The 144,179-nt window shown below is 48.1% G+C and overlaps 1 protein-coding gene and 1 long non-coding RNA gene across 2 annotated transcripts; one reads left to right on the top strand and one right to left on the bottom strand.

Moving 5' to 3' along the window:
- Positions 1–44,207: 44,207 nt before the first annotated feature.
- On the bottom strand, positions 44,208–83,276 carry LRRC38 (leucine rich repeat containing 38). Its single transcript, XM_034955717.4, has 2 exons — positions 82,198–83,276; positions 44,208–45,334 (listed from the first exon to the last, which is right to left on the bottom strand). The coding sequence occupies exons 1-2, from the start codon at positions 82,826–82,828 to the stop codon at positions 45,081–45,083; spliced, it is 885 nt and encodes a 294-aa protein (XP_034811608.1). The 5' UTR covers positions 82,829–83,276; the 3' UTR covers positions 44,208–45,080.
- On the top strand, positions 82,811–97,947 carry LOC117979588 (uncharacterized). Its single transcript, XR_008620988.1, has 4 exons — positions 82,811–82,901; positions 85,414–85,565; positions 87,960–88,259; positions 97,409–97,947. It is a non-coding gene; the product is annotated as an uncharacterized LOC117979588 (long non-coding RNA).
- Positions 97,948–144,179: the final 46,232 nt, after the last annotated feature.

Below are 144,179 nucleotides of genomic sequence, written 5' to 3'. Positions count from 1 at the left end.
ACCTGTCTCTCTGACCGAGGGGAAGGCTCTGTGGGCACTGCTGTGTGACCAGGGAGCAGACACCAGGTTCTCAGGACAAAGGACTATAACAGTAGTATCAATAGTCAATGTCATTCCACGATTTAGGGCCTGGGCACCCAAACCATTGGAGAAAGCTGCAACATGCAAAGGGAAACTGGGTTTCAAGAAGACACTTTTTTAAAAAATGAGGCCGGGCACAGTGGCTCACACCTGTAATCTCTGCACTTTGGGAGACCAAGGTAGGTGGATCACCTGAGGTCAGGAGTTCAAGACCAGGCTGGCCAATGGGGTGAAACCCCATCTCTACTAAAAATATAAAATTAGGCCGGGCGCAGTGGCTCATGCCTGTAATCCCGGCACTTTGGCAGGCCAAGGCAGGTGGATCACGAGGTCAGGAGTTCAAGACCAGCCTGGCCAAGATGGTGAAACCCCATCTCTACTAAAAATACACAAAAATTAGCTGGGTGTGGTGGCCAGTGCCTGTAATCCCAGCTACTCAGGAGGCTGAGGCAGAGAGTTGCTTGAACTCAGGAGGCGGAGGTTGCAGTGAGCCGAGATCATGCCACTGCACTCCAGCCTGGGTGACAGAGCAAGACTTCATCTAAAAAAAAAAAAAAAAAATTAGCCAGGCGTGGTGGCACATGCCTGTGATCCCAGCTATTAGGGAGGCTGAGGCAGGAGAATGGCTTGAATCTGGGAGGCAGAGGTTGCAGTGAGCTGAGATTGAGCCATTGCACTCCAGCCTGGGTAACAAGAGCAAAACTCCATCTAAAAGAAAAAAAAAATTAGCAACGTGGAGGAGGTAATCACTTCTCAGTGAATCTCTCTTTAAACATTTACATATTCATGAAATGGCACAGGAGGTTGTCTGAAAGTTAACTCATTGTCAAAACATAGTATTTTTTTCCTCCACTTAACATTGTGTGGTCTGACTCCATGTCTGCAACATCTTCATGCAATCCAGCAGCTCCTGCATGAGAAATATTCTATTAACTTTCCATCATTGGCTGGCCCTGGTGCCAGCTTCCTATTTGACAGCGAAATCTGTTACAGCAGATACGTGACCTACTTTGATGTGGCTACGGACAGAGGCTTCAACCTCCTGGAACATTCAAAACACTCTTTTGTCCCTGGAGGGAGAAAGTTAGCACAGCTACTCCAGTTGACTTTAATGAGTGGCTCCTACCCACAGTATTTCTCCAAAAAGTTTTCAGCCTTGTATGACCCCTTATTCACCAGGAAAAAGAAATGACAACAGAAGAGCATGTTTTGAATATTTACCACTTTTCTCCCTTTGCTCCTTCCTTCAGAAGGGAGATCTGCATTACTTTTAATCCTTGGTAAGCATGGAACATAACCTACCATATCCACCTCTTCTAGTTTGAATCCTTGAATTTATTGTTACTCTGTTCAGGACAAAGAAGCAAACTCCAGATACTTACAGTCAAAGAAGGGAGGAGAAGGCGTAAAGAGTTTTTTTTGTTTGTTTTTTGTTTGTTTGTTTTGGAGATGGAGTTTTGCTTTGTTGCCCAGGCTGGAGTGCAGTGGCGCTGTGTCCAGAATTGGTGGGTTCTTGGTCTCTCTGACTTCAAGAACGAAGCTGCAGACCCTCGCAGTGAGCGTTACAGTTCTTAAAGGCGGTGTGTCCGGAGTTTGCTCCTTCTGATGTTCGGACGTGTTCAGAGTTTCTTCTTTCTGGTGGGTTCATGGTCTCGCTGGCTTCAGGAGTGAAGCTGCAGACCTTCACAGTGAGTGTTACAGCTCATAAAGGCAGTGTGGACCCAAAGAGTGAGCAGCAGCAAGATTTATTGCAAAGAGCGAAAAAACAAAGCTTCCACAGTGTGGAAGAGGACCCCACTGGGTTACCACTGCTGGCTCAGGCAGCCTGCTTTTATTCTCTTATCTGGCCCCACCCACATCCTGCTGATTGGTCCATTTTACAGAGAGCCAATTGGTCTGTTTTACAGAGAGCTGATTGGTCCATTTTGACAGGGTGCCGATTGGTGTGTTCACAATCCCTGAGCTAGACACAAAAGTTCTACAAGTCTCCACTAGATTAGCTAAATACAGAGTGCTGATTGGTGTATTTACAAACCCTGAGCTAGACACAAAGTGCTGATTGGTGCATTTACAAACCTTGAGCTAGATGCAGAGTGCCGATTGGTGTATTCACCTTATAACCCTTATGACCTTATAACCTTATTCACCTTATAACCCTTAGCTGGACATAAATGTTCTCCAAGTCCCCACCAGATCAACTAGATACAGAGCACTGATTGGTGCATTTACAAACCTTGAGCTAGACCCAGGATGCTGATTGGTGTGTTTACAAACCTTGAGCTAGATACAGAGTGCTGATTGGTGTATTTATAACCCTTAGCTAGACATAAAGGTTCTCCAAGTCCCCACTAGACTCAGGAACCCAACTGGCTTCACCCAGTGGATCCCACACCAGGGCCGCAGGTGGAGCTGCCTGCCAGTCCCGCACCTTGCGCCCGCACTCCTCAGCCCTTGGGCGGACGATGGGACTGGGTGCTGTGGAGCAGGGGGCGGCTCTCATCGGGGAGGCTCAGGCTGTGCAGGAGCCCATGGTCGGGGGTGCTCAGGCATGGCAGGCTGCAGGTCCCAAGCCCTGCCCCGCAGGGAGGCAGCTAAGGCCTGGCGAGAAATCGAGTGCAGCACCAGTGGGCCTGCACTGCTGGGGGACCCAGTGCACCTTCCGCAGCTATGGCCCGGGTGCTAAGCCCCTCACTGCCAGGGGACAGCGGGGACGGCCGGGCCGGCTGGCCTCTCCAAGTGCGGGGCCCGCCGAGCCCACGCCCACCCGGGATTCACGCTGGCCCACAAGCACCACATGCAGCCCCGGTTCCCACCCACACCTCTCCCTCCACACCTCTCCGCAAGCTGAGGGAGCCGGCTCCTGCCTCGGCCAGCCCAGAGACGGGCTCCCACAGTGCAGCGGCGGGCTGAAGGGCCCCTCAAGTGCGGCCAGAGTGGGCACCGAGGCCGAGGAGGCCCTGAGAGTGAGCGAGGGCTGCAAGGGCTGCCAGCACGCTGTCACCTCTGAGCTCTATCTCCACTCACTGCTACCTCAGCCCCCCGGGTTCAAGTGATTCTCCTGCCTAAGCCTCTTTGCCAAAGTGCTAAGATTATAGGCTTGACCCACCGCACGCGGCCCTTATCCGCCAGGTTTGTGCAGGGCAGTGAGGCAGGAGAATAGGGTTGGAGGCAGGGAACCTAAGGCCGATTCATGATGACTTCCTAGAACTAAATCAAAAGGAAAACCCCAACTTTCCACACCCAAGTAACAAAAGGATCAGAGGCTACTCCCTTTGCCACCCCCATCCTCTTTTTCCATGTGGCTAAAGAAAAATGGAAAGTACCTCTGATTGGTCCCCTCCCAAAACCAATCAAGCGGGTGGTAGGCCAAATCTTCATTTGCATAAGGCATAATTTTGTAATTTCACTTCAGCCTCTGATTGGTCCCTTCCCACAACCAATCAGACTGATTGTGGGCCATTACTTCGTTTACATAGGGTGTACACCAAGTAACCAATGGGAAACCTCTAGATGGTATTTAAACCCCAGAAAATTCTGTAAGCAGGCTTTTCGGCCATTTGCTTAGGCGTGCTTTCTACGCTGTGAAGTATGCTTTTGTTTTCAATAAATCTCTGCTTTCATTGCTTCATTCTTTTCCTGCTTTGTTTGTGTTTTGACCAATTCTTTGTTCAAAACACCAAGAACCTGGACACCCTCCACTGGCAACAGAAGTAAAAGGGAACCGTTAACTTTGAAAAGTCAAATGCCATTTCCAAGGTCAGAGAAAAGGATGAGAATTGTTCGCACTTCAGAATTCTAATCTAGTGCTCTGTACAACCAGGCTTTTTTTTTTTTAACTTACTTTTGCCTAATTCAGCCTATATTGTGGTGTCATCAGAGAACATTATACAAGACTAAGTGACGGTGGAATTTGTTTTGTTTTGTTTTTGCAGGGGCTCAAAATTGATTTTCCATGTTGTCATTTGCTGGAGCTGTACTGAAGAGGATCTGGTCAGTCTGATAAATAAGTTAATTAAGCAGACAGCTTTTTCCCCCCTTCTTATTGCTTTATACGTGGATTTGGACAAACCCTTTCAGTTTCTCAGAAATTCTTTTTGCTAACAAATAGCTCCTTTCTGGTTTCTGCTTTCTGAATAAATATGTATGCAGGTTGGTTTGTCCAAATGCACTTCAGGTCTATTTAAGGCGCTGCCTGGTCACAGATTGGGAGGAGTGTCAGAGAGAGATAAATCAAAGAGCTGTCACCTTCCGCGGCAGCACATTGCAAGGGACATTAACTCACCTCCAAACCAGACAGAGGTGGCCTGTCTCTATCTGGGTAAAATCTCCCACTGCTGGAGGTTGGGGTGGGAGTTGGGACAAGGAGCTGTAATTGTCTGCATCAACCTTGGCTCTGGGGAGCTGACAGCCAGGGGACCTCTCCTCTCTGCCTGGAGTTCTCTCCCTGCACCCTCCCCCACATTTCCTTGTAGTACATTGGTTCCTTCTGGTCCTCCAGGTCTCAGCTTCGGTGCCACCTCCTCAGAGAAGCCCTCCCTGACCACCTCCACTGTTCCCACCACTCACCCTGTTGATTTCCTCCACAGAACAAAGGTATCTCAGTATGCCACGATGCACACTCTTGTTTCTTCCAGATGGCCAGCTCTAGGAAGGCAGGGGCTCACCCATCATATTCATCCATACTGACCATCCACGCTCATGTTTCAGGAATTTGAGTGGCTCCGTGGGAACAGCATCTCTGCTCCTCAATGTCTGGGGCCTCATGTGGGGAGCCCTGAACGGCTCCACTGGGGCCATTTGTGTGTGACCTGGTCTTCTCCATGAGGTGTCTACAGTGCTGAAGTGTCCAGGAGCTCCTTTGCTCACGAGCCTGGCTTCTTGGTGCTCCTGGTTTCTTCCTGTCTCTTTCCATGTGGCTTGTACCCACCAGGGTCTGCCCCACCTCCGGTGGCTGGGTTTCTCACAGCTTGGTGGTCTCAGGGTAGCCAGGCTTCATATATGATGCCAGATTTGAAGGGGCAAGAAGCAGAGCCTGCTAGGCCAGGTAGGCTCTTCCCCCGAAGCTGACCCAGCCTCACTTCTCCATATACTATTAGTCAGAGCCATCCCAGGGCCGCCCCACACCCAAGGCCGACCTGCCTCTCGATGGGGGCATGGCAGAATCATGTTGCAGAAGGGCATGTGGGGTGGGAACTATTACTGCAGCCATTTTTGGAAACTTCAATCTGTAACATAGAAAGTGGAGGGAAGGGGCCAGGTGCGGTGGCTCATGCCTGTAATCCCAGCACTTTGGGAGGCCGAGGTAGGCAGATCACCTGAGGTCAGGAGTTCGAGACCAGCCTGGCCAGCATGGTGAAACCCTGTCTCTACTAAAAATACAAAAAATTAGCCAGGCATGATGGTGCATGCCTGTAATCCCAGCTACTCGGGTGGCTGAGGCTGGAGAATCACTTGAACCCAGGAGGCGGAGGTTGCAGTGAGCTGAGATTGCACCACTGCACTCCAGCCCGGGAGACAGAGCAAGACTGTATCTCAAAAAAAAAGAAACGAAAGTGGAGGGAAGGGCTGGGCATGGTGGCTCACGCCTGTAATCCCAGCACATTGGGAGGCTGAGGTGGGCGGATCACCAGAAGTCAGGAGTTTGAGACCAGCCTGGCCAATATGGTGAAACCCTTTCTCTACTAAAAATAAAAAAATTTAGCCAGGTGTGGTGCACATGCCTGTAATCCCAGCTACTCGGGAAGCTGAAGCAGGAGAATTGCTTGAACCTTGAATCCGGGCGGCGGAGGTTGTAGTGAGCCGAGATCACACCACTGCACTCCAGCCTGGGTGACAGAGCAAGACACTGCCTCCAAAAAAAAAAAAAAAGAAAAGAAAAGTGAAGGAAAGAAATGCAAGGTACTTCGAGGAAGTAGCCTCAGTAAAACAACAGAGTAGTAACAGGAGGTAGAGAGGTGAACACCCATGTGGGGAAAACGATGAATCTAGATAGGAAAAATGCTTCATAAAATAAATATGATTTTTGAAGTTTGGAGGAGGTGTTATTGAAGCATCAGTTCAGCCTAGGTTCTGCTGCTCACTGCACAGAAAGTCAATCAGTGAGTCAATTTTTGCCAAGAAAGAAGGCTTTAATTAGGTGCTGAAGCTGAGGAAATGGGAGCTGGGTCTCAAATCCATGTCCCTGACTAAAACTAAAACAAGGGCTTCATATAGCAAGGAAGAAATGTAGCAATAGGTAAGAAAAGAGGAACTAGGGAGGAGCAAGGAAGCAATCATGATGAATGAGGGATCCAGTGTCTCATTGTCTGGATTTGGTGATCTGGTGAGTTTCAGTTCTTTGATAACTTTTTTTTTTTTTTTAAGAGGACTGGAGGAAATAACTCAGATAAAACAAATGTGAGTTTCGGCCGGGCGCAGTGGCTCACGCCTGTAATCCCAGCACTTTGGGCGGGTGGATCACCTGAGGTTGGGAGTTGGAGACCATCCTGACTAACATGGAGAAACCCTGTCTCTACTAAAACTACAAAATTAGCTGGGCGAGGTGGTGCATACCTGTAATCCCAGCTACTCAGGAGGGTGAGGCTGGAGAATCGTTTGAACCCAGGAGGTGGAGGTTGCGGTGAGTCGAGATTGCGCCATTGCACTCCAGCCTGGGCAACAAGAGTGAAAATCTGTCTCAAAACAACAACAACAACAAAAAAAAACAAATGTGAGTTTCAAGCTGTAAAACCAGAATGGTTAATTTCTATGTTATCCAAAAAACCATCTATGGGACTATTTGGTTGGTTTCAGAGAAAGAAATTACTTGTATCTAGGGGCAGAAAAGGCAACTGCATTTGGTTGTACAGGTTGTGCACTGCACAAGGGTGTAGCATTTCCAACTGCATGCAGCAAGCCCTGCAGAGGAGAATCCAGGAAAATTCATAGAAGAGGTGGCACTTGAGACTAGGATTTCAAAGGGTGTAAGAGGTTGGCAGATGGCATTCTAGGAAGAAGGAAAAGTACAGGGAGCGCTACAGAAGTGGGGGCCCATGGGTGGTTACGGTTGTGTGAGCGCTCTGCTTTTGGGAAAGACAGTAACTTGTGATAAGACTCAAAAAGGGGCTTCAGGAAAGATCACGGGAGGCCTTGAATGCCAGGTTCAAACCGCAGTTTATTCTCTCAGCCTGGGGTCAGCCAATTATAGCCCATGGGCCAAATCTAGCCTATAGCCTGTTAGAATAAGACCTGTGAACTAAAGCTAGACACAGAAAGACGAATACTATATGATCTCATTTATATGTAGAATCTAAAATAGTCACACTCATAGAAGCAGAGAGTAAAATGGTGGTTGCCATGGACGAGCGGGGAGGGGAGATGGGGAGGTGATGGTCAAAGGGGATGAAGTTTCAATTATGCAAGACAAATCAGTTCTGGAGATCTACTATACTGCATAGTGCCTGTAGCTAACAGCACTGTACTGTGTCCTTAAAATGTGCTAAAGAAGGTCGGGTGAGGTGGCTCACACCTGTAATCCCAGTACTTTGGGAGGCTAAGGCAGGCAGAGTGCTTGAGCTCAAGAGTTCGAGGCCAGCCTGAGACATAGCGAGACCCCATCTCTACCAAACATGCAAAAATTAGCTGGGCCGGGTGTGATGGCTTACGCCTGTAATCCCAGCACTTTGGGATGCCGAGGAGGTAGTGAGAGGTGACAGCGTGCTGGCAGTCCTCACAGCCCTCGCTCGCTCTCCGCGCCTCCTCTGCCTGGGCTCCCACTTTGGCAGCACTTGAGGAGCCCTTCAGCCCGCCGCTGCACTGTGGGAGCCCCTTTCGGGGCTGGCCAAGGCCAGAGCCGGCTCCCTCAGCTTGCAGGGAGGTGTGGAGGGAGAGGCGCGGGTGGGAACCGGGGCTGCGCGCATTGCTTGGGGGCCAGCGCGCATTGCTTGCGGGCCAGCGGCAGTTCCGGGTGGGCGTGGGCTCCGCGGCCCCACACTCGGAGCAGCCGACTGCCTTCCGTGGGCAATGAGGGTCTTAGCACCTGGGCCAACAGTTGCTGTGCTGAATTTCTCACCGGGCTTTAGCTGCCTTCCCGCGGGGCAGGGCTCAGGACCTGCGGCCCGCCATGCCTGAGCCTCCCCCGCCCCTCGGCCTGCCCCCACCCCCGTGGGTTCCTGTGCGGCCCAAGCACCCTCCCCCACCCCCTCGACGAGTGCTCCACATCGCCCCTGCTCCACGGCGCCCAGTCCCATCGACCACCCAAGGGCTGAGGAGTGCGGGCGCAGGGCACAGGACTGGCAGGCAGCTCCACCAGTGGCCCCGCTGGGGGATCCACTGGGTGAAGCCAGCTGGGCTCCTGACTGGTGGGGACTTGGAGAACCTTCATGTCTAGCTAGGGGATTGTAAATACACCAATCAGCACTCTGTATCTAGCTCAAGGTTTGTAAACACACCAATCAGCACCCTGTGTCTAGCTCAGGGTTTGGGAATGCACCAATCAACACTCTGTATCTAGCTTCTCTGGTGGGGACTTGGAGAACCTTTGTGCAGACACTCTGTATCTAGCTAATCTAGTGGGGATGTGGAGAATCTTCGTGTCTAGCTCAGGGATTGTAAACGCACCAATCAGCACCCTGTCAAAGCAGACCACTGGGCTCTCTGTAAAATGGACCAATCAGCAGGATGTGGGTGGGGCCAGATAAGAGAATAAAAGCTGGCTGCCTAAGCCAGCCCGGGCAACCTGCTCTGGTCCCCGTCCACACTGTGGAAGCTTTGTTCTTTAGCTGTTTGCAATGAATCTTGCTGCTGCTCTTTGGGTCCACGCTACCTTTATGAGCTGTAACACTCACCACGAAGGTCCGCAGCTTCACTCCTGAGCCAGTGAGACCACGAACCCCACCAGAAGGAAGAAACTCCAAACACATCCGAACATCAGAAGGAACAAACTCCGGACACGCCGCCTTTAAGAACTGTAACACTCACCACGAGGGTCCGCAGCTTCATTCTTGAAGTCAGTGAGAGCGAGAACCCACCAATTCTGGACACAGTAGGACGGCTTGAGACCAGGAGTTTGAGACCAGCCTGGCCAACATGGTAAAACCCCGTCTCTACTAAAAACACAAAAATGAGCTGGCCATGGTGGTGCATGCCTGTAGTCCCAGCTACTCAGGAGGCTAAGGCACGAGAATCACTTGAACCCAGGAGGTGGAGGTTGTAGTGAGCAGTGATCACACCACTGTACTCCAGCCTGGGTGACAGAGCAAGACTGTCTCAAAAAAATAAAATAAAATAATAATTGGCCAGGCATGGTAGTGCATGCCTGTGGTCCCAGGAGGCTAAGTTGGGAGGTTGGCTTCATCCTGGAAGGCAGAGATTGCAGTGAGCTGTGATAGCACCACTGCACTCCAGCCTGCACTCTACAGAGCCAGACCCTGTCTCAAAAAAATAAATAAATAAATTGCTAAGAGGGTAAGTCTTAAGTGTTAACACATACACATTATTATTTATCAAATAATATGTGTTATGTATATATTATTTATCAAATAATAATGATAAAGGGACTGGGAGGAAACTTAGAGAGGTGACAGAAATGTCATTGACCTTGATGGTGGTGATGGTTTCACGGATTCACACTTATTCCCAAACTCACCAAGTTGTGTGTACAGCTTTTTACATGTCCATCATACAACGATCAAGAGATTTTTTTTTAAAAAAAAAAGTTGTAAAAACAAAACAAGAAATTATCAACAGAGATAGCAGATGGCTGACAAAGCCTAAAATATTGACTATCTGACTCTTTACAGGAAGAGTCTCGGAAGGTTCCACTGCTGTGTTTGACAGAGTGATTTGATGATGGATTCATCAGACACAGGAGAATAGAGGAGGCTGGGAGACCAGGTAAGATGCTGCTGTACTTATCCTAGTTCCAGCAAGGGAGAGCTTGAGCTAGGGGGGGTGGTGGCGGCCAGACCGCCAGACAAATGAGCCCCCCAGGACCAGGTGCCTGTTGTCTCGTTGTGGCTGATAGGATTGCTTTCTTCACCATCACCATCATCCCTTAAAGGGAGATGAGGGATGTGCCACAAGGCTCCCCATTCTATTGGGTCCCCCATCTCCAACTTGCATCAAAAGTTCTTCATCAAGTTCTATTCAAGATTTTTTTAGTGATGTTTTGCTAAAAATAGATTCAGTTGGAAATCACTGGTAGAAAAGACATGGTCGGCCAGGCGCAGTGGCTCACGCCTGTAATCCCAGCACTTTGGGAGGCCGAGGCGGGCAGATCACGAGGTCAGGAGATGGAGACCATCCTGGCTAACATGGTGAAACAGCGTCTCTACTAAAAAATAGAAAAAATTAGCCAGGCATGGTGGCGGGTGCCTGTAGTCCCAGCTACTTGGGAGGCTGAGGCAGGAGAATGGTGTGAACCTGGGAGACGGAGCTTGCAGTGAGCCGAGATCCTGCCACTGCACTCCAGCCTGGGCAACAGAGCGAGACTGTGTCTCAAAAAAAAAAAAAGAAAAGAAAAGACATGGTCCCCCTTTCATTTCCAGGAGCTGAAGGAGCTATTTTGTTGTTGCTGTTGTTGTCGTTATTTTTTGAGAGCGTCTCACTCTGTCGCCCAGGCTGAAGTACAATGGTGAAATCTTGGCTCACTGCAACCTCTGCCTCCTGGATTCGAGTTATTCTCCTGTCTCAGTCTCCTGAGTAGCTGGGATTCCAGGCGTGGCACGCCCAGCTAATTTTTGTATTTTTATTAGAGTTGGATGTTTCACCGTGTTGGCCAGGCTGGTCTCGAACATCTGACCTGAAGTGACCTGCCCACCTTGGCTTCCCAAAGTGCTAGGATTACAGGCGTGAGCCACCACACTCAGCAATCAGAGGAGCTGTTTCTAACAAAGAACTGCCAAGGAATTCTATCTTCCTGCCCTCTCTCCAGAGCTCTTGGCTTCTGGGTGGTTCTAGGTGTTGATGGTAGGACAGCATGGTATAGTGGCCTCTGAATGGATGTATCTCACTGGGCACCCAGTTTCCCCTGTGAGCACGAGTGCTCCCCAAGGGAAAAACAGGCATAGAAGGGCCTGTCTGGGATGGAGGTTTGGAAGGTGTATGAAAGGTACCTGGCTTGTGGCAGCAGGAGCTCACCAGGTTATTATTATTATTATTATTATTATTATTATTATTATTATTATTTTCATCTTCTTCATGGCTGACATCAGCCTAACACGTGTGTCTATAGCCACGTGACTTGAAGAATACCAGGGTTTAAAGAGATCTGAGCAGGCCAGGCGCAGTGGCTCACACCTGTCATCCCAGCACTTTGGGAGGCCAAGGCCGGCAGATCACTTGAGGTCAGGAATTCGAGACCAGCCTGGCCAACATGGTGAGACCCTGCCTCTACTAAAAATAAAAAAAAAGTAGCCAGTCATGGTGGCACATGCCTGTAATATCAGCTACTCGTGAGGCTGAGGCAGGAGAGTCACTTGAACCCGGGAGGCAGAGGTTACAGCGAGCCGAGATCCTGCCACTGCACTCCAGCCAGGGCGACAGAGCAACACTCTGTCTCAAAAAATAAAAATAAATAAATAAATAAAATTAAAGAGATCTGAGCAATGTGAATCCCCAGGGCCTGAACCCAGCCCCATCTCCATAGTGATTTCTAGCAATTAGGTTGGGGCCCAGTTGGAATGGGCTGCCTTGCAAAATGTTGCAGGTGAGAGGCCAAGGTGGACGGATCACTTGAGGTCAGGAATTTGAGACCAGCCTGGGCAACAGGGTGAAACCCTGTCTCTACCAAAAATATAAAAATTAAGCCAGGTGCGTTCCTGTAATCCCAGCTACCGGGGAGGCTAAGGCAGGAGAATTGTTTGAACCCAGGAGGTGGAGATTGCAGTGAGCCAAGATCGTGCCACTGCACTCTGGCCTGGGTGACAGAACGAGACTCCATCTCAAATAATAATAATAATAATAATAATAATAATAATAATAATGTTGCAGGTGGTGTTCAGGCAGAAACCGTGCCACATCACCAATTATCAATGGCCAACTCCACCCAGAAATCCAGAGGGCAGAGCAGCCGGTTCCCTTTGGGAGGGTGAAATCCCAATGAGTAGGAATACTTAGAATCATGTAGAGCCATCATCATCTACTTGCTGGCTCTGGGCTTCCCGCAGCTATTCTGATTTTGCTTCTATCTCAATGTTTCCCCCACGTCTTTTCTTCCAGACTAAACATCATGAATTCTTTCTGCATTTGCTGTCTGCTGTTTGCATATTCTCCGGTGGTGAATATCTTTTTGTTCTTTCTGTCAGGACCTGCTTGTAAAGGGACTTGCTAGCCAGCTCCTGGGACTGGGAGTGGGCTGCCAGCTGCCGGTTTTGTGTAAAGATGAAGGATTGCAGGACTTCTGCAAGGCACAAGGAGAAAGGGGAGACAGCAGCCATCAATCCTCGGTTCTATATAACTGTCCACCCGCAGCTGAACCAGCCGTGCCAGGGCCCAGGCAGCTTTGCTCACTTTTTCTAAGGCCCCACTCCAGAGGGTGGGGCTGGAGAGAGTGGGAGACGGGGTTCTAGGTCCCTCTGCTCAGCAGGGCTGAATGCTTAGCTTCTCAGAACAAAATTCTCTGCCTTGCTACTTACATCTTGTTCTTTGAATTTATCCCACCTCTTTCTTCAGCTTGGAGAGGGGCAAGAGGGAGAAGTTAGGTTGAACAGAACTGAGCTGAAGCACAGTCATTGGCTGTGTGACTTTGGGGAAGCCACTTAACCTCTCTGAGCTGATTTTTCCATCTGTTAAATGAGCTTAAATATTTATCTTTTGGCTGGGCGCGGTGGCTCACGCCTGTAATCCCAGCACTTTGGGAGGCCGAGGCGGGCAGATCACGAGGTCAGGAGATCAAGACCATCCTGGCTAACATGGTGAAACCCCGTCTCTACTAAAAATACAAAAAACTAGCCGGGCGTGGTGGCAGGCGCCTGTAGTCCCAGCTACTCAGGAGGCTGAGGCAGGAGAATGGAGTGAACCCGGGAGGCGGAGCTTGCAGTGAGCCGAGATCACAGCACTGCACTCCAGCCTGGGTGACAGAGCAAGACTCCGTCTCAAAAAAAAAAAAAATTCTCTTTCATAGGAGTATTGTAAGGATTAAATGAGTTATGTGTGTATCTGTATATGTATACATGTGTGTATATACACAGTTGATTCTTCTTATTTGAAGTCATCATATTTTCTTCTTTTTTTTTTCTGAGATGGAGTCTTGCTCTGTTGCCCAGGCTGGAGTGTAGTAGCACAATCTCGGCTCACTGCAAGCTCTGCCTCCCGGGTTCACGCCATTCTCCTTCCTCAGCTTCCTGAGTAGCTGGGACTACAGGTGCCCACCACCACAGCCAGCTAATTTTTTTGTATTTTTTTAGTAGAGACCGGGTTTCACCATGTTAGCCAGAATAGTCTTGATCTCCTGACCTCGTGATCTGCCCGCCTCAGCCTCCCAAAGTGCTGGGATTACAGGCGTGAGCCACCATGCCCGGCCGAAGTCATCATGTTTTATAAAGTCATCTTGAACACTGAATTATGAAATACTATACTTGTTTCCCTAGGAGAAACATAGGGCTAGGTTCTTTGAGCCGCTGGTTACATTTTTATCTATCAGTACACAGCCTTGTTTTATGTATGTTACTGTTTAAAAATACCTTATTTAGTATATATTGTTGCTTCATTAATGTTGAACTTGCTTACAGCATAACTCACGCCTGGATAAAATTTTTTTTTTGTTTCTTTCTCTCTCTCTTTTTTTTTTTTTTTTTTGGCAGGGTCTCACAATGTTGCCCAGGCTGGTCATGAACTTATGGGCTTAAGTGATCCTCCTGCCTTGACCTCCCAAAGTGTTGGGCTTACAGGCATGAGCCACCATGCCTGGCCTGGATGAAGCTTTTCTAACACACATATTTTCTCCATAAGGAACATCTCCGGCTTCTTGCACTTAGGAACACTAGTCAGCACTTCACATGCATAGGGGGCATTTTCTTTTTAGTTTTCCTTTTTTTTTTTTTTGAGACGGAATCTCTCTCTGTCGCCCAGGCTGGAATGCAGTGGCGCCATCTCGGCTCACTGCAACCTCCACCACCCAGGTTCAAGCAATTCTCTGCCTCAGCCTACCGAGTAGCCGGAATTACAGGCGCGCCACCGCACCTGGCTAATTTTTGTATTTGTAGTAGAAATGGGATTTCACCATATTGGGTAGGCTGGTCTCAAACTCCTGACCTCGTGATCTGCCTGCCTCGGTCTCCCAAAGTTCTGGGGTTAACAGGCGTGAACCACCATGCTCGGCATAACTTTGAAATTTAAACCTGCATCTTCTGCTTTGGACGCCTCAATGGGGAAGTCCTGAGGAAGCTCAGAGGCATTGAATACTGGTTTCACTGGGCAACAGTTTGGTGGAACCACTGTGAGCCCCTGAGAGCGGCCCACTCTGCTGAATGGGACAAGTTAACTTCAGGTGGGCACATTTTTGATGGTGGGGATGAAGCTACTCAGGATATTCTCTTTTCTTTGATGAACTTGTCAGCTAACTTACTCTGGGGTTCTTTTGGGTTTTTTTCTGTCATCACACAGTGAGAACTCTGGGATTCTAATTCTTTCATGTAGCAAGTATTTATTGATTGCCTGTTATGTGCCAGGACTGTGCTAATCCAAATAGCATAGTAGGCTGGGTGCGGTGGCTCGTGCCTATAATCCCAGCACAGTGGGAGTCTGAGGCAGGTGGATTGCTTGAGCCCAGGAGTTCGAGACCAGCCTGGCCATCAGAGCAAAACCCCATTTCTACTAAAAATACAAAAATTAGCCAGGCATGGTGGTGCACGCCTGTAATCCCAGCTGCTAGGGAGGCTGAGGCATGAGAATCATTTGAACCCAGGAGGCAGAGTTTGTAGTGAGCCGTGATCACACCACTGCACTCCAGCCTGGCCCACAGAGTGAGACTCTTGCCTCAAAAACAAAATAAAGCCGGGTGCGGTGGCTCATGCCTGTAATCCCAGCACTTTGGGAGGCCAAGGCGGGCAGATCACCTGAGGTCAGGAGTTTGAGAACAGCCTGGCCAACATGGTGAAACCCCGTCTCTATTAGAAATACAAAAAAATTAGCCAGGCATGGTGGCATGTGCCTGTAGTCCCAGCAACTCAGGAAGCTGAGGCACCAGAATTGCTTGAACCTGGCAGGCAGAGGTTGCAGTGAGCTGAGATTGCGCCACTGCACTCCAGCCTGGGCGTCGGAGCGAGACTCCATCTTAAAAACAAAAAGCAAACAAAAAACAATCAGCACACTGGACAAGACAGAGCTAGTCCTGTCTTCAGTAATCTCCTCCTGCAGGGAGGAGGGATGTTCAACAAATGATATGGCATTGATTAAGTACAGTAGTGAGGCGGGTGGATCACTTGAGGTCAGGAGTTCGAAACCAGCCTGGACAACATGGCAAAACCCTGTCTCTACCAAAAATTGCCAATATTGCACCATTGCACTCCAGCCTAGGCAACAGAGTGAGACTCGTCTCAAAAATAAATAAATAAAAATAAACAAAAAAATTTTTAATGAAAAGATGTGCATCAAGGTATGTTTCTACTTCTGGAGGTCTATGTAGTCTTCTTTTTTTTTTTTTTCTTTTTTTTTTTGAGATAGAGTTTCACTCTTGTTGCCCAGGCTGGAGTGCAATGGCGTGATCTCAGCTCACCACAACTTCCGCCTCCCGGGTTCAAGCAATTCTCTTGCCTCAGCCTCGCGAGTAACTGGGATTACAGGCGTGTGCCACCACGCCCGGCTAATTTTGTATTTTTAGTAGAGACTGGGTTTCTCCATGTTGGTCTGGCTGGTCTCTAGCTCCCAACCTCAGGTGATCCACCCACGTTGGCCTCCCAAAGTGCTGGGATTACAGGTGTGAGTCACCGTGCCCAGCCTAATAGTCTTCATTTTTTAATTAATTTTTTTTAGACCAAGTCTTGCTCTGTTGCCCAGGCTGGAGTGCAGTGGCGCTATCTTGGCTCACTGCAACCTCTGTCTCCTGGTTAAAGTCATTCTCCTGCCTCAGCCTCCCGAGTAGCTGGGATTACAGGGGCACACCACCACACCTGGCTAATTTTTTTTTTTTTTATTAGAGACAGGGTTTCACCATGTTAGGCAGGCTGGTCTTGAACTCCTGACCTCAAGTGATCCATCTGCCAAAGCCTCCCAAAATGTTGTGATTACAAATGTTTGCGCCACCATGCCCGGCCAATGTAGTCATTTATCCTGGTGGATTAAAACTGAACCAGGGAGGTACCAGTCAGTGGCTTCGTTATCATCAACTTGATGACTAAGGTCAACCTTTTAGAATCTTCTAGAATAAATATGTCTTACACCTCTAACCAAATACACAGGTTTTAAAAAAAAACAAATCTATAACATAGGCCGGGCACAGTGGCTCATGCCTGTAATCCCAGCACTTTGGGAGGCTGAGGCAGGCGCATCACCTGAGAGCAGAAGTTTGAGGCCAGCCTGACCAACATGGAGAAACCCTATCTCAAAAATACAAAAATTAGGCCAGGGGCGGTGGCTCACACCTGTAATCCCAGCACTTTGGGAGGCCGAGGTGGGAGGATCACGAGGTCAGGAGATCAAGACCATCCTGGGTAACACAGTGAAACTCCGTCTCTACTAAACATATAAAACATTAGCCGGTGGGCACCTGTAGTCCCAGCTACTCAGGAGGCTGAGGCAGGAGAATGGCATGAACCCAGGAGGCAGAGCTTGCAGTGAGCCGAGATCGCGCTACTGCACTCCAGCCTGGGTGACAGAGTGAGACTCCGTCTCAAAAAAAAAAAAAAGTACAAAAATTAGCCAGGCGTGGTGGTGCATGCCTGTAATCCCAGGTACTTAGGAGGCTGAGGCAGGAGAATTGCTCAAACCCAGGAGGCGGAGGTTGCAGTGAGCTGAGATCATGCCATTGCACTCCAGCCTGGGCAACAAGAGCAAAATTCTGTCTCAAAAAAAAAAAAAAAAAAATCTGTAACATGTAGTTTCCTAAAACAAACATTCATAGATTGTAAGTCACAGTCCTTACATCTATCATTATTATAAGAAAGAGGTTCAATTTTCACTATTATAAGAAAGAGTTTCCCCTCTTGGTGAATAGACAACATACAGAGTAAACTTAGATTTAACATAAATATGAAATGGTAACTGGAATGCACAGACTTGCTGATCTTCTCCACAAAAGCAAACTGTTCACTGAGTCCTTTGCATTCTCAAAATCAGCGTATTATGTTCTCTTAAGTGTCCTGCTACAGTAATCTCTAATCATAATTTATATTCATGCTAAATTCAAGATACATGGTTCTTGTCATTTTTTAATTCTATAGTGTAAAGTACAAACTTTTTTTTTTTTTTGAGATGGAGTCTTGCTCTGTTCCCCAGGCTGGAGTGTAGTGGTATGATCTCAGCTCACTGCGACCTCTGCCTCCCAGGTTTAAGCAATTCTCCCTGCCTCAGCCTCCCAAGTAGCTGGGATTACAGGCACCTGCCACCATGCCCAGCTAATTTTTTGTATTTTTATTAGAGACGGGGTTTCGCCATGTTGGCCAGGCTGTTCTCAAACTCCTGACCTCAGGTGATCTACCCACCTCAGCCTCCCAAAATGCTAGGATTACAGGTGTGAGCCACCACGCCTGGCCTTTTCTTTTCTTTTCTTTTCTTTTTCTGAGATGAAGTCTCTCTCTGTCACCCAGGCTGAAGTGCAGTAGCGCAATCTTGGCTCACTGGAACCTCCACCTCCCAGGTTCAAGCAATTCTTCTGCCTCAGCCTCCTGAGTAACTAGGATTACGGGCGCATGCCACCAGGCCCGGCTAATTTTTGTATTTTTAGTACAGACGGGGTTTCACCATGTTGGCCAGGCTGGTCTCCAATTCCTGACCTCAGGTGATCCACTCGCCTCGGCCTCCCAAAGTGCTGGAGATTATAGGCGTGAGCCACTGTGTCCGGCCCAAACTTTCTTTTTACTAGTTTAGGCAAATGACTATTTCAAGGCAGTTACATTGTGGGCATTTAATAAATATTTTGGACTGAATCAATGAGTGATTGAATGAATGAACACATACGAGAATCGAGAGGTAGTTTCGACTAAAGCTTGAAGAAGGGAATTTGAAAGCTTTTTGCAAAGAGGAAAAGGACTATTGATTTTAAGGGCTAACCTGGTCCAATGAATACATCCCTGATCCAGCATCTTGGATTTTCAGAGCCAGGATCTCTTCTGCACAAAGCATTTGAAGAGTATCTAGTGCCTATCCATGTATGTTTATTGCGGCACTATTCACAATAGCAAAGACTTGGAACCAACCCAAATGTCCAACAATGATAGACTGAATTAAAAAAATGTGGCACATATACACCGTGGAATACTATGCAGCCATAAAAAATGATGAGTTCATGTCCTTTGTAGGGACATGGATGAAGCTGGAAACAATCATTCTCAGCAAACTATCGCAAGGACAAAAAATCAAACACTGCATGTTCTCACTCATAGGTGGGAATTGAACAATGAGAACACATGGACACAGGAAGGGGAACATCCCTTCCCTAAAACTTAAAGTATAATAATAATAATAATAATAATAAAAGAGTATCTAGTACCTATCACCGTTCATTCTCATGACTGCCTTAAGTGAACATATACTTTCAAGACCTCACTTCCATCTCAGAGCAAGCTGCAGGGGTCATCCCGAGGGTCTGGGCTGGATACTCGCCCTGTATCTGCCAGAAGTCATAAATCAGAGCTCCGGTCACCCTCTGAACAGAGAGCAAAGAAGCCACCAACATCACATCTGTCACCCTGGCGCTCGGAGCTGTCATAACTGCCGGCCAGTGTGACTCAGGCATGACCATATTCTCAGGTGTAACAAATCCCCCAGGATGAGGCGTGGCTTTCAGCAAGAGCCAGAGAAGAGGCAGTGCAGAAGGAGCTACACACAGGGCTCAAAGCCAGAGCAACAGAAGTCCGTGGTCAAGAAACACCCTTTGCCCTTTGTCTGACTGATTACACGGTTTGGAGCTCTGTAAACTCTTCCGAAGATACCCTAACCCCCAAAAGGGGGTTGCACATCTCACTGTAACAATAATATTTAATATCTAAACAGTTATTTCTTTTTTCCTTTCCTTTTTTTTGTTTTGTTTTGAGATGGAGTTTCACTCTTGTTGCCCAGGCTGGAGTGCAATGGCATGATCTCAGCTCACTGAAACCTCTGCCTCCCGGGTTCAAGCGATTCTCCTGCCTCAGTCACCTGAGTAGCTGGGAGTACAGGCATGCGCCGCCACACCCAGCTAATTTTGTGTTTTTTTGTAGAGACAAGGTTTCTCCATGTTGGTCAGGCTGGTCTCAGACTCCTGACCTCAGGTGATCGCCCACCTCGGCCTCCCAAAGTGCTGGGATTACAAGTGTGAGCCACCACGCCCAGCCTCTAAACAGTTGTTTCTAAGGAAGAAAGGATTTGACGTTCTTGCCTTGGGCAAGTTTCTCAACCTCTCTCTGCCTGTTTCCTCAACTGTAAAATACGGAAAATAGAGTAATCCATCCACCTTGTAGGGTTGTTGTGAGCATTAAATGAACAAATGTGCACACAGCACTTAGAGCAGTGCATGCTCAGTGCACAGTAGGCGTTATCTGTTATTGTGTGTGTGTGTGTACAGAAAAATTGGAACACTATTATTATTATTATGAGACAAGATATCCCTTTGTCACCCAGGCTAGAGTGCAATAGCACAAACACAGTTTACTGCAACCTCGACCTCCCAGGCTCAAGCGATCCTCCTGCCTCAGCCTCCCAAGTAGCTAGGACTACAGATGTGTGCCACCCTGCCTAGCTAATATTATAATATGATTTCTGTTTTGAGGCTCAGGAAAGAGTCTTGTGGTTCCCTATCATTTTACAGCCATCTTGCTGAGTTAGGCAGAGTGGGAAGAACGCATGATCTTTTCTTCACAGTTGAGGAAACTGGCTATATTGGTGGCATCGGTATCTCCTGTTCCTCCCCTCCCCACCTCTCAAGGAGTTTATCTGGAGCCACAGTGTCTGCAAAATTCTCTTGGTGTTCTCCCTGCTGCCGACCTCTGGGAGGCAGTGATCTCACTAAGAAGAAAAAGAACCTCAATGTCCAGCAAAGAAATCTCCGAGTTGGCTACCAAAGAACCAAACAAAGAAATCCCAGTGCGAACACTTTTAGGGCCAGATGGTGGTGGCAGTTTTCCAATCTGAGATTATTGGAGTATAAACCCCTAGGCTCCTCCAGCAACTCAGATAGGGAGTTGGCTCAGACAGTTCCTCCTATTGGCAATGTTCCTAATGAGTAAATGTGAACTCCGTGACCTTGCCCTTACTCCACAGAATTAATGGGTGATGATTCTTTTCTGTGCATTGACTAAGTAAGCCTTAGCTCCCATCTTTCAGATGGCCAACTGAGGCCACACTGAGGCCTGGTGCGATGAAGGCCAGACAACTTTGCTTTTCAATCTGATCAGGGTTACCAAATTCAAATTCAAAATATCAGTTCCAAATTTGATTCACTTCATATCCAGTAAAGCCACAATGAGTATAAGTATGTCTTAAATATTGGAGGAGATATACTGAAAAGTTAGTAGTTCCTTTTTTTTTTTGAGACGGAGTCTCAGTTCACTGCAAGCTCCACCTCCCAAGGTTCACACCATTCTCCTGCCTCAGCCTCCCAAGTAGCTGGGACTACAGGTGTCCACCACCACACCCAGCTAATTTTTTGTATTTTTAGTAGAGATGGGGTTTCACCGTGTTAGCCAGGATGGTCTCGATCTCCTGACCTCGTGATCCACCCACCTTGGCCTCCCAAAGTGCTGGGATTACAGGTGTGAGCCACCACGCCTGGCTCTTTTTTGTTTTGTTTTGTTTTTGAGATGGAGTTTCGCTCTTGTTGCCCAAGCTACAGTGCAATGGCGCAATCTCAGCTTAATGCAACCTCCTCCCCCAAGGTTCAAGCGATTATCCTGCCTCAGCCTCCCAAGTAGCTGGGTTTACAGGTGCATGCCACCACGCCCGACTAATTTTTTGTATTTTTAGTAGAAATGGGGTTTCACCATGTTAGCCAGGCTGGTCTCGAACTCCTGACCTCAGATGTTCCACCTCCCACAGCCTCCCAAAGTGCTGGAAGTACAGGTGTGAGCCACCGAGCCCGGCCAAAAATTATAATTCTTTCTTTTTTTTTTTTTTGAGACAGAGTCTCGCTCTGTCACCCAGGCTGGAGTGCAGTGGCGCGATCTCAGCTCACTGCAACCTCCGTCTCCCAGGTTCACGCCATTCTCCTGCCTCAGCCTCCCGAGTAGCTGGGACTACAGGCACCGGCCACCACACCCGGATAATTTTTTGTATTTTTAGTAGAGACGGGGTTTCACCGTGTTAGCCAGGATGGTCTTGATCTCCTGACCTCATGATCCGCCCGCCTCGGTCTCCCAAAGGGCTGGGATTACAGGCCTGAGCCACCACGCCCGGCCAAAATTATAATTATTTAACTAAAATTTAAATTGAATGGGGAGTTGTGTCTTTTATCTGGAAACTCTACGTCTGCTGTACTTCCATGAAGCTGGTTGTTTTAGACAGTAGAACAAAAAGAAAGATACTGGAAGGTGCTAGGCCAGTGTGTGAGCTCTGAGTTTAATCTACCTGGGTTTAAATTCTAGATTGATAGCTAGGGATGGTGGCTCATGCCTGTAATCCCAGCACTTTGGGAGGCTGAGGCAGGTGGATCACTTGAGGTAGGAGTTCGAGACCACCCTAGCCAACATGGCAAAACCCCATCTCTACTAAAAATACAAAATTTGGCCAGGCGTGGTGGTGTGTGCCTGTAATCCCAACTACTTGGGAGGCTGAGGCAGGAGAATCACTTGAACCTGGGAGGTGGAGGTTGTAGTGAGTCAAGATCGTGCCACTGGACTCCAGCCTGGGGGACAGAGCAAGAGTCTGTCTCAAAAAAAAAAAAAAATCTAGATTTACCCTTTTCTAGCTTTGTAACACTGGATGAGTTATTTATCCTCTCTGCGTCTCTTGTGTAAAATGGAAATAATAATTGTACTTCCAGGGCTTTGTGGCAAATTAAATAATACCCATAATGCATATAGTAGGCACTTGACAGATGATATTATTATTATTATTTATAGTACTGGGTAAGCTAGGAATATTATGTAACTATGCCTGGGGTTCAGCTTCACTTCCAATCTTCCTTAGTTTTCGTTGTCATTTGCTAACAATCCCAGACCCCTCACACACAGGCACAGAGGGCAATGACCTCATTAGGACTATGTTCAATAATGTCCTAAATCAAGCTTGTCCAACCTGTGGCCCACGGGCCACATGGGGCTCAGGATGGCTTTGAATGTGGCCCAACACAAATTTGTAAACTTTCTTAAAATATTATGAGTTTTTTTGTGAGTTTTTTTTTTAGCTCATCAGCTATCATTAGTGTATTTAATTTTATTTTATTTATTTATTTATTTATTTATTTATTTATTTATTTGAGATGGAGTCTCACGCTGTTGCCCAGGCTGGAGTGCAGTGGCACAATCCCGGCGCACTGCAACCTCTGCCTCCTGGGTTCAAGCGATTTCCGGCTAATTTTTGTATTTTTAGTAGAGATGGGTTTCACCATGTTGGCCAGGCTGGTCTCTCAAACTCCTGACCTTAAGTGATTCACCTGCCTCGGCCTCCCAAAGTGCTAGGATTACAGGCGTGAGCCACTGTGCCCAGCCATTAGTGTATTTTATATGTGGCCCAAGATAATTCTTCCTCTATTGTGGCCCAAGGAAGCCAAAAGACTAGACACCCCTGTTATAAGGCTAAACCCCATACCCAGTCTTGGAGTAACAAAAGCAGCTCAGGGCTGGTAGATGGGAGACCTCAGAAGAGATTTCTAGATGCCTCTCAATACCCATTCTCCCCTTCTTCCCAGTTGAAAAACAACGATAACATTTCAGCTAGTCACATTACTCCCCAGCTAAATGACATTTCCCAGCCTCCCTTAAAGGAGTTATGGCCTGAAGGCCAAGTTCAAAACAGTAAGAAATAAACCCAAGTGTTGTGTGGAACTTTGGCGAAGTCCTCTTTTTTAAAAAATTTAATTAATTACTTTATTTATTAGTTATTATTATTTGTGGGGGGAGATGGAGTCTCACTCTGTCACCCAGGCTGGAGTGCAGGGGCGTGATCTCGGCCCACTGCAACCTCTGCCCCCTGGGTTCAAGTGATTCTCCTGCCTCAGCCTCCATAGTAGCTGGGATTACAGGTGCCTGCTACCACGCCCAGCTAATTTTTGTATCTTTAATAGAGACAGGGTTTCACTATGTTGGCCAGGCTGGTCTCCAACTCCTGCCCTCAGGTGATCCGCCCACCTCAGCCTCCCAAAGTGCTGGGATTACAGGTGTGAGCCACTGGAATTCCTCTTAAAAGGGAGTGGGGATGCCCTCCCCCTTTCCCTTCAGTTCTTTCTTCTTGCTGGCTAGGATGGTGAAGTGATGACCAGAGTACAAGCAGCCGTCTTGGACCATGAGGTTCCTGGAAGCCAGAGCCACAGTGAAAAAAAGCCTGGGCTCCTAGAATTGTGGAGTGGCCAACAAGTCCTCTACTGACCACCCAGTCTGAGAGAGAAATAAGCTTCTATCCCATTCAAGCCACTGTTATATTTTGTTGTTGTTGTTGTTTACTTGTCTGTTGTTATTTGTAGCCAGATTCAATCCTGAGTAATACACAGGGGTTTTCCTCCTGCTTCGCCATTAGCCAGCTTTATTTCTTTCTTTCTTTATTTTGAGACAGGGTCTCACTCTGTCGCTCAGACTGGAGTTCAGTGGCTCAACCTCAGCCCACTGCAACCTCTGCCTCCCAGGTTCAAGTAATTCTCCCACCTCAAGCTCCCGAGTAGCTGTGATTACAGGTGCACACCACCACACCCGGCTAATTTTTTTGTATTTTTAATAGAGACGAGGTTTCATCATGTTGGCCAGGCTGGTCTCGAACTCCTGGCCTCAAGTGATCCACCTGCTTCGGCCTCCCAAAGTGTTGGGATTATAGGCGTGAGCCACCGCGCCCGGCCACCATTAACCAGCTTTATAACTTTACTACAGTCATTTTGCCTCTTTGTGCTCAATGTGCACATCAGCAAAACAATGTGGGAATAAATTAGTAGAAATGAAGTAACTTTCTTGTTCTAAAATCCTAATTCCAATCAGTCTGAGACATAAGCCTTCCATAGCATGTATAGGGTCATTTTCTTAAGGTAGATGGAAAGTGGGATGTGGTTGTCACGGAGATGCCCCAGGGATGTTGCTCAGTGCCAGCTGTAGCAGAGAAGATGCGCAATGCCTGTTTGCTGAACAAACAGAAGGAACTTGTGCCAGCGTGTGGTCAGAAAGCCACTAGTGGGCTTTATAATCAATCGGAAGGATGACAGCCTTTGTACTGGCCAAAGAAAGCCATTGTTCTTGCCTCAGGAACCAGGGAAATGGAGCAGGGTTAACTGTTGAAAGTGAAGTTTTCTTATGCAAGAAAGCCAGAGATTGCTCAAACTAGACCACAGGCAGAGATGCCCAGAGGAGGGAGTTCCAGGACACCTTGAAAAATGGACCCTACAGGTTTAGCCCATCCAATGCCCCGACTCCCAGCAGCAGGTGAGGCTTCCCTGATAGGGGGAGGGATGTACCCCAGAAAGGGGTGGGGTTTCAGCTCAAGGGAAGGGCTTCCTTGCCTGGGTGGCTCTAGGTCCAGGAGCTGCCTCCATCAATGGGTGTCCTCTCTGTTTTGGAAGTTCTAGCTGTATTTTATTTTTTTATTTTATTTTTTGAGACGAAGTCTCGCTCTGTCGCTCAGGCTGGAGTGCAGTGGTGCAATCTTGGCTCACCACAACCTCCCCTCCTGCGTTCAAGCAATTCTCCTGCCTCAGCCTCCCGAGTAGCTGGGATTACAGGCGTGCCCCACTATGCCTGGCTAATTGCTGTATTTTTTTAAAAAAGAATGTTTATTCAAGACTTGGCAGGGCCAGGCGCTTACGCTTGTAATCCCAACACTTTGGGAGGCCGAGGCAGACAGATTGCTTGAGCCCAGGAGTTCAAGACCAGTCTGAGCAACATGGCGAAACCCCATCTCTACAAAATATAGAAAAAAAGAGTGGGGCGTGGCAGCGTGTGCCTATAGTCCCAGCTACTTGGGAGGCAGGGGTGGGAGGATCACATGAGCTTGGGAAGTCAGGGCTGCAGTGAGCTGTGATCAAGCCCCTGCACTCCAGCCTGAGTGACAGAGGTGAGTCCCTGTCTCAAAAAAAAAAAAAAAAAAAAAAAAAGACTGCTATCTTCCCTTTCCATATGGGAATTGCGTGGAACCATCAGAAACAAGACTTGGGGTTAAGTCAGCCAAGGAGATACAGAAGTGCTTCTTATTTCTGTTTCTTTTTCTTTTCTTTAAAAACAACGTATTTCCATTCTTTTCTAAGGCAGGGGCTGCTCCCCCGCTGCCTCCCCACTCTCAGCCCTAATCACCCACTGCACTATTTATAGTCCTCATGCAGGATCCCAGCAGAAAGGAGGGCAGGACTGCAGTCGCCCCTGGGATTGCGACTGATCCTCTGTGTCTGTAGCACCGGAGCTGAGTTCTCCTCCCAGCACCCCGACCGCTCAGGGCGATAGAGCTGCTGCTGCCTGTGAGGTCACGACCAGCACAGAGGGCCCCAGAACCTTGGGCTTTCCAACATTCTCTCTCTCCGCAAATTAAGATCTCAAGGAGATTTTTTTTTCAGACTCTGAGGCAGTAGCTGCACAGGGAGAAATCCCAGGCTTCTATTAATAGTCCCTAGACAGGAAGGTCCTGGAAGACGTTCATGGTGTTCTGAATCTCAGGAAGAAAGACAAAGTTAGCCAGGTAGTGGTTCCTCAGGAATCTGGTGTCTATTTACCCACTGAGGAAACGGAGGCCCAGAGAGATCAAGTGACCGGCTTAAGGTCAAAGAGCATTCCAGACCGCTCAGCAATAAAAAGGAATGAACTATTGATACACGCAGCAACACGGATGAATCGCAAAATAGTCACACTGGGTGAAAGGAGTCGGGCCAAAGGGGAGAACGCACTCTATGGTTCCATTTATAAAAATGTTAGAAAATGCAAATCTAAAATCCCCTATAGGGACAGAAAGCAGATCAACACTTGTCTGGGGATGGGATGGGGAAGAGGGAAGGATTCTAGTGGGGAAGGAGGAAAGCTTTTTGGATGGGAACTATGGTCATGATCTTGACTGTGGTGATGATTTCATAGGGATAGATAGATGACAGATAGATAGATAGATAGATATAAAATTATATTCTTTAAACATTTTTGCATGTCAAATATATCTCAATAAAGCTGTTAAGGGCTGGGCGAGGTGGCTCACGCCTATAATCCCAGCACTTTAGGAGGCGGAGGCAGAAGGATTGCTTGTGCTCAGGTGTTTGGGACCAGCCTAGGCAACATAGTGAGACCCTATCTCTACAAAACAAAATAAAATTAGCTGGGCGGCATGGTGGCATGCTCCTGTAGTCCCAGCTGCTTGGGAGGCTGGGGCAAGAGGATCACTTGAGCCCAGGAGTTCAAGGTTGCAGTGCGCTATGATCACACCACTGCTCTCCAGCCTGGGTGATAGAGCAAGACCTTGCCTCTAAAAAAAATAAAAGGTTGGGCTTAGTGGCTCACACCTTGTAATCCCAGCACTTTGGGAGGCCGAGGCAGGTGGGTCACCTGAGGTCAGGAGTTCAAGACCAGCCTGACCAACATGGAGAAACCCCATCTCTACTAAAAATACCAAATTAGCTGGGCGTGGTGGCATATGCCTGTAATCACAGCTACTTGGGACGCTGAGGCAGGAGAATCACTTGAACCCGGGAGGTGGAGGTTGTGGTGAGCCGAGATCACACCATTACACTCCAGCCTGGGCAATAAGAGCAAAACTCCATCTCAAAAAAAAAAAAAAACCCAACACGGCAAAAACAACAACAAAAATCTGCCCCAATCAATCTTCCATGATCCACTCCCTCCCCATCCTTTCAAACAGCATTCAGAGAACAGGTATCGTCTTTCATTCCAATCTCCTGATACTCACTGGCTTCTGACCAAGATGCCTTTCTCCTCCCACCCCCTCTAATGAAATTACTACACATTTTGCAGCTTAAAAACAACACCCATGTATTGTCTCCTGGTTTTAGAGAGTGGGGAGTCTCAGCAGAATTTAATCATGCCGTCTGCTCAGGGTCTCACCAGGCTGCAACTGATGGGTAAGCTGGGGCTGGGATCCCATCTGAGGCTTGCAGTGGCAGAATTCACTTCCTCGAAGCTGTACAGCTTAAAGCAGCTTGCTTTTTCAAGGCTAGCAGGAGACAGAGTCTCTCTTCAAGATCTTCCTTTACAGGGCTCACCCTATAGTTCAGACTCACCCAGGATAACTTCTCTTGGATTGACCCAAAGTCGACAGCTGCAAAATCCGTTCACCTTTGGCCACATCCTATAACCTTATCCTGAGAGTGAGATCCATCATATCATCCGTCCCACCCACACTCAAGGGGAGGGGATTAGGCAGGGTGTACATACCAGGGGGTGAATCTTGGGGGCGGTCTTAGAATTCTGCCTCCCTGCGGCAGAGCTTGCAGTGAGCCGAGATCGCGCCACTGCACTTAGCCTGGGCAACAAAGCGAGACTCCGTCTAAAAAAAAAAAAAATTCTGCCTCTCCGCTATTCTAGCTCTCTCTCTCTCCAGTAATACACAAGTAAACAAGTAAGTAAATAAAACCTTACCTACACCGCTTTAGAAAGAAGAGCAAAGCGGCTTGGAGTCCCAATCTGGTGGCACCGTCAACTCCCTGCTTGCCCTCCTTCATTTCTTTCTTGGTTCTGAGTTATAATAAGCTAAGTGTCTCCCTTACCTGTGAGTTAGATTTCTGGAGTTCCAGTTACCCGAAGTCAACCATAGTCTGAAAATATTAAGATATTTTGAGAGAGAAGAGACCACATTCATATGACTTTTATTACAATATATTGTTATAATTGTTCTATTTTATTAATTATCATTGTTAATCTCTTACTGTCCCTAACTTTCAAATTAAACTTTATCATAGATATGTATGTATAGGAAAAAACCTAGTATATTTAGGGTTTGGCACTATCTACAATTTTTTTTCTTTCTTTTTTTTTTTCTTTCTTTTTTTTTTTTTTTTTGAGACAGAATCTCACTCTGTTGCCCAGGCTAGAGTGCAATGGCATGATCTCAGCTCACTGCAACCTCCGCCTCCCAGGTACAAGCGATTCTCCTGCCTCAGCCTCCTGAGTAGCTGGGACTACAGGCATCCACCACCATGCCTGGCTAATTTTTTTGTATTTTTAGTAGAGATGGGATTTCATTATGTTGGCCAGGCTGGTCTCAAACTCCTGACCTCAGGTGATCCACCCGCCTCCGCCTTCCAAAGTGCTGGGATTACAGGCATGAGCCACGGTGCCTGACCGACTATCCACAATTTCAAGCATCCACTGTGAGTCTTGGAATGCATCCATCTCGGATAAGGGGGACCTACTGTATTGCATTAAAGAATACCCCCATCTTTTGAGGGATCTCAGGCCCCTCTGCTGGCTTGGAGTAGACCCGAGAGCTCCCACCTAGACAGCAGGAGGTGACAAGACCTGGGGAACACGTCAAAGCTGAAACCATGCTGGGGAACATAGTCACTTTTCTGGAGACCCATGACACAAATGGCCAATTTTGAGGAGCCACAAGCATGGCTGGAGTTTGCAAATAAGGAGTCTCGACTGCAGCCCAGGAAATATCATCAAGGAACTCAATTTGGGAGCAAAATGTGAAGAGTCAGCGGTAAGCAGGGGGCAGACCTTTTGGAGGGCAAGTGTACACCTTGCCAGCAGGGACTGTGAATTGGAGCCACCATTTGCTGCAACGCCTGCAGTTGGAGTTACATGCTAGTGCATGCCTGTGCCATCTGGTAAGAGTATAGAGAGCTGAGGGGAAGGAGCTGCATCCCTTCCGTAGGTCTCCTGGCTGAGACCAGGCTCCCCCTTACCCCGAGCCTTGCCCTCCTAAAAACAACCCATCTTCACCCCAGCTGGGTCAAAGCAGGTGTTTTAAGAGCTTTGCTTCCTTTCCCCAGAGTGCTGGCCTCCCTGTTGGGGCATGGTTCAGGACCAGACTCTCCACTAAAGATAGGCTGTGACAATGAGGACAGGAAATGCTGCAGCCAGAAGTTTCTTTACCTGGGCCTCATGATGGGGCCTGTTTCACCTGAAAGAACCTGGACCTACAGCCTCACATGTGGAAACCCAGGCAGCTCTCGGTTACCTGCCCTGGTGAAGTGTTTCTCAGTGGCGCTTCAAGAAGAGCAGGGGTTGCAATCTGAGCCCCTGAGGTTGAGGCGTTCTCTTCAACTTATGAGGTTTTCTCACCAGCCTCCAAGAGGAGCTGGAGAGGAGTCTGGTACCACTCTGTACACAAAGCCAGAAGCAGGGAGGGGTGAATGGGATGAAGGGACAAGAAGCCATGCGCCACTTCACACCCCCAGGGTGGCTGGACTCAAAAAGATGGACCATAGCCACTAGGGTTGAAGATGTGGAGAAACTGGAACCCTTGAACATTGCTGGTGACAATGGAAAATGGTGATGTCACTTTGGGAAATAGGCAGTTCCTCAAAGCATTAAACAGTTACCGTGTGACCCAGCAATTCCACTCCCACATATACACCCAAGATAACCGAAAACATATGTTCATAATAACAATATGTACATAAGTGGGCCAGATGGGGTGGCTCCCACCTGTAATCCCAGCACTTTAGGAGGCTAAGGCAGGTGGATCACTTGAGGTCAGGAGTTCAAGACCAGCCTGGACAAAATGGTGAAACCCCGACTCTACCAAACATACAAAAATTAGCAGGGCATGGTGGGACACACCTGTAATCCCAGCTATTTGGGAGGCTGAGGTGGGAGGATTGCTTGAGCCTGGGAGTTTGGAGCTGCGGTGAGCCGAGACTATGCCACTGCACTTCAGCCTGGGTGACAGAGTGAGACCCTGTCTCAAAAATAAAAATAAATGTATACAAATGTTCACAGCAGCATTATTCACAAACCGAAGAGCAGAAACAATCCAAACACCCATCAGCTAATGAATGGGCAATCAAAATGGGGTCTATCCACACAGTGGAATATTATTCAGCCATAAGAAGGTAGTGCTGGCCGGGTGCAGTGGTTCATGCCGGTAATCCCAGCACTTTGGGAGGTCGAGGTGGGCAGATGGTTTGAGCCCAGGAGTTGAAGACCAGCCTTGGCAACACGGTGAAACCCCTTTCCTATCAAAAATGCAAAAATTAGCCAGTGTTATAACCCAGTCTCAAAGTAAATAAAAATTTAAAAATAAATTTTTGTTAAAAGGAAGTACTGATCCATGCTGCAACATGGATGAAGCTTGAAAATGTGGTGCTCAGGGAAAGACGCCAGACACCCAAGGCCATGCACTGTATGATTCCATTCATAGATGTCCAGGATAGGCAAGTCCACAGACAGAGTGGTTGCCATAGATTAGTGGCTGTCAGAGGCTGGGGTAAGAGGGGAATGGAGGTGACCACTAATGGGTAGGAGTTTCTTTCTGAGGTGATGAAATGTTCTGGAATCAGACAGTGGTGATGGTTGCACAACCTTGTGAATACAAAGAACCATTGATTGTACACTTTAAAAGGACGAACTTTATGGTATGTGAATCATAACTAGATTTGGGTTTGTTTTAGTCTTCCTAGTGCTCCAAAGGAATGGTTTTTGTTTGGTTGGTTGGTTGGTCGAGACAGTGTCTTGCTCCATTGCCCAGGCTGGTGTGCAGTGGCACGATCACAGTTCATTGCAGCCTCAACCTCCTGGGCTCAAGCCATCCTCCCACCTTACCCTCCCAAATAGCTGGGACTACAGGCGCATGCCACCATATCCAGCTAATTTTGGTATTTTTTGTAAAGGTGGGGTTTTGCCATGTTACCCAGGCTAGTCTCAAACTCCTGAGCTCAAGCAATCCACCCAGCTCAGCCTCCCAAAGTGCTGGGATTACGCGTGTGACCCATCACACCCAGCCTAACTCTGTTTTTAAATGGGGGATCGGGGAAGGCGTCAGCAGCATCATCGTGGAGGCTGGGACAGCCCCAAAGCAGCCCCTTAGGGAGAAGGCAGGGCAGGCTGAGAGCCAGCTGGGTAGAGCTGATCGGGAAGAGGGAAGGAGGCTGGATGGGTTGGGAGCAGCTCCATTGAGGTCAAAGACTCTTGACACCTCGGTGAGAGGCGGTCACTGGGGATAAAAAGGGCTAGGACGGCCTTGCGCCGACAGGGTGGACCAAAGACCTCCTCCCCTTTCCGACTCCAGCCTGTCCAAGCCTCTTTTGGCTTCTCCCTTATTCTCTGCTTGGAACATTCTTGCCTGCCCTGCCTCTGTGCCTCATACTCACCCACGAAGCCGGGCTAACTCCTGCTCAGCTTTCCAGCTTCAGACATAATGCCCCTCCCACAGCACCAAAGAGAAACAAAGCCAAGTGCGAGTTAAAGCAGTGAAAACAGATGATATCCAAACAGTCGCCGAAAGGGCCGAGCTCCATCCTGATTTGTGCAGAAGGGACCGGGTGTTCTGAAGGCAGAGGGAGGGAGGGAAAGACAGGCTTACTAGAGCCTAGAAGCGAAAAATCACAAAAGGTTGGTTGGTGTGAATGTGACGAGACCAGTGTCTTGAGGCTTGCCATGACTAAAGTCAGGATTCTAATTCCTACAGAGTCTGGGAATTGGAGGTCCCATCCTTCCTGATACGTTTCAAGGAATGGCTGTAAGTCCTGGAGAAAGACACTTCTGAGTTGCAGGAGATACAAATGCATCTCAAATGGACAGAAGAAGAGTTTCCTATAAGCCCCTTTCAGTAAATGCTCTAAGAAAGGGAGGCCAGGGTCCTATGTCAGTTGCTGGACTGGCAGCCCTGGGCTTTCCTAGGCAGGCATCTCAAGTGGGTGCTGGCATCGTCATGCTAGAGTCCAGCCATCTCTGAGTGCAGGTGTTTGGACGGAATCGTTATGTGCCAAGAGTTCTGCAGTTCTTGCCAGGGACCCTTTTCCTGACCCCTGACCCTGAGATGGTCCCAGTGTTAGGCTCCCCAGGCAGCCCGTGTTTCCTATTGAAAACTCATTACATTTGTTGCAAACACTTGTTTGTTTGTCTTCTCTGAAAGAAAGCTGCTTGTGGTTAGAGACTGTGTGTCCTGTTTGCTGCTCTGTGACCACTCCCTTGCACGGGTTAATACTTAATAAATCACGAATGAATGAATGAATGAGTCTCAAGTCAGAAGCATCTAGGATAAGGAGGATTTAGTCAGGACAAACGGGGGAAATGGGGGAAAAGTGCAGACTCAAATAACATGGGTGCATATTACACCCTCCCTTGAAGCACTGGAGGGCTGGGAACAGGTACCATGGGCATCAGGTGATGGTTTGAGGGTCGATGGGAGCTGTGGGGTTTTTGTTTTGTTTTGTTTTTTTGAGACAGTCTCGCTCTGTTGCCCAGGCTGGAGTACAGTGGGGCAATCTTGGCTCACTGCAATCTCCATCTCCTGGGTTCAGGCAATTCTCCTGTCTCAACCTCCCGAGCGGCACGATCGCGGCTCACTGTAGCCTCCGCCTCCTGGGTTTAAGCGATTCTCCTGCCTCAGCCTCCCAAGTAGCTGGGATTACAGGTGCCTGCCACCATGCCCAGCTAATTTTTGTATTTTTAGTAGAGACAGGGTTTTACCATGTTGGCCAGGCTGGTCTCGAACTCCCAACCTCAAGTGATCCACCCGCCTCGGCCTCCCAAAGTGCTGGGATTACAGGTGTAAGCCACCGCACCTGGTAGTGGAAGCTATAGGTTTTTATGCCACGCTTGAACTTCTGCACCGTGGACTGGGTTGCTCCATGCTGGCCCTTCCTTGGATGTAAGAATCAGAGAGGGGACCCCAAAACAACAGAAGTGGTTAATTCCGCACTGCACAGCTGACATGGTGCATCCCCCTCCCTCCCTCTCCTGCTCTCACACTTGTTTCCCCCATCAGGCAATCAGTCACCAGAAGATTCAGGATTAGTGAAAGAATAAGCTCTTTGAGGGAACCCATCAGAATGACAGTCATGGCTCAGAATCTGAGACAGAACAGATCTTTGGGAAATTGAATAACCCACACCACATACCACCTCCTTCCTCCAGGGACAGGTGGTGGACAAGGACAGATGAAAGACATCCCCTTCCCGCTGTCCCTGGGTTTTAAGCCCTTTTGGCACAGAAAGCCTGTCCAAGTAATTAACAGAAGTAATTAGAGGTCAGATGGTCACAAATGGAAATCACTCAGTGCCCAGCCACCGATGCCAAGGCTGGCAGAGCCAAGGAGGCAGGAGGGCTCAGAGAGGAGAGGGCGGCCTGACCAGACATGGTGATCCAACTGAGGGGCTTATTCTCCCGGCCTCTCACAGGAAAGGCAGGGTGTGAAGTCTGGGGGTTTGCGTCTGTAATCAGCAGCCTGAGGTACAACAGGAATAGGCAACTGCTAAGAAAGGAAACATCACAAACGGCTCCTGCTGTTACTACAGCCTTGGGTTCAGAACTGTGCCCTCGGCAAGATGAAAAAGAGGAATTTGTCTTTAATGAACTCAGTGTGAGTCTTGTAAATCCTTCCTTGGTCATATTTCTTACACATTATGTGTGGCTTTCACATCTTTGGAAAGGATAGGACATTTATGACCCACCCATCTACCCATTCACCCATCCATCTACCCACCCACTCATCCACTCACCCACCCATCCACAGCTCAGCCACCTATCCATCCATCCATTCATCCACGCACCCATCATCCACTTCACAAATATTAATCAGGCTCCTGCCAAGCTCAAGGCAGGTCTAGGCTCTGGGCATACAGGGTAAGCAAGACAGGCACGGACTTTCCTCTTGAGGTTTATAATCTAGCAGAGGAAAACAGTATACAAGCAAGCAATCAAAACCCACGAAGCCCACGCAGTCATGAATGCTGTAAAGACAAATGGGTGACAATGCATTAGAGGGTGTATGGTCAGGGTTCTCCAGAGAAACAGAACCAATTGGATAGATAGGTAAATAGATGATGATGATGATAGATAGATAGATAGATAGATAGATAGATAGATAGATAGATAGATAATAGATAGATGATAGACAATAGACAGATGATAGATAATAGTTAGATGATAGATAATAGATGATGGATGGATGGATACATAGATAATAGATGATGGCTTGACAGATAATAGATGATAGAATGATTATAGATAAATAATAGATGACTGACAGATGGGTGGATAGATAGAGAGAAAGAGAGAGAGAGATTTTTAGGAGAACTGGCTCATGGGACTAAAGAGGCTGAGGAGTCCCACAGTAGGCTGTTTTCAGGCTGGAGAGCCAGGCAAGCTGATACTGTGGCTCAGTCCAAGTTCAAAGGCCTGAGAACCTGAGGGTCGCTGGTGCAAGTCCTGGAGTCCAAAGACCAGAGACCTGGAGTTCTGATATCCAAGAGTAGGATAAGAAGGCATCCTAGCGGCCGGGCGCGGTGGCTCATGCCTGTAATCCCAGCACTTTGGGAGGCCGAGACGGGCGGATCACGAGGTCAGGAGATCGAGACCATCCTGGCTAACACGGTGAAACCCCGTCTCTACTAAAAAATACAAAAAATTAGCCGGGCGTGGTGGCGGGCGCCTGTAGTCCCAGCTACTTGGGAGGCTGAGGCAGGAGAATGGCGTGAACCCAGGAGGTAGAGGTTGCAGTGAGCCGAGATCTCGCCACTGCACTCCAGCCTGGGCGACAGAGTGAGACTCTGTCTCAAAAAAAAAAGAAAGCATCTTAGCTCCAGAAGCCAGAGGGAGGAGTGAATTTGCCTTTTCTCTGCCTTTTTGTTCTGTCCCAGCCCTCAATCGATCGGATGGTGCCTGCCCACATTGGGTGAGGGCTGATCTTCCTTACTCAGGCCACTCACTCAAATCCCAGTCTCTCTGGAAACACCCACAGGCACACCCAGAAGTAATGCTTGACCAGCTACCAGGGTATCCCTTAATCCAGCCAAGCTGACACCTAAAATTAACCATTATAGACAGTGGCAACAAATGAGGGTTTCTTTGGCTGGGATGGGCAGGGAAGGCCTCTCTGAGCTGAGACAGTGATCTGGAGGCCTAGAAGGAGCAAAGATCTCGGGGGAAAGCATCCCAGGCAAGGGGACAGCCAGGTGCAAGGACCCTCTGGCTGGAGCAAGCTAGGCCTCGGTCAGAAACCGAAGGAGGACCAAGGGGCTGAAGGACATGAGTTATGGGGACAGGGACAGGGCAGGCTGGCAAAGTCTGGGACCTCTCACAACAGCACTACAGAACCTAAGGGCCAGTTGGGTGGGCAGCGGGCCCAGCTCAGCTGCCCCCTAAATACTCAGGTAGAATGTGAATACTCTGATATTCAGTTTGAATATTTTGTTACTCTGCTATTCTAATACTTGGGTAACACTACTTCCAAATATTCTATTATAACCACTTCAATAGTTGTGGGTTTCTGAAAAGATCAACTGCAATAAATTCTAGTTTGGGCCCTAGCTTGGGCTCTGCCATGCCTCCTCAACCCACCTTGGACTTAACTTCCTTAAGGCAGGCCACACGGTATGGCCCTCTGCAGGTTAGGAGCTGCGTCCGTGTTCCTCAGTTCATGCTACAATCGAGGGTTCCTGTCTGCCAAGCCTGCATCAAGGCTTGGTATTTACTGATGAGTGACACCCATTAGTCATGACCTCATGGAGCTTACAGTCTAGGGCATCTCTGGGACAGAGGATTCCATGGGGAGGAGGGGAGATGACCCACGGGGCCCCAGCCCCTGAATTTCTCGCCGTTTCACGCAGCAGCTCCTAAGGGTGTGTGGAGTCCACGGCTTTCTGGTCACCAGCAGCAAGAACCCCGCAGCTTCCCTGGTGATCAGGAAGGAGCAGAGGTGCAGGCTCACAGCCATGTACTGTCCCACCTGAGCCTGATCTGGAGTTAGGAAGCTGGCCAGCTGCTGTGGCTTCAGGACCTTCCCTGCCCCAGGGAACCTAATTTCTTACATTAATTAACCTGAGTGGAGGAGGCCGATGAAAGGGAGGTTTTGATGTCCAGATAAGAGACTGGAGAGATGGGGAAACTGGGGCGATAGGAGGAAATCTGGCCCTGAGGTTGGCCTAGGGAGTAGGTCTGACCTCGCAGAGGGGACACTGTCCCTGTTTCCAGAAGAAACACTGTGGTCCTGTGGGGTGAGTACGAGCCAAAAGGAAGCTCATTCTATGAGGGCACCTCCAGGGATTGGCAGTTTGGGATTAAACACCTGGGCAGGGGCCAGGTGCAGTGGCTCACGCCTGTAATCCCAGCACTTTGGGAGGCCAAGGCAGGTGGATCACCTGAGGTCAAGAGTTTGAGAGCAGCCTGGCCAACATGGTGAAACGCTGTCTACTAAAAATATAAAACTAGCCAGGCGTAATGGTGCATGCCTGTATGCCTGTAATCCCAGCTACTGGGGAGGCTGAGGCAGGAGAATCGCTTGAACCTGGGAGGCAGAGGTTGCAGTGAGCCAAGATCATGCCTTTGCACTGCAGCCTGGGTGACAGAGCGAGACTCTGTCTCAAAAATAAATAAATAAACACCTGGACAGGGTGGACAGTTTGAGAAAGGGGACCCCAAGAGGGCTGGTGGAGGCCATACTGCCCCAGGGTAAGGGTGGGCCCTCAGCAGATACCCTGGACACTCCGTGGTCACGAGTTAGGCTTGGCTTCAAGCCCAAGAAAGCCTCCCCATCCCCAGAAGTCCTTAGTGCCCACGGGCTGGAGCACAGAGCATGGGAAGGCGCACTTTCACTGGGGTGAAATCTTGCATTCAGGTGGTGGGATGACCAGGACAGCATAATTTGGATATTCATGTGGCCTCATTTGTACGCCCAGGTGAGTGGACTCTGGGGACGTGTGGGTCACATGTGACAAGCCACCTCTGACATTTATGCAGATTCTCAAGCACTGAAGTGCAGCTGGGTCATTAAGTCAACAGCAGGGGGGCCTGGGGACTAATTATGAAACAGTAAAAATGAGAACTAAGGTCTTCAGGCTGCCAGCTGTCCATTCTGTTATCTGATGCTGGGATTTGGGCTCTGATGCTAGGGTCCTCTTGCCACCGCATCCTCTTCCATGCACCTGTGAATTCTCAAGGAGGCACCACCAGGATTCTGAAGGAGGAGAGAAGGGAACCCACGTTTGCGGGGAAGTCCCTCTCGTTACCTCATTGTGCTCTCACTGACTGCCGAGAAGTCAGTGTGACTGTTTCCCAGAGGAGGACCTGTGGCCCTAAGAGAATCCATAGCATGTCCAAGGCCACTCGGCTATAAGGACAGAGGGGACGCTCCCCTGAAGGGCTCTGTTGGAGACCAGTTAACAGGCGATTGCTTCCTGCTGTAATTATTCACAGTCAGAGACTCAGATAGGGATGAGAGCTCTGTGCTGAGTGTGAAACTCTGAGAGAATGATTCTCGGAAAACCAACTCCCAGCTTGGGTTCCAGTGGAACGACAGAGAGCAATGACTACTGGTCCTGAATGTGGGTATAAAGTTTTACCCTAAAAGTACCTTGTATTTTTTTCCAAGGCCAAAATATAACAACTCATTTGCACCCTGGAAAGGTATGTATATTTAAAAAAAAGATTGCATTTGCAAACAGTAGAGAACACTGCTCTTTTTTATTTAAAAAAAATCTTTACCATGGAAAAACAATAAAGTTTGCATGTGTGTTTATTGGTCTGGGGACTTAAAGAACAAAGATACCTTGTGGATTGCAGACAAATGAAACCCACAGAGGTTTGCTTTGGGTAGGTTTCACCATACAGGTGTTTCAATAGACCACTTTGCAAATAATAAATTACTTAACACTCAAGGCCGCTAGAGGCCACTAAAAAGGAGTTTATGGCCAAGGCACAGGGCTGGTGGCTGGCTCAGTGAGCGGTGGCAGGATATTAATGAGACTCAGAGCCTGGACGTGCTCTGGATCCAGTTAAATGTAATAGAGTTGGAAAACCACCTGCCTCCAGTCACTGACGGCACCTAGGATTCATGCCTGTAACTTTGACCATCTGAGCCTGTAGGGACATTGGGGAGGAGGGGGAGGGTGAGAGGAGGCAGTGGCAACAGCAGCATGGATGTTCCATGCAAACCCTTCTCTGTCACCAGGGAAAGCAGTCTGAGCACATGAACTTCTTCGCCTCTCTTCCAGGATGAAGCCTAGTTTGAACCAGCACTGCCAGGTTGAAGTGTTACTGCATCCTGGGGCCAGAGCCAGGGCATGTGGCCACCCCCTTGGTCCCTGCTGTGGTACCCAGAGTCACTTGGAACATGTGTGAAGCCAGGATGAGGGTGCACATACCCTCCAGATGCTGATATCTAAATATTTACAAGTCACAAATACAGAGAAACTGTTTTTTGTTGTTGTTGTTGTTGTTGTTTTGAGAAGGAGTCTCGCTCTGTCGCCCAGGCTGGAGTGCAGTGGCGTGATCTCGGCTCAAAGTACTGCCTCCCGGGTTCACGCCATTCTCCTGCCTCAGCCTGCTGAGTAGCTGGGACTACAGGCACCCGCCACCACGCCCGGCTAATTTTTTGTGTTTTTAGTAGAGACGGGGTTTCACCATGTTAGCCAGGATGGTCTCGATCTCCTGACCTCATGATCCACCCGCCTTGGCCTCCCAAAGTGCTGGGATTACAGGCGTGAGCCACCACGCCCAGCCAATTAACTGTTAAAAAAAAATGTTCTCGCCAGGCGCGGTGGCTCATGCCTGTAATCCCAGCACTTTGGGAGGCCAAGGCGGGCAGATCACGAGGTCAGGAGATCGAGACCATCCTTGCTAACACAGTGAAACCTGTCTCTACTAAAAATACAAAAAAATTAGCTGGGCGTGGTGGTGGGCGCCTGTAGTTCCAGCTACTCGGGAGGCTGAGGCAGGAGAATGGCGTGAACCTGGGAGGCGGAGCTTGCAGTGAGCTGAGATCGCGCCACTGCACTCCTGCCTGGGTGACAGAGCGAGACTCTATCTCAAAAAAAAAAAAAAAAAAAAAAAAAAGTTATATCCAGTTACCTTGACAAAAGTACCTTCTTTTTTTTGTTTTTTTTGAGACAGAGTTTCACTCTTGTTGCCCAGGCTGGAGTGCAGTGGTGTGATCTCGGCTCACCGCAACCTCTTCCTCCCAGGTTCAAGTGATTCTCTTGCCTCAGCCTCCCATGTAGCTGGGATTATAGGCATGCACCACCACGCCTAGCAAATTTTGTATTTTTAGTAGAGATGGGGTTTCTCCATGTTGGTCAGGCTGGTCTCAACTCCTGATCTCAGGTGATCTGCCCACCTCAGCCTCCCAAAGTGCTGGGATTACAGGTGTGAGCCACTGCACCCGGCCAACCAAAGTACCTTCTTAATGACTTCGAAGACTAGGTTTAAATGGTAAATTATTAAATTCTTGGAAATCTGCCACAGAATATGGCACTGTGGGGACAGCTGAGCTGATTGAAACCTGCTCCCTTTCTCTTTCCATTCCCAGCTCCATCCTGCACCTTAGGGGTCTATGCACACCTGTGTGGACATCCCACCCTCACATCCAACCTCTATTCACATTCCCCGCCACCATCCTGTGTGGCCACTCAGCCTGCTCTAAAGCAAGGATGCTGGGAAGATGCCCACATCCAAGCTTGGAATCGTTTTTGCCAGAAATTGGGGGCCCTAAGTACCCAAAAAATGTTCTAGAAGGGGACATGTTCTGGGTGGCCATGGACTCCTTGCTCCCTGGGGAAGAGCACAGCTGGAGGAGGACTGGAGCAAGGCCCCCTAAAGCACTGGTCCCAAGATAATGCCCCTCTTGCCCAGGTCCAAGGGCTGTACTAGTGGTACCCGCTGTCATCACAGCATTCATTACTGATGAATTTGATTGTGATGCTGGAATCCTCTAGTCATAAGGTCTTGAGAGCAAGACAGTAAGACATTTTGGTGGCTTTGACTCTTCACTGGGGGGAATCTGAGATGTTGGATTTGAGGCTTGGAATAAACTCATCTTGGGTGCATATGGCAACTGCAGGCTGCTTTTCCAGAAGCTCAGCATGCAGCCTCAAGAAATGTGTCCCTCCACGCTGTTCTTGCCAGGCCTGCACCTGCTGACCTAAGAAGGGAATGCAGGTGGCTAAGAGAGGCAGTGAATGCAGGGGTCAGAGCACCTGTGGCCAACTCCCGCTCCATCACTGACGGGCTGTGTCCCCCTGGCAAGTTACTCCCAGACCCAAACCAGCTCTCTCAATGGCAAAATGGAAGTGATGGAATTGTAAAGACTAGGTAATAATGGTACCTGCCTCATACAGTTTGAGGAGTGGCTTACAGGAGGAAATCCGCATAAGGGCTTGGTCTAGCATCTCATACAGAGAATGTCTCTAATACACATGAACTATGAGCAGAACCAAGAGCACAGGCTTTAGAGTCCAATAGCCACAAGTCTTTTTGGGGTCAGTTGCTTCCTGTAATCTACCTACTTTCTCTGAGCCTCAGCTTCCTCATCTATAAAACTGGCACGATAGTGGCTCTTACCTGGAGCTGTAAGGATGCCTACATAGACCTCAGGTTTGTGGGGTAGCTAGTGTGGCAAACCATTTGTTTGTTCTTTCAACCAATACCTATGCTGGCTGTGCCACTGCTATGTGCTGGGTATGGTTTTTTTTTTTTTTTTTTTTTTTTTTTTTTGAGACAGTCTCACTCTGTCACCTGGGCTGGAGTGCAGTGGCACGATCTCGGCTCACTGCAACCTCCACCTCCTGGGTTCAAGCAATTCTCGTGCCTCAGCCTCCTGAGCAGCTGGGATTACAGGCATGCGCCACCACACCCAGCTAATTTTTGTATTTTTAGTAGAGACGGAGTTTCACCATGTTGGCCAGGATGGTCTCAATCTCCTGACCTCATGATCTGCCTGCCTCAGCCTCCCAAAGTGCTGGGATTACAGGCATGAACCACTGCACCCGGCTGTGCTGGGCATGGTTCTAAACGCTGGGCACATGAGCTGCCCAAGTCTCTGCCCTTGGGGAGCTCAAGTTCTAGTCCAGGAAGGTAAACAATAAACATGCAAACAAACACATAGATCAGATCATGGTATGAGCTGTGCAGAAAATAATATAGGGTGGTGTGATAAGGCTGACACTGAGGAAGTAATGTTTGAGCGGAGACCCAGATGACACCTTTGGAGATGTGGGAGACCCTAAACTGGTATGTAGCATTGTCACTATTAATAATGGCAATAACTTGAGACCCAATCAATGGCAAGTCAGAGAGCTCTAAATCATTGCCTGTTGTTTGTGCAACGTCACGTCTCAAAAGGCATTTCCCTAGTTGAGCTGTGGCTCCTGGTCAGTTTATTTTCTTGGGCCTGACTGCAGATCCTCCCCACCCCCAGGTCCCCCATGTTCTCAATGTTTTATAAAAATTTTATATCCAGGCAGTAAGGGACCATTTTAACTGAACATCTTTTAAAGCTCCCGTTCTTCCCAAGAATCACGTTCACTCCAAAACTCTTTGGTACAGCCAGCAGAAATGACTGCCCCTCCCCTGCTCACTAATTCATTCTGTGAATGAACCCTGGCCCCTGCGCCATGCAGGGCTTGTGGGGTTTTTTTTGTTTTTGTTTTTTTTGAGACAGAGTCTTGCTCTGTCGCCCAGGCTGGAGTGGTGCAGTGGCAGGATCTTGGCTCACTGCAAGCTCCACCTCCCAGGTTCATGCCATGCTCCTGCCTCAGCCCCCCGAGTAGCTGGGATTACAGGCGCCCGCCACCATGCCCGGCTAATTTTTTTGTATTTTTAGTAGAGACGGGGTTTCACAGTGTTAGCCAGGATGGTCTCGATCTCTTGACCTCATGATCCACCTGCCTTGGCATCCCAAAGCGCTGGGATTACAAGCGTGAGCCACCGTGCCCAGCCTGGCTCATGCCTTCTAAGGAAACAACTGAACCTGCTGACCAGCATGAATCACCTGAGGCAGACAGAAGGAATAAAGCAGACTCATTAAATGGGAATTCACCCACTAGAACCTATTAGAACAAGGGTCTAGTGCTATTTCCTCAGCTTAGGGTACCATGTCCCCAGGACTCTTGGAGGTACACATTATGACTTTGGTGGAGGCCAAAACCCAGTTGGGTTCATGCCTTTGAGTCTCAGGTAGTGGTGCTCCTGAGGTGGAGAGCAGGCCATGGCAGCAATTCCAACCCCACGTAGTTCTCAGCTGAATCTGGGGCCAGGCTGGGGAGGTGCTGACTTTAGATTGTGTTGTTTTGCACAGGGGGAGCAGTATGTGCACTGAGGGTCAGAGACCATAGATGGGGCTCTCACAGGAGCTGAGGTTGCCATGGAGTCCTGGAAGATGCCACTCACTTCTCCACTGGCCCAGGGTCTCTGTAAGAAGGTAGCCCTCCCGAGCCAGGGGTCTCCTCCACTGGAGACTGCAATGCTGGGGAGCAGAGGGGTGACCCAGAGTCTCCTCTAGGCTGAAGGGGAGAAAAGAGTGGGAGAGTAGGAAAGAAGGGAGGAGGTCAGGAGGCGGGAGAAGGGGGAAGCAGGATTCAGCCCAAAAGCCACCCAATCAAAGGCCTTCTGCGATGTGATGGTTAATTTTGTGTCAACCTGACTGGGCCATGGGGTGCCCAGATATTTGGTTGAACTATTTCCAGGTGTGTCTGTGTGTTTTTGGATGGGATTAACATTGGAACAGGTGGACTGAGTAAAGCAGATGGCCCTTCCCAGTGTATCGGGCCTCATCTAATCCAGTAAGGGCCTGAATACAACAAAAAGGTGGAGGAAGGAAGAATCCACTGTTTTTCTGCCTGACTGCTGAGCTGAGTCTTCTCCTGCCCTTGGCCTGGGACTACACCATCAGCTGTCCTGTCTCCAGCTCACCAACTGCAGATCATGGGACTTCTCAGCCTCCATCATCTCCTGAGCCAAATCCTTACGATAAATCTCTTTGTCTGTCTGTCTGCTGTTGGTTCTGTTTTCTCTGGAGAAACCTAACACACCCCACTACCTCCGCTGGAGTGTCTTCTCCCAGTGACTCTCTGTCAAAGGACCTCGCTTATTTCCTTCACGATACTTATCTCTGCCTGCAATGGTAGTTTTGTTTCCCTGTTTGTTTTATGTTCTACCCATAAGAATATAAAGCACAAGAGAGCAGGGAACCTGTGTTTCCTATCCAAAGCATAGCCACAGTGCCTGGACCAGTACCTGGCACTCAAGCACTCAATAGCTATTTATGAGGGCAAAGATGGAAGGGAGCAATGGAGGAAAGAAACAGGAATATATGATAGGAAACAATGGAGAAACGATTCTCAAAAATATCTCGAGAGCTGGTGTGAGGCCCTCATCCAAGTCTCAGCCCCCAGCCTCATCCAATGCTGCTAGCACAAGCTATCTTGTATTAACCCACTGGGGTGTAAGACTTGTTTGTTTCATATTGTCTCTGAACCAAAGTGCTGCATTCCACAGCCTGGAAAACACTTTTTTTGGTGCCCGTCATAGCCTGTGCACCAAAGCAATGTCACATACACCCTAAGGGCCACTGATGGAAGTTTTTCAGAGCCCAAGTCCCAGTGTTTTTTGTTTTGTTTTTTTGTTTTTTAAGCATTTGGTTGATCTGGTGCAACATGCTGATTGGAATACTGGCCTCCAGGCAAGTTTACCAAAAGTTCTGGAGATAGAGAACTGTGCTGACATAGAGAGTAGCTGGGAAGGAACTCAGGAAGTGGGTGATGGAGGGGAACAACCTGTCTGTCCTTCAGAAGGAAAAATGATGCTGAGCAGAGAGACCATCACAACTGTACAAAGCAACTAATCCTTCCTCTACAAGTCACTACCACTTAGGATAAAGATCAGGGTTTGAGTTATGTCAAGTCAAAGTTTTCCCAACCAGCTTACCAAAATTAACAACAGACACCCTCTGACCAGTTGTTAGCTTCTTCATGGGTCCATTTCGACCACTATAACAGAATACCAGAGATTGAGTGGCTTACAAACAACAGATATTTATTTATTTCTCCCAGTTCTGGAGGCTGGAAGTATGAGATCTGGGTGCCAGCATGGCTGGGTTCTGGTGAGGGCCTGCTTCTCGGTTCATGGGCGGCTGATTTCTTGCTGCATCCTCAAGCATTGGAGGGGTGAAGGAGCTCTCTGGGGCTACCTTTCATGAGGGCACTAATCCCATCATTTGGGCCCCATCCTCATGATATGATCTAAACCTAATCACCTCCCAAAAGCCCCACCTTCAAATACCATCACATTGGGGATTAGGTTTCAACATATAAAATCTGGGGGAACGTAAACATTGAGTCTATTGCGCACGAGTTTATTAGTTCCCAGTATAACATCCCAAGGTTGCTGAGGCCTATTATATAAGGATCAAAGTTCTCGTTCTTGTGGTGAATGATCCGAATTTGAATCTCCACTGTTTGAGCTGCTGTTTCTTGGGAGGAAGGCAGATGTTTCATGATCTCCCAGTACAGGTCAGAAAAAGAATGGCGTAAAATCATCTTTGCCATTGAAAGCTGCCAGTCTTCATATCTCCTGGGGGAGGCTTTTAGTCATCAGCTATGAAGCCTGACTCGGTCATCTTCTCCCCCAACACACACCTTGATCTGAGAGGCAGGTTATGCTCCAGGAGTAATTCCCTCCATCCTTCCTGGGCTTCTGTGCTCTGCTGATTCTAAACTCTGAGATCGGTGGTCCCAGCAGGTGTACCCAGGGGCCAAGACATGGAACAGGCTCTGTTCAGTTCACAGACGGTGGCCAATGCTTTTCCATTTTCAGCATTTCCCTCTCGTCTTGGAGAGAGCTTCTGGTTCGGTGCTGGAGAGTAAGAAGCAGGAGGGAGGAGGTGGCTCAGTCATCCTCGTCCTCGTCTTCATCCTCTGCATCTTTGTTGGGTGCACACCTCTGGAAGCACTGCACCACAGTGGCCAGGAAGAAGCTGGAGATGATGGCCGCAATGGACACAGCCACACCGGAGAAAATGATGATGAAGAGGTCTGTGAGTGACAGGCTGAACCTACACTCGCTGAAGCTGGCCTCCGACAGCTCACGCAGGGATATCCTCCTGCTCTCCATGGGCAGGGAGCACTGGATTTCATCAAGGCCTGAGAAAAGGCAGGCAGAGGAGAGAGAGATTTAGACTGCAGCTCAAGGTTGCCTAAAAGTTGACAAGGCAGGTGCTTACAAAGCCAGCAATGTGCAAACATCCTCCCAAAAATAAAAGGGGGGAAAAGGCTAATTTAAATGGAATTTAAACTTGAAAAAAAAAAAAGCCTTAGAGTGATCACCATGGGAAAAATTGGAACGTGCTGGTCTTCGCTGACCTATTTTCAGGTGTTTGTTTTTTATTTTTTGTTTTTGAGACGGAGTCTCTGTTGCCCAGGCAACATGGCATGATCTCGGCTCACTGCAGCCTCTACCTCCTGGGTTCAAGCGATTCTCCTGCCTCAGCCTCCCAAGTAGCTGGGATTACAGGTGTGCACCACCACACCTGACTAATTTTAGTATTTTTAGTAGAGACAGGGTTTCACCATGTTGGCCAGGCTGGTCTTGAACTCCTGACCTCAGGTGATCCGCCCACCTCGGCCTCCGAAAGTGCTGGGATTACAGGCGTGAGCCACTGCACCCAGCCAGGTTTAGTACTCTTTTGATTTTGAATTACTCAGAGCGGGGATGGAAGGGCACCATTATCTGTTTCGGGTTTAGGACATCTGTAGACCCTAATCCAGACCCGACTAGTAGCAGGGAGTGGAGGTTGGGGCAGATGCAGTGGGATGGGTCAGTGCCAACTAGTGGACAGACCCTCCACTTGGTAGTGCCACTTTCCAACTTAGATACTATCCTCCTCTTCACTGTCCTCTGAGTGGAAATGAAAAGAGGGTTAGCATGGTCAGGAGTTCGGGACCAGCCTGGCCAACATGGTGAAATCCTGTTTCTACTAAAAATACAAAATACAAAATTAGCCGGGCATGGTGGTGTGCTCCTGTAATTCCAGCTACTCAAGAGGCTGAGGCACAAGAATCACTTGAACCCAGGAGGCAGAGGTTGCAGTGAGCTGAGATCGCCCCACTGCACTCTAGACTGGGCGACAGAGCAAGACTCCATCTCAAAAAAAAAGAATGTATTGAAGATGGATTTCGCCATGTTGCCCAGACTTGAACTTCTACTTCTCCTGGGCCAACAACCGGGTTGGTGATATACAAGGCAACTAAGTCCTCTACTCTCAGAGAGTTTAAATTCTAGTGCGAGAATATAGACATTCATTTATGCCACAGATATTTTTTAGTATTTGCCATGTACAAGGCCCTGGGGATACAGCAGGAAACAAAACAAAGCCTTTGCCTTCATTCAGCTTACATTTTAGACAATAAATGAATAGTTCAAGATATATGTAAAATGTTTAGGATGAAACGTCAGGGTAGAATGATAAAGAAAGTCTGGGACAAAGAATTGTCTTTAACAGGGGTGATCAGGAGGTATTATTTCAGCTAAGGTCAAAAGGATGAGCTGAAACTAGCCATGAGAAGAACATTCTAGGCAGAGACAAGAAGCTGGGAAAAAGGCCAGGTGTGGTGGCTCATGTCTATAATCCTAACACTTTGGGAGGCCAAGATGAGAGACTTACTTGAGCTCAGGAGTTCGAGACCAGCCTGGGCAACATAGCAAGACCCTGTCTCTACAAAAATTTTAAAAATTAGCCAGGTGTGGTGGTACACACCTGTAGTTCAAGCTACTCAGGAGGCTGAGGCAGGAGGATCATTTCAGCCTGGGAAACTGAGGCTATGATCACGCCACTGCACTCTAGCCCAGAAAACAGAGACCCTGTGTCAAAAAGAAAAAAAAGAAATGTTGGGAAAGAGCTCAGCATTCAGGGAACACAATGTAGCCAGGGGTAGCTGAGTGAACATAGGAGAATTTAGCATCAGCTTAGGTGAGAAACACACCATGTGTTGAGATAAAGCCCCTGATGGTTAAGGTCTCTGAATAAATATTATGAACAGAGCCCCCCCATCCCCAACACCAGCCCTCCTTGGACATGAACCAAAGAAATAGCTTATGTGGTACAGAGCTGCTAAAGACTGTTTGTTACCAAGCATAATCATCCTGACTGATACACAATACGAGCTATGTGCAAATTCAAATGACGACCATGATTTTACAAACCTCAGTTATAAGAGAATGAATGGTATTAGAATGCATAAAGAGCTCAGATCTTTTGTTTCTGATCTGGAAGAGAAGAGAAAAATAAATAAAGTAGTAACTAACAGTCATGTTGCACTTACTATGTGCAGATCTTGTTCTAATCACTACACACGTTTTTACTCATAACAATCTTATGAGGTAAGTACTGTTATTATGCCCATTTCATGGATGAGAAAACTGAGAGCATGTGCATAGCTTGCCTTTGGCAATGCAGCTTCACAGTGATGAAGCCAGGATTTGAACCCAGCCATTTGGCTATGGAAGCTTACTCTTATCCTTTGATTAACAAGGTGCCCTTTTCCCAGTGAGAATAGCCAGAGAGATGCAAGGACACCATTTTGACATGAAGCTCAACTGCCTTCAGCCTCTGCTTGCCTCTGGCTTCCTTCAACTCTCAGGAAAACCTTCACCTCCTCTCTTTTTTGGTGCTTCCAGGTTTCAAAAAGCTGACCCTTAACCCATTTCCAGCATTATGTGAAAGTTGAAATGATTTCTTCACACCTCGCTAATTAGCAGGCTTCTGTCCTGGAAAAAGCAGCCCTGCTAATTACACAGCAACCCTGCAACCACCCTGGGGGGGTTTGTGTGTCTTTTTTTCTCCATCTCAGAAACAGAAGATGGAGGAATAGTATCTGAGCATCCTCCTTCCTTCTGTCCTGCCCCATCTTTTATGTAGTCTACAGCCAACCCATGGATGCTTCTGTCCCATGGGAACCATTGCCTAGCAACCAGACTCTGCATTCCCTCCTCTCCCAGAATCAGTGTCTGCTTTATATACCCAAGGAATTAGCTGGACCAGAGCTCTGCAGGCCTCCCCAATTTATACTTGATTACTGTTTTTGACTGTTTCTTTTTCTGAAAGAGGCCAAACTTCTGAGAATTTTAAATGCATTTGAATAAAACAGGAGAGCTTTATCTTTTAAAAAATAAAAATAAAAACAGGAGCACTTTAAAACAAAGTTATACTGGGCTTTTTTTTTTTTGCAGACACTCATGTCTTCAATGAAAAAATGGAAAAACATCAATCAACCTGCCTCCTAACAGCCTACCCCGGCCAAAAACGTTATGAAAATAAGTAAGATGGACACCAACAGACTGTGTGAAGCACAGACAGTTTCTAAAGCCAGCAGATTATTTGCAGCCTCCAAACTAGTGACAGATCATTATTTAGCTGGAGAAATTTTCTAGAAATCCTCATCTTCAGGAAGCGGTATCAACCGGAAAACCACCACGACCCAACAACATAAGCCCACGGCACCTGCCGTTTAAATCCAACCTTTGCAAGCCACCACTTCCCAAGTCAGTTCTGATTTCCACAATGTTCTTTGTGCCTTGAGACTCATCTTGGCACTTTTACAAAGTGACAATTTTAGAAAATGTCATCTCACATTTCTCTGTGGCTAGAAGAAATGGGCTTGTTTGAAAAACGGTGCACACAAGCCCACCAGGGGTGGGGACTTTAGAACGGCAGTGCTTAGTGGGGCTTTCATGATAAGATCCACTGACTTGATGAGCTTTCATAGCTCACAAAGGGCAGAGAAATAAGAAGAGTTGGACAAAGAGAGTCTGCCAGGCAGACAGGGCCCAGCACAAGGCTGAGGGTATTGCTACAAAAGCTGGCTACAAAGGCTGTGAAGCCAACAGCACAACTCTAGACTTGGCATACGCAGACTCCAGGGTCCCCTCTTCTCTCCTGGCGGACCCTTGTTTAAACCAGGGTTTCTCAACTTGGCCATTACTGACATTTGGGACAGGAACATTTTTTGACATAGGGGCCGTCCTGTGTCCTGCAGGATGTTTAGCAGCATCCCTGGCCTCCACCTACCAGATGCCAGCAACACCTCCCACCCAGTGTGACAATCAAAACTGTCTCCAGTCCGGGAGTGGTGGCTCATGCCTGTAATCCCAGCACTTTGGGAGGCCGAGGCGGGTGGATTACCTGAGGTCAGGAGCTCGAGACCAACCTGGCCAATATGGCGAAACCCCACCTGTACTAAAAATACAAAAATTAGCTGGGCATGGTGGCGCATGCCTGTAATCCCAGCTACTTGGGAGGCTGAGGCAAGAGAATTGCTTGAACCCAGGAGGTAGAGGCTGCAGTGAGCCGAGATCACGCCATTGCACTCCAGCCTGGGTAATAAGAGCGAAACTCTGTCTAAAAAAAAAACAGAAACAAACTGTCTCCAGACATTGCTACGTGTCCCCTGGGTGGGGAAGACAAAGTCACCTCAGTTGAGGATCAGTGCTTCAGAGTGAAATGCTCTACTAAGTATATAGCTATTATGTAGACTTTTAAACTTTTTTGTAAAGACAGGGTCTCACTCTGTTGCCCAGTGATATGGTTTGGCTGTGTCCTCACCCAAATCTCACCTTGAATTGTAATAATCCCCAACTGTTAAGGTGGAGATCATTGAATCACGGGGTTGGTAGGTTTCCCGCATACTGTTCTCCTGGTTGTGAATAAGTCTCACTACGATGATGTTTTTAGAAATGGGAGTTCACCTCTACATGCGCTCTTGCCTGCCACCGTGTAAGACGTGAGTTTGCTCCTCCTTCACCTTCCACCATGATTGTGAGGCCTCCCCAGCCATGTGGAACTGTGAGTCCATTAAACCTCTTTCCTTTATAAAGTACCCAGTTTCAGGTATGTCTTTGTTAGCAGCACGAGAACAGACTAATACACCCAGGCTGGTCTGGAACTGCTGTCCTCAAACAATCCTCCCACCTCAGCTTCACAAAGCTCTGAGATTAAAGGCGTGAGCCACCAGGCCCAGCCATTAGGTGGCTATTATGGACTACACATTTAGATCCCCAAAATGCATATGTGGAAGCCCTAGCTCCCAGTGTGATGGTATTTGGAGGTGAGGCCTCTGGGAGGCAGTTAGGGTTAGATGAGATTAGGTAACTAGGGTGTGGCCGTCCTGATGGGATTAGTGTTCTTCCTCCCCACCCCCCCAACAAGATGGAGTCTCACTCTGGAGGGCAGTGGCGCGATCTCGACTCACCACAACCTCTGCTTCCTGGGTTCAAGCGATTCTCCTGCCTCAGCCTCCCAAGTAGCTGGGATTACAGGTGTGCACCACAATGTCCAGTTAATTTTTTTGTATTTTTAGTAGAGATCTACCTTGGCCTCCCAAAGTGCTGGGGCTTCAGATGTGAGACACAGCATCTGGCCAGGGATTCGTGTTCTTATGTTTTTTTTGTTTTTTTTTTTTTGAGATGGAGTCTCGCTCTGTCGCCCAGGCTGGAGTGCACTGGCATGATCTCGGCTCACTACAAGCTCCGCCTCCCGGGTTCACGCCATTCTCCTTCCTCAGCCTCCAGAGTAGCTGGGACTACAGGCGCCCACCACCACACCCGGCTAATTTTTTTTGTATTTTTTTAGTAGAGACGGGGTTTCACCGTGTTAGCCAGGATGGTCTCGACCTCCTGACCTTGTGATCCGCCCGCCTTGGCCTCCCAAAGTACTGGGATTACAGGCATGAGTCACCGTGCCCGGCCAATGTGTTCTTAGAAGAAGAGACACCAGAGAGCTCTCCCAATCTGTCTCTGCCTCTCACTTTCTTTTTCTCTCTCTCTCTCTCTCTCTCTCTCTCTCTCTCTCTCTCTCTCTCTCTGCCATGTGAGGACCCAGAAAGAAGGCGACCGTCTGCAAGCCAGGAAGAGAGCCCTCTCCAGAACCCAGCCCTGCTGGCACCCTGATCTCAGACTTCCACCCTCCAGAACTGTGAGGAAATAAATGCCTGCTTGTTAAGCCACCAATCTATGGTGTTTTCTTATGGCAGCCTGAGAAGACTAAGATAGTAACCTTCTAAGACAGGCCTATTTTTAGTCAATAAATAGACATTTAGTTATTAAATGGCTTCCTTTAATTCATGCATTAAGCAAAACAGGTGAGGCTTCATGCTACATGCCATGCAGGATACAAAAGGAATGAAGGGAAGATGGAAGGAAGGCAGGGAGAGTGGGAGGAAGAGAGAGAGACAGAGAGAGGTGGCCCTGGCCTCTTGGAGCTTAGGTCTTACAGGAGAGGCATCGGGACACAGGCACAAAAGAGAACACTTAAAGTACAAAGTGCAAAGCCTGGCCAGGCACGGTGGCTCACACCTGTAACCCCAGCACTTTGGGAGGCTGAGGCAGGTGGATCGCCTGAATGCAGGAGTTCAAGACCACCCCAGGCAACATGGTGAAACCCTGTCTCTACTAAAAATAACAAAAAAACTAACCAGGTGTGGTGGCGCATGCCTCTAGTCCCAGCTACTTGGGAGGCTGAGACAGGAAAATTGCTTGAGCCCCAGAGGCAAACGCTGCCGTGAGCCGAGATTATGCCACTGCACTCCAGCTTGCGCTACCGAATAAGACTTCATCTCGGAAAAAAAAAAGAAAAAAGAAAGTGCAAAGCCCCACAAGACAGGTCAAGGGCAAGCTCACAGAGGGGGCTTTGGGGGCTGGATCAGCAGGACAGTGGAAGGATGGGCTGGCATGCGGCACATGGAGGTGACCATGGGATCCCTGCAATGTTCCTACCTGACCTTGGAATGTTCTCCTTTTCCTGACCTATCCCTTCAGCTGTCTAAGTTAAGAATAGTGAAGGAAAGCCAATACTTCACAGCACCTGGTGTGTGCCTGGCACACTTGAAGCTTCACAAAACATGCTAGCCTTGTTTATTCCTCAGGCCAACCTGATCAGAAGGCCACTCTAAGTATCCCCATCTTATAGCTGACCAAACTGAAGCACAGAGAGGGCAAGTGACTTGCCCGGGGCCATGTAGCAGGGAAATGCCAGAGCTGGGCCTGACCCCAGCTGGTCTGGCTCTGGAGCTTGGCCACTGCATCGTGCCTCCCACTCTCCCAGGCACGAGACCTAGGGCTGCACCAGCCTGGCCCAGCCCCTCCCAACAAGCTCCCTCAAGGCACAGTGTCTTTTTTTTTTTTTTTTTTTTTTTATTAATTTATTTATTTAATTTTGAGACAGAGTCTTGCTCTGTAGCCCAGGCTGGAGTGCAGTTGTGTGATCTCGGCTCACTGGAACCTCTGCCTCCCGGGCTCAAGCAAGCCTCCCGAGTAACTGGGATTACAGGCACATGCCACCACCCCCAGCTAATTTTTGTATTTTTAGTAGAGATGGGGTTTCACTTTGGCCACGTTGGTCTCAAATTCCAGACCTCAGGTGATCCACCTGCCTCGGCCTCCCGAAGTGCTGGGATTACAGGCGTGAGCCACCGCACCCAGCCCAGGCAGAGTGTCTTCTAAAGAGATGGCCTAGAACTCTCCAACCACCCTCCTGATCCCACCATGAGCTGGAAAGGCTAGGAAGGTGAAGCCACCGGGCATCCAGGGAGCACAGCTTCTGAACACCCTTGTCAGAAGGGCTCCCTGGATGCCCTGAAATACAGAATGGAGAGATGCTGCCCACGTTAGGGTTAGGACGGACCCCAGGCTGGGTCACTCCACCATCTGGTGCCTGTGTGACCCTGGGCCAGGCCCAGCCACCCTGAGTGCCTCCTCGAGATGATACTGTGAACATGAAATAAGGGAATATCTGAAAAGCTCTCACCACAGTACCTGGCCACGTACGTGCTCGAGAACCCCGTGGTTAGCATTGTTCAGATTTTTGAAGTTTCAGACTGAGCCTGCGTTTGACTCCAGATATATGAGAGGGGTGCCCATATTAGGGTGTTCCAGAGAAACAGAACCAACAGAGAGGAGAGGAGTGGGGAGGAGAGGAGTGGGGAGGGGAGGAGCGGGGAGGGGAGGGGAGGGGAGAGGGAGCGAGCACGCGTGTGTGTGTGTGTGTGTGTGTGTGTGTGTGTAGAGACATTTATTGCACTACTTCTACTCATTCCTCTGCTCAACATCCCTCCAGTGGCTCCCCATCTCTCTTAAAATGAAATCCACAGGCCGCATCACCCCTGCTAAACCCCTCCACTCCGCCTTGCTTGCCGTTCCTCAAACGCCCCGCGCAGGCCACCGTCAGGGCCTCTGCACCCGCCTGCTCTGCCTGGCTCGCTCCTTCCTTTTCGTCAGGTGACTAGGCAGTCACCTTCTCAAAGAGGCCTCCCTGCCTCCATTCAAAGCAGCCGCTCTCCCCACCCCATCATCCTCCATCTCCCCCTTTCCTCTTTGTTTTTCTCTGCGCAGGTATTTATTTTCTGCCCCCCTGCTCCTCCCCCACTCCCATGTCGGCTATGTGAGGTCCAGCGTTTTGTTTTGTTACCTGCTGTATTCCTAGTACTAGAACCTGTAAGTGATATTTTTGAATCAACATGTGAATAAAGACAGGATCAGAGAACATGGCTTAGACCTGTGGCCACAAAGGGGTTCTGAAACCAGCTCCCCTATCAGACAGATGGATCCCCAGAGGCCGATGGTGCTGGACCGGCACAGGCCCCTGCCTTCTAGGACAAAAGTTCTTTCCCCCAAATTCACCAGCAGGTAACTTGCAACTCTCTGGAGTAGAGAGAAGCTGTGTATGTTTTCATGCTTTCCTCTCTTGGGAGGTGGAAATTCTCATTGATCTTTGGAAACAGACAGAGTGGAGATGCATCAGCCAACCTCTCTTGCAGCCTCACCATATGCCAGATATTCTAAGCACTCTGCATTGCCTGCACTCCTTTAATCTACAAAACAAACTCTGCAGCTGGTACTGGGATGATCCTGGTTCGCAGATAAGCAAACTGAACAGTTATGTTACCTGCTTGAGGTTATCCAGCTAAGAATGGAAGAGCCGGGATCTAGAATCAGGTGGTCTCACCCTAGTGCCTATGCAGTTAGACAATACCCTTCCCTGTTGCCTTAAGAATGCTTGCACAGGCCAGGCACAGTGGCTCACGCCTGTAATCCCAGCACTTTGGGAGGCTGAGGTAGGGGGATCACCTGAGGTCAGGAGTTCAAGACCATCCTGACCAAAATGGAGAAACCCCATCTCTACCAAAAATACAAAATTAGCTGGGCGTGATGGCGCATGCCTGTAATCCCACCTACTCAGGAGGCTGAAGCAGGAGAATCGCTTGAACCCCGGAGGCGGAGGTTGTGATGAGCCAAGATCGCGCCATTGTACTCCAGCCTAGGCAACAAGAGCGAAACCCCATCTTAAAAAAAACAAAAAAAAACAAAAACAAACAAACAAACAAAAACGGCCAGGCACAGTGGCTCACACCTGTAATCCCAGCACTTTGGGAGGCCAAGGCGGGCAGATCACGAGGTCAGGAGATCGAGACTATCCTGGCTAACAAGGTGAAACCCTGTCTCTACTAAAATACAAAAAATTAGCCGGGCATGGTGGCGGGCGACTGTCCCATCGGGAGGCTGAGGAAGGAGAATGGCGTGAACTCAGGAGGCGATGTTTGCAGTGAGCCAAGATTGTGCCGCTGTACTCCAGCCTGGGCGAGAGCGAGACTCCATCTCAAAAAAAAAAAAAAGAAGAAGAAGAATGCTTGCACAAGTTATTGCCGGGACACTAAGACCCAGAGGGTCCTACGATTATGCCAAAGCTGCACAATGTCTTGTCAATCTGGTTTGGGGCCCATGCTACCTCCATTGGTGGCCTGAGCCTGGAGTACTCAGGGCAAAGAGCACTAAAATGTCATTCAAGGGGGTTGCATGCTGTGTTTGTTTTTTGGGCTGCTGTTACAAATTACCACAAACCGAGGGGCTTAAAACAAATTTATTCTCTCATAGTTTGGGAGGCCAGAATTCTGAAATTAAGGTGTCAGCCAGGCTGGGCTCCCTCTGAAGGTTCTGGGGAGAATCCCTCCTGGACTCCTCCGGCTTCTGGTGGTTCTTTTTTTTTTTTTTTTTTTTTGAGACGGAGTCTCGCTCTGTCACCCAGGCTGGAGTGCAGTGGTGTAATCTCGGCTCACTGCAACCTCTGCCTCCCGGGTTCAAGCGATTCTCCTGCCTCAGCCTCCCGAATAGCTGGGATTACAGGCGCCCACCACCACGCCCGGCTAATTTTTGTATTTTTAGTAGAGATGGGGTTTCGCCATGTTGGCCAGGCTGGTCTCGAACTCTTCTGGTAGTTCTTCACATCCTTTGGCTTATGGCCGCCTCCCTCCAGCCTCTCCCTCTGTCTCCATACGGCCTCTGCTCTGTGTCTCCGTCTTGCAAGTCTCCCTCTGCCCTTCCCTTACAAGGACATCTGCCATTGGATTTAGGACAGTCCTACCCTCAGTCCAGGATGATCTCATCTCCAGATCCTTCATTTAATTACATTTGCAAAGACCCTTTTTCCAAGTAAGGTCACATTCATAGGCGCCAAGGCTTAGGACCCGGACACGCCTTTTCGGGGGATACAATTCAACCCACTATAGGAATCACATATTTCATAGCCACCTGTTGCCCTCTGGCTTCTCCCCCTTCATCTCTCCTGAGGCAACTCCCCAGCTTCCTTTTGGAGCAATCATCTCTCACCCATTAAATATGTCTTGGTGTACCTTTTTTTTTGTTTTTTGAGACAGGGTCTCACTCTATCACCCAGGCTGGAGTGCAGTGGCACGGTCTTGGCTCACTGAAGCCTCCACCTCCTGGGTTCAACCGATCTTCCCACCTCAGCCTCTCAAGTAACTGGGGTTACAGGCACGCACCACCACGCCCAGCTAATTTTTGTATTTTTAGTAGAGACGAGATTTTGCCATGTTGCCCAGGCTGGTCTCGAACTCCCAGACTCAAGCGATCCACCTGCCTCAACTTCCTAAAGTGCTGGGATTACAGGCGTGCGCCACTGCACCTAGCCTAACTTTCTTAAAATGTGTGGCCCTCTCCTGGCATAGAGGTCGGTACCCAACCCACACTGAGCCACAGTCTGTCTGTCCCAGGACACTGAATCTTGGGTGGATTGACTAAATAGATGGCTGGAACCCGTTCAGTCCAGCCAGCAGCCCCACCCTGCAGAAACTGTCCATTGGTTCTGCGTTCTCCACCTGCAGACCTGCCCCATTCTCTTCTGAGCCTGCCTCTCCAGGCTTCTCTTCAATTCTGTGAACTATCTGACACCCCTGCAACAAATTCCTTCCCTGCCTACATTAGTCAGAGTTGGCTTCTGTTGTTTACGCTCAAGATACCCAACCGATGGATTCTAGGACAACGGAATTCAAGAACGAATCGGGCTCCTGTCCTAACTGTCAGCCTTTATCCCACAGCCACAAATCATTTAACTGGGTCCTGTTGTTCTATAAAACCATGTGCTTGGTGGCACGAGGGCTTTGGGAGGCAGCGGGAGTGATGCAGCTCACCTCCCCACAATAGGCAGGCTCAACTGGTGGGAAGTCGACTTCCCACCTTTCGTCTTGCGATGGGTCTACCTCCAACCCACTGAAACCAAAGTGGGCTCCGTCTCATTCTGGCCTAGGCAGAACAGGGCCCACAGCGCCCTCCCCTTATAACCACGACTTCCTTCTCTTCCAGGGCACATTCAGAAGAGACAGGCATCTCCCTTGTGCAGGGCGGCTCCGTGGCCTGCCCGTCACCACCTGTCTGGGCTCCCTCCCCTTGAGTGATGACTTCTCCCCAGCAGCTGACACCTGAGCTGGAGAGGGTGAAGAGCTGCCATTCTCCAGAAATAGACAGTGACACAGCGGATGTTAGACTGAGATTAATCTCTTGCACCGGACCGGCCCCTTGCCAACAAACAGGCCTGCAGCCAGAGGATCTCTCAGGCCCTTTCCCCTGATCTGGCCTCCTGGGAACTGCGTAACTCAGATTAACAACAGGCTCTGGTAAGCGCTTTTTGTCATTAAAAATATTTTTTTGTTTTCTTATCTCCACGTATTAGGCAAAACTCACATATATACTGAGACAATAAAAATAATCAAAAAGAAGGGAGAATTTAAAAAAAAGTTAACACTTGGCTTATACCTTTCTAGATTGTGTGTGTTTGTGTGTGTGTGTGTGTGTGTGTACATAAATCTACCAAGCAGAAATGCACTCCACCACTCTGTCGGATAACCATACTGGGAACATCTTTCCATTCAACAAATATATCATTTTCAATGGCTGCAAGGCATTTTATTGTGTAGATGAGCCATGATTTACTTACCCAACCCCAGGATCTTTCCAGTTTTCTCTCTTAGAACTAATGCTGCTATGAACAGCCTTGCACACTTTTTTTTTTTTTTTTTTGTCTGAGACAGAGTCCTGCTCTGTCGCCCAGGCTGGAGTATAGTGGTGGTGGGATCTCGGCTCACTGCAACCTCCGCCTCCCGGGTTCAAGCAATTCTCCTGCCTCAGCCTCCTGAGCAGCTGGAATTACAGGCACTTGCCACCATGCCTGGCTCATTTTTGTATTTTTAGTAGAGATGGGGTTTCACCATGTTGGCCAGGCTGGTCTTGAACTCCTGACCTCATGATCCACCCGCCTCAGCCTCTGAAAGTGCTGGGATTTCAGGCCTGAGCCACCGTGACTGGCTGAACACATTCTTAATTATTTCCCTAAGATACATTCCCACAAGTTGAAGGTTGTGGGTGAGTCCTTGAACTTGCGCCAACACTGGATTTTGTCACTCTTTCATCTTTATCAATCTGATAAGCCATGAAAGGGTATATTGTTGATTTAGTTTGCATTTATCTGATTATTAGGAGAGCTGAACATTGTATTACGTGCTCACTGGAAATTTGGATGTGTCCTTCTGTGAACTGCCTGCCCAGGAGCTATGACATGAGCTTTGCAAGTCTTCCCAAGGTGAGAGGCCGTCGTGCGAAGGGGGGATTGGAGAGAAGTATGGTCGATCCAGCCCACCCAACCTTATCCATTTCCACAACTTCAACTTGCGGGAATGTGTCTTAGGGAAATCATGAAGAATGTGGGCAAGGCTGTTCACAGCAGCATTGCTTCTAGGAGAGAAAACTGGAAACCTCCCGGGGCTGAGTAAGTAAATCGTGGCTCATCTACACAGTAAAATACCCTGCAGCCATTACTGCAGCTACAACTTCCAGGGAAGGCAGATTCTTCCTCCCATGGCCTAGAGGAAGGACAAACATGGAAGGTTCTCCAGGGATCACTGGGCTTTGGTCCCTCTGCTCCTGGCAAGAGCTTACTACTCCCCATCACTCTCTTCTGCCTTCCCCTCCCTGGCTGAGAGCCCAGCCTATGCTGGTAGAACAGCTTCCCCTGCCCTCCTTGCCAGCCTCCAGGAACTCCAAACCCAAAGGCCCAAGAAATAACAGTAGCTTTTTGGCCTTTCACGCCCACAGCCAGCCTTGGTTTCACAGCATCATAGAAGATCTGAAGTCACCTTTGATATCTCTCATTTCCCCTCCCTCCCCACCCCTCTCCTTTATTTTACAGATGAGAGGCCCAGAGAACTTGGGCAATTTGTCTAAGGCCACTTGGAGTCTGGACTGGAACCCAGGTCTCCTGACTCCCTGTGTAGTGCTCTTCCCAGGCACCAGGTCCTTAATTCACCCTGAGCATCTGGGGAAGCTGCACGTGCTACAGTCACTGCTGCAGCCGCTTCAAGCCGCAGAGAAATGTTCTTCGTAAGGAGGCAGCCGAGAGGGGACTGCAGGGCTTGCTTCTTTCCTGGGGACAGGGGTGCCAGGAACACCAGCTCTAATTTCTGATAGTGCTGACCTGTGTTCTCCACCACCACTTTCATTAAATATCGACAGCTGCATACGGGGAAAATTCCCAATTAAACTCCCGTCTCGTTTCCACCGCAGACACTTCGTCTGATTGAGTAATAAGCTGATTTTGCTAAGAGGAAGCTACATCTGCAGCTTCGGGTCAAGGGCTCACCCTGGCTTGTCCTGGCTCCACAGAGTGTGTCCTGTAGAAGGGGCAGTGCAGTAAAAGGGACCCTGCACCAGGGGTGTGACCTGTGTCTGAATCCCACACACTAGCCTGAGTCCCACCCCTCATCTTAAAACACTGACATCAGTCGCACGCATAAGCGAGGAAAACCGACTGACTGTTCATGTGATTTTTGTAATCTGTCCTTCCCCTGGTAAGAAAGGAGCAGAGAATGATCATAGTGCTTTTTTTGTTTTTTTGTTTTTTTTTTTTGTTTTTTTTTTTTTAGACAGAGTCTCACTCTGTCGCCCAGGCTGGAGTACAGTGGCGTGACCGGCTCACTGTAACCTCCGCCTCTCGGGTTCAAGCGATTCTCCTGCCTCAGCCTCCCGAGTAGCTGGAATTACAGGCAGTTGCCACCATGCCTGGCTAATTTTCGTATTTTTAGTAGAGATGGGGTTTCACCATGTTAGCCAGGCTGGTCTTGAACTCCTGACCTCAAGTGATCCGCCTGCCTCAGCCTCCCAAAGTGCTGGGATTACAGGCGTGAGCCACTGCGCCCAGCCTTATAGAAAATTATACTCTTGGGAAAAAAGCATGAGTTTCCACTATCCCCACTGATGTCACCATCACCCCGTCATCTCAACCATCACTGCCACTGCTGCTCCCACCACCTCCCCATGTCCACCTCCACCCCCACCCGCTCCATCATCCAAAATAAACACTTCCTATGAGTTGAGCCCCAGGCTGAGTACTAGGGATACTAACCTGTGTCTGGTGACTATGGGTGATTTGGTTAGAGAGAACCTTCTGGTTAGGCAGTGTGAGGAAATCTAGGAATGGTCCATGAGTCTGGTACCTCCCATAGCCTGTCATGGTGCTCAGAGCTCCACACGGCCTCTGGATGGTCAGGCACCCACTGTGGCTCCCTCCCAGGCCTGCCCTTCTAAAGCACCCACTGTCCCAAGTTCATCTGTAATGGTGGGCTCGCCGGCACACTAGAAGAAGAGATGTGCTGTGTGTCTCAGGATACGCAGGGGTGTGTGTGTCCCCTCCCATGACACTGTCAAGCAGGCATCCTATTGGGAAGTAATATTTCTAGAAACTCCTGCTATTTATCAGGAACTACGATGAGTACTTCCCGGTTACCATTTAATGTAACCCTCTTGCCCAACAACCCTTCAGGGCAATGGTTCTCCGCTGGGGGTAATCTTGCCCATCGGGGGATTTGTCGATGTCTGAAGACATTTTTGGTTGTCACACTGGGTGGAGCGCCAGTAGCATCTGGAAGGTGGAAGACAAGGATGCCATGGAACGTCCCGCACTGCACAAGACAGCACCCACAACACAGAAGTAGCCAGCCTCACTCACGCAGCAGCCGTGCTGAGCATCAGATGCCCTGCCTTGGGGTATTTTTTAAATCCAGTTCAAAATTTTTTATTTTTTATTTTTTAGACAGGGTCTTACTCTGTCACCCAGGCTGGAGTACAGTGGCGTGATCTCAGCCACTGCAGCCTCGACCTCTTGGGCTCAGGCGATCCTCCCACCTCAGTCTCCCGAGTGACCGGGATGACAGTCATGTGTGACCCCACTCCTGGCTAATTTTTTGTATTTATTTGTAGAGATAGGGTTTAGCCATGTTGCCCAGGCTGGCCAAAAATATTTTTAATTGTGGTAAAATTTATAACACAACAATGTGAAGGTAGCTTCATGCTAGAGAAACAAACTGTCCACTTGAAAATGGCTAAGATGATATATTTAAATCTTAGCCATTTTCTTTTCTCTCTTTTTTTTTTTTTGAGACGGAGTCTCCCTCTGTCACTCAGGCTGGAGTGCAGTGGCGACATCTCGGCTCACTGCAACCTCTGCCTCCCAGGTTCAAGTGATTCTCCTGCCTCAGCCTCCAGAGTAGCTGGGATTACAGGCATGTGCCACCACGCCCAGCTAATTTTTGTATTTTTAGCAGAGAGAGGGTTTCATCATGCTGGCCAGGCTGGTCTCGAACTCCTGACCCCAGGTGATTCACCTGCCTCGGCCTCCTAAAGTGCTGGGATTACAGGTGTGAGCCCCAGCGCCCGGCCAAATCTTAGCCATTTTCAGGTGGAAAGTTTCTCTAGCGTTGTTACATTCACACCGTTATGCAACCATCACCACCATCCACCTCCAGAACTCCTTCCATCTTCCCAAACTGAAACTCTGTCCGCATTAAAATACTAACTCCCCATTCCCCCTCCTCCCAGGCACAGGCAAATATTATTCTACTTTCTCTTCTATGAGTTTGACTACTCTACGTACTGCGTACAAGTGAAATCATACAATATTTGTCCTTTGTGATTAATTTCACAAAGTAGAATAATGTCCTCAAGGTTCATCCGCATTGTAATGCATGTCAGAATTCCCTTGCTTTTTAAGGCTGCATAATAATCCATTTCATGGATAGACAACGTGTTGTTGTTACATTTATTTGGAGGAAAAATATAATGCAAAAAATAGAGAAAATTTTCATTCTTAAAAAAAGGATTTTTGGCCGGGTGCGGTGGCTCACGCTTGTAATCCCAGCACTTTGGGAGGCCGAGGTGGGTGGATCACCTAAGGTCAGGAGCTCGAGACCAGCCTGGCCAAGATGGCACAACCCCCATGTCTACTAAAAATACAAAAATTAGCCGGGCCTGGTGGCGGGTGCCTGCAATCCCAGCTGCTCGGGAGGCTAAGGTACAAGAATCACTTGAATCTGGGAGATGGAGGTTACAGTGAGCTGAGATCGCGCCAGTGCACGCCAGCCTGGGTGACAGAGTGAGACTCCACCTCAAAAAAGGAAAAAAAAAAGGACTTTTTGAAAACATACCATTACCCAGCCCTGACACTCTATGAATTCTTCTCTTACTCATCCAGGACCTGTTTGACTGGCACCTCTGTAGACCCAGCAGATCTCAAAGTGCAGACAAGCCAACATAACGTAGCATTCACAATTCTATTATAAAAGATATGACGCATCTCTGCTCTGCCGCTCCCCTCTCTCCCCTGACCCAGGCCTAACCTCTGACCACGTGAGGCCCGTCGCTCTTGGGAGTTCCCTGGGGGCCACGCTATCCCTGGAATGGGGACTCCCCTTCTGTCTCTGTGCTGTGTGCGACAGTCATTCCAGGGATATCTTCCTGTGAGTGCAGGCATCTCACCCTTGGCTCACAAAGTGCTCTCTATGCTTCAAATAGCTTCCAAATAATTTACCAATACAAGCAATTCTGATTTTCCTGGCAAGTCAGAAATCAAGTTGCTTTTTTTTTGTATTTATAATATTTTCCAGCAGCAGGGACCAGGGAAGACCCAGGTTCCCAGCACCAGATATCTGCACCTGGTGGTCTTCAGTGGGGCTCGGTGCTGCAGCAACTGCTGTCACCAGGGCCAGGGTTGTGGTATGGGGAAGTGACCTCAGGGTGGGGCCTTTGGGGTGGGCAAGGAGAGGTTTCATGAGAAATGAGCCTACACAGGTGGAGAAGACCTCGCCATTATCTGACCTTCTACTGTCACAGGTGGGGACACGGAGTGAGGTTACTTCCCTGGAGGAGATCCAGGCCGACCCCCTAAGTCGTCCACATGCTAATCCTCAGAATCTGTGAATATGCTGCCTTGTAAGGCAGAAGGGGCTTTGCCGATGTGATTAGATAAAGGTTCTTGGGATGGGGGATAAGATTATCCTGGATTTGCAGGCAGTACTGATATAATCACAAGGGTCCTTATAAAAGGGAGGCAGGCAGGTCAGAGCGGGAGAAAGAGATATGCCGATGCAGAGAGGTCATGGGGACGTGCCTGAGAGCCGGGGAGTGCTGGAAGCCTCTAACCTGGAAAGGCAAAAGGACACAGATGTCGTGATTTTAGCCTCTAAGACACACTTTGGGCTGGGCATGGTGGCTCACACCTGTAATCCCAGCACTTTGGGAGGCTGAGGTGGGTAGACCACAAGGTCAGGAGTTTGAGACCAACCTGCCCAATATGGTGAAACCCCATCTCTAATAAAAATACCAAAATTAGCTGGGTGTGCTGGCGTGCACCTGTAATCTCAGCTACTCGGGAAGCTGAGGCAGGAGAATCACTTGAACCCAGGAGGCGGAGGTTGCGGTGAGCCAAGATCGCACCACTGCACTCCAGCCTGGGCAAGAGAGGGAGACTCTGTCTCAAAAAAAAAAGAAGCATTTTGGACATCTGACCTCCAGAACTGGAAGATAACAGATTTGTGTCATTTTAAGCCCCTACAACATGATAGTTTGTTCCAGCAGTAATAAGAAACTCACACATACCCCTAGGTTGCACAATGAGTCAGTGACAGAGCCGAGCCCGGGAGCCAGGTGTCCGCACCCTCAGTTCCACCCACGTTCAGCAGTTCCTCATTGAGACACATTTGTAGCTCAGCGTGAGCCTCAGGAACTGAGTCCTTTGAGTGTTAACACTGATTGACTGCAGTGACAATAACAGTGGCATTGACGTGCTCTGTGTGCCAGGCACTGTGCTAGACTTTTTTTTTTTTTTTTTCCATTTCTTCCTTGCTATATAATGTGGTAGGCTTTTTACAGGGACTCTCTCTCTGGCCCTCATGATAGACTTGTGAATATTTTTGTCCACGTTTTATACATAAGAAAACTGAAGCACATAGCAGTGAAGCAGTTTGCCCAGGCTCACACAGCTGGTAAATAAAGGCACTGAATTTAAACCATGGTGGATCGAAATCAAAAGCCTGTGTTCTTAGCCACTGTGATGTATCTATCCCCTTCTAAGGAGTGTCATGCAATATGAGGGGAGCAGTGCTGAACCAGGAACTGGGGGGCTTGGCTCTTGCCTCGGCTTCTCACTAGTTCGCTGTGCGGCTTTGTGCAAGTCACTTGGTCTCTCTGAGCTGTGCTTTCCTACCTGAAAATGAAGAAAGGCAGGTTACATGACCCTACAGTCTAAGCCATTTGTCTTCTGGAATGTTGGCTCCAGGAGGGCAGAGCCATGGTCAGCCTTGCTATGTCCCAGGCAGCTGGACTTGAATTTGCTTTCGGCAGGTGTTTGGTCTGCTCTGGTTTCTGCTAACATGTTCAGGTCACCTTTGGTTTAGCCCCTACGAGGCCAGGTTCTGAAGCGGGGAAGCTAAGTTTGGCTCAGCCTAAAGCAGGAGCCATGGACACAAGGGGGTGGGGATAGATATGATATGAGATCTGAGACCACAGAAGGGTCAGGGACAAAGATCCTGGAGCCAGTCTCTCTGGAGCACAGAGCAGAAGCACGACAAATATTCACGAAGGAAAGAATGAGGATGAGCTGGTGACATACACGGTGGGACAGCCCCAGTGTGTCTGGGAGCCCAGGCTGCACAGGCCCACAGGAATAGCTGTAGAAGGTCAGTGTTCTGGCTCAAGGGTAGCTGAACATAAACTAGATGTATGTGATACATATTTAGAAGCCGATTCTGGTTGCTGGTGGGTGATCCAGTTTCTGACAAGGATCTGGTGTGAGCAGAATGAGACCTGAGACGTGCAAGAGGCTGGGAGCTTTGCATGTCCTCTGCTGCAGGCTTAAGGGCTCCGTCTATTTAGGTTCAGAAAGGAACATGGTGGGGAGGGGGAGGGAGGGAAGAGGAGTGACTGCTCTGGGTATCAAAGCAGGTGCAGTCACTGGTTTTTAAGCACCCTGGACCCTCCTTCAAGACCTACTCCTTCAGCCAGCAGAACCAGGATAGGAACGCCAGAAAGAATCACAGGACTCAAGCACCCTGGGCAGAAATCCCACCCAACACCTGATGCTCCTTGCAGCACCACTAAAAAGTGGTCATTTGGACTCTGCTTGAATGCCCCTGGTGATGGCAACCTCATTACCTCCCAAAGGCAGCCCATTTTCAGAGCCCTAATGCGGTTAGACAGTTCTCATTATGGTACATCGAATTCCGTTTCCTTGTAATTCCCAATCATGGGCCCATCTTCTGAGGTCAGAACAAGTCCCCTGTGTTCAGTGACAGCCCCTCAGGTGCCTGCAGACAGGCACTATGTTCTTCCAAGTCTCTACTTTTGACTTGGAATTTCAATTTTCCCATATCAGCACAGTCTTACTCTCCGAATACAAAGAGCGTCTGACATTTTCTAATGAACAGGAAACCCAGGTAACAGCTTACAAATTGTGATTAGAAGGGGTCTGGGGGCCTCAACCTTCCTACTCTCTGAACACCCCCATCCAAGCATCACCATGTCTGAGATCCTATACAAATTCATGCCTCAATGATCAGCAGCGCTGACCAAATATATATATATATATTATGGAGAAAGAGAGATAGAGTGTCTCGTTCTGTCACCCAGGCTGGGGTGCAACAGCAAGATCCTAGCTCACTGTAACTTCAAACAATCCTGGCCTCAAGTGATCCTCTTGCCTCAGCTTCCCAAGTAGCTGGGACTACAGGTGTGTGCCACCAAATCTAGCTATTTATTTTCTATTTCTTTTGTAGAGACAGGGTTTCACTGTGTTTCCCAGGCTGGTCTCAAACTCCTGGGCTCAAGCAATCTTCCCGCCTCAGCCTCCCAAGTGCTGGGATTACAGGCTGAGCCACCTTGCTCAGCCCCCTTCTGTCTTTACTGCATTTATCTCTGGTTAAGCCTCAAGGTGCTAACACTCCAACAAGAACCAGTTTACCATACTGGCTTCTCACAGCAAGGGGACAGTTCTGGAGGCCTCTTCCTCTCCATTTTTCCTCCCTTTGCCTTGGCTCAGCATCCACCCACCGAGTCATTCATCCCTTCAACACATATGTATGGAGCACCTATTACCTGCGAGCACAGTCCTAGCACTGTGGCTAAAACACTGAACAGAACAGACAAGGCCCTGCTCTTGTGGCTACAACTGAGTGAAACAGACAATGAGTAAATGAGTAAAATGTATAACATGACCCATAGGGACTGGTGCAAGAGGACGAAGAGGAGCAGGGGGACAGGGAAGGAGAGCCAGAGGTGGTGGGGTGCAGGGTTCAATGGGGCTGCGGCCCAGGGAGAAGGTGGCATTTGAGAAAGGGTCTGAGAGGAGGGAGGGGCCAAGTCATGCTGAGACCCAGAGGGAGGTCATCCTGGCAGAGGAAGTAGCAGGTGCAAAGGCCCTGAGGTAAGAAGGTACCTGATGAACTCAAGGAATGACAAGGAATCTGGGGTGCCCAGGCCAGCGTGAATGAAGGGAGAAGAGCAAGAAATTCGGTCAGAAAGGAACTAGGAGGAAGACAGATCACAGGAGGCCTTGTGAGCCTCTGGAAGGACTTTTACTTCTGCTCTTCATGATACGGGAGCCCCTGGAGAGCTCTGAGCCGAGGTGGAACATGACTTGATACCTGACAAGCAGGGAGGGGCCGCTGCTCCAGACAAAGCTCTCACAGGAGAAGAAGGTAGGAGTCAAATTTGTTTTTAACAAGTGTTTAATCCACCCTGGTTTCCACTAATACGGTCAGGTCACCTTGGATTTACCTCCCTCCGAGTCAAGGTTCTGACTCAGGAAGACTCACTACGTTTGGTTCTCAGCCTGAAGCAAGCGTGGGAGCTTGTGGCTAAGAGACTCTAGTTTCTGACGTGAGATTTGAGGGGCCACAAAATGGTCAGCAACAAAGATCCTGGAGTCACACCTCACCTCTGCCACTTCTTGGCTGGTGACCAACTTACATTAACCTGTTGGCACCTTGGCTTCCTCTCTGGGGGAATCACTCCATATAAACTGGAGCGATTCTAAAGACTTCATATGAAAAAAAAGGAAAAATAGCTCATGATTAATTTTTCCATTGATTACACGTTGAAATGACGTTTTGGGCCAAGCACGGTGGCTCATGCCTGTAATCCTAGCACTTTGGGAGGCCGAGGAGGGCAGATCACCTGAGACCAGCCTGACCAACATGGAGAAACCCCGTCTCTACCAAAACTACAAAATTAGCTGGGTGTAGTTGTGTATGCCTGTAATCCCAGCTACTCAGGAGATGAGGCAGGAGAATCGCTTGAACCCTGGAGGCCGAGGTTGCCGTGAGCCGAGATTGCACCACTGCACTTCAGCCTGGGCAACAAGAGTGAAAAACTCCATCACAAAAAAAAAAAAAAAGAAAAAAAGAAATGACATTTTGGATATGCTGGATTAAATAAAATATCCAAGTTCATCTCATCTGCTCATTTTTCTGTTTTAAATATGGCTGCTGGAACATCTGAAATTATCTCTGCAGCTTGCATTCTATTTCTATCAGGACGCGCAGCCCAAGCGTTTTCAGCTCAGCGCCTGGAATCGAGCAGATAATTGACAAAATGAAGCCAGGGGAGAGGAGCCTGCTCTGGGGCAGGAAGCAGAGACGACCCCCAACCAAAAAACAAAAAACAAAACAACAACAACAAAAAGAGCCCAGTTTGTGTTTTAGCGCTTATTTCCCCACACGCAAACCAAGGAAAGCAATGTATTTGGATATTATAAAATCTGAAGGCTGAGAGGCCAGGCACAGTGGCTCACACTTGTAATCTCAGCACTTTGGGAGGCTGAGGCAGGCGGATCACAAGGTCAGGAGTTCAAGACCAGCCTGAGCAACATGGTGAAACCACATCTCTACTAAAAATACAAAAATTACCCAGGCATGGTGGTGCATGCCTGTAGTCCCAGCTACTCAGGAGGCAGAGGCAGGAGAATCGCTTGAACCTGGGAGGCGGAGGTTGCAGTAAGCCAAAATTGCGCCACTGCACTCCAGCCTGAGTGACAGAGCGAGACTCTGTCTCAAAAAACAAAACAAAATAAAAACCAAATAAACAAAAAAACCTAAGGGCTGGACCCATTCTAGAGGCTGTAGCCCACTCCCTGCCTCTGGCAAGTAAGCTGTTAGCATTATCCGCTGCAGGTGTTTCCTGGGGTGGCTGCAACACAATACCACCAACTAGGTGGCTTACACAACAGAAATGCTTGTCTCAGAATTCTGCAGGCTGAACATCTGAGATCAAGGCATCGGCAGCGCTGGTTCTCTCCAGGGGCTGTAGGAAGAATGTGTTCCAGGCCTCCCCACTGGCTCCGGTGGTTTGCTGGGAATCTCTGGCTTTCCTTAGTTTGTAGGTACAGCACCTTTACCTCTGCCTTCATCTTCATGTGGCCTTCTCCCGGTGTGCGTGTCTGTCCAAATTCCCCCTTTTTATAAGGACACCAGTCATACTGAGTTCAGGCTAACATCTACAACGATGATCCCACTGCATTTTTTTTGTTTTTTTGAGACAGAGTCTTACTCTATCACCCAGGCTGGAGTACAGTGGCATGATCTCGGCTCACTACGCAACTTCCGCCTCCCAGGTTCAAGCAATTCTCCTGCCTCCATCTCCCGAGTAGCTGGGATTACAGGTGCCCGCCACCAAACCCAGCTAATTTTTGTACTTTTAGTAGAGACAGGGTTTCACCATGTTGGCCAGGCTGGACTCAAACACCTGACCTCAAGTGATCCACCCGCCCCGGCCTCCCAAAGTGTTGGGATTACAGGCGTGAGCCACCGCACCTGGCCAGATGATCCTATTTCTAAACAAGGTCACATTCTGAAGTATTTAGAGTTAAGACTTCCATGTGTGAACTTGGGGGTAACAGGGAGACACAATTCAACCCATAGCATCCTTTTCCATTGCTCCTTGCTCAATTCCTTGCAGGAATTTGCTTCCTTTGTCAGGATCCCAGCATGGCGCACTCAAACAGGGTTATTTGAAGTGAGTCTAACAAAGGGGCTGGTTACAAAGGTGTGTACTGGATTTAGGAAGTCAACAGGGATAGTGCGGTACCCCAGGGCTCAGGCCAGTGAGAGGGGTGGTCTCACGGCCCCAGCCTGAAAAGATAAGGGGAGCAGGCAGTTAGTTACATGAGGCAGAGAGGCAGCAGGACTGGAGCTGTGTGCAGGCTTCCAGACCACAGTGCGACCCACGGGAGGTTGCTCGCTTTCCGTATGTGTATTGTGAAAGGAAAATAAATCTCACCCAAATCACTAAGCCAAAGGGAAAAGTCAAGCTGGGAACTGTACAGGGCGAACCTGCCTCCCATTCTATTCCTAAATAAGATAGCTACAAAGATTGGCTGGGCTTGGTCTCTCATGCCTGTAATCCCAGCACTTTGGGAGGCCGAGGCAGGCAGATCACCTGAGGGCAGGAGTTGGAGATCAGCCTGGCCAGCATGGAGAAACCCCGTCTCTACTAAAACTACAAAAATTAGCCGGGCTGGGTAGCATGTGCGCGCCTATAATCCTGGCTACTTGGGAGGCTGAGGCAGGAGAATCACTTGAACCCAGGAGGCAGAGATTGCAGTGAGCCGAGATCATGCCACTGCACTCCAGCCCGGGCGACAGAGTGAGACTCTGTCTCAAAAAAAAAAAAAGCTGCAAGATTTAAAAAAGAAAAGAAAAAAGCTACATACCTCCCTCACAATTTGCCCACAAGGAAATTCTCTGTGGACAAAGCGCAGGAAGAACTCAAAGTCATCTCTCTGCTCATATGAGATGAATGCCCATCTGAATGCTTCCTTTGCCCTACTGTTATAAGCCACACTGTGGCATAGGTGACTATTCCTGTAAATTGTGCATTCAGCAAAAGGCTACTCGGAAACTTAAAAGAATGAAACTGTCTCTTATTTACCTATGACCTGGAGGCCCCCTCCCCACTTCAAGTTGTCCCACCTTTCCGGACCGAACCAAGGTACATCTAACATATATTGACAGATGTCTCATGTCTTCCTAAAATGTATAAAACCAAGCTGTGCCCCGACCACCTTAGGCCCATGTCTTCAGGACCTCCTGAGGCTATGTCATACACGCATTCTGAACCTTGCTAAAATAAACTTTCTAAAAACTGATTGAGACCTGTCTCAGATACCTTTTGGTTTACAGTGTTATACTAAAATAAAAGGTTATAAAGTGAACGCCAGAAAGCATACGAAAGAGAAATTTTAAATGATACGACATTCTGGAAAAGGCAAAGCTAGAGGCAGCGAAAAGATCAGTGGTCACGAGGGGTTGAGGAGGGAGGGGAGAGGAATGAATGAGCGGGGCACAGAGATTTTGAGGGTCAGTAAAACTATTCTGCGTGATTCTATGATCGTGAAGGATTACATGACATAATCCCTTTGTCAAAACCCATGGAACATGCAACACAGAATGAACCCTCGTGTAAACTTGCTGTGGGCTTTAGTGAATAATCACAGTGACACTGGTTCATCATATTGGTTTATGCAATATATGGTACTGATGTGGCATACTAATATAGATATATATACGCATATACATTAGTATATACTAAATAGTATGTGGCATGCTAATATATATGAATATATACAGCATATAAATACATTATATATACTATATATAGTACTTATGTATTTATGGCACAGATGTGACATACTAATGCAAGATGTTAAAATAGGAGAAACTGTGCAGGGTGAGGGGTAAAGGGAAATCTTTACTGTCTGCTTAATTTTCCATAAACCTCAAATTGCTCTTAACAAAGTCTATTAATTATTTTATTTATTTATTTATTTAGAGACGGAATCTCACTCTGTTGCCCAGGCTGGGGTGCAGTAGAGTGATCTCAGCTCACTCCAACTTCCAACTCCTGGGTTCAAGCAATTCTCCTGCCTCAGCCTCCCTAGCAGCTGGGATTACAGGTGGACGCCACCATGCCCGACTAATTTTTGTGGAGTTTTTTGTTTGTTTTTTTTTTTGAGATGGAGTCTCACTCTGTTGCCCAGGCTGGAGTGCAGTGGCGCGATCTTGGCTCACTGCAACTTCCAACTCCTGGGTTCAAGCAATTCTCCTGCCTCAGCCTCCCTAGCAGCTGGGATTACAGGTGCGCGCCACCACGCCCGGCTCATTTTTGTTTTTGTTTGTTTGTTCGTTTGTTTGTTTTTTGAGACAGTCTCGCTCTGTTGCCCAGGCTGGAGTGCAGTGGCGCGATCTGCACCATTCCTGGGTTCACACCATTCTCCTGCCTCAGCCTCCCGAGTAGCTGGGACTACAGGCACCTGCCGCCACACCTGGCTAATTTTTTTTTTTTTTTTTGCCGGGGGGGGGGGGGATGGAGTCTTGCTCTGTCACCCAGGCTGGAATGCAGTGGCATGATCTTGGCTCACTGCAAGCCCCACCTCCCGGGTTCATGCCATTCTGCTGCCTCAGCCTCCCCAGCAGTTGGGACTACAGGTGCACGCTGCCACGCCCAGCCAATTTTTTTTTTTTTTTTTTGTATTTTTAGTAGAGACGGGGTTTCACCGTGTTAGCCAGGCTGGTCTCAATCTCCTGACCTCAGGTAATCTGCCCGCCTCGGCCTCCCAAAGGGCTGGGATTACAGGTGTGAGCCACCGCACCCGGCCAAAGTCTATTGATTATTTAATAAAATAAAATAAAATAAAACCACCTTCTCACCCAGAGAAAATCACTATTGGCACTAGGCTGTCTATCCTTCTGGTCACTTTTCCAGGGAACTTGCTTCTTTCCCCTGACCTCGGGGCTCCCATACCTGCCCCCACTTGCTTCCCCAGCCTTGCTGCTCCCAGGCACTGGCTGGGAGGGTTCCTCACCCCCTCACCACCTCACCACCTCCTCCCTCTGACTCCTGCACACACAAAGGAACTCTGGAGCCGGGGTTTCCCATCAGCAAGCAGTTCTTGTGGCCTGGACCGTCACCCTCTCTCCTTGTCTGGCTGCCCTGTTGCTATTCTGTGGCTTGCCATGTGACTTGGAAGGGGAGATGAGGAATGGTCTATAAACCACTGTGATTTTACTGGGCTAACACAAGCCCTCCTCATTTGCAAACATTCCTCCATTCTCTTCTAAAGATCTTTCACATCTGTGTTTCCTCGATCCTCTCGACAAACCTCAGGATGACGGGCAAGGGAACAAAACCCCAGGGAAGTTAGGTGACCTGTCAAGTGAAGGAGGTCCTGACCTTTGGCTCTAAGCTCCTTGCCCCACTCCAGGTGACCACCTTCAACTTTCACTTCTGATGTAGATGATCATTTCTGATGTAGATGATCTAAAAGCACACATCATCTCATTGGGGTCTTATGAAAAAGCAATGCTATTCTTTCCAATAACTCAAGGAGGGAAGTATTTTTTTCAAATGAAGACAGGAACATACTCTTGCACCTCCTGATTTGAAAGAGCTCCTGGGGGTGGTGGGACATTTGCCACAGGGACCCACCCAGGGGACCTTTGCTGGGAGCCTCAGACTCTTTCATCCTGTGCCCTGGAGGAGGCTGACACAAGAGGTCCCAGCATCAGCTTACATCAGAATGAAAAGGGGCCCTCTTGGTCACCTACAGCAGGGATCTACCACTGGTGACCAGTGGGAGGAACATGTTTTGGAGTTCAGCCAGCACTCTAAATTGTTTATTTATTTTGTTTTTATTTATTTATTTATTTTGAGACAGTCTCGCTCTGTCACCCAGGCTGGAGTGCAGTGTGGCACGATCTCGGCTCACTGCAAGCTCCGCCTCCTGGGTTCATGCCATTCTCCTGCCTCAGCCTCCCGAGTAGCTGGGACTACAGGCATGCTCCACCATGCCCGGCTAATTTTTGGATTTTTAGTAGAGACGGGGTTTCACCATGTTAGCCAGGCTGGTCTCGATCTGCTGACCTCAGGTGATCTGCCCGCCTCAGCCTCCCAAAGTGCTGGGATTACAGGCGTGAGCCACCACGCCCAGCCCACTCTAAATTGTTTATATACCTATATTCTCTGCTGACTCCAACTGGCTGCTTCTGCTAACCTCACCCAGCTGACCCTGGGGGCATCTGGGGTCTCATTCCTTCACTCCTTACCTGGGAAAATCCACTCTCTGAGAGATGAGAAGGCTGAAGCCGAGAGAAGCACGTGACTCGGAGGATCCACTGGGAGCTAACGCTGGAGCCGGGATTGGGACCACAATCCTTGGCTGTTCGGTTTCTGTTGGCCTTTGAGAAGCTGCCCCTTCATCTTCAATGGCCCCTAGCTCCCTCAAGGTCCTGACTCCCTGACCTTGACATTTACCACATATCCAGCTGGGAGGATGGAGAAGATGGGACGCCAGAGGACTCTTAATTGGCAGCCTCCGACGTGCAAGAGCCAGCCAAGAGCCGCTGGGAGGATGCGCTGTCACAGATACTGCTGTCTGCATGGGTTGTCACACGTTTGGGATTTGACAGGCAATTCCTTAGTTCATTGGGTTTCATAAGCCTGTATACGTATCTGGTCTGTTTGGCCACATTTCTGTGCTTTAAACAAAGACAAAATAATAACAGCTTCTATACATGGTGATGGAGGAAATTGCTCAAAAGCTTCTTTATATGACTATCACTTGAGGTCAAAGGAGAGATGCTATCACCTACATTTGACCAGGGGACACTGAGGACCAGGAACATCAGGGGACTTATCTGCCATCGGACAGCTCATTGGAAGCACAGACAGTCATGGATGCCGGGGGTGGCCTGCCCAGCCCTGCCCCAGACCCATGGTAACCACGGTACATATTTTTTGCCACACAGATAGGAAAACAGAGAAAGCCCATCAATACACAGAGAGAAAAATAAGAAATCAGCATGAGGCTGGGCACAGTGGCTCACGCCTGTAATCCCGGCACTTTGGGAGGCTAAGGTGGGTGGTTTACTTGAGGCCAGGAGTTTGAGACCAGCCTGGCCAATGTGGCAAAACCTCGTCTCTAATAAAAATACAAAAAATGGCTGGGTGTGGTAGTGTACACACCTGTAATCCCAGCTACTCAGGAGGCTGAGGCATGAGAATAGCTTGAACCCGAGAGGCAGAGGTTACAGTGAGCCGAGATTGCGCCACTGCACTCCAGCCTCGGTGACAGAGTGAGACTGTGTTGAAGGGGGGAGGGGAGGGGAGGGGAGGGGGAAAAAAAGAAGAGACAGAGAGAAAGAAAGAGAAAAGAAGAAAGAAAGAGAGAAAAGAAAAGAAAAAGAGAAAGAGAAAGAAAAGAGAAACAAAGAAAGAAAAAACAGTATGAGAAGCGGAGACAAGCATATGAGCGAGGAAAAGGGGTGCTGTTTCCTGTGCCCCAGTTCTGCTCCCACGACTTCCTGGGGCTTGACTGTTCAGGACCAAGTGTTCCTGGCCACACCTGCATCCTTAAGAGTAACCCTCCTATTTGCTTACTCCAGATGACATTGGTTTCTGTTTCTGTGAATTGATAAGCAAAGCTGTCCGATTCAGCTGGAGTTAAACTGAGACCTGTGGCCTCGGCATCCTGAACTCTGTCCATCAGCCACTCCCGCTGTGCTTAGCAGAGGAGGGAAGAACATTCCAGCCGCCTCTCCAGGGCTCCTCTCCTCTTCCAGCACCACTCCCGCAGATGGGGGCAGAGTAGCCGCTCCCTCCCTCCTGCATAGCAGGAGCTGCGGCTCAGGGGGCTCAGGGGGCTACGGGGGATTTGACCAAGATCACAACAACCCAACCTAGGAAAGAAACCCTGAGAACATGCATTCTGGGCCCTGCCTTGGCTGAAGGCAATCCGGATATGCTTTGCTGACCCAAAGCCACCGAGGGGTATTTGCTGAAAACAAAAACAAAGGCCAGTGATTTGGGCCCGTCCCTGGATGACCCCTAGGAGTGTGCATTCCTTGGCTCACTCACTCCCACAGCCTCACTGAGACCCTCCTAGTCTCCTACGCAGGGTGCGGCTGACAGCAGCAGGCATGCTGGCCTCTTGGAGCCTGCATTTCTAGTGGGACAAAATGTGTGAATTTGATAATGTCAACCTCAGTGAATGTTACGACATAACTACAACAAGAAGATGTGACCAAGAGTGATGGGGTAGGGGTGGGATGGTCAGGGAAGGCCTCTCGGAGGAGGTGATGCTTGATGGAAGACCTGGTGGTAAGGAAGATCGGGGTGGGGGGAGGTGTCCTTCCAGGCAGACAGCAGCAAGTTCAGGGGCTCCAGCTGGATCCTGGCACTTGGGCGTGTTCCGGGGACAGAACAAGGCTGGTGTGGCCTGGGTGGGGAAGGGGCAGGGAGGGAGGAGAAGTGATAGGGAGGGGCCCGTCTGGGCTGTGGGAGGGAGCTCGGTTGATTCTAAATGCAATGGGAGCCACTGGAAGGTTTCCAAATATGCCCTGTGTTGTACGAGCCTCTGGGGATTCAAGGAAGAACAAGACACATGTTGCCTCCTCAAAAAGGGTCAGACGTGACCTGTAATGTCAGGCAGTGGTCACAGGATAAGCACAGCATCCCACGAGATCGCACAGGATGGGCTCCCAACCCAGCCTCAGGAGCCCAGAGAAGAGGTGGAGCATGGAAGGTTAAGTGGGAACCAGAAGGGTAAAGAAGTCAAGGCAGGGAATGGGGAGGAAGAAAGAACCCCAGGACAGGTAACAGCACAGGCATGGACCTGCGGCATCACAGCCCATGATGTTTCCCGGGACCGAAAGGGATGCGCTCGGCTGGGATCTTACTGTGGCCGTGCTCAGGATATGAGTTGACTCAGAACCACCAATGCTCCTGACCCAGGGACTCACCACAACTCCCAGCACATGGAGGTCCTGATGCATTTCTTTTTCTATTTTCTTTTTTCTTTTTTTTTGAGACAGAGTCTCGCTCAGTCGCCCAGGCTGGAGTGCAGTGGCATGATCTCGGCTCACTGCAACCTCCACCTCCCAGGTTCAAGCGATTCTCCTGCCTCAGCCTCCCAAGTAGCTGGGATTACAGGTGCACGCCACCGTGCCCAGCTAGTTTTTAGTATTTTTAGTAGAGATGGGGTTTCGCCATCTTGGCCAGGCTGGTCCTGAACTCCTGACTTCAGGTGATTCGCCCACCTTGGCCTCCCAAAGTGCTGGGATTACAGGCCCGAGCCACCACGCCTGGCCCCGATGCATTTTTACAGCCCGCACCAGCCCGAAGGCTGATAAGGCCGGCCAAGCACCTCATCCCTGCAAACCATGTTCCAGACCACAAGATGCTAGGACAGCAGGAACTGTGCAGCCACTTGGCTTAAAGGGCTTAACCCTTTGGGTAACTGAGCCGGCTGGAACTTGCCTGATGTACCTACTGGCGATACTGTCCTCTCCAAACCAAATCCCCTCCTGGGTTCCCCTGGGGCTATCTGTCCACTGTCTTATGTTGTTCAGCAAAAAGCGTTCCCTTTGAGTTCACTGGTAGAGTAACTGGATGAGTTGAACATTTTTAGAAAGATCTGGTTTTTGGGGCCAGAGTAGGATGACCCTGTGGGGGCACTCCAGGCAGCAACCAAGGCAGACCCCTCGGTGAGGTTACCTTAGGTCAAGCTTGCAGCTGGCTTGGCACCAGAAGGCCAGACCACAGTGCCCACAAGAGCTGGCACCTGGTTCCTGGACACTGGTAATGGTGAGAAAGGTGACACCCCAGTGACTCAACTCTAAGGGACAAGTTAAACGTGCAGTGGACTGTGGCACACAGGACATGCACCGACTCATCAACAGCAGGACAGAGGTCACTTGCATGAAAACCGAGACTTCAATAAGCCTCTGCCCAGGAACACAGCTCTGTCAGGTATAAACACACACAAAATGTTCACTCGACCGGTGAGCAAATAATGCAAATTAAAGCAATACGGAGATGTTGTTGTCTTGCCCATCAAATTGAAAAACATTTTTAAAAAATGAGAATAAAAAACACTGGGGGCCAGGCGCAGTGGCTCACGCCTGCAATCCCAGCACTTTGCCAGGCCGAGGTGAGTGGATCACCTGAGGTCAGGAGTTTGAGACAAGCCTGGCCAACATGGTGAAACCCCACCTCTACTAAAAATACAAAAATTAGCTGGGTGTGGTGGCGTGCGCCTATAATCCCAGCTACTTGGGAAGCTGAGGCAGGAGAATCACTTGAACCTGGGAGGTGGAGGTTGCAGTGAGTCGAGATCACACCACTGCACTCCAGCCTGGGTGACAGACCAAAACTCCATCTCAAAACAAACTAACAAACAAAAACAATGGGAAAGGTGTGGCTACACCTGTACTCTCTGCTAATGGTGCCAGGCAGCTGGCACCATTAATGCATTCAGGGGTTTAAAAAAAAAGCATAGACTTGGCTGGGCTCAGTGGCTCACGCCTGTAATACCAGCACACTTTGGGAGGCCAAGGCAGGTAGATCACCTGAAGTCAGGAGTTCAAGATCAGCTTTGCCAATGTGGTAAAACCCCGTCTCTACTAAAAATGCAAAAATTAGCCTGGCATGGTGGCAGGTGCCTGTAATCCCAGCTACTGGGGAGGCTGAGGCAGTAGAAGAGCTTGAACCTGGGAGGCAGAGGTTGCAGTGAGCTGAGATCATGCTACTGCACTCCAGCCTGGGTGGCAGAGCAAGACCCCATCTCAAAACAATAAAAAAAGCATAGACTTTCACCCTGTGTTTCCACCCCAAATAAAATAACCAGAGGTTTCCACAGACTTTCCATGTGTAAGGATATTCAGCTCAGCACTGCCTACATACAAAAAATAAAAGGAAACAACCCACACTTCTAACAACAGGGGATGGGTCCAATTAATAAATCAATAAAATGACCTATTCTCAAGGCCATTTCAAGTTAAATCCTCCGACAACTGTAATGACAGGAAATGCTCCCAATTCAGTAACAGACAAAAATCATTTTGTGAATGTACAGTATAATATCAATCTGTTTACATATATGTAAGAATAAAACTAGAATAAAATATAGCAAAACTTTCATAGCAATGGGATTCTGGGTACCTTTTATTTTCTTCATGATACTTTTGGCATTTCCCCAGTCTAATAACAGGAGCCTGTATTTTTATCATCAGGAACATAAAGCTGCTTTTATTTTCTCAAAGAAGAAAAAGAAATAGAGTCACCTGGGAGAAAGGACCAGTGTGACCTTCAGGCAAGCACTGGGTTTGTCCCTTAGGCTGAAATACCATTTATGTTGTCAGTATAACAAGAACTCCTCATTCCTCTGACCAAACCAGGCCCTCACAGTGTCTGACATCAGAAAACGGAAGTGGAGCTTTGGGGAAATGGGGAGAGGCTCCCCCAGCAAGCCCCACGTCAGATCTGGTAAGCTGATGGGGTTAAACGACATGACCTGCCTGCCATGATGCCCTTCCTAGACAGGATGTTATCTTCAGGGTCTGCCCCATGGGGTACCCAAGCCCCTGAATGCTCAGATGCTCCAGACGCTCTTTAGTGGATCTTTTCTGGGAAGCTGTCTCCACCCAGGAGACAGGGTTCACAGACCCAAGGCATGACATGTGGTTCTGTTTAATTCCGCCCCAGTCCATCCCTCCTCCCAGCCTTGCCCTCCCTACACCTCCATGCGTCAAGGTTGTAGAGCGAGAGAATCAGCTCAAATCTCTTTCCTAGTGCTGTAAGCTGTGACCTTCAGGCCACACGTGGCTGCAGCTAGAAAGGGAGGTGCAAGAGGGTGCTTGGGTGAATGCAGCCTCCCACCTTGACAACTGCAAGTGCCCCTCCTGTGATACACTCCCAGGCATGTTGTGGGCTGTGTCAGATGCTCTGTGCCCCTCCAAAGCCAAGCCCAGAGTCCAGTGACCCCTACCAAGCCTCATGCCTACTGGCCTCGGTTTCTCAAACCCAGCGGCATTTTCTCCCTATGGCCCAGGACCAGGGCTAGGGACAGCAAGTGTAAAGTCCTTCCACACTGTGACAGCATCTCAGGCCCATGAGCCCAGAGCCCCAGTGTACCCAAGAGCTCTGCCCTCCCTAATGCCCAGAGACTACAGCCCCCTGAATTCCAGCAGAGGGGTCTTTGGAGGTCACGTGCCTCCCCAGGCCTTGACTTCTCAACTTTTAAAACCAAGTCAATGTCCCCTTCCCTAAAACTGTAGAACCTTAGACTTAGAAGGAGACTTACTGTCCTCCTACCTACACTCTTTGTTTATAAGAGAAAAATTGAAGGCACAGAGGACAGGCAACTTATACACAGTCCCACCATGAGTGAGTTACTGCACCACAGAGCCAGCGAAAAGCCCCATGCACAGGAATCCCCTGGAAGTGTGGAGCTTGCTAAAATGCAGATCCCCAGGCCTCAGCCCCCTACCCCCAGGCCCACATTCAGTCGTAGATCTGGGGTCCTGTGAATCTGCACTTCACACAAGCTCCCCTGGCGATTCTCATGCAGGTGGTTCTCAGGTGACGCTTTGAGAAACACCATGGTGCTCCCCACTTTTGTGTCTTTATCTCCTCCCCACTTCGCTGGGCTCTGTCTTGCTTCTCTGGGGGACAAGGGGGCAGGGAGGCAAGAGAAAGCAAGGGTAGGATCCTCTTTGCTCCTTCCTTCAATTTCCTCCCCCGGAAGAGGCAGAAGGCCTGCCTAGAAAGCCCTGGACCTTGTACCCTCATGGAGCCTGGTTTTCTCTGGCAGGAAGTAGGTGGTCCTCACGGAGGAGGTACTGGGAGCTAGGAGATCCTGGTGCACCCCCAGCTCTGGGTTTAACTCTCTGTGTGATCTAAGGCAAGTTACATCACTTCGCTAGTCAAAACAGGATAATAACAACAGCGCCAATTAAAACACTTACATAGTACATACTGTGAGCCAGGCACTGTTCTCGGTCCTTTATAAATAATGCCCTTCTAATCCTCCTAACAAGCCTAGAAGGTGGATACTGTATCAGCCCCATTTTACAGATGAGGAAATGGGTACAAAAAGATCACACAATCAGTAAGAAGTAGAGGCAGGATTTGAAGGCAAGCAGCTTGGTGCCAGCCTGGGCTCTGAGCTGTCTCTGCGAAAAGTAGAAAAAGCACAAATGCAGGAGGAGGAGGGAGGGGGCGGTGAACACCTACTGAGCACCTACCACACGCTAAGCAAGACGGTGTCCTTTACAGAGATAATCTCATTTAGATCTCACAGCAAGCACGGCAGAGGACACCATTACCACATTCTGAATCCAGATGCAAAGAAACAGAGGCTTGGAGAGGTCAGGGACTTGCCTAAGATTATAAACCTGAGTCCAAACCTGAATGCGGGTATCACTTCAAGGTATCTGCTGGAACCTCCACCACCCACCCTGCATGTGGCTCACAGTTTAGGAGATACTCTCGGGCCACACAGCATGGACAGTGGCAGTGAGACCAGAGCTGCTCATGGCACTGCACCCTGTGAGGTGCCCTGGAGCTGTGTCCGTCCTCTCCCTACTGGCTGAGACAAAGCCATACCCCCAAACCCTGTTCCCAGGGCTCTGGACACGGCTCCTCGCTCTGAACCTGTCCATCCTTCCTCCCGTCTTTCCTATCTGAGTCCAGTTTCTTCCCCACATCACAGACAGCAGGAGGAGGAACATTTCACTTCCATTGCTCTTTACTTTCACCCACATCACCTTGTTTGGATCTCGACAACCACTGGGTGGGATGGACTACGCAGCATTACCCATGTCTTGATTTCACTCAAGGGAAAGGTGAAGCTTAAAAAACTGGAGTGACCCACCCAGAGTCCCCCAGATTTTAGGCCAGGACTTAAATCCATGTCTTCAGATTCCAAATCCAGGGCTCTTTGGAGATCTCAGAGGTCAACGCAGAATTCTAGAGATGAGGAAACTGAGGCCCAAATGGGACAAGTGGCCTGTTCAAGGTCACAGTCACCATGGCAGAACTGAGACAAACCCACAGCTCCTGACTTCATAAAACCTTGCCTTCACCTGGAAGACAACTGGAGCCAATAAACCAACCCAACCAACAACAGGGGTGAATGGTGCCAACCCCACTGAAAAGGAAAGGCAGAAGCAAGCAGAACCGAGGTGTACCCCATCCCACCATGAGCTTTTCATCCGGCCACTCCTGTCTCCAGGACCGAGTCTACTGGTGGGCAGGGTCTGGGAAGCCAGACAAGTGGATGAGGACAAAGTTTAAAGGTGGGGACTCTGCACCCTGCAGGCCAGATGGTTTTAGGAATTTCAGCCAGCCTGGGCTGAAAGTGATGGCTCAGGGGCCTGCATTTGCTGAAGAGTGAGCACCCCGAAGCATGGGGTGTGTTTGATGACAGTTGGGAATGAAGATATGAATGCAGGAGTTCAGCACACAGATGAACAGCATCCTTGATTTCTCCGTAAACGGAAAAAAAAATATTCTGAAGCTAAATCTGCATGTTTGTCACCTTTGATGATGTGCGCCTTGCAGCTGTGGTCCCAATTCTGCTGAAATCTTGGGAGCAAGGCAGGAGGCAGAGTTCAGCTCTGAGAGGTCACTGCGGGCACTGGTGCTCGCAGGGTCCCAAGTGGGAGGCTGGAATCCACTTGGGGGAAGGACACCCACCTGCTACCTGCCTCCTCACTCTGGGTGCTCATCCCTGTGGATGCTGGGGTCCCCTCCTTCTCAGCTCCACCCGTGCTCCCTTCCTGCGGGCCTTAATGGAGCCCCTTAACTCCCTCCGCCCTGGTGTTCCCGTCTGCCAAGTGAGTTTTTATGCCCACGCCGCCATCGGAAGCGTGCACCAGGAAAGCAAAGGGGGCACCAGCCCACTACAATTTTGGTTCAGCTTTTTCACATCTGGCTGAAAAGCCACAGAGAACTACAAATCATTACTGCATCATTGGCTCTTAATGGGCTGCCATTATTCCTCATCAGAAATCTTCCTCACCCATATTAGACAGAAGAGCAAACTGGAGCTGAGAAGCTGAGAGGCCAGGTTAGGCTCGGGAAGCTGCTGGAGAGCCCTTGGAACTGGCTGACTCCCCGTGCACGGTACTGAGAATACGGCCGTTTCCCATAGAGTAGGCTGCATTCCGCTTACCAGGGACGCATAAGTAATCCACACCCGCCACTCCTAGGACCCAAAGCCCAGGGAGATGATCCTGGGCATCCCGAGAAGGGGAAGGTCCCTAACTTGGTAAAGTGAGTTACTGGAGAAACAGGGGAAGAAGTACAGCCTCAGGGTTCAGAAACTCCAAAGAATTCCAGATGCGTCCCTCTCCACCCACTTCCCCAGCAGAGACCCAGGAAAAGTTCAGGATCCCCCAAGCCTCCTCTTCCAAACTCAACCCACGGCTCCTCGCACCCAGACTGGGGTCTGGGGTGGCTTCTCCCTGCCCCCCTCCCTCCCTACCCCAGCCTAGCCGGCTCGGCTCACCTTTGGGCAGTTTGGATGCGTTCTCCTGGATCCAGGAGAAGAGGTGGGCGAAGTCACAGTCGCACAGCCAGGGGTTCCCGTCCAGACGCAGGGAGCGCAGCGCGGGCAGCGCGGCCAGGGCGGCCACGCTGAGGCTGCGCAGGTTGTTGTCGTTGAGCTCCAGCACCTGCAGCGACTCCAGGGTCTCGAAGGCGTCCTCATGCACGCCCACCAGGTTGTTGTTAGCCAGGCTAAGCTTCACCAGCCTCCCGGCCGAGCGGAAGGCGCCGGCCCCCAGCTGGGTCAGGTTGTTGTAGCTGAGGTCGAGGAACACGAGCTTGGCCGAGCCGCTGAACGTGCCCTCCTCCAGCGAGCGCAGCGAGTTGTTCCTGAAGTCCAGGTAGACCAGGTCGCCGTAGAAGATGAAGAAGTCCTCGGGGATCCGCTGGATGCGGTTGCCGGCCACCAGCAGCTTGCGCACGTCCAGGGGGAAAGGGTCTGGCACGCTGGGCAGCCCGCGGTCGCGGCAGTCCACGGTGTGCGGGTCGGTGCAGGCGCAGCCCGCGGGGCACGCGTGCCCGGGCGCGAGCAGCAGCAGAAGGCTGCAGAGCCCGAGCGCCGCGGCGGCGCAGGCTGGGGCTCGGGGGCGCATGGCCGGGGGGCCCGCGCCGGCCGCGGCGAGAAGGAGGCGGCTCTCGGAGCGAGCCCTGGCGCGGGACGGCGCGGTGAGGCACTGGCTGCCGGGCGCGGGGAGCCAGAGGGCGGCCCGGGCGGGGAGGGCGTGCGCCCGGGCGTGCGGGGGCGATGGAGCGCGGCGCGGACGGACTGGGGAGCCGGGACAGCAGGGATGGAGAGGGGAGGGGCGGGGAGGGGCGGGGAGGGAGGGGCGAGGGACTCACCAAAGGGTTTACCCGGACAGGAAATTAACCCGCTAGAAAAATCCCTTGGGAGCGGCGGGAGCGGCAGGGGTGGCCGAGTGGCCGTCGCCAAAACGCGGCCCCACCCTGGCAGCTGATTTCCGAGATCTGGAAGTAAGACGCCGCGCGCACCGGGCGGGCTGCACTCGACGTCTAAGTTCAGCTACCAAGCCCAGGAGCGGTTTCCCTAAGGCGTGTCCCGGACGTGCGCCCTGCCCCCTCGCGCCCGCCTGGTGCCAAAGCACGCTCCCTGCACGCCACCCTATGTCGCCAAGGGGAGTGGGACCTGGGTCACTCTGACTCTGCTCCGGGGGCAATCCCTGCAGGTTCTCGGGTGCCGCGCCAGGGGCTGCTGGTCTGAATTTGGGCGGGGTTCCAAGGAGAGAGAGTGAGTGACTGGTCTTCCCTCTTCCCTCCCCCACCTGCACTTGAACCATCTTAGGCTGGAGGGTGAGCGAGGCAGGTGGCTGCCAGGGCCCCCGCTGTGGCCCGCAGGGCCAGTCAGCACTTTCCATGCTGGCCCCGAACTTCTGGATGGAACTGGCATCCATGCAAGGATCAGCTGCTGGTCTGAGAGGTCCAGCCGCTGAGGCTCTGAGGCCTGGAGTCACCAGGCCTGGCTTCCAAGCTGTGTGGCCTCAGACCAGTACCTCTGCCTCTCTGGACCTGGTAGCTCCATTTGTGAAATGGAAAAAGTAATATATATCTCACCAGCTTTGGGGGAGGACCAAGAAGTCAAGAACAAAGTTCAAAAATTATCTTTTCCTCTCTCCCCCTCAAAACCCCACCTTGGATAGCCTAGGGAGGCAGTCAGGAACGTGCCAAGGCTGAGATGAAAGGACAGTGAGGAATTGCTGATGTCAGCCTCTGACACTGGCAGGAAAATTCCCTCTTCACCACCCCGATGCCAAACTCCTTTCTTTCTGTCCCACCTCATTCTAGAAACTTCTGTATGGGGAGGGGTCCCCACAGAGCTACCAAGAGATTGTCCCGCTGTGGGCTATTTTGGTCCAAATGCCCTAGAACTGACAGACTCCCACTAGACCAAAATAACCCAGGGAACAGCTGTTGGGCAGCAGGCCCCCAGAGACCCTGCCCTGGCCCCTGGCCATGCTGGGGATTGGTGGAGCCTCAGATTCTGAAGCCATAAAGCTAAGCCCTCGGCCTTCTTCCAAAGGTACAGGCCGACTTGATGCCTCTGAGCCATGGGATGAAAAAACTGATCCCCTGGGATGGAGCCAAGGGCTCAACAGATGAGCATATTTGCAGGAGCCCTGGGGAAGAGGCGGGGGAGACCCAGGGGAAAGCTTTGAGGCACCTGGAGTCCTGCAGCTTTTCCCCTACTTACATTCCAGGCCACTAAGCCAGACCTCCCTCAGTTCTCCGTCTCTGTCTCCACTCTCCCAGGGTGCCCAATTTGCCATTGCCATCCCCAACTTCAAGGGCTCAGCTTCCCCACCCCAGTCTCATGCTCTTGAAGAGGCAGGTGCCGGGAGGAGTGGTCTGAATGCTCCCAGAGTGGATGAAAATGCTTCTGCCTACATAAATGATGTATAAATTATTGAAGAGTCACACAAAGTGCAGGCAGGTGGCAGAATAAACACATCTCCCACCCTTGCAACTCTGCAAAAGCAGCCTGAACCGAACCGTTGCACTCTGCCGATCTCAGGCTTGGTTCTGGCTGCTCCCTCCTGTACTGAGGGGAACCTGTTACTGGTTTGAGCCCTTAGCATCATGGTTTCATGACACCCGCATTTGGTTGGGCTGCCGTCTTGCACGTGCATGCCCGCGTGTCTGTATGTCTGGGTGTGTACACAAGCCCTCCCTGCCAAGTGGTCTGGTTGGCTGGAGCACTGACCTATATGAATCAAGACCCTGGGTCTGGTCCTGGCCCCACCACTAGCCACAGAATCTTTCACAAGCCACTTGATCTCTCTGGGGACTTCTTAGCCTGGGTCCCCAGATACTATGAAGAGGAGGTCTTTTCAAAATTTAAAAAAGTCTGGTGAAAATTCGGCCTTTATCTTTGAGGAGGTCTCCCGGATTAAATACTGCAATTCTTGCCAGTGAACTTAATGGTAGCACTAGTCCTTTTGTGCAGAACCGGCATTCATAGGTGACTTTAAGAAAAACAGAGATGAATTTCTACTGAATAAATGCAAGTATTTAGTTGACAAGGGCTTGCAAAACAGGGGAATGCATGGTACTAAAATATTAAGAGGGGCTCTTGGTAACAAACCTGTTGAGAAATACCACTCCTAGCCTTGATTTCCTCATCCTGAAACTAATGAAAAAATACCTTTCTTCTTCCTTTCCACAGACAACGTGAGGGCCGCATGGGGAAGTATTTGTATGGGAACATGATTTGAAAGGTCTTTGGAGAAATATTGCCAATAAAAGTGGCCACAAATCTTGCGATGGCAGGGACAATTTGTTTCCTCGAGTGTCCCCCAAAGTTCCTTGGATCCAAATGTAAGCATTCTTTTCATTAATATCAGCAGAACTAGACATGGTTGGGCTTTGTGGGGAGCAGGGAGGTATCTCAGATTCCAGAGCTCCCATCCCTTGGGGGAAATACAAGCTTTGCCACCTCTAAATTTTTCCCCCAACAAATAAAACAGAGCCATGACCTCAGCAAGGTCACAATATGAGTCAGTGATAGGCGCTAGAAATAGAACACAGGCATTCTGAGTCCCCACCTGCGCCATTCACCAATTCACCCACTCACCCCCTCCCCAGGAAGGGAATCTCTTACCCTTGAGGGCAAACATTGCAGGTAACAAACATTGCAGGTAACAGGGAGGAACGTTGAGAGATTCCACTTGTCAGCTGTGTCTCCGTATGTATTCTCAGAGTCAGCACACTTTGTAATTCCTATTCAAAAGGCTCAAAGCAGGAGTGTGGCAAATACCCAAGGTATCCCTATGATTTAAAAACCTGACGTCATGCCTACCCCAACCCCCACCCCCAGCGGAATCCTCATTCCTCCCTGTGTTCTCTGAGCTACAGAGCACGTCGTGTCTCACTCTCCATCCCTGTCCAGTTCCCCATGAGGTTGGGCCTTGGGAAGCTATGTGCAAGGCGGTCCCGAGGAAACCCACCATGCGATGCCTGGTTGCTGTAAGCAGGAAAAATTCAATAATAATATCCCCCTTTGTTCACCAGACTGACATCTAAATTAGCCAAAATCCTATGCCTTAAGTCGTAAACAAGATGCTGCCAGTATTTTATGTGCAGAAGTTGAATTTAGGTGCAAATGCTAGGTTTGAATAAGAGTATGGCTGGTGTCTGGTGATGTCATTTGCGTTACTGGCGTATTTCACCTCTGATCAGCACCTGGCTGGCCTGGCCGGGGAGCGTGAGGACATCTCATGGGCCCCAGGAAAGGAGACACTCTCTAGCCTTTTACTTGGGGCAGCCTGCCTCGATGGAACAGGCTCCCTGCTCCACAGACACAATTGCGTCTTTGTCACCAGCCCGTTGACTGGCTGCAACTGCAGCTCCATGTTCCCAGTCCCACGGCCGCTGCCCTTTTTAGCTACCACCGCTAGGGGGCACCACCTGCGGCCCGCACTGCTCAAAACTGTGCGCTTCTCTCAACGCAATTTACTCTCTGGAGCAAGGCTGGACCCACGTTTTAGAAGAAAAACTCCTGCCTCTAGTTTTGCCTCTGGAAGCAGGAAATGAATCTTTCACCAGCCTAAATGGGAGCCAGGGTGGTGGTAGCCGTTGGGAATGTGGGTTTGAAGTTAAACAGATCTTGGGCAAGTTGTTTAACTTTTCTAAGCCTCAGTTTTCCCATCTAGGAAATGGGATAATAGTAATGTCTACTTCACTGGGTTGTTATGAGGATGAAATGAGGTGTCTGTTGAGGGCTTAGCAGTGAGACCTACACGTAGTGGAAACACAATACATGGTAACTGCATGATGATCTATTTCTCTCTCTTTCCACATGGAGCAAATAAAGGTTTCGTGTAGACGGATATTCCTCAGATAAAGAGCTGACGTGTTTGTTTCTCTGGAATATATTGACTAGTGATGCCCTAACATTCTAGGGTCAGCTGTAGTAACTCTCCCTGCCCTGAACCACTCCCTACTCCACGTGTAGCCCATCTGAGACAGACACAGACACACACACCCCTGAGCCCTCTCCAGCTCTGGTTGACTTTGTGATCACAGTTATGGGGGCGCGGCTTCCCTCCCTCTGGCCCGCTGGCTTGGTTGGTCTGAGCGTGGGCAGGCTAATGAGACTGAGGACACCGGGTCAGTCTCTCAGCCTGGTACAAGGAGACATCTGCTGTCTGCTCACAGCCGGGGCTCCTAATGCTGGCCAGCCATCCAGCAAGTGTGCGACCTTGGGTAGGGTTGGAGGAGGGTGGAGAGAGTTTCACCCTGTCTGTCTCAGGAGGAGAAAAACGAGAATCCAAAGCACCATCCTCCCATAGGTACAAGTTGCAAGCCCTGGGAAACCTGGGAGTCATCCCCAGTTCCTCGTTATGTGACCCTCTCTGGATCCACTGGCAAGCCCCCCTTGCCTCTACTCTGCATCTCCACCACTACCTCCTGAACCCAAACCAGCATCGTCTTTTACAGCAGCCACTGGCTGGCCAGCTGGCTCCCACTCTTGCCCATCCCCCACCCACACAATATTTAAGGAAGCCAAAGTGACCCTTTGAAAATACACGTCAGATCAAGTCACCTCCCTGCTTAGACACCTCCAGTGACTTCCTGTGAGTGGCAGGCAGCCTTCTAAGATGACCCCCAATGATCCCCACCTCCAGGTATTCCTTGAGTGGAGGTGGGACCCTGACTTGCTTCTAACAAATAGAATATGGCAGAGGCAATGAAGGTCAATTCTGTGTTCAGGTTCTGTCTTGTGGATAGACTGTGTCATCTCCCTGAACGATTTGTCTCCTGCACAATTTGATGAGGAAAGCTATTCTGTTGGAGAGACCCTCATGGTGAGGAACAGGGTTGGGGGTGCTCAGATCAATAGCCCCCTGAGGAGCTGAATCCTACCAACAACCACGGGAGCTTGAAGTGGGGCCTTCCCCAGTTGAACCCAGAGAGACTACAGCCCAGCCAACACCTTGACTGCAACCTGTGACACTCCCTGAAGCAGAAGACCCAGAGAAAGCCTTCCCAGACTCCTGACCTGCAGAAACTGTGAGCTTTGAAATGTGTTTTGTTTAAAACTGCTAAAAGGGGGTAATTTGTTACACAGCAATAGCTAACTGATACACTAAGGAACTTGGAACAAGAGCCCACCAGATCCTGCATGGCCTGGCTCCGTGTTCCTTCCCCCACCCCCCTAATTTGGGACCCCTCTTCTCTTGGTTCACCACACTCTAGTCTTTTCATACATGCAATTCCTCATGTTTGTTTCCACCACCAGAGCTTTGCCCCTTTGCTGTGCCCTCCACTGGAAGTACTTCCTTCCCAGCTCCTGGCATGGTTGGTGTCATTTGGGCTTTCTCAGCCCCTATGTCACCTCCCCAAAATGGCATTCACTGACCTCCTATCTTTCTCCAGTCACTCTCCCTTGTCTTCCTAAGTTGCTTCCCTTCTTTTCCTGGCTTCAACTTGTTTATTATTACCCCCTGGCATTTCTCAGCTTGCTGGTTTGTTTACTTATTCACGCTACTTTCCGCCACTAAAATGGAACCTCTATAAGGGCCAATCTTTTTATTCATTCATTCTTTCTTTCTTATTTATTTATTTAGAGATAGGTTCTTACTCTGTCACGCAGGCTGAAGTCCAGTGGGGCAATCATGGCTCACTGCAGTCCCAACCTCCCAGGCTCAAGAGCTCCTCCCACCTCAGCCTCCCAAGTAGCTGGCACTACAGGCACATGCTACCACACCTGGCTAATTTTTTTTTTTTTTTTTTTACTTTTTGCAGTGATTGGGGGTCTCACTATGTTGCCCAGGCTGGTCTCAAACTCCTGGGCTCAAGTTATCCTCCTGCCTCAGTCTCCCAAAGTACTGAGATTACAGACGTGAGCCACTGTGCCAGGTCAGGCTCGATACTTTATTCCAGTTCCTAGAATCAGCCCCAGAACACTCAAGAATTGATTAACTAATTGTCACCTGTAAATGATGCCTGTCAACTAGGCTACCAGTTTCTCAGCAGTATCTCACCTGGAGAAACTCATTCATCGTTTCTGGTAGAGCAAGGAACTTCATCCCTCCAAAGACAGCCTTGGCTCTATTTCCCAGGAAGGAATGAGATTTACATGGAGAGCACAAAGCACTCCAACTGTACCCCTGAAGTAGCCTGGGAGTTTGGGGCTCCCCCAAACACATATCTAGTTCCTCTTCATCAAAAGCATGTGGCACCCCATAAATGATGTCATCACGTCCACCTTTGCGCCTTTATTCATACCCTCTTCCTGGCTTGCCTCTCACCATGTTCCCAGTTTGCTTAATGAAATTTGGCCTCCTCCAAGAAGTCCTTCTAGAATTACCCTGAACAATTCCCTTGTCCCCTTTATTCTCCATTCCAGGAGACTAAGTGCTGTGCTAGGTATGGAGCATAAAGAGGGCACGGGTGTAGCCTCATGCTCAAGGAGCTCAGGGCTCAAGAGACAGCCACAAGAAGAAATAACCACTGTTTCATTAGAGTTGGGACTTATGTGTTGGTCTCTAAAACTCGAATTCATATAGTGTTATTAAGTATACCAAAATAGAAGCTGTACATTTGGGTAGAGTCAGAGCTAAAAACCTTGGCCCTTGAGCCAGTTAGCCCATATTCAGATCCCGGCTCCATCCCTTCTAAGCTGCTGTTCTGCAAGTGAAGTCATCGCCATAAGCTTCAGTTGTTTCATCTGTAAAATGGGGACCCGCCGTATCTACCTCATAGGGTTATTGTGAAGATTCAATGAGATAATATACAAATTAGCATTCAGCACAGCACCTGTGGGATTCTCAATACATAGTAGCATCTGAAGGTGGGAACATTCTCATCCATTTGGACACCTCCAGCAAAAAACTTCTCTTGCCTGCTTAATATTCTAAAGGAAGGCATTGAACTGGGTCCTAGGGAGACCAAGACAGAGTAGACAGCCTCAGTTCTCAGGTGACTCACAACCTCCTTGAAGAGACAGGCCACCCACAGCAAGGACTTGTCCTGTACAGTAACTGCCAAACAAGTACTGTGGGTTTATGAATGTCGCAGGCATTTGGAGGAGTCAGGGATGTCTGGGCCGGGATGATTGGAGAAAGCCACATCTTGACACAGCGGACCGTATTTTCCAAATCGGCTCTCGGAGCATACGGCCGTGTGGCTTCACGCTTCTCTACCCCAGCGCACAGGCTTCCCTGCCAGTCCACTTGGCAGGTCCCTGCTCACTCTCAAAAATGCCACGCGCCCCTCCGTAAGCCTTCGGCCTCCCCAGGTACAGCCAACTTATTTTCTCCCTGGTATCTTTCCTCTGTTGTGTTACTGTCCCTTGCATGCAGTGTGGTATTTATTGATAACATGTTTCTCTCCTTTCCTGGATTGTTACTTGGCTCTAGTGTGAGAAAGAACAGGTCCTCCTGAGCAAAGACCGTGTCTTCTCCGTGTTTATATCCTGGAACCCAGCATAGGACCCCACACAGGGCAGGTGCCCAAGGTATCTTTGCCAAATGAACGAATGAGCGCATGCGTGACAAGCAAATGCTTCTGCCATGTGGAATGATTGGCAGACAAAGCATTTGAGGTCAGGATTGCTTTGGAAGGCTCTAAAGGTGTGGGTCTCTATGATACTGCTGCTGTACTATCTGTTTAACCCCGCAAATAACTGCAGAAGGCGGCCTCAGGACTTCCCCTCCTTCCTCATGATCTCCTCTCCTGATAATAATGATGGTGACCTGTGCACTCTCACACCCATATGCAACACTGCAAAGACCCCTTACACCCATGCTCTCAAGTGAGCCTCACAGCAGCTGTGTCGGGGGCCCACGTCTTTGTGCCCATTTTACAAAAACCTCTGGTGGGTGGCTGATTACTCACCCTTTCACAGCTGAGTAGCCCTAAGGATACTTGACATTTCAAACCCAAAGACAAGTTTCCTGAGCTCCTTTTGCAGCCCTTGTGGCCTACAGCGCAGGGTTATCTAATGATGGGAGGTCATTAGTGGCTGTTGATCGCATGGACTGACTGATTAGAGGTAGGGCCTCAGAGCCTGGAATTTTACATTTTATCTTGGATCAATAAAATAAAAATTTAACAGCTGAAACACTGCTCAGCAAACATATCTGATTGCTGAGCAGTATTTCCGCTGTCATGACTGGCTGCTGAGCAGTATTTCCGCTGTCATGACTGGCCTCCTCTGCCCTCCCCCGGCCCATCCTGCAGACGTGAGCACACACTCATGTGCATGCACCTCCCTCCTTCCAGGTAAGTCTTTCTGAAACAGCAGAATACAAAATGGCATAACCCAAAGGTAGAATTGTATAAAGCCACCAGAATTCTTTCTAGTACATGCGGAGGCACACACAAGGCTGTTTTCTATAAATTTGTGTGCAATTTGCATACATTTGCATATGCTCCCAAAGCTATCTCATTGAGTTCTTGAAACAAGTAACAGGTAAAGCCACTCCACCTATGCCAGCCAATGGCAGAAGTAGAGACACATTTGCCATCCAGGCAGCCGTGGCTTCTTCTACCCTGTAAGTTATTCTAAATTAGCATAAAATCATTGTTAAGTATTAATATTACTGAAGACCCCAAAGGCTGGAGAAAACATGACATGGTTGCAATCATAATAATAGTGCTGCCCGGCACAGGGGCTCACACCTGTAATCTCAGCACTTTGGGAGGCTGAGGCGGGCAGATCATGAGGTCAGGAGATCGAGACCATCCTCGCTAACACAGTGAAACCCTGTCTCTACTAAAAATACCAAAAAAAAAAAAACAATTAGCTGGGCGTGGTGGCATGTGCCTGTGGTCCCAGCTACTCGGGAGGCTGAGGCAAGAGAATCTCTCGAACCCAGTAGGCAGAGGTTGCGGTGAGCCAACATCGCGCCACTTCACTCCAGCCGGGGTGACAGAGCAAGACTCCGTCTCAAAATAATAATAATAATAGTGGTAATAATAATCTCTAATACTGAGCACATATATGTCAGGCATTTCTCTATGAGCTGTGAATATATTATCTTAATCTCCTCAATAATCCAAAAGGTAGGTCCAATTATTACCATTTTACTGGTGAGGAAGCTGAGATCCACAAGGTTGAGGCCACATGGCTTGTCAGTGATTCAAACACAGGCATTCTGACTCCATTCATTTATGGGCCAGTATTAGTTTAAGCACCTACTATGAGCCAGATATTATTCTAGGCACTAGGAACACTGCAGTGAAGGAAAAAGACCAAGTCTCAGTTGTCACAAAGCATTAGTATGTGTAAGTTAGGGTAAGGTTGGGTGGGAACAAAGAGACCCCAAAATTTACTAAAGAAGAAAGAAGTGAATTTCTTTTTTCTTTTCTTTTTTTTTTTTTTTTTTTTTTTTTTTGAGACAAAGTCTCACTCCATGGCCCAGGCTGGAATGCAATGGCACCATCTCAGCTCACTGCAACTTCCGCCTTCCAGGCTCAAGTGATTCTCTTGCCTCAGTCTCCTGAGTAGCCGGGATTACAGGTGAGCACCACCACGCCTGGCTACTTTTTGTATTTTTTGTAGAGACAGGCTTCCGCCATGTTGGTCAAGCTGTTCTCGAGCTCCTGACCTCAAGTGATCTGCCCGCCTCGGCCTCCTAAAGTGCTGTGATAACAGGCATGAGCCCCAGCATCCGGCCTGAATTTCTTTCTTGAGTAGTAATTCAAGGCGTATGTCCCAGACTGATGGACAATCTTGCCCTAGCCACATGGTCATGAGGAAAACCCTGGTCCCTTGCACATCATTGCTCTTCTAAGCACCTAGGACACTGTCTTCACCTGCCTAGGTGAGGCTGGGCTGCTGCCACATCCTTGTGTAGCCACGGGAAGGTGGAAGGGAATTCGGAGAGGCCACACCTACCATGCTCAAGCCCGGGCCTGGGAGGGGCAGCCTTTGTTTCTGTTTCCTTTCTGTAGGTGAGAACCTAGGCCTGTGGACCCATCCTGCTTCAAAAAGGGTTAAGGAATGGGGTTTAATCAAGAGCCAGGGAAAAAGGGAGAATGGATTTGGTTGGGCAACCAGCAGCCTTTGCCATGAAATGACAGTCACAAGGCAAATACATTTGTTGGATGATGTCACAGAGCAATAAAGGCAACGAAGATAAAGCAGAGGAAGGGCTGGGGAAGGATGGGGTCACATTTTTAGACACAGTCATCAGCTCTTAATCACCATCCTTAACTGACCCCTCATTCCACCCATCCTCACAGTGACAATGACGAAGGCTTAGGAGAGCCTCAAGCACTTCCTGAACCAAATAAGGTCAACTTATGTCCAGCCAAGTAGCCAGGTACCCTGGCCAAGCAAGAGTTTACTAGACTAGACTTGACCTTCGTAGAGTCTCTCATGCCTTTTGTCAAGGAATTTTTATTTATTAGTCATTTTATTTGCATTAAAAAAAAACTTTTAGAGTAGCCAAGGAAGGTATTGTCATCTCCCTTTGATGAAAGGAGAACTTGAGGCTTGAAAATGTTCAGTTAAAAAACAAACAATTAGTCCAGGCGCAGTGGCTCACGCCTGTAATCCCAGCACTTTGGGAGGCCGAGGCAGGTGGATCACGAGGTCAGGAGTTCAAGACCAGCCTGGCCAATATGGTGAAACCCTGTCTCTACTAAAAATACAAAAATTAGCTGGGCATGATGGTGCACTCCTGTAGTCCCAGCTACTCAGGAGGCTGAGGCAGGAGAATCACCTGAACCCGGGAGGTGGAGGTTGCAGTGAGCCGAGATCGTGCCACTGCACTCCAGCCTGGGCTACAGAGTGAGACTCCACCTCAAAACAAAAGCAAAACAAAACTATTGAGCTCCTATATCTGTATCCCAAAGCTCCAGTGCCTTGTGATACAAAGGCAAATGGGAAGTAGTTCCCTAGAAAACTTGACGTGTAGTGTGGTATGCAGACATAGAAGCAAATAATTTTTCAAAATATACAATGATAAAAGTGTGTACAAAATACAGCAGTACAGAGGAGGAAGGGAATAATAATTCTACTTGGGTGGAAAGGATCAAGAGAAGGTATTACAGTAGAGGTGATGGCTGACCAGGGTTTTGAAGGATGAATATGAGTTCTCTAAGCAGATGGGGAATCTGTTCTAGGTAAGGAAAATATGTTCCAGAGAGAGAAAACTGCATACATAAAGGTATAGAGGTCTAACAGTATGAAATGTTTCATGAATTTGGCTATGAACATTTGAGAAGGGCTCACTAAACCTTTACAATGGGTGCTAGAAAATAACCCAGGTCTCCCAATTCCTAGTCCATATTAGTTTTTGACCTTTTTTGGCAGCCATCCCGGGGTCTGATGGCTATGCACAAGCATTTCACACTTAACCTTTGCCAAAGGGCCAAGAAGCAGTATGTACAAGCATTTTAAAAGCTGTGATCACAAAACTGCAATTTCCACTCATTCATCCAACAATGCCTACAAAGTGCTTTCTAAATGGATTCCAACATATGGACTCACCCACTGGGGATACAATGGCACACCTGGGTAAGCCTGATACCCAAGATGAGAGATAGGGCAGAAGAGGGGCTGCAGAGGGGCTGGAGAGGGGCTGAGTTGCACTGGGAAAACCAGTATATTTTGCAGGGTCGGGAATCTGGACTTTGAGCTCTTGAAAGGCTTTAATCTGGGAAGAGACATAACCAGGTGTGCGTTTTTGTTGTTGTTGTTGTTGTTGTTTTGTTGTTGTTGTTGTTGTTGTTGTTGTTTTGGAGACGGAGTCTCTCTCTGTCGCCCAGGCTGGAGTGCAGTGGCGCGATCTCTGCTTACTGCAAGCTCCGCCTCCCGGGTTCACGCCATTCTCCTGCCTCAGCCTCCCGGTAGCTGGGACTACAGGCGCCCGCCATCACGCCCGGCTAATTTTTTTGTATTTTTAGTAGACACGCAGTGTCTCAGTGTTAGCCAGGATGGTCTCGATCTCATGACCTTGCGATCCACCCAAAGTGCTGGGATTACAGGCGTGAGCCACCGCGCCTGGCCCGGGTGTGCATTTTAGGGAGCTGACACTGGACGCAGTATAGGGGTTGAACTGGAAGGAGAGCCAGTTTTGGAAGATGCTTTCAGAAATTCAAGGTAGGGATAACCTCACCCTGCCCTCCTAGTAATCTGCCCAAGAGAAAAGAAAACATAAGCTCACCCGTGACACCCAGGCTAATGCTCCCAGCAGCACAATTCATAATAGCCAGAAACTGGAAACAGCCCAGTCTTTAGCTGATGAATGGATAAAACAAAATGTGGCATATCCATTCAGTGGAATACTCTGCAGCAATAAAAAAGAGCAAACTACTAGTGCATGTCACAACACGGATGGACGTCAAAAACGTGGTGTTAAGAAGCCCAGACGAGGAAGACTACATACTGTATGATTCCATGTCTGTGAAATGCTCAGAAAAGGCAAATATGCAGAGACAGCCAGCAGACCTGTCTGGGGCATGGAGTGGGGATTAACTGTACTCGAGCACAAGAAAACTTTCCGGGGTGATAAAAATGTTCCAAAACTGAGGCTGGGCACAGTGGTTCATGCTTGTAATCCCAGCACTTTGGGAGGCCAAAGTGGGCAGATCACTTGAGGTCAGGAGTTCGAGACCATCCTGGCCAACATGGTGAAACCCCGTGTCTACCAAAAATACAAAAATATACAAAAATTAGCTGGACATGGTTGTGCATGCCTGTAGCCCCACTACTCAGGAGGCTGAGGCAGGAGAATCGCTTGAACCCAGGAGGCGGAGGTTCTGAGCTGAGATTGCACTACTGCAACCTCCACCTCCTGGGTTCAAGTGATTCTCCTGCCTCAGCCTCCCAAGTAGCTGGGACTGCAGGCACACGCCACCACACACAGCTGATTTTTTGTATTTTTAGTAAAGACGGGGTTTCACCATGTTGGCCAGGATGGTCTTGATCTCTTGACCTCATGATCCACCTGCTTCAGCTCCCAGAGTGCTGGAATTACAGGTGTCAGCCACTGCACTCAGCCAGAAATCCTGTTGGTTATGTTATTTTATAGCTGGGTGTGGTGGCTCCCCGCACTTTGGGAGGCCAAGGCGGGAGAATCAGTTGAGCCCAGGAGTTCCAGATCAGCCTGGACAACATGGTGAACCCCCGTCTCTACTAAAAATACAAAAATTAGCCAGGTGTGGTGGTGTACTCCTTTAGTCCTAGCTACTCGGGAGGCTGAAGTGGGAGGATCACTTGAGCCTGGGGGAGGTCAAGGCAATAATGAGCTGTGATCATTCCACTGTATTCTAGCCTGGGTGACAGAGTGAGACCGTGTCTCAAAAATTTAAAGAAAAAAAAAAGAGGGCCGGGCGCGGTGGCTCACGCCTGTAATCCCAGCACTTTGGGAGGCCGAGGCAGGCGGATCACGAGTTCAGGAGATCGAGACCATCCTGGCTAACACAGTGAAACCCCGTCTCTACTAAAAATACAAAAAAATTAGCCAGGCGTGGTGGCGGGCACCTGTAGTCCCAGCCACTGGGGAGGCTGAGGCAGGAGAATGGCGTGAACCCGGGAGGCAGAGCTTGCAGTGAGCCGAGATCGCGCCACTGCACTCCAGCCTGGGCGACAGAGCGAGACTCCGTCTCAAAGAAAAAAAAATGATAGTTTTAGAAGACTATTTAATGATATAAAAAGTCATACAATTAAGTGAAAATCAACGGTTTACAAAACCTTACGTGGGGTGTAGTTCTAATTTTGTTTTATAGACACAGAGACAAAATAGAATAAATATTAACCGAGCATATCTCTAAGTGGCATCTGACAATCCAGAAAAAGATACTCAAACCAAAGAAAAAACTTCTCCTGACTCACCTTCACCTTTAAAGTGAGTCCAAACACTGATCAAAGATTTCAGTGTCCAGATGTGACCTCATGAGGACAGGGTCTTTCCACCTTCATCTCCGGCCCCCCTCTCTCCTGCTTACCAACGTGCTCGTCATTCTTCCCTCTGTGCCTTCACCGTGCTATTATTCTAACCCCTCTTGCCTGCCTGGGATAGAACAGGACAGGAAAGGACAGAAAAAGTGTGTGGGGTGAGACTTCAGAGCGTGTGGAGAGTGAAAGGGTTGGAGCCTGGGAACAGCTGTGCAGAATTAAGCAAATTGGAGAGAAGAGAACCAGAGAGAGAGAGGAGAGAGAAACTGAATGTGCCTAACCCAGCCTCTTTTCTCTTCCTTTGTAGGCTTGTTCTCCTCCCACCTGCGGGTTTGCAGAGGTGGCTCCACCTTAGAAGTGGGGAGGCCCACGCTGGCCCCACTCTGCCTATATCCAGGCAGGTACATCTGTGTGTTTCCATTGCAGAATATGCGCTTGCTTTCAGATTTAAACAACTTCTTCTCCACTGTCACCTATCTGTGTCCCCGTAGTGCTTGGTACTGACCTCTAATGCACCTCTAGCCTCACTGAGCTACAGAGATTTGTTTATGTGTCCGTCTCCTGAACAAAATCATGAGCCCTGTCAGGGCAGAGACTGCAGAGACTGTGACTCGCTCTTCTCATCATACCCTGTCCCAGCACCGGGCCCATTACAGGTGCTCAGAAAAGACCAGACCTGTTCTTGTTCTTGTTGTTGTTGTTGTTGTTGTTGTTTGTTGTTGTTGTTTGAGACAGAGTCTCGCTTTGTTGCCAGGCTGGAGTGCAGTGGCGTAATCTCAGCTCACTGCAACCTCCACCTCCTGGTTTCAAGTGATTCTCCTACCTCAGCCTCCGGAGCAGCTAGGATTACAGGCGCAAGCCACCATGCCGGGCTAATTTTTGTATTTTTAGTAGAGATGGGGTTTCACTATATTGACCAGGCTGGTCTCAAACTCCTGACCTCAGGTGATCCACCCGCCTCGGCCTCCCAAAGTGCTGGGATTGTAGGAATGAACCACCACGCCCGGCCTGCTGTTTTAGTATTTTGGATAATCCAATTATAAGCCAGGAATACATGCAAAGAATCTCTATGGTGTCAAATTCAAAGAAATGCCATCGCCATCTTGCAAACTAAAGTAGCTAAAATATAAATTCAATCTTTGCTGGCACTTCTTGAATAACATTAAGGAGTCTTCGAGTAATAAGCCTCAGCAACTCTTCAAAAATCTCTCCTCTCTCTCGCTCACTCGCTCTCTCTTTCTCTCTGGTTCTCTTCTCTCCAATTTGCTTAAATCTGCACAGCTGTTTCAAAGCTCCAAGTCTCACTCTCCACGCTGTCTGATGTCTAAGCCCACTCACCTTTTCTGTCCTTTCCTGTCCTGTTTTCTGATTTTCTTTACTCATTGTCCCAATTTGTTATCTCAAAAGCCCAGAAACCAGGCTAGAAAAAGCAGAAGTCAGGCCGGGCATGGTGGCTCACGCCTATAATCCCAGCACTTTGGGAGGCCGAGGCAGGCGGATCACCTGAGGTTGGGAGTTCAAGACCAGCCTGACCAACATGGAGAAACCCCGTCTCTACTAAAAATACAAAATTAGCTGGGCATGGTGGCGCATGCCTGTAATCCCAGCTACTCCGGAGGCTGAGGCAGGAGAATCACTTGAACCCGGGAGGTGGAGGTTGTTGGGGTGAGCCTAGATCGCGCCACTGCACTCCAGCCTGGGCAACAAGAGCAAAACTCCGTCTCATAGAAAAAAAAAAAAATGAAAAGGCAGAAGGCTCCGAAGGAGGTGAAGGAGAAGGCAAAGCCACAATCGCTGCTCAGCCCTGGGGCTGCTGGCATGAAAGGGGACTTGTTTCTTTCTAGTTCCTGTTTATGAGATTGCACATCGTGCTGTGCTGAGTTACACACAAAATACAGGGCTGGTTTAGAAACGGGCTGTGCAACCCGCTCCCCCCCAACCCCCCCCACCAAGGCCATGACAGCCAAAACCCCCAAAGAGCTGATGTTTCTGTTGGGGGGTGATGTTTCCTGCTAGTGAGGGAGCCGCTCTTGGCCTTGGCACCCATTGCTCCTGTGGGAAGAAGGGCAGCTTGGAGAAACTGAATGTGCCTAGCCCGGCCCCTCCTCTCTCTCTCTCTTCCTTTTGGGGCTTGTTCTCCCACCTGGGGGTTTACAGAGGCAGCTCCACCTTAGGAGTGGGGAGGCCCACGCTGGCCCCACTCTGCCTATACCGGGGCAGGCACAGCTGTTTCCATTTTGCAGAATGTGCACTCGCTTTCAGATTTAAATGACATCTTTTTCATGGTCAGCTTTCTTCGTAATAAAAACAATGTGGCTGGGCGCGGTGGCTCACGCCTGTAATCCCAGCACTTTGGGAGGCCCAGGCAGGCGGATCACGAGATCAGGAGATTGAGACCATCCTGGCTAACACAGTGAAACTCCGTCTCTGTTAAAAATACAAAAAAATTAGCCAGGCGTGGTAGCAGGCGCCTGTAGTCCCAGCTACTCAGGAGGCTGGGGCAGGAGAATGGCATGAACCCGGGAGGCGGAGCTTGCAGTGAGCCAAGATCGCGCCACTGCACTCCAGCCTGGGCGACAGAGCGAGACTTCCTCTCAAAAAAAAAAAAAAAAAAAAAGAATGCTTCAGTCCTCTGTCCACTAACAGTTCTGTTATTTCTCCATTGATCTGAGCCCTAGTGGGAACGAGGGATGGTATTAATCAGGTCTCCCCAGCACCTCCCTGCTAGTGCCTCCCTCCCTCTACCTGTCTACCAGTTACCAGGAAACCTGATGTATGCAGCCTACGCTTTCTTACTTCCTTTTCTAGCTATGCAGTTGTTACTAATAGCTGTAACCGTTCCTCCCTGAAGCGACTCTTCATCTCCGGGCATCGTGATTATTAGAAACTTGTAAGTGCAGACCGGGCGCGGTGGCTCACGCCTGTAATCCCAGCACTTTGGGAGGCCGAGGCAGGCAGATCACGAGGTCAGGAGATCGAGACCATCCTGGCTAACATGGTGAAACCCCGTCTCTACTGAAAAATACAAAAAAAAAAAAAAAAATAGCCGGGCTTGGTGGCGGGGGCCCGTAGTCCCAGCTACTTGGGAGGCTGAGGCAGGAGAATGGCGTGAACCCGGGAGGCGGAGCTTGCAGTGAGCCGAGATCGCGCCACTGCACTCCAGCCTGGGCAACAGAGCGAGACTCCGTCTCAAAAAAAAAAGTTGTAAGGGCAACTCCTTCCCCCTTTTATCAGTTGGGCCTTGCTTGTCTTCTGGCTGGAATTCAAATCTGACTCCTCCTGAAGTTATATGAAGAGAGATGAAACAGCCTCTCCCTCCAAGCCCTCGTTTCCTCACCCCATGTAGAATATTCCAACAGCACCCTTTTCTCAACTTTGCTGCAAGGCTTAGATTGGATAATCTGCAGAGCTCCTGGGAAATTCTAAAATGCTTTGCAAATACAAGGCCCGTTTTCTCCTGTGCCTCTGAAGGCTATGACACATTCATCCTTCGCTCAGATATATAAGAGCAGAAGAGTTCAACACACCTGATTTCTTTATTTAAAAAAAAAAAACTTTTTTCTTTTTTTTAGAGATGGGGGTCTTGCTATGTTGCCCAGGCTAGTCCCGAACTCCTGGCCTCAAGCAAGCCTCCCATCTCAGCCTCCCAAAGTGCTAGGAATACAGGCGTGAGTCGCCGCACCCGCCCTGACACACCTGATTTCTACTGAGAAGTTCTCTTCCTGGGGTGGCTTGAAAAATCGGATGAGCTCTGTGGAGGCACTTTGTACTGATGCTTTTGTAGAAATCCTTCCATTTTACTTAGTATGATGTTTTTAACGTCAATCCATGTTGTTGCATGTATTGATACTTCCTTCATTTTTAAAGCCGAATAATATTCCTTTTTATGAATATAGCACAATTGATGATGTGCTTCTCTTGAAAAGCATACAAGGAAACTATAGATTATTTGTGTGCTAATTGGTTTTGCTCCGAATTTGCTGTAACACAGGCTAACCAAGACGCAAGGGTTGTTTTGTTTGTTCATTTAAATATTAAACAACTTAGTTCCCTCACTCGTCTCTGGGAGGCAAGGAAATTTGAAGAATACATGGTGGCTCACGCCTGTAATCCTAGCACTTTGGGAGGCCGAGGCAGGCAGATCATGAGGTCAGGAATTTGAGACCAACCTGGTGAAACCCCGTCTCTACTAAAAATACAAAAATTAGCTAGGTGTGGTGGCGTGTGCTTGTAATCCTAGCTACTCCAGAGGCTGAGGCAGGAGAATCGCTTAAACCTCGGGGGTGGAGGTTGCAGTGAGCCAAGACGGTGTCACTGCACTCCAGCCTGAGCCACAGAGCAAGACTCCGTCTTGAAAATAATAATAATAATAATAATACACTGCAGACTGCTCCTCTGGGTGGGGAGAATGAATTTGTTTCTACTGGCAGATGGAGATAAATGGAACTTACTTTTTCCTCCTGGTGCCAGTCCCCCTTACTCTCTATGCTGCCAACATTTTGTTTCTGGGTCTTGAAAATAATTTATGATAGTTCATTTTTTCTTCTTCTTCTTTTCTTTTTTGAGACAGAGTTTGGCTCCTGTCATCCAGGTTGGAGTGCAATGATGCAATCTTCGCTCACTGCAACCTCTGCCTCCCAGGTTCAAGTGATTCTCCTGCCTCAGCCCCCTGAGTAGCTGGGATTACAGGCATGCACCTTCATGCCCAGCTAATTTTTGTATTTTTAGTAGAGGCAGGGTTTCACCATATTGGCCAGGCTGGTCTCAAACTCCTGACCTCAGGTAATCTGCCCACCTCGGCCTCCCAAAATGCTGGGATTACAGGTGTGAGCCACCTCGTCTGGCCAGTTTATGATAATTCTAATGGGGTTGTTGCATTTGGGGAAAACTTTGAAAAACGTTACCCATTTTTTAAGTTGGATCCCATCATGCCTGGAAATGTGTTGTAACCAGCCATGCACTGGTAAATGTTTCCTGATTCTCCTGAAAAAAATTGTATATTATATATAAACATAAATAAGTATCAGTTTTTGTGACGATGCAATAATTTACAAGTAATAATAAATTATATAATATTCTTTATTCTATAAAGAATAAATCCCGTATAGCCAACTGATTCGCGCAGAATATTATTGCTAATTTTTTGCTGAACTCTTGATCTGTAGTCAGCCTATGGTTGCTATTAAACAGGTCTTGCCAAAATCGGACTACAAATCACTGCTTGATCGCTATCTAATTCAGCAAGGAAGATGCTTACATCATTGACTACTAAGGACAATTCCAGCATGAATGTTGATTAGTCCCTTCATGTGCATTGGTGAGTGAAATAAAACAACAAAGATATACGTTAGAACCTCATTAATGATACAATTTCTTTGCTAAATTAGATAGGTTTTCAAATACTAGAATATTTCCTCAATTGTTTTGCTAATCACAATGTAACAGCTACAGACACAACACACTTTTCAGTTTAACCTACATTATTAATATTTTCTCCATCCGTTTCTTTTCTTTTTCTTTTTTTCTTTTTTTTTTTTTTTGAGACAGAGTCTCACTCTGTGGCCCAGGCTGAAGTGCGGCAGCACGATCTTGGCTCACTGCAACATCTGCCTCCCAGGCTCAAGCGATTCTCATGCCTCAGCCTCCTGAGTAGCTGGGATTACAGGCATGTGCCACCACACGTGGCTAATTTTTGTATTTTTAGTAGAAACAGGGTTTCACCATGTTGGCCAGGCTAGTCTCAAACTCCTGACCTCAAGTGATCTGCACACCTCAGCCTCCCAAAGTGCTGGGATTACAGGCACGAGCCACTGGGCCTGGCCATATTTTCTCCATCCCTTTCTTAACTGCACCTGGTTTTTTAAGAACAGTGTATTAAGTCCTGATATGTAGTGCTTTCCAATTGCTGTGGTGTCAATACTCCCACCATTGCTGGTTTCAAGCCGCCAAGATGCTGTTGCCAAACATGGACTTGGGAATAGATATGGATTTTTATTTTGCTCTTACAATCCTATTCTATTCTATTCTATTCTATTCTAATTTCTATTCTATTAGAATTTCTACCATACAGATACACAGATATCAATAATCACAAAAGCACAGACAATAGTAAAAGTAGTAAAATGATTAGGACAAGATGGGTTTTGAGTATATATTACCTTTTCTATTTTTTTCCATTCTAATCATTCCTTTTTTTTTTTTTTTTTTTTTTTTTTTTTGAGATGGAGTCTTTCTCTGTTACCCAGGCTAGAGTGCATTGGTGTGATCTCAGCTCACTGCAACCTCTGCCTCCAGGGTTCAAGTGATTCTCCTGCCTCAGCCTCCCGAGTAGCTGGGATTACAGGTGCACGCCACCACGCCCAGCTAATTTTTTTGTTTTTAGTAGAGACAAGGTTTCGCCATGTTGGCCAGGTGGTCTCAAACTCCTGACCTCAGGTGATCCACCCGCCTTAGCCTCCCAAAGTGCTGGGATTACAGGTGTGAGCCACCATGCCTGGCCTCATTCTAATCATTTTCTTTGTACAATTCAGTATTATTAAGTATATTCACAGTGTTGTGAAACCATCACCACTATTTAGTTCCAGAACTTTTTCATCATCCCAAACAGAAACTGCCTACTCAATAAGCAGTTATACCCAATCCCTTTTCCTCTGGCAACCACTAATCTGATTTCTGTCTCTATCAATTTGCTTATTGTAGATACTTTGTATAAATAGAATTCTACAATATGTGGCCTTTTGTGTCTGTCTTTTTTCACTAAGCCTAATGTTTCCGAAGTTCATCCATATTGTAGTATGTATCAGTGCCTCATTTCTTTTGTTTTAGAGATAGGGTCTTGCTCTGTTGCCCAGGATGGAGAGCAATGGTATGATAGTGGCTCACTGCAGCCTCAACAACCTCCTGGCCTCAAGCAATCCTCCTTCCTCAGCATGGGTAGCTGAGACTACTACCACCATGCCCAACTTATTTTTTTTCTTTAATTTTCTGTAGAGACAGGATCTTGCTATGTTGTCCAGGCTGGTCTTGAACTCCAAGCTGGTCTTAAACTCAAGCGATCCTCCTGCCTTGGCCTCCCAAAGTGCTGGGATTATAGTCCTGAGCCACAGTGTCTGACCCCAGTACTTCATTTCTTTTTATAGCTGAATAATATTCCATTGTATGGATAGGCCACATTTTGTTTATCCACCTGCTGCTGGCCGTTTGAGTTGTTTCCACCTTTTGGCTATTGTAAATAGTGCTGCTGTGAACATCCATGATTACTTTCCTTTTTAATATAATTCACTTAGTTGTAAGTTTATATAATTTAATTTTTAATAATAGCTGTGTTTATCAACTGCCTTGCAAAATTCCTGGACATCTAATGATTGGCTTGTAGGAGGGGCAGGCGTTGGCCCCAGCACACCCATGGTTGTCACTATCTGTACAGCTCTGGGCAGATGACAAAGCCCAGAATTACGAGTCAGCAGGTCGGTCTTCTGGGGCCAGTGCAGCCTCTAACTCACTTGTCATTTTGAGCAAATCACTCACCGCTCTTGTCTTCTGTCTTGTTTCTAAAATAAGCCTGTTGGGCTCGATGATGCCTAAAGTTCCTTCCTAGGGAATCTTCTGTCTAATAAGTGGCCGGGCTAGGTCAACAGATGAAATAAGCCCACAGTAACTTACCACCTGGCAGGTCAGAGAATGGTACACTCACTGTTCCTCTGAAGTTGAGGGTTGTTGGTTCCATCCCCAAGACATGTTTCAATTGTCTTCTCACTACGCTTTCTGTCTTCTCTTCCCAAAAGTTTTCCTGTCCTCCCCCGCTCACCCAACTCTTTGGCTGTAAATGCTCGCTTTTCTTTGTACTGGGAATTAAGCCAATCTTTCTCCACTACTGCAAAACCCCATCACAGCAATCCCTATACCTGTCCTGATAGTCCAGAATAAAGCCTGCCTCACCGCTTTAACCATTGTCATGAATGATTTTCTTTAACACACCCCATCCTATCTCCAGGTGATGGGTTCAGACATGAACACATGTCCTAGCAGTTTACAGGTGGGGCCTTTGATGAACAAGGTAGAGCAGGCCTTGGAGGGGATTGAATGGCAGAAGGGAAATAGGTGGGGCATGGCAAGCCTAAAATCATTTAAGAAAAGGAATAGATTAAGCAAAATGAGCAAATTGTATGTGTGAAGAACCACGTTAGTCTGTAAGCATTTATTGAGCACCTCCTGTGTGCACACAGAGCCCTTAATCAGCCCTGGACCAAGTACTTGGGAGGAAAGGAAGGTAATGGAAGGTACAATTCTCTTTTACTGTTCTTGTTGTTGTTTTGAGATGGAGTCTCGCTCTGTCGTCCAGGCTGGAGTGCAGTGGCACTACCTCGGCTCACTGCAACCTCCGCCTCTTGGGTTCAAGTGATTCTCCTGCCTCAGGCGCGTGCCACCACACCTGGCTAATTTTTGTATTTTAGTAGAGATAGGGTTTTCACCATGTTGGCCAGGGTGGTCTCGAACTCCTGACCTCAGGTGATCTGCCCACCTTGGCCTCCCCAAAGTGCTGGGATTACAGGCATGAGCCACCGCACCCGGCTGGAAGGTACAATTCTGAGGACCCCAGGGCTCAGTCCCGCAAGACTGTCCCCACTCCAGAGGCCAGTTCCATGGGTGTGAGTTCTTGGTTCCAACAGTCCTTCGACTCTAATCCGGACATGGTTGGCTCATCAGGGAAATGCTGTTAATCATCTCTGGTTTTAAAGGGAAGCACTTAGGCAGAGCCACTCAAATCAGATTGGAGACACTGAATTTGGAAACTGTCCAGCATCTAACAGGAGGCCAGCCGTCTGATTCTTTAGGGAGCGAATGACCTCAGCAGAGGGTAGATTTTATCGCTGGAAAGGATGAGAGGAGGTGAGGGGGAATGCCTCATTGGAAGTGACACCTAATTACCAGTTTCCCATCCTGTTTCCAGGCCCTGCAAAATAGAGTCCTTCTGGGTATCTGGTCTACTCTTCACCTGCAAATGCAAGACATACATACAAAGAGGATGAATCTGGGCTGTTTCCTCAGCTTAATCACGAGCTCCTGTAAGGGCAGAAAATGACCCTTGCATTGTGACGCTCCATTTCCCCCTCCTGCTTAGTTATTCGGGAGCTGCTGATGGGTGACACTTGCCTCGGAATTGCGGTGACTTTCAATACCCCTAAGTGTAGAATTTAAGGAGGAAGGCCTCTGCATAGAATGATAATGCATATTGGGGTGGAGGGCGGGGGATTGCTGCCTGGAAAACAGGAATATACCTTAGATGAGAAAGCACCTGCTGAGACTCTCAGAAAAGAACTTGGGAGGTGATAGTTTTTGCTAAAACATACCCATTGTCCGATTATGAAGGAATGGATGAGCAGAAAGGGAAGGAGGCAACTTCTCATCTGGGATATACAGGCCCTCGCTTCATGGATGAGATGTGTTCCTGGAAAGGTAGTTGCAAATTGGAATTTTTATAGCCCGAATCATCTTTTCCATTACTTTCCCGGCAAAAATGAGTCCTCAGAATATTCTTAGGCTCTAGGATGTAATAAAACCACAGCTAAGCCTATAGCAAATTTTTCACGTTATCACTTTTTAGCTGAAACTGACCGTTTTCTTATATTAAAAAAAATCACATTCCGAAAACATGACATAAAATAGCTGGGGTTATTTCTCCATGTGGTACAATCATTTCAGTGTCAACAACCATTTACTGGAGAGCCTGTAAGCATTTTCACACAGTATCTCACTTAGCCGCCTCCCCAATTCTGTGAGCTAGATATTATATCCTTTTTGGGAGATGTAATAATAAAGTTTAAGAAAATTGACGAAGGAATCCATGTTCACGAAGCAGCAGTGGCAGAGCTGGAATTCAAACTCAGGTTTGAGCAAGTGTGGGCCTGGATACTTCACCTCTACCACAGCTGCCTAATTTAAGGCACTAAAATAAGAAACCCAATCAATGATAACCCCAACAGTAACAACCTCAGCTACGATATGAGATAGGACGCGGCCCCAGTTTCTAACAGGTTGCTTTCTCAAGGATCCTTTAAGAGGGTGAGGAAAACAGCTTTTGCCATTCAGACCTCAGGTCCAAACTCTTTCTGAAGTCTATTGGCTGACATAACAGCTTGGGCAAGGCTGAATGGGTGATAAGACAAGGACCCAATCACTCAAAGCCAATCTGGAAAGGACCAGGAGGAGTGTGCATCTCTAGTACCCATGTGAGGAGTGAAAGAGCTCAAATGCTAAAACTCCCGAAGGCCTGAGGGGTCTAGGAAGCCCAGGCTAGCAGATCCAGCAATTGACTCCCACATTTGCTTTTCTTTTCTTTTTTTTTCTTTTTTTTTTTTTCTGAGATGGAGTTTCGCTCTTGTAGCCCAGGCTAGAGTGCAATGGCATGATCTTGGCTCACCGCAACCTCCGCCTCCTGGGTTCAAGCAATTCTCCTGCCTTAGCCTCCTGAGTAGCTGGGATTACAGGCGCCCGTCACCACACCCAGCTAATTTTTGTATTTTTAGTAGAGACGGGGTTTCTCCATGTTGGTCAGGCTGGTCTCAAACTTCCGACCTCAGGTGATCTGCCCGCCTCAGCCTCCCAAAGTGCTGGGATTACAGGCATGCACCACCATGCCCGGCTAATTTTGTATTTTTAGTAGAGATGGGGTTTCTCCATGTTGGTCCGGCTGGTCTCCAACTCCCGACCTCAGGTGATCTTCCCACCTTGGCCTCCCAAACTGCTGGGATTACAGGCATGAGCCACTGCACCTGGCCCCAAATTTGCTTTTCTAAGGATGCCAGTACTCCTTAGCTGTGTGGTGGTCAGCCTCTAAGATGGCCCCAATGGTCCCCGCTCCTGCTATTCACAGCCATGTGGAATCCCCTCCCACACTGTGCTATGGTGTTCCCCATGACCAACAGCATATGGTACGCCAATTCTGACATTAGGTTATAAAAAGACTACAGCTTCCAGCTTGGGTTCTCTCTCTCTCTGTCTCTCAAGCCTCTCTGGGGAAAGTCAACTGCCATGTGGTGAAGACATTAAGTCTGTGAAGAAGCCCACCTGGCAAAGAGCTGCAGTCTCCTGTCAACAGTCAGCAAGAAACTGAGGCCTCCTCCAAAAGCCACATGAGTGAGGAGCTTGGAAGCTGATTCTATAGCCCCAAAAAACTGCAGCCCTTTCTGATGTCCTGAACACATTCTCTGGAGAGATCTTGAACCAGAACCATCCAGTGAAGCTGCTCCCAGATTCTGTTTTTTGTTTTTTTTTGAGATGAAGTCTTGCTCTTGTCGCCCAGGCTGGAGTGCAGTGGCATGATCTCGGCTCACTGCAACCTCCGCTTCCCGGGTTTGAGCGATTCTCTTGCCTCAGCCTCCTGAGTAGCTGGGATTACAGGTACCCACCACCACGCCCGGCTAATTTTTGTATTTTAAATAGAGACAGGGGTTTCACCATGTTGGCCAGGCTGGTCTCGAACTCCTGACCTCAGGTGATCCACCCACCTTGGCCTCCCAAAATGCTGGGATTGCAGGCCTGAGCCACTGTGCCCAGCCACTCCCGGATTCTTGACCCACAAAACCTGCGAGATCATAAATGTTTGTGGTTTCAAACTGCTAAACTCTAGTTTCCTTTGTTCTACAGCAATAGCTAATGTAAGTTTGATAAAACCATTTTCTTTCCTATTGTTGGCATTGAGCCTTTTCTGGCCAGGTGGTGCCCATCCTTGATAATTTCCCTCCTTCCTCCAGCTCATTTTACCCTCTCAGCCCCTTTATTTTGAATGACCTCATTAAGGCAACGAATCTCAACTGAGGGCCACTGCATACAGTAAGAGTGCAATTAGCCATTGCGTGACTGCAGGAGATAGTAGTTTCCATGGAGTGGTGCCCCCTGGAGGTGTGCGGTATATAACCTGCACAGTTCTATGTGGCAGTCCAGCCAGCAATACACCTGAAAAAGTGCCCAATGCCAGGTTTTTCTGCTGGACAGAGCAAATGGGGCAATTCCTCCAAAGATCACAGACAAGAGAGGTAGTGGAAGGAGGTTAGTTTTCACTGGGGCTGGCTGACCCATCATGAGGTTGCAGGCAAAGCCCATGAGTTTAGGTCATTTTCTTTCTTCCCAACTCAGGAAAGAACTTGCAGGGCATGATGGGGTGGTGGTGGATGAGCCTGGACCCTGGAGTTGGACCCATGGGTCTCGTCCGAGCTGTCCATGTATTCACCGGGTGACTCCTCACACAGCTTTGTACTCAGGAAGCCATGGAATCTAGGAATCTAGCACTCAGATTCCTCAGCTGTCAAATGGGAATCATAATAACGCCCCCTAGAGAGTGGCTGGAGGACACGGTAAGCTCACACACATATTATACCTACGTCAGTGTCTGACACTGAAACAACAGATGAGGTCTTGCTATATTACCCAGGCTGGTCTTGAACTCCTGGCCTCAAGTAATCCTCCCACCCAAGCCTCTCAAGGGCCTGGGAATTATAAGTGTAAGCCGCTATGCCTACACCAACAGCAATTTTTATTCTCTTTCATTTCCCCCAAAAGTGAGCCTCACACTCTGCTTGTTCCAGAGTGCAGGATCACTAAGGATTTCTTGAATGAATTAAAGAGGCTCCATCTCTCCAAGAGGGAGACAGTCCTATCTTCTAGTCCTGGGTAAATCAACAACCAACAACAACAATCCTAATAAGAAAGGCACATCCTTAACTGAACAATACAAAGCATACGGTACCATTTGAACCATTTGCCCTCACAAGCCTTAAGTCAGTCATTTTTTTTCAGACTGGAGAAATTGCAGAAGAAACTTCATCCGTTAGCAAAACATAGGCGCGGAGGCAGCAGCTGTGCGCTTCCGGATGTCCTTCAAGCGCTCTGCTGCAGGATGACTCTAACCTGGAGATGCACAGGCAAACATTTAGTCAATAACTCAAGCCTGACTTAACTTGCATCAAGCTGCCGAGCGCGCAGAAGCTATAAACAGCCCTGCCTGGATGGACAGCCCTTCCTTTGTCGCCGGGATTGGGTCTGAGAGGCTCCAAGTTGGAAAGAAAATGCCAGCCTGTTTCTTCTCTGGCTTAAGGACAGTCAGATCAACCGCTGACGTCAGAGGATAATTCCCTCCCCACAAGTTATCTGGCCCAAGAGGTCATGCCAGGTAATGGGACACAGAGCAGAGCAATGCTGGCGTGGTCCAGGGGAACTGCCTTGCCTGGGCCTGCACTCTAAGGCTGAGCAAAGATTTTAAAAGAAGAGAAAACAGCCTGACTCTATTATCCATTCATGGAAAAAGAAGCTCAGATCATCAAAGATAATCAAAACCCACCAACCAAACAGCACACTCAAAAAGGCTGAGTGTGGTGGCTCAGGCCTATAATCCCAGCACTTTGGGAGGCTAAGGTGGGGGGACTGCTTGACGACAGAAGTTGGAGACCAGCCTGGGTAACCTAGCAAGACCTCCGTCTCTACAAAAAAATTAAAAATTTGCCTGGTGAGGCGGTGTGCACCTGTAGTCCCAGCTACTGGGGAGGCTGAGGCAGGAGGATCACCTGAGCCCAGGCAGTTGAGGTTGCCGTGAGCCATGATTGCTCTGCTGCACTCCAGCCTGGGTGACAGAGTGAAAGAAACCCTGTCTCAAAAAACAGAAACAGAAACAAAAACAAAATCAGCCTGACCTTCCTCCTCCCAAGCCTCAGATGCTGGTGCTAACTCATCTCTAGGTGGACGGTGGGTGATTGTTCTAGTGATGACTCTGGGCCTCCTGGAAAGAAATCCTGCTGAGTGACCCACAAGCAGATAACACAATGATCCTGCACGGCAAGTGAACAGGGTCCTACTAAAGACCAATGAAATGACTGCTGACTGCACTCAGAGAGGGCAACTATTCCACAGGGGTTAAGCAGAAAGCCCACCAGCCCCTTGACTGCTCCTTCCTGAGCCCCCAGGCTTCCCCTGCCGCATCGGGCCCACCACCCACCCTCCTCCCAAGGCCTGTCCTCTTCATGCCACTCACAGGCACCAGGTGCTGACGGGGCCGCCAGCTCTGAGCTCTGAGTCAGAGACATCACTGCAGGCAGGTAGGTATGAACAGGACAGGGCAAACAGCAGACAGGGAGAGAGCTGAAGGATGGGGTCACTTCGGGTGGGATGGTGTCGTGAGGAGAAGAAAGCGGTTCTGGGGTGGAGGGAGACCAGTGGGGCTCCTTCAGACAGATGGCCAGGGAAGGCCCTTCGGAGGAGGTGACATTTGAGCAGGGAAGACCCGGCTAACTGAAGGAGCCGGGCCCACAAAAAACAGCACGTTCTAGTTAGAGGCAGGACTCGCTACACATTCACAGGGCCCAGCGCAAAACTAAATGTGAGGCCCCACTCAAAAATTATGAGGAATTTCAGGATGGCAAGGCAGAGTGTTCGGGGTCCACGCCCGAGAAGCAGGCCCTGGTAGAAGGAACAGTAAGTCCTATAGCCCTAAGGCTTGGAAAGTTCCAGAATTTGAAAGGAGGCCAGTGTGTTCTGGAAGGCAGAAGGTATGAGAGGCTGTCAGAGGGCTGTGCAGGAGATATCTGTGGGGCAGACTGTGGTAGCCCCTGAGACCGGTAAGCTGGGAAACCACTGGGGAAGCTTTGCATGAAGGATGGGCTTGATAGAATTAATGTTTTTTTCTTATTTATGTATTTTTTACAAAAGAGAGGGAGCCTTGGTATGTTGCCAGGTTGGTCTTGAACTCTTGGCCTCAAGCAATCCTCCTGCCTTGGCCTCCCAAAGTGCTAGGATTACAGGTGTGAGTCGCTGTGCCTGGCCGGGATTAAATTTTTTTTTTCTTTTTTTTTTTTGAAATAGAGTTTCACTCTTGTTGCCCAGGCTCACTGCAACTTCTGCCTCCCAGGTTCAAGCGATTCTCCTGCCTCAGCCTCCCAAGTAGCTGGGATTACAGGTGCCCACCACAATGTCCAGCTAATTTTTTGAATTTTTAGTAGAGGTGGGGTTTCACCATGTTGGCCAGGCTGGTCTCGAACTCCTGACCTCAGGTAATCCACCCGCCTCGGCCTCCCAAAGTGCTGGCATTACAGGCATGAGCCACCGTGCCCAGCCTTTTTTTTTTTTTTCTGAGACACAGTCTCGCTCTGTTGCCAGGCTGCAGTGCAGTGGCACGATCTTGGCTCACTGCAACCTCCACCTCCCAGGTTCAAGCAGTTCTCCTGCCTCAGCCTCCCGAGTAGCTGAGAGTAGCATAACACCACCACACCCAGCTAATTTTTGTATTTTTAGTAGAGACAGGGTTTCACCATGTTGGCCAGGATGGTCTGATCTCTTGACCTCGTGATCCGCCCACCTCGGCCTCCCAAAGTGCTGGGATTACAGGCGTGAGCCACCGTGCCTGGCCCAGGATTAATATTTTTTAAAGACCCAGCTAGCTGCTGGGTGAGGCTGGTGTGGAGTAGGGGTCTGAGGAGAAGCAGGGAGTCAGACTAGAAGGCTGGGAGGATGGTGGCTCAGGCCCAGCGATGACCTAAACTGCCCAGGGCCAGCTCCTGACAGCCAGCTCAGTGTCATCGCTCACGACCCCGCCTCTGTCTGAAGTTTCCACTCTCCTTGCACCCTTAGGATGTTCACTTGCACTGTCAGGTCCATCCTTCAACCCTACTTCAGTGACACCTGGCCTAGCTCCTACCTACGCCCCTACTGGCACCCACCTCCCCAGCTCCCCCCGGGAAGTCCTTAGCATTCTTGGTGTCCCCACAGAGTGCCTGGCTTGTCTCGATACTGAGCAGCCTGGTATGTGCTCGAAAACTTGCTGCCGAGTGAGTGAATGCATTTATTACTTCATATTAGAAGAAACAGGGCTCTGTTCCAACCAGGCAAATCTGAGCCTAGACCCTGACCTGAAAAAGAGGAATTCTATTTCCAAACACCCGGCGCATTTCCCTCTCATTAGATTTAAAAAAAAAAAAAAAAATTCAAAAAAGAAAAAGAGGCTGGCCTCCGAGGCTGTGGCGCTCAAATTGCAGCCTTTGACTATTGTTTACGCTATATTTGTCCTGTCTCCAGGCATCATGCTGGGGGACAGAAAGGAAAATGCCAAACCATTTCTTCCTGGCCTGGCACCCACGGCGGAATGTTACCTTGCTGCCGTCTTGTGGCCAGGACAGTCACTGCAAATGTCCCAGAGTGATCATTTCCAGAGACTGCAGGAAGAACAGGCTGGTTTTGATGGCAAATGATTTAGCCAGGAGAGGTCCAGGCTGAGGACCTCTTGGGCTGGTGGCCTCCAGTAACCTGAGCTGTTATTTATCCTGGGTGGTCTTACGGTCCTAGAATTGCCAACTGCACAGTAGCTGGATGACAGCTCTGCTGGACAGGCGACTTGCAGCCCTGGCTAAGGCCAGAAACACTGAGCCTTTACAAGTCTTTTTATGGTTCCTCCACAGGGCTGTTTTATTTACCTGCTGTGCAGATGAGGCCTAAGAAAAACCCAGACCGAACGTATAATTTGGAGCTAAGTACATGATGGATGCCCAGAGATTTAAAATTAGCCGAGTAAACTAAATACTGGGGCATTATGCTTGCTTTCCAGCGCCTGAATGTCTGTTAGAGACTCATCACTTGGGAATAGCTCTTGATAAAATAATCAGACTCTATTCTTCCTGGAAATTAAAAAAAAAAAAAAAGATCCACTCTGAAGGGGATCAGTTGTCCCAGATGTCCTCCAACCAAATCAGGGAGGAGAGCTTGTTGTCTGTGCACACTCAGGTCCAGTGTGTGGGATCATTTGGTGGTTTGCACAAATGAAAGTGAGATTTGGGTGATATTTGGGTGATTTTCAGAAGGCAAATATGTATTCACTATTTTATGTTGTTGTTGAGACGGAGTTTCACTCTTGTCGCCCAGGCTAGATAGAGTGCAATGGCATGATCTCAGCTCACTGCAACCTTCGCCTCCTGGGTTCAAGCGATTCTCCTGCCTCAGCCTCCCAAGTAGCAGAAATTACAGGCGTGAGCCACCACACCCGACTAATTTTTGTATTTTTAGTAGAGACAGGGTTTCACCATGTTGGTCAGGCTGGTCTTGAACTCCTGACCTCAGGGGATCCGCCCACCTCGGCCTTCCAAAATGCCGGGATTACAGGTGTGAGCCATGATGCCTGGCCTTTGCTATTTTATAAGCATATCCCACTTAGCTTGCACAACCGAGGTCCTCCTCTATTGCCCACCCTCTGGAAGGATGAATGATAGATAGGTGGGGTGGGGTGGGGCGATGAAGGGGGTGTGTCCCCCAGCACCTTCTGTGAGTTCATGATAGGAGATGGCAGAAATTCATGTTAATAGCTCACACACCTTACATTTTTCACATGCATTATTTCATTTGATCCTTACAACAATTTCATGAGGTTGGTATTATCACCTCCTTTCACTAAATGGAGAGGCTGAGGCTTAGAGTGCTGACATGGCTTGCTTGTGATCAGGCGGGAGGAAGCAACTGCAGAGCCAGGATTCCAACTGCCAGATGGGTAATCAAATACCCTGCACTGTTTTCATCCAGACTAGGGCGTAGTCGACCAGGTGTTACACCTCTGATCTCGTCATCTGTTGAAACTGTAGGGAGCCAATCAATAACACTCTTTTTTTTTTTTTTTTTTTTGAGATGGAGTCTTGCTCTGTCGCCCAGGCTAGAGTGCAGTGGTGCCATCTCAGCTCACTGCACCCTCTGCCTCCCAGGTTCAAGCGATTCTCCTGCCTCAGCCTCCTGTGTAGCTGCGACTACAGGTGCCCACCACCACACCCGGCAAATTTTTTGTATTTTTAGTAGAGACAGGGTTTCACTGTGTTAGCCAAGATAGTCTCGATCTCCTGACCTCGTGATCCGCCTGCCTCAGCCTCCCAAAGTGCTGGGATTACAGGCATGAGCCACTGTGCCTAGCAGTAACACCCTTTAATCCCCTTCAGAGTACAGTAACAATTGAGACATGCAGTGTATTAGTTATATGTAACAAAGGATCCCAAAATTTAGCAGCTTCAAACCTCAGTAAATATGTATTGTCTCAGTTTCTGAGAGTGAGGAATCTGAGAGTGGATGTGTTGGGTGATTAGAGGGGAGGGATTCTTAGGAGGTTGCAGCGAAGAGGTCAGCCAGGGCTACAGTCAGCTCAAAGCTCAATTGAGGCTGGAAGACTTGATTTTAAGCTCACTCACTTTCCTGTTGGCAGAAGGCCTCCTTCCTTGCCATGTGGGTTTCTCTCTAGGGATGCTCATGATATGAGTTCAGGCTTCCCCAAAGCAGGTGATGAGAGAAGGAGGGGGTGGAGAGAGAGAGAGAGAACCCAGCAGTGACATACTATCATTTTTGCCATATGCTAATGATCACACAGACCACGCCTCATACCGTGTGGCACTATACAAGGGCATGAGTACCAGGAGCCTGGAATTATTGGGCACCATCTTGGAGGTTGCCTACCACATGGACAGAAAAGTTGTAAAGATAGAGAACACAATGAAACACGGCTTTAAAACTGAAATAGCCTGTAATCCCAGCACTTTGGGAGGATCACGAGGTCAGGAGATCGAGACCATCCTGGCTAACACGGTGAAACCCCATCTCTACTAAAAATACAAAAAATTATCTGGGCGTGGTGGTGGGCGCCTGTATTCCCAGCTACTTGGGAGGCTGAGGCAGGAGAATGGTGTGAACCCGGGAGATGGAGCTTGCAGTGAACCGAGATCGCACAACTGCACTCCAGGCTGGGTGACAGAGCGAGACTCCGTCTAAAAAAAAAAAAAAAAAAAAAGAAAAAGAAAAATTTGAAATAGCTGCATTAAACGAAGTGGCATAAGAAGTGTGGGCACAGGGGCTTCTTAGTACTTCATCTCTGAAGTAGAGACACTTAGCCACCTGGCCACAGGTGGGGCTGGAAAACCAAAGCCTCTCCTGCAGGAGCACAGCAGCCAGGTTAGGCTTAAGGCGTGGAGCAGTAGAGAACCTCTACTGAGGACCAGACATTCTGCAAAGAGAATGCACTGAGCTGGACAGGCTCAGCAACGTCTCCCAAGGGCCAAACTCAGGTCATGCCACTCCTCTCCCAGCAGGCTGGTAATGCTTCTCTTGAAGACATGCCCAACATATGGCGAGTGAATGGATTTCTCCCTCCACCATCCCTGGCCCAATCCACTCTCTGTTCCAACAAGGACTGCTACATCTGATGGATGTTTTATGGACCCCTGTGGGCAAGGACTGTTTCTCATTGATGTGGGTGTCCCCAGAACCTATCATGGGGCATGACATGTGCCATCTTCCTCCTCCCCCTCTTCTATCATTGAGTGCCTAGCATGTGCTAAGCAGTGTACTAATTCCTCCACAGAAATGATCTCATTCGATCATCATCACTTTCTCTTATGTGGCAGGTACCAATACTATCCCCATTGAAAGGATAAGTCAGCATTAGAGAAGTTAATGTGCCAATGGCCACAAGTTAGCAGGTGGCAAAGGTGGGATTTGGTACCAGCCAGTCTGACTCCACTGCCACGCTCTTAAACTCCATGCCAGAGAGGCTGTTCAGTAAATATTTGTTGAAATAGATTCATTAAAAAAAAAACCATTGACTTAAAAAAGGAAAGAAAATCTAAGCAAGTAAAATTGTTGGACCATAGCAAGTTCTAGACAGAAGCTAATCCCCACAGTTCTTTTTCCAGGTCCCAAGAATAAACTTAAAATGGAAAAGAGGCACATCCTGCAAATAAATCATTAGTTTCCAAAAGGCAAAAGCATGAGCCAGGAAACCACTTCATTTTCAGAATAGACCTTCTTCTCATTCCCATATACTTCTGTAGATGCTGCCTCCATGATTAAAAGAAGGGCTGCTGGCCAGGCGCGGTGGCTCACGCCTGTAATCCCAGCACTCTGGGAGGCCGAGGTGGGTGGATCACCTGAGGTCAGGAGTTCGAGACCAGCCTCAACATGGAGAAACCCCATCTCTACTAAAAATACAAAATTAGCCGGGCGTGGTGGTGCATGCCTGTAATCCCAGCTACTCGGGAGGCTGAGGTAGGAGAATTGCTTGAACCTGGGAGGCGGAAGTTGCAGTGAGCCGAGATCGTGCCATTGCACTCCAGCCTGGGCAACGAGAGCAAAACTCCATCTCAAAAAAAATAAAAAATAAATAAATAAATAAAAGAAGGGCTGCTGATGAGACCTTAGCAAGCAGGAGTAGGTGAGAGCCTTACTCCCCTAAGTCCCCAGCAGAAGTTCAGCACGATGGTCAGTGCTGATGGCTTGTTGGCTCTGAGCACCAGGAAGTGGGGATGGGTTTATACTCCACTTCCCAAGAAATACAATTTCAGAGTTTATGAGACAAACAAATGAAAGGCCAAGAGCCAGGCTGCTCAAGGCATTAGTGCCTCCACTCAACTTGTTGGCTTGTCTGGAAACAACACCTGATTTGCTGGTGTGCAGTGGTGCCCGGCCTGCTGCTTAGATGTTCCCCACAACCCCACCCACTCGTCTAATTATGTCAATTCATGTCACAGTTCCCACACCAGAGCGGACCAACTGCCACATGTGCACCAACTATGAGTAAGGCATAAGGCAAAGTTTCACGGGAACACAAGGTCTCATGGGGAGACATGAGGAGGTAAGATTTCATGAAACTACAGGCCAGGCGCGGTAGCTCACAACTGTAATCTCAGCATTTTGGGAGGCCAAGGAGGGCGGATCATAAGGTCAGGAGTCCGAGACCAGCCTGGCCAACATGGTGAAACCCCATCTCTACTAAACATACAAAAATTAGCCGGGCGTGGTGGCATGCATCTGCAATCCCAGCTACTCGGGAGGCTGAGGCAGGAGAATCGCTTGAACCCGGGAGGCAGAGGTTGCAGTGAGCCGAGATCGTGCCATTGCACTCCAGCCTGGGTGACAAGAGCAAGACTCCGTCTCAAAAAAAAAAAAAAAAAAAAGATTTCATGAAAATACAAGGTCACATGGGGAGACAAGGTCCTGTGGGGATACATGGGCAGACAAGGTCACATGAAGATACATGGGGAGCCAAGGTCTCATAGGGAGACCTGAGAAGACAAGGTCATGTGGGGAGACATAAGGACATAAGGTGATGTTAGGAGACGAGGTCTCACAAGGACACATAAGGGAACAAGGGCACAAGGGGCGAAATGGTGTCTTAGTTCATCTCGTGCTGCTAAAACAGAACACTTAAGACTGGTTAACTGTCCCTCTCCCATCTCCCGTCTCCCGTCTCGCGTCTCCGTCTCCCGTCTCCCGTCTCCCTCTCCCTCTCCCCTTTCCACGGTCTCCCTCTGATGCCGAGCCGAAGCTGGACTGTACTGCCGCCATCTCTGCTTACTGCAACCTCCCTGCCTGATTCTCCTGCCTCAACCTGCCCAGTGCCTGCGATTGCAGTGCGCGCCGCCACGCCTGACTGGTTTTTGTATTTTTTTGGTGGAGACGGGGTTTCGCTGTGTTGGCCAGGCTGGTCTCCAACTCCTAACCGGGAGTGATCTGCCAGCCTTGGCCTCCCGAGGTGCCGGGATTGCAGATGGAGTCTCATTCACTCAGTGCTCAATGTTGCCCAGGCTGGAGTGCAGTGGCGTGATCTCGGCTCGCTACAACCTCCACCTCCCAGCCGCCTGCCTTGGCCTCCCAAAGTGCCGAGATTGCAGCCTCTGCCCGGCCGCCACCCTGTCTGGGAAGTGAGGAGCGTCTCTGCCTGGCCGCCCATCGTCTGGGATGTGAGGAGCCCCTCTGCCTGGCCGCCCAGTCTAAGTGAGGAGCGCCTCTTCCCAGCCGCCATCCTGTCTAGGAAGTGAGGAGCGTCTCTGCCCTGCCGCCCATCGTCTGAGATGTGGGGAGCGCCTCTGCCCCGCCGCCCCGTCTGGGATGTGAGGAGCCCCTCTGCCCGGCTGCCCAGTTTGGGAAGTGAGGAGCACCTCTTCCCGGCCGCCATCCCGTCTAGGAAGTGAGGAGCATCTCTGCCTGGCCGCCCATCGTCTGAGATGTGGGGAGCGCCACTGCCCCGCCCAACCGTTTGGGATGTCAGGAGCACCTCTGCCCCGCCGCAACCCCATCTGGGAGGTGAGGAGCGTCTCTGCCCGGCCGCCCCGTCTGGGAAGTGAGGAGCCCCTCCGCCCAGCAGCCGCCCCATCTGGGAAGTGAGGAGCGTCTCCACCCGGCAGCCGCCCCGTCCGGGAGGTGGGGGGCCAGCCCCCGCCCTGCCAGCCACCCTGTCCGGGAGGTGGGGGGCGCCTCTGCCCGGCCGCCCCTTCTGGGAAGTGAGGAGCCCCTCTGCCCAGCCGCCACCCTGTCTGGGAGGTGTACCCAACAGCTCATTGAGAACGGGCCATGATGACGATGGCGGTTTTGTCGAATAGAAAAGGGGGAAATGTGGGGAAAAGATAGAGAAATCAGATTGTTGCTGTGTCTGTGTAGAAAGAAGTAGACATAGGAGACTCCATTTTGTTCTGTACTAAGAAAAATTCTTCTGCCATGGGATGCTGTTGATCTATAACCTTACCCCCAACCCGGTGCTCTCTGAAACATGTGCTGTGTCCACTCAGGGTTAAATGGATTAAGGGCAGTGCAAGATGTGCTTTGTTAAACAGATGCTTGAAGGCAGCATGCTCGTTAAGAGTCATCACCACTCCCTAATCTCAAGTACCCAGGGACACAAACACTGCGGAAGGCCCCAGGGTCCTCTGCCTAGGAAAACCAGAGACCTTTGTTCACTTGTTTATCTGCTGACCTTCCCTCCACTATTGTCCTATGACCCTGCCAAATCCCCCTCTGCGAGAAACACCCAAGAATGATCAATTAAAAAAAAAAAAAAAAAAGACTGGTTAACTTATAAAAAACACACAGTTATTTTCTCACAGTTCTGGAATCTGGGAAGTCCAAGATCAAGGTGCAGGCATCCGGCGACAGCTGTCCAGAGGGTGGAATGCAGTGTCCTCACAGGGTAGAGGGTGGAAGGGCAAGAGAGAGTGAGAGAGCAAACTCCCCTTGTCAAGCCTTTAAAACTGCATTCATTTATTCACAAGAAGAGAGCCCTCATGACCTAAACACCTTCCACCAAGTGCCATCTTCCAACATTGTTGTATTGGGGATTGAGTTTCCCACAAAACAATTTGGGGGGACACATTTAAACCACACCACACGGGGAGATGAGGTTTCATGAAGAGACATGGGGAGGCAAGGTCTCGGGGGAGACAGGAGTAAGGGAGCACTTCCCCTGTAGGGATTGGATTTGGGTTTTTATTTGTCCTCCCTCAAGGAGCTTGCTTCAGTCTTGGGGTGAATTGGGGTGCAGGGTGCATGACAAAGGGATGATTAGCAGGAGAGAGGCTGAGAGGCACTGGCCACAATGCTTTCTTTCATCACTCAGAGGAAGGAGGGGCACTGGGGCTGGACTGCAAAGGGAAGCTTTGACCAAAGACATAGAGCCTGAGGAATTGGGAAGATACAGACCAGTGTTTCCCAGCCCTCATTCTCATATGACTTTTGCAATAGTTGATGACAACCTGTACTACTGTTTATTTAACAATTTATTTAAATTGAATTTTTTTTTTTTTTTTTTGAGGCAGAGTCTCACTCTGGCACCCAGGCTGGAGTGCAGCAGCACGATCTCAGTTCACTGCAGTCTCGGACTCCTGAGCTCAAGCGATCCTCCCACCTTAGCCTCCAGAGTAGCTGGGACCACAGGCACACACCACCACATCCAGTTCATTTTTGTATTTTTTGTAGAGATAAGGTTTTGCTATGTTGCCCAAGCTGGGCTCAAACTCCTGGGCTCAAGCTATCTACCTACCTTGGCCTCCTGAAGTGCTGGGATTACAGGTGTGAGCCAACATGCCTAGCCCATTTATATATACACGTATACATATATGTATACGTATATATACACACATATGTGTATATATATACATATATAAATGGACCAGGCATTAAATTAGTTTATACATATATATATATAAATTCCTCTTTAAAGAAACTTCATATCTCTATAGTCAATGGAAAACCAGTATCACTTGCCATAATATAATGTAACCATAGGATAAAGATAATGCAAACAAAACAATTGTATTAAAGTCTAGCTGGATACTGTTGCTGGTGCAGTCTCTGACCCTTAACAGGTGTTGAAGAGGTGTTTAAGACACGACAACACATAATTCACATAAGAACACATGATTCAGACTTTCTCCTTGATATGATTCGAAGATTAAAAATGAACTGAATTCCTCTTCGAGAAGTACGGCATATCAGTTCCTCTGAAGGCTCCTCCTCTGTAATATAACTAGTCTTAGGAAAATTACAATAAACATAGTTTTATGCGCTGCTAGGCTTGTATGAAAATAAAGGCTCTCTAAGGTTGGTGGGGGGATGGGAGGAGAATACTAAATTGACAGTAGATTGGGAACAGTCAGCAAATGTAACCGGAGGAGACAGTGTGAGTACCAGCCCTGGAATCCGCACACTAAGCCTTGAGCTCTCTGTGAGATAGGGAAGCTAAATCTGAGACTCTTGCCTTAAGCCCTGATTCTTTCAAGGGAGCTTAAATGTATCCAGTGTGGTAACAGCCTCTGGCTCTTGAGAAAAGCAAACACAAATTCTCTCCGGAATAAAGCATCACCAATAAATGCTCCCAGGATCCCTACAGATTATGTTCAACCAATAAAAAAAACACACACACAATAAAAATTTCACAATAAAAAACATTACCAAACTTGCCAGGAAACAAGCTTCGCTGAGTGAGATAAACAGAATTAACTAAATACAGATTTAGAGTCATATAAATTTCTGATGCTGGAACTGTCAGATACAAAATATAAAGTATGAAGTGTTTACAGAAAAAAATATGTAACTAAAAACTGAACAAAGACCAAGAGACCATAAAAATTGATCAGGCAGATTGGAAAGAAACCACATAGAAATTTTAGAATCGAAAACTATAATCATTGAAACTCAATATATTTGTTAAGCATCAAATAAGAGATGAGTAAACTAAGAGATAGATCTGAAGAAATTATCCAGAAGGCAAAACAGAGACAAGCAGATGGAAAATATGAAAGATAAGGAAATTCCAATGAGAAAGCATTATACACACCACATTAAATTAGTTAATATATGTAAACACTCAGAATAGTGCCTGGCAATTAGTATCAACAAAGCCAAATGTTGGTTCTTTGAGAAAATCAAGTGTTGGTTCTTCTGATGATAACAATTTAAAAACCTCTGGCAAGAAGAATCAAGAGAAAAAAAAAAGACATTGCCCAAATAAACAAGATCTGGCATTAGCTGAGACAAAAAGATAAGCATATACTATAAACATTATGGTAATACATTGGAAAATATAGATGAAATAGGCAAGATAATAGAAAATGTCATTTACCAAAACTGACTAAAGGGGAAATAGAAAATTTGAACCATCATATAAACATTAAGGAAATTGAAGGTTGAATTAATAGTTAAAATTTGACTAAAAGTGCATATACCAATCCCAGGGATATTCACAAGAGAATTTTAACAAACTTTCAAAGAACAGAGGAATTGGAGGAAACATTCCCCAATTTATTCTATAAGGTGAATAAAACTTTTATATTAATGCCAAGCAAGAATAATGCTAAAAAGGAAAATTGGTCGGGTGCAGTAGGCCACATCTGTAATCCCAACACTTTGGGAAGCAGAGGTGGGAGTATCACCTGAAGCCAGGCGTTCCAGACCACCTTGGGCAACATAGTGAGACCTTCATCTCTAGGGGAAAAAAAAAAAGTTTCTGAGCATGGTGGCACACTCTTGTAGTCCTAGCCTGGGAAGTTGAGGTTGCAGGGAGCCAAGACTGTGCCACTGTACTCCAGCCTGGGTGACAAAGCGAGACCCTGCCTCCAAAAAAAAAAAAAAAAAGAGTTTAGCAAAGTGGCTGCAAATAAGAGCTAAGGCAGGCAGATCACGAGGTCAGGAGTTCAAGACCAGCCTGGCCAACATGGTGAAACCCTGTCTCTACTAAAAATACAAAACAAAATAGCTGGGTGTAGTGGCATGTGCCTGTAATCTCAGCTACTCGGGAGGCTGAGGCAGGAGAATTGCTTGAACTCAGGAGACAGAGGTTGCGGTAAGCTGAGATCACGCCAGTGTACTCCAGCCTGGGTAACAGAGCAAGGCTGTGTCTCGGGGGAAAAAAAAATCAATATACAAACATCAATTGTACTTTTATACACAGGCAACAAATGGAAATATTATTTTTGCCTAATCTCACATCAAGACTTATGATGAAGTTATGGTAAGTAAAACAGTATGATATTGATGCAGTTACAGACATAATAATCAATGCACTGGGCGCAGTGGCTCACACCTGTAATCCCAGCACTTTGAGAAGCCGAGGCAGGCGGATCACCAGGTCAGGAGACCGAGACCATTCTGGCTAACACGGTGAAACCCCGTCTCTACTAAAAATACAAAAAAAAAATTATCCGGGCATGGTGGCAGGCCCACATGTAGTCCCAGCTACTCGGGAGGCTGAGGCAGGAGAATGGCATGAACCCGGGAGGCGGAGCTTGCAGTGAGCCGAAATAGCACCACTGCACTCCAGCCTGGGCAACAGAGCGAGAAGCCGTCTCAAAAAAAAAATAATTATAATCAATGCAACAGGCTAGACCCCCAATTATTTGCAAACCTTATACATGAAGGGGAGCTATATCAGTTCCATGAGTAAAAGATGTACTATGAAACTAATCTTGAGATAAATGGTTAGCCACCTGGGGTGGGGATGGGGGTGATTGAACCCTTACCTCACACCACATACAAAATCAATTTTGAGTGGATTAACAACTTAAAAGTAGGACATAAAAGTTTAAAACTTCATAATAAAATATGAAAGAATATTTTTGTGACCTAGAGATAAGGTAAGAGTTTTTTACACGACTTAAAAGAAAAACTTGGCACATTGAGTTACATTAAAATTAACAATTTCTGTTCATCAAAAGATACCGTAAAGAAACTGAAAAACAAGTCATAAATTGGGGGTATATTTGCATACACATAACCACGAATAAGTGGCAGCATATAAAGGATATAGACATGTATTAATTTTGACAAATCAATAATAAAAAGACAGTCTAGGAACAAAATGGACAAAAGATATGAGCAGACCTTTCAATGAGAAAATGCATATGGTGGATAAACATATGGAACGATAACCAATCTCACTAGTAGTTGTACTAATTTGCATTTAGCACCCAAATGAACTGTACTATTTTACACCCTCTAGGTCTGCATAGCGCAGGAATTAAAAGCACAGACTCCGGAACCAAATTCTGGCTCCTCCACGGCCTTGGGAAGGTAGCAACATCTCCATACATGCCTCAGTTTTCTCTATGGAGAAAGGAATATTAACCCAGTAAAATCCGATTGGAAGTTGGCTACCATTATTCCCCCTGCTCCTGTTTCCATTCTGTCAACTTCAAATAGTGCTACCTAGTATCTTAAACAATTGGATTTTTTGGACTTCATTTATAGGATTATGGCAGGATTTGGCTGTGGTAACTAATTCATAAGTATTGTAGGAAAATTAATATATATGAAACTATGTCACGGTCATTCTCTACCCCAGTGGGCTTCACATTTTTATTTTGCTTACATATATTTTAAAATAATATTGAAAAATTATATACCCTCTCTGCACACTTTAAAACTTAGATTTAAAATTCCTCAGCATGGCCAGGCACGGTGGCTCATGCCTGTAATCCCAGCACTTTGGGAGGCCAAGGCAGGCGAATCACAAGGTCAGGAGTTGGAGACCAGTCTGGCCAATATGGTGAAACCCTGTCTCTACTAAAAATACAAAAAAAATTAGCCGGGCGTGATGGCAGGTGCCTGTAGACCCAGCTACTAGGGAGGCTGAGGCAGGAGAATAGCTTGAACCCGGGAGGCAGAGGTTGCAGTGAGCCAAGATGGCGCCATTGCACTCCAGGCTAGGCGAGAGAGCAAGACTCCGTCTCAAAAAAAAAAAAAATTCCTCAGCACAAGTTCAAATAGTTGCACAAGATACAGCTTTACACCCAGCATAGTGTAAATGTTGACCTTTTAAAATAAATTATTACATTACTCTTTTAAATGCACCCAACAGAATCTGAAAATCTGCAATTAATGCCCTTAAAAATATGGATATTGATTTTTAAAATCATATATGATGAAAAAAATCTTTTTTTTTTTTTTTTTTGAGACGAAGTCTAGCTGTGTTGCCCAGGCTGGAGTGTAGTGGCTTGATCTTGTCTCACTGCAACCTCCACCTCCCAGGTTCAAGTGATTCTTCTGCCTCAGCCTCCTGAGTAGCTGGGATTACAGGCATGAGCCACCACGCCCGGCTAATTTTTTGTATTTTTAGTAGAGACAGGGTTTCACCATGTTGACCAGGCTGGTCTCGAACTCCTGACCTCGTGATCTGCCCGCCTCGGCCTCCCAAAGTGCTGGGATTACAGGCGTGAGCCACCGCACCCGGCTGAAAAAAATCTTATGCTGATGGCACTATCACGTGTCTCTGCAACAAAAGTATATCTAAAAATGGAAATGGATGGCCGTGGCAGCGCCCGCCTGAGGAGAGGAACGCCAGCCTGGTCAGGCCTCGGTGGGGCCTACACGCTTCGCTGGATCGCTGGCTCCCGCCTCCCGCCCCGTGCCCGGCCATGGCAGAGCCCTTGTCCGCCCAGCGCCCAGTGTCTATCGCGGAGTCAGAGCTGTACTTCCTCATCGCCCGGTACCTATCGACGGGCCCGTGTCACAGAGCGGCCCAGGTACTGGTGCAGGAGCTGGAGCAGTGGCAGTTGTTGCCGAAGGGGTTAGACTGGGAGGGCAACGAGCACAACAGGAGCTACGAGGAATTGGTCTTGTCCAGTAAACATGTGGCTCCTGATCGTCTATTGCAAATCTGCCAGCGCATCGGTCCTATGTTGGATGAAGAAATAAATTATGGCTGGGCGCGGTGGCTCACACCTGTAATCCCACCACTTTGGGAGGCCAAGGCGGGTGGATCACCTGAGGTCGGGAGTTCGAGACCAGCCTGACCAACATGGCGAAACCCCGTCTCTACTAAAAATACAAAAAAATAGCCGGGCGTGGTGGCACTTGCTTGCAATCCCAGCTACTCGGGAAGCTGAGACAGGAGAATCGCTTGAACCCGGGAGGCAAATGTTGTGGTGAGCCCAGATCGTGCCATTGCACTCCAGCCTGAACAACAAGAGCGAAACATCTCAAAAAAAAAAAGAAAAAGAAAAAAAAAAAGAAATTCCACCCAGTATTTCAAGAGTCGCTTCTTTCTTTGGTGCAGGAAGGCAGTCTTTGCTACTTACAGCAAAAGGTAACTTAATTTGAAGAAGTGTTCTGCTTTGTATTAATAGCTTAATAATGATTATAATTATGAAGTAATGTAAGCATTGTGAAAGAAAGGTGATAATGTAATTGTAAATCATGCTTTGGACTATAAAATTCTCTGCATTTAGCATAGAACATTGAATTTTATTACATAAGTGTTTAATGGGCCCTTCTGTAGTAAAAAGTTGATAGAGATATAGATGTTAAGCTAAAAAGCTTGAATTTATTCTGAGATGTGTTTGAGGTTTTATCAATGTGAGTTCTCAATTTTCCATTTTGTAGCTCACTCATAACTTCATTGAATGTAATTGTATGTGTCTAAAAAAACTCTTTAAATGCTAGAAGTATTTCATTTGATATTTAGAATCTGAAAGCCCTTTGTTATAAAGGGAAGTGATTTTTCTTCTGCAAAGTTATGTGCTAGCAAAATGTTGGAAACTGCTATTCTTTTTCTGTTAGCTTGGTATATATGATTTAGACTAAGTATATGTATGTGATATAATCTATGCATACATGTGGCTAAACTGCTAATGGGCAAAGATTGTTGGTTCTTCTGTTGCTGAGCATACATTAAGTTCACCCCATGATTATTTTTTATTACGAGCCATTGCTGATGTGATGCCGCCTCTTTGATGCACCACCAATATAAAGCTTAAATGAGAAAGAACAGCCCTCCCTCTCGGTTCCATGCCAGACTGGTTTGTTAGCTTTAGTTGTTTCTTAGTGCTCTAGCCATACCGCCCTGAGGCACTAATCAGGACACTGTTTATATTCTTCCTCTTCCGTGTCCCTATTCACTTTGTAATTATTCTATTTTGGCTGGTTCTATGGTAGTAGTAATTTGGTAGCCTGCTTTCCTTTGTTTTCTATACTCGTGTCAAGCTCCACGTCATTGTTTTATGATGAGCAGTGATTTAGAGCTGGCAGACCTTAGAAGGGACTTCAGCAAGCTGCCCTAGGGTAGGGGCCATATTCTCTTGTTTGTTTTGTACTAGTACCACAAAAGGATGCCTTGTAACTGCTCTTTGGTCAGGATAGTGGCAATGAATCCATCCACGTAAAATACAATATGGCTGTTAGTTTAGGGAACCGGAGGCTCAGTAGAGGTTTAGTATGATGTCTTCCCTCTCTTCTGAGTTGTGAAGAAACTCATTTCTGGCACACTGTGACTGCTTCAAACCTATGTTCTGCTGTTATCTCCTATAAAGGAGAGTAGACTTTTTTTTATTTTAAGTGCATTGCTGGTAGGTCAAGCAGGGATGGACTTTGAATTAGTGTTCAGACTCACAGATGCTGCATATGTGCTGTCCAGTAGAGGATTTTCTGTGACCCTGAAATGAAGGGAAAGCTGTATAATTTGTCAGTACTTCCTAAAGAGAGAGACTAAAGTCATGGCAGTATCGGCCAAATTAATTTTAAAACTGAACAAGACATGAATTTTCATAGAAATCAAAGAAATTAAATTTTTCCTTATAAAAGCTTCCATTTTTGAGAAGTTGGATCAGTTGTAAGACCTTTTATTTTTAACATTGTATAATTCTGCATTGAAAAATAAACACTTATAGCCGGGTGCGGTGGTTCACACTTGTAATCCCAGCACTTTGAGAGGCCGAGCTGGGCAAATCATCTGAGGTCGGGAGTTCTAGGCCAGCCTGATCAACAAGGAGAAAGCCCATCTCTACTAAAAATACAAAATTAGCCGGACGTGGTGGTGCATGCCTGTAATCCCAGCTACTCAGGAGACTGAGGCAGGAGAATCGCTTGAACCTGGGAAGCAGAGTTGCGGTGAGCCGAGATTGTACCATTGCACTCCAGCCTGGGCAACAAGAGCGAAACCCCGTCTCAAAAAAATAATAATAAAAATAAAAATAACACTCGGCATGAAATGGAACCTGGAGTCAAAAGATCTGGTTTTATGGTCCATCTTTACCAATCACTTGCTGTGGATCTCCCTAAAGGTCCTGGAACCTCTGAGCCTCAGTTACCTCACTTGTAAATTGGCAAAAATCCCTACCTCACAGAGCTGTTGTGAGGATCCAATGAGATAACGTATGTTGAAAGCACTTTGTGAATCGTAAAGTGCTACACAAATACTAGTTGTTCTTGCTGCCGTATCTGAGATGTCTTAATTTTTTTTTCCTTCAGAAATAGTCTAATAAACCTCCAGGGCTTTTCTGTTAAAGTATATTAGTTGGTAAAATGTTGAATAAACAATTTGTTACAATATTAAAAAATGGAAATGAACAGTTTTTAATTGTCTAAGTTAAATTTTTTCTGGATTGAACTATTGTAATTTTTTTTTTTTTTTTTTGAGACGGAGTTTCACTCTTGTTGCCCAGCCTGGAGTACAATGGTGTGATCTCAGCTCACTGCAACCTCCACCTCCTGGGTTCAAGTGATTCTCCTGCCTCAGCCTCCCAAGTAGCTGGGATTACAGGCATGTGCCACCACTCCTGGCTAATTTTGTATTTTTAGTAGAGACGGGGTTTCTCCACATTGGTCAGGCTGGTCTTGAACTCCTGACCTCAGGTGATCCACCCCCCTTGGCCTCCCAAAGTGCTGGGATTATAGGCATGAGCCACCGCACCCAGCCAAACTATTATAATTATGATACAATTGATACACACTGATACAAATATTACCAATTTTAATAAATAAATATACTCCTAATATTTTTATGCCAATAATAAATAATAAAGAAAAAATAATAAAAGTAAAATCTTATTGGAAATGTAGCACTTAATGAGATGAGTATCTCCCCCAATTAACTCATATATCCATGGGTGTCTATTACTCATTGCTAGAATAAGATAGGAGTCGATATTAATTTATTCCAATTTAAAAATTTGTATAACTGTAAGTTTGAGGAACTATGTTCACATAAATACAAATATTGGAATAAAAGGAAAGTTGTTATCTCACTTCTTTGAACTCATGAATTTATCAAAGATAAATTATTAAAGATTAGATGGTGATCAATCGTTAAATGACAAGTTAATGATGGCAAACGGATTAAATTTTGTTGGAGAAAAAAAGAATTGCGAACATTTTGGTTTGCAAAAAGACATATCTCTGAGTCATTTGAGTCATTTTCAGTTTCTGGAAAGCAAACCAAAAGGCCCAGTGGTCCCCTTTTATCCTCAGGGAATACATTTTGAGATTCTCCAGTAGATGTCAGAAACCTTGAATGAACCTCTATACAGCCAGCTCCCCTGAGCTATGGGTTCTGCACCCATGGATTCAACCAACTGAAGACTGACACTATTTGGCCTGGGCACAGTGGCTCACTCCTGTAATCCCAGCACTTTGTGGGGCCGAGAAGGGCAGATCCCTTGAGCTGAGGAGTTTGAGACCAGCCTGGGCAACATGGTGAGACCTTGTCTCTACTAAAAATACAAAAAAAAATAGCTGAGTGTGGTAGTGTGCACCTGTGGTCCCATCGGGAGACTGAAGTGGGAGAATCACTTGAGCCCTCGGGGCGGAGGCTGCAGTGAGCCGAGATCGCGCCACTGCACTCCAGTCTGGGTGACAGAGCAAGACTGTCTCAAGGAAAAAAAAATTTTTGAAAAATAATTGTATCTGTACTGAACGTGTACAGACTTTTTTCTTGTCATTATTCCTTAAGCAATATGGTATAACAACTATTTACATAGCATTTACATTGGATGAGGTATTATAAGTAATCTAAAGATGATTTAAAGCACATGGGAGAATGTGCACAGGTTATATGCAAATACTACACCATTTTATACCAGGGACTTGAGGATCCAAGGATTTTTGTATCCCTGGGGGTCCTGGAAGCAATCTCCCATGGATACCGGGGGATAACTTACCTATACATACATATATATGATAGCTTATCATATGTATAGCTTATATCATATAATAGCTTATCCTATACATACATACATATGATAAAGTTTAATTTATAAATTAGGTGCAGTAAGAGATTGTTAGGTATGAGTTCTAAATTCCTTTTCAAAAAATTAGTATGTCAGTATGTTCAACTCTTCACCTTCTACTTTTAAACTTAACTTCCTCCTGAAGCAACCTTTTTCGATTACCTGCTCCACCCTGACTCATTCTGATCACCTGCTCCACCCTACATTCCAATCACCTGCTCCACCCTAACTCATTCCAATTACCTGCTACCTGCTCTGCCCTGATTCCCGCCAAAGCACTCACCCCGTCATGCTCTTTAAGTTAGCCAATCGGAATTAGTTTAGCCTGTGCAGTCTAACCCTAGTCAATAGCAGAACGACACAGCAGCAGGGGACACGTGCGTCAGGAATATGAACCCCTTCCCCTCCCTTGTCCAAGTGTGCGCTCACCATGGTTCCATCTGTAAGGGCGCACCCTTCTATAGAGAAGTAACTTGGCTTGCTGAGAATTGAAAAGAAAGTTTTATATCAAGTGCTATTTCTTTTGCGGCACTGAAACTTTATATATAACAATCTGGGGTCTCACCTGGGATTACATTCCCTTCCGGGGACGGTCTCTGGTTCTCTCTCGTGAGGAGGTGCACCCCACCCTATTGTGGCGGCCTCAGGGGTAAGAAATCATGACCCACCCAGTGCGAGGAATAACCTGAGCTCTCAGCAACGTGGGGAAAAAAAAAAAAAAACTGGCCAGCAACCTAGCTTAAAGGATCCTCACATACGGCAGCCACAACTCTGTGCACAGACCAAGGAAGGAGAAGCCGCAAGAGCCGGTAAAGTATTTCCCTGGTGGTCAAATTCTGGAGGGCTAAATGTGTGTGTGCATGACTGATCACAAACGACCCTTCTTGCAGTGTGGTTCGTGTGGATGGTGACAAGTCCTACTGCTGGACGGAGTGAGTGGATCCTCTCTGCGGTTCCATAGCTACCTCACATGGCTTAGGGTGGATCCGGCCGTGGGCACACCCACACTAAGAAGGACCTGATTCTACCTTGAGGGAGCGACCAGAGAGGACAGCACGAGTAGCAAGTGTGCAAAGGACCTTCAGAGGGGGAAAGGGGAGAAACAGGTCAACCTTCCAGGACAGGCAAGATACCCCTGGGTTGAGGGGCTGAGCCTTCCAGGACAGGTAAGACATCCCTGGTTTGAGGGATTGAGCCTTCCAGGACAGGCAAGACACCCCCTGGTTTGAGGGGTTGAGCTGTCAGGCCTCTGAGCCCAGGCTAAGCCATCATATCCCCTGTGACCTGCACGTATACATCCAGATGGCCTGAAGCAACAGAAGATCCACAAAATAAGTGAAAATAGCCTTAACTGATGACATTCCACCATTGTGATTTGTTCCCGCCCCACCCTAACTGATACGATATATTCTCCCCCCGCCCTTAAGAAGGTACTTTGTAATATTCTCCCCCCCTTAAGAAGGTACTTTGTAATATTCTCCCCACCCTTGAGAATGAACTTTATACGCCTATCCCAAACCTATAAAAACTATTGATAATCCCACCACCCTTTGCTGACTCCTTTTTCGGACTCAGCCCGCCTGCACCCAGGTGAAATAAACAGCCTGTTGCTCACACAAAGCCTGTTTGGTGGTCTCTTCATACAGACGCACGTGACATTTGGTGCCGAAGACCTGGGACAGGAGGACTCCTTCGGGAGACCAGTTCCCTGTCCTCGCCCTCACTCTGTGAGGAGATCCACCTACCGCCTTGGGTCCTCAGACCAACCAGCCCAAGGAACATCTCACCAATTTCAAACCGGGTAACCGGTCTTTTCACTGTCTTCTCCAACCTCTCTCGCTACCCTTCAATCTCCCTGTCTTTCCAATTCCAGTTCTTTTTCCTGTCTAGTAGAGACAAAGGAGACACATTTTATCTGTGGACCCAAAACTCCGGCGCTGGTCACGGACTCGGGAAGACAGGCTTCCCTTGGTGTTTAATCACTGCAGGGACACCTGCCTGATTATTCACCCACATTTCATTGGTGTCTGATCACCACGGGGACGCCTGCCTTGGTCATTCACCCACATTCCCTTGGTGGCAAGTCAATTGCGGGGATGCCTGCTTTGGTTGCTCACCCACATTGCAGCCCAGGGCTGTTCACCACCCCCTTCTCCGTGTCTCTACCTTTCTCTTTAAACTTGCCTCCCTCACTATGGGCAAACTTCCGCCCTCCATTCCCCCATCTTCTCCCTCCGCCTGTGTTCTTAAAAACCTAAAATCCCTTCAACTCACACCTGACCTAAAACCTAAATGCCTTTTTTTCTTCTTCAATACCGCTTGGCCCCAGTACAAACTCAACAATAGCTCCAAGTGGCAGAGAACGGCACTCTCAATTTGTCTATCCCACAAGACCTAGATAATCTTTGTCGGAAAATGGGCAAATGGTCTGAGGTGCCTTATGTCCAGGCATTTTTCACACTTCATTCCCTCCCTAGTCTCTCTTCCCACTGCGACTTGTCCCAAATCCTCCTCCTTTCCCGCCCGCCTGTCCCTTCAGTCCCAACCGAAAGCGTCGCTGAGTCTTTTGAATCTTCCTTTTCTACTCACCCATCGGACCTCTCACCTCCTCCCCAGACTGCTGCTGCTCAGGTCACTCCCCGCCAGGCTAATCAGACTCCAACTCTTCTTCAGCCTCTGCTCCCCGACCCTATAACACTTCTATTACCTCCCCTTCTCACACCTGGTCTGGTTTACAGTTTTGTTCTGCGACTAGCTCTCCCCCACCTGCCCAACAATTTCCTCTTAGAGAGGTGGCTGGAGCTGAAGGCATAGTCTGTGTACATGTGCCTTTTTCTCTATCAGACCTTTCCCAAATCAGCCAGTGTTTAGGCTCTTTCTCATCAGACCCCACGAAATATGTACAGGAATTCTGATATCTAACTCTGTCCTATAAGTTAACCTGGAGAGACTTACATGTCATCCTGACTTCCACCCTCTCCCCAGATGAACGGGAAAGAGTTTTTTCTCTAGCCCAGTCCCACACTGATAACCACCAGCTTCATGAGCCAAGCCTGCAGGAAGGCATTAGAGCAGTTCCCCAAGAGGACCCCCTATGGAACTATCAGGCAGATTCCCCAGGTATAGCTAGGCCAGATTACATGGTTTCCTGCCTAGTCAAAGGACTTAAAAAGGCAGCATACAAAGCTGTTAATTATGACAAGCTAAAGGAAACTACCCAAGGTAAAGATGAAAACCCAGCCCAGTTCATGGCCTGCTTAGCAGTTAGACACTTTACCGCCCTAGACCCAGAGGGGCCAGAAGGCTGTCTTATTCTCAATATGCTTTTTATTACCCAATCCCCTCCTGACATTAGAAAAAGCTCCAAAAATTAGATTCCAGCCCTCAAACCCCACAACAGGACTTAATTAACCTCGCCTTCAAGGTGTACAATAATAGAGTAGAGGCAACCTATTTCTGAGTTGCAATTACTTGCCACTGTGAGAGAAACCCCAGCCACATCTCCAGCACACGAGAACTTCAAAACGCCTGAACCGCAGCAGCTAGTTGTTCCTCCAGGACCGCCTCCCCCAGGATCTTGCTTCAAGTGCTGGATGTCTAGCCACTGGGCCAAGGAATGCCCACTGCCCGGGATTCCTCCTAAGCCATGTCCCATCTGTGCTGGACCCCGTTGGAAATTGGACTGTCCAGCTCACCCGGCAGCCACTCCCAGAGCCCCTGGAACTCTGGCCCAAGGATCTCTGACTGACTCCTTCCCAGATCTTCTCAGCTTAGTGGCTGAAGACTGACACTGCCTGATCACCTTGGAAGCCTACAGGAGCATCACAGATGTTTTGGGTAACTCTTACAGTGGAGGGTAAGTCCATCCCCTTCTTAATACGGAGTCTACCCGCTCCACATTACCTTCTTTTCAGGGGCCTGTTTCCCATGCCCCCATAACTGTTGTGGGTATTGATGGCCAGGCTTCTAAACCTCTTAAAACTCCCCAACTCTGGTGCCAACTTGGATAATATTCTCTTATACACTCCTTTTTAGTTATCCCCACCTGTCCAGTTCCCTTATTAGGCCGAGGCATTTTAACCAGATTCCTGGTTATTCCTGGAAAACAGCCACATCTCATTGCCACCCTTCTTCCCAACCCAAAGCCTTCTTCATATCTTCCTCTTGTATCCCCCCACCTTAACCCACAGGTATGGGACACCTCTACTCCCTCCCTGGCAACCGATCACACGCCCCTTACCATCCCATTAAAACCTAATCACCCTTACCCCGCTCAACGCCAATATCCCATCCCACAGCATGATCTAAAAGGATTAGCCTGTTACAGCATGGCCTTTTAAAGCCTATAAACTCTCCTTACAATTCTCCCATTTTACCTGTCCGAAAACCGGACAAGTCTTACAAGTTAGTTCAGGATCTGCGCTTTATCAACCAAATTGTCTTGCCTATCCACCCCATGGTGCCAAACCCATATACTCTCCTGTCCTCAATACCTCCCTCTACAACCCATTATTCTATTCTAGATAAACCTAGCTGACCCCGTAAATCCTAAATCCTTTCCCCACTCCCCTTTCCATTTCTTAAAAAGCAGCCCTAAAAGCTGCTCCCACACAAGCTCCCCCTAACTCATCCCGACCTTTTTCATTACACATAGCCGAAGTGCAGGGCTGTGTGATTGGAATTCTTACACAAGAGCTGGGACCACACCCTGTAGTCTTTCTGTCCAAACAACTTGAACTTACTTTTAGTCTAGCCCTCGTGTCTGCGTGTGGCAGCTGCCGCTGCTTTAATACTTTTAGAGGCCCTCAAAATCACAAACTATGCTCAATTCACTCTCTACAGTTCTCATAACTTCCAAAATATAGTTTCTTTCTCACACCTGATGCATATACTTCCTGCCCTCTGGCTCCTTCAGCTATACTCACTCTTTCTTGAGCCTCCCACAATTACCATTGTTCCTGGCCCCGGACTTCAATCAGGCCTTCCACATTATTCCTGATACCACACCTGACCTCCATGACTGTATCTTTCTGATCCAACTGACATTCACTGTGTTTCCCCATATTTCCTTCTTTCCTGTTCCTTACCCTGATCACACTTGGCTTATTGATGGCAGTTCCACCAGGCCTAATCACCACTCACCAGCAAAGGCAGGCTATGCTATATAGTATCTTCCACATCTATCATTGAGGCTACCGCTCTGCCCCCTCCACTACCTCTCCGCAAGCTGAACTCATTGGCTTAACTCGGGCCCTCACTCTTGCAAAGGGACTACACGTCAATATTTATACTGACTCTAAATATGCCTTCCATATCCTACACCACCATGCTCTTCCCACACAAGGCAAATGGTTCTTAGACCAAGCAAAATATCTCCTTCCAGCCTCACAGGCCAATTCTATTGTGTCGTCATTTCATAACCTCTTCCATGTAGGTTACAAGCCGCTAGCCCACCTCTTAGAACCTCTCATTTCCTTTGCATCGTGGACATCTGTCCTCAAGGAAATCACTTCTCAGTGTTCCATCTGCTATTCTACGACTCCTCGGGGATTGTTCAGGCCCCCTCCCTTCCCTACACATCAAGCTCGGGGATTTGCCACCGCCCAGAACTGGCAAATTGACTTTACTCACATGCCCCGAGTCAGGAAACTAAAATACCTCTTTGTCTGGGTAGACATTTTCACTGGATGGGTAGAGGCCTTTCCCACAGGGTCTGAGAGGGCCACCGCGGTCATTTCTTCCCTTCTGTCAGACATAATTCCTCAGTTTGGCTTTCCCACCTCTATACTGTCCAATAAAGACCGGCCTTTATTAGTTAAATCACCCAAGCAGTTTCTCAGGCTCTTGGTGTTCAGTGGAACCTTCATATCCCTTACCGTCCTCAATCTTCAGGAAAGATAGAATGGACTAATGGTCTTTTAAAGACATACCTCACCAAGCTTAGCCTTCAACTTAAAAAGGAATGGACAGTACTTTTACCTCTTGCCCTTCTCAGAATTAGAGCCTGTCCTTGAGATGCTACAGGGTACAGTCCATTTGAACTTTTATATGGACGCACTTTCTTGCTTGGCCCCAGTCTCATTCCAGACACCAGCCCTCTAGGTGATTATCTTCCAGTCCTCCAGCAAGCTAGACAGGAAATTCGCCAGGCTGCTAATCTTCTCTTGCCTACTTCAGATTCCCAGCCACATGAAGACACCCTAGCTGGACGATCAGTTCTTGTTCAGAATCTGACCCCTCAAACTCTACAACCTCGATGGACCAGACCCCACTTAGTTATCTATAGTACCCCAACTGCCATCCGCCTGCAGGATCCTCCCCACTGGATTCACCATTCCAGAATAAAGCTATGTCCATCGCACAGCCAGCCTAATCTTTCCTCTTCCTCTTGGAAGTTGCAACTACTCTCCCCTACTTCCCTTAAACTCACCCGCATTTCTGAAGAACAATAATAACTCTTATGAGCCTAATACATCCCTTCATTCTGTTAGGTCTGTTCATCCTCACCCTACTTTCTGCAACAGGGCTTTATGCAGTCACCCCCACTACTTGGACTATGCACCAAAAACTTGTCATCCCTACTATCTTCTGTCTAGTCATACTCCTATTCACCATTCTCAACTACTCATAAATGCCCTGCTTTTGTTTACACTGCTGGTTTACACTGTTTCTCCAAGCCATCACAGTTGATATCTCCTGGTGCTATCGCCAAACTGCCACTCTTAACTCCCTCTTAGAGTGGATAGATGATCTTTGCTGGCAGGGCACCCTCCAATACTTTCACCCTGATAAAGTCCTATTCCTTAGTTTTATACTCACTCTTATTCTCATTTCCGTTCTTATGCCACCCTCCACCTCTCCCCAGCTATCTCCACCACACTATCATTCTCACTCTTTCCTAGCCGTTTCTAGTCTTTCTTTAACAAACAATTGCTGGTTTTGCGTTTCTCTTTCCTCCAAAATCGCCAAGGCCCCAACTTACTCACTGCTTAAAAAAAAAAAAAAGGGATATTCTGTATATTTTTAAATGAAGAGTGTTTTTTTTTTTAATCTAAATCAATCTGGCCTGTATATGACAACATAAAAAAACTCAAGGATAGAGCCCAAAAACTCACCAGCCAAGCAAAATAATTATGCTGAACCCCCTTGGACACTCTCTTAATTGGATGTCCTGGGTCCTCCCAATTCTTAGTCCTTTAATATCTATTTTTCTTCTTCTTTTATTTGGACCTTGTGTCTTCTGTTTAGCTTCTCAATTCATACAAAACCACATCCAGGCCATTACCAATCATTCTATATGACAAATGCTCCTTCTAACAACCCCACAATATTACCCCTTACCCCAAAATCTTTCTTCAGTTTAATCTCTCCCACTCTATGTTCCCATGCCACTCCTAATCCCACTCGAAGCAGCCCTGAGAAACATCGCCCATTATCTCTCCATACCACCCCCCAAAATTTTTGCCACCTCAACACTTCATCATTTTGTTTTGTTTTTCTTAATATAAGAAGACAGGAATGTCAGGCCTCTGAGCCCAAGCTAAGCCATCATATTCCCTGTGACCTGCACGTATACATCCAGATGTCCTGAAGCAACTGAAGATCCACAAACTAAGTGAAAATAGCTTTAACTGATGACATTCCACTATTGTGATTTGTTCCCACCCCACCCTAACGATACAATAGGTTCTTCCCTGCCCTTAAGAAGATACTTTGTAATATTCTCCCCCACCTTGAGAATGTACTTTGTACGCCTATCCCAAACCTATAAGAACTAATGATAATCCCACCATCCTTTGCTGACTCCTTTTTTGGACTCAGCCTGCCCGCACCCAGGTGAAATAAAACAGCCTTGTTGCTCACACAAAGCCTGTTTGGTGGTCTCTTCACACGGACGTGTGTGACAGAGCCTTCCAGGACAGGCAAGACACCCCCCGGTTTGAGGGGTTGAGCCTTCCAGGACAGGCAAGGCAAGACACCCCCTGGTTTGAGGGATTGAGCCTTCCGGAACAGGCAAGGAGAGACAGCCCTGGTTTGAGGGGTTGAGCCTTCTGCTAATTTCAAGGGTTGAACTTGACACAACCTCCCCAACCGTTCCTTTCTTCTCAGGGGAAGAGACAGTAGCTCCACTCCCACAGGTCCCTACCCTAGGGGAAGAGAGACACAGAGAGGAGAGAGGGAAAGAGAGGCAGAGAGAGACAGGGGAAAAGAGAGTAGCTCCACTCCCACAGGTCCCTACCATAGGGGAAGAGAAAGAGACACAGGAGAGAGGGAAAGAGAGGCAGAGAGAGAGGGGGGGGAAAGAGAGGCAGAGAGAGAGGGGAGAGAGGCAGAGAGAGAGGGGAAAGAGGCAGAGAGAGAGGGGAAAGAGAGGCAGAGGGGGGAAAGAGGCAGAGAGAGAGAGGGGAAAGAGGCAGAGGGGGGAAAGAGGCAGAGAGAGAGAGAGGGGAAAGAGGCAGAGGGGGGAAAGAGGCAGAGAGAGAGGGGAAAGAGGCAGAGAGGGCAAAGAGAGGCAGAGAGAGAGGGGAAAGAGGCAGAGAGAGAGGGGAAAGAGGCAGAGGGGGGAAAGAGACAGAAAGGTGGGGGAAAGAAGCAGAGAGACAAAGAGGGAGTCAGAGCGAGAGAAAGAGAAAGTCAAAGAGAGAAAGAAAAAGAAAAATAGAAGTAGTAAAGAAAAAGTGTACCCTATTCCTTTAAAAGCCAGGGTAAATTTAAAACCTATAGTTGATGATTGAAGGTCTTCTTGACCCTATAACACTCCAATACCACCTCATTGTCAGTGTAAATAAGGGCGTAGCCTGAAAGCACTGAGGCCATTGACAATGCGTAGCCTTCCTATCAAAAATCCTTAACCCAAAGTGGCTGGGTGCGGTGGCTCATGCCTGTAATCCCAGCACTTTGGGAGGCCGAGGCGGGCAGATCACGAGATCGGGAGATCAAGACCATCCTGGCTAACACGGTGAAACCCCGTCTTTACTAAAAATACAAAAAAATTAGCCGGGCATGGCGGCGTAGGCCTGCAGTCCCAGCTACTCAGGAGACTGAGGCAGGAGAATGGTGTGAACCCGGGAGGCGGAGCTTGCGGTGAGCCGAGATTGCACCACTGCACTCCAGCCTGGGCGACAGAGCAAGACTCTGTCTCAAAAAAAATCCTTAATCCAGTAACCCACGTATGGTCCAAATGCATTCAATCTGTAGCAGCAACTGCTTTGTTAACAGAATAAAGTAGAAAAATAACTTTTAGAGGAAACCTCATTGTGAGCACCTCACCAGTTCAGAACTATCATAAGTCAAAAAGCAAAAAGGTAGCTTACTAACTCAAAAATCTTAAAGTATAGGGCTATTCTGTTAGAAAAAGATGATTTATCATTAACCACTGAAAATTCCCTTGACCCAGCAGGTTTCCTAACAGGGGATTTAAATCTTAATTACCATACAAAGGTCCGACCAGACCTAGGAGGAACACCCTTCAGGGCAGGAAGATAGATGGTTCCTCCCTGGTGATTGAGAGGGGAAAAAAAAACCACAATGGGTATTCAGTAATTGATAGGGAAACTTGTAGAGGCTGAGTTAGGAAAATTGCCTAATAACTGGTCTGCTCAAATGTGGGAGCTGTTTGCATTCAGCCAAGCCTTAAAGTACTTACAGAACCAGGAAAGAACCATCTATACCAATTCTAAGTTAATTTAGACTAAACAAGGTCTTAATAACAGCAAAGGATAATTGAAATCCCAAACTTAAAAGGTTTTCAACAAAAGTAAAGTTTGCTAACAGTTAACAGTGTAAGGTGTATTATCCTAACTTCTAAACTTATGGCCTTAGGCAGTCTAGTCCACAGGCATGAAGGAAGTTCGCGTTAGAAAAGAATGGTTATCTTCAGGAAAATTAAAAAAAAAGAAAGAAAAAAAGGGGGGATAATTAATGTAAAAAGAATGTTATATGGTAAATTCTTGTTCTAAAATAAATTAACTGGTTGTTTTTTTTTTTTTTTAAAGATGTTTGCGACAAGTCAAAGTTGAGGCATGTCGAAAAATTATCTGTAAAAGTCATGGGGAAAAAAAGGTTATAAGAGGAAATTTATGCAAGAAATGTCATATAATTTAAAAGTAATTAGGCCTCCTAAATGTAAAACTATTGAAGAAACAGTTTATGTGCAAGGTGTGTAAGGAAAGTAAAATATACTTTTGGTAAAAAGATTATAAGGAAGCATAAGAATATGAATTTTTACCTACATTAAAAGGTTAAAAAATATATTTTGTTTTAAAAGTTTAAGCAAGTTTTAAAACGTTAATTGTAAAGGAAATTCTGTGTGTAAACGTTAGCTAAAGTTAAAGAGGTATCCAGTTTTTCTGTGAACTGGACATTAAAATAAAAGCACAACAGGTTTTTTTAAAGCACTAATCTGCTCTTTAACAAAAATTATAAAAAAGGTTAAAAAGAGTCTATAAAAATCTTACCTTATGGTCAGACATTAAAAATTGGATAAATATGTCTACAAGGTTTTATTAAAATTAAGTTTAACATTAATAACACACTAATATAAAGGTAAAATTTAGCTTATCTGGTATAAAATCATACAGAAAGCATTGTTAAATAAAAAATGGTGTTTGGCTTTCTTTGGTCTAAAAACTAATAAAAATAGGTGCTAAAGGAAATTTCTCAGTAAGAAGGCACCAAAGACTATAAAAGCCACTGTTGATGTCCCCACATTTAAAACAAAAGGTCAATTTCTTAAAAATTATATGCTTGGTTTGTCTTCCACTTTCCTTTCCCTCAAAACTAAGTCTTTTAGCACGGGTACCACCCCTAGAATTTCCAGTAAACCAGCACCAGCCTGAAGATCACCTTCTCATCAAAGGGTGGAAAGAAGAAAAACTCGAGCCAGCCTGGGAAGGACCCTACCTTGTGCCGCTAACCACCAAGACTGCTGTTCACACAGTGAAAAAGGGATGGACTCATCACACCCGAGTCAAAGCTCCACCCCCTCCAGAGTCGTGTGCCACAGTCCCAGGGGAAACCCCTACCAAACTGAAGCTAAAAAAAATTTAACTCTTTCATCTATTCTATTACTCTTTCTTCTTTCCTCGCTCTATTGCTGACCATCTAGTTATTAACATAACCAAGTCAATTTTGCCTCAAACTATTGCATTTAATGCTTGCCTTGTAATACCCTATGGGGACTTGCCAAGTCAAAAACAGCTCTCTACTTCAGAAAAGTACCTCTGTCCCTCCTGACTCTCCTCAGACTGGGCATTAGTAAATTGGAACTATTTAATCCGGGGAGATTTCAATAAAGTCCCCAGTGTCAACCAGGAGTCTTGCCCCAGATGTAAAGCTTTTATGCCGTAGTTGGTCCAATGTTCTGTGGACCACTAAAGAGCAAGGATAGACTGCCCCAATCAGTTTTTGTAATTTCCTAAAACCATGCATTCATTTCACTAAAGGGACAGCACCCCCTAACTGTCAGCTAAAGCGGTGCAACCCTATACAGGCTATTTCAAGTCCCCAAAGTTCTCCCCTTTTCTAAGCCGGTTCCCTTCTTTAAGCCAGTTTTATGGTGTGGGGGCTGAGTTTTCAAGGACAGACCCTATTGGATTCTTTAAAATGCGTTTCTTTGATTCCCCTGCTGCCTGCACCTGCCTCTAAGCCTTCTTCCAAAATCTCTCCCAACAGAACCATTGTTCCTCCTCCATCTAAAGACAAGACCAAGATAGCGATGGTAAAAGTTAAAGACTTAAAACAAACTTTGGCAATTGAGACAGGATACCAAGATGTAAATGCCTGGTTGGAATGGATCAAATATTCCGTCCACACGTTAAACAAAAGCAATTGTTATGCTTGTGTGCACGGCAGGCCAGAGGCCCAGATTGTCCCCTTTCAACTAAGGTAGTCCTCCAGTCGACCAGGCCTACGCTGCATGATAGCTCTTTTCCAGGATTCTACAGCCTGGAGTAATAAGTCACGCCAAGCTCTCTCTCTGCTATATCCCGAAATCTGGCACCCTGCGGGTCAGCCCCTAAGGGCCATCCAGCCTCCATCACCCAACACTAAGTTCGCTTTGTGTCTCTCACGACAGGGAGGAAACTTAGCGTTCCTTGGAGACCTGAAAGAATGCAGTGAGCTTAAGAATTTTCAAGAGCTTATCAATCAGTCAGCCCTTGTTCATCCCGGAGCAGACGTGTCGTGATATTGTGGTGGACCTTTACTGGACACTCTGCCAAATAACTGGAGGGGCACTTGTGCTTTAGTCCAGTTGCCTATCCCTTTCACCCTGGCATTTCATCAACCAGAGGAAGGAAAAATAAGACATCGTAAAGTGAGAGAAGCCCCTTGTAGGTCTTTCAACTCTCACGTCCATTTAGACACAATTAAAGTCCCACGGGGAATACCAGATCAATTTAAAGCCCAAAATCAAATAGCTGCAGGATTTAAGTCAATATTTTGGTGGGTGACAATTAATAAAAATGTAAGTTGGATAAACTACATCTATTACAACCAACAGCGATTTATTAACTACACTAGAGATGCTGTTAAAGGAATAGCTGAGCAATTAGGGGCCACTAGCCAGATGGCTTGGGAAAATAGAATAGCCCTAGACATGATATTAGCAGAAAGAGGAGGAGTTTGCATCATAATTAAAACTCAATGTTACACCTTCATCCAAAACAACACCGCCCCTAATAAAAGTATAACGAAAGGATTGCAAGGTCTGACTGCTCTGTCCGATGAGTTAGCCAGCAATTCAGGGGTAAATGACCCCTTTACAGGATGGCTAAAAAAAGATAGTTCGTTAAATGGAAAGGAATAATAGCCTCAATTCTTACTTCCCTCGCAGCCGTAATAGGTGTACTTATTCTTGTCGGGTGCTGTGTCATACCATGCCTCCGTAATTAAATGCAGAGGCTCATAAAAATGGCACTTACTAAAACCTCCCTTAACTATCTTCCACCTTATCCAGAGAAGCTTCTTCTTTTAGAAAATCAAGCAAAACAACTAAGCCAAGACATGTTAAAAAAAAAGTTTGAAAAGAAAGCTGTAAGGAAATACAAGGGGAGGGATTGTTAGATATGAGTTCTAAGTTTCTTTTCAAAAAATTAATATGTCAGTATGTTCAATTCTTTGCCTTCTACTTTTAAACTTAACTTCCTCATAAAGCAACCTTTTTCGATTACCTGCTCCACCCTGACTCATTCTGATCACCTGCTCCACCCTACATTCCAATCACCTGCTCCACCCTAACTCATTCCAATTATCTGCTACCTGCTCTGCCCTGACTCCCTCCAAAGCACTCACCCCGTCATTCTCTTTAAATTGGCCAATCGGAATTAGTTTAGCCTGCGCAGTCTAACCCTAGCCAATAGGGGAAGGACACAGCAGCAGGGGCCACGTGCATCAGGAATAAGAACCCCTTCCCCTCCCTTGTCCAAGTGTGCACTCACCATTGTTCCATCTGTAAAGGCGCACCCTTCTATAGAGAAGTAACTTGCCTTGCTGAGAATTAAAAAGAAAATTTTATATTTGAGTGCTATTTCTTTTGAGGCACCGAAACTTTATATATAACAAGATTAACAATAATAATAAAATAGAACAATTAACATACCAGCATCACTACTCTTGCACTTTGGGGGCAATTATTAAGTAAAATAAGGCTGGAACGCAAGCACTGCGATACCACGCCTGTCAATCTGATCACCTAAGATGGCTACAAAGTGACTAAAAGGCAGATAGCATTGACACTGTGAATATGCTGGACAAAGGGGTGACCCTTGAGTCCTGAGACTCAAAGACTTTGGTGCGCTGAGAGAAAGG

The sequence above is a fragment of the Pan paniscus genome, chromosome 1 (assembly GCF_029289425.2).
Source record: "Pan paniscus chromosome 1, NHGRI_mPanPan1-v2.0_pri, whole genome shotgun sequence".
NCBI lineage: Eukaryota > Metazoa > Chordata > Mammalia > Primates > Hominidae > Pan > Pan paniscus.
This window is presented reverse-complemented; position numbering and strand designations above follow the sequence as displayed.

Bases quoted from the DNA above. Each gene is read 5' to 3' on its own strand.
- LRRC38 (XM_034955717.4), bottom strand. From the start codon at position 82,828: ATGCGCCCCCGAGCCCCAGCCTGCGCCGCCGCGGCGCTCGGGCTCTGC. The intron at 45,335-82,197 runs GTGAGCCGAGCC...GCCTTTTCTCAG, and splicing joins CGCATCCAAACTGCCCAAAG to GCCTTGATGAAATCCAGTGC.